General features: G+C 40.3%; 5 protein-coding genes across 8 annotated transcripts; 4 read left to right on the plus strand and 1 right to left on the minus strand.

Annotated features, from left to right (window-relative positions):
* Window positions 1-2,227: 2,227 nt before the first annotated feature.
* Window positions 2,228-10,080, plus strand: LOC118782707 (branched-chain-amino-acid aminotransferase, cytosolic-like). Its single transcript, XM_036536236.1, has 11 exons — window positions 2,228-2,245; window positions 3,452-3,523; window positions 4,836-5,036; window positions 6,107-6,217; window positions 7,228-7,347; window positions 7,450-7,613; window positions 8,382-8,524; window positions 8,838-8,923; window positions 9,242-9,382; window positions 9,587-9,655; window positions 10,033-10,080. The coding sequence occupies exons 1-11, from the start codon at window positions 2,228-2,230 to the stop codon at window positions 10,072-10,074; spliced, it is 1,167 nt and encodes a 388-aa protein (XP_036392129.1). The 3' UTR covers window positions 10,075-10,080.
* A 4,043-nt stretch (window positions 10,081-14,123) lies between these two features.
* LOC118790640 (apoptosis regulator BAX-like) lies at window positions 14,124-18,700 on the minus strand. Of its 2 annotated transcripts, XM_036547629.1 has the most exons (6): window positions 18,658-18,700; window positions 17,914-17,962; window positions 17,603-17,761; window positions 16,705-16,840; window positions 15,261-15,365; window positions 14,124-15,131 (listed from the first exon to the last, which is right to left on the minus strand). In XM_036547629.1, the coding sequence occupies exons 1-6, from the start codon at window positions 18,686-18,688 to the stop codon at window positions 15,033-15,035; spliced, it is 579 nt and encodes a 192-aa protein (XP_036403522.1). In that variant the 5' UTR covers window positions 18,689-18,700; the 3' UTR covers window positions 14,124-15,032. The 2 variants fall into 2 exon arrangements, with proteins under 2 accessions (XP_036403522.1, XP_036403529.1); XM_036547636.1 differs by lacking the exon at window positions 18,658-18,700 and having other exon boundaries at window positions 17,603-17,753.
* Window positions 18,701-21,940: 3,240 nt separating this feature from the next.
* LOC118773931 (U1 small nuclear ribonucleoprotein 70 kDa-like) lies at window positions 21,941-36,210 on the plus strand. Of its 2 annotated transcripts, none has more exons than XM_036522974.1 (10): window positions 21,941-22,013; window positions 22,928-23,081; window positions 23,250-23,312; window positions 23,395-23,449; window positions 24,461-24,525; window positions 24,636-24,698; window positions 24,792-24,873; window positions 34,132-34,233; window positions 34,427-34,526; window positions 34,681-36,210. In XM_036522974.1, exons 2-10 carry the CDS (start codon window positions 22,935-22,937, stop codon window positions 35,540-35,542), a joined length of 1,539 nt encoding a protein of 512 aa, XP_036378867.1. In that variant the 5' UTR covers window positions 21,941-22,013; window positions 22,928-22,934; the 3' UTR covers window positions 35,543-36,210. The 2 variants fall into 2 exon arrangements, with proteins under 2 accessions (XP_036378867.1, XP_036378859.1); XM_036522966.1 differs by lacking the exon at window positions 21,941-22,013 and adding an exon at window positions 22,020-22,180.
* A 1,129-nt stretch (window positions 36,211-37,339) lies between these two features.
* LOC118786459 (protein lin-7 homolog B) lies at window positions 37,340-40,980 on the plus strand. The gene is made up of 6 exons (XM_036541519.1): window positions 37,340-37,411; window positions 38,147-38,265; window positions 38,729-38,800; window positions 38,962-39,171; window positions 39,753-39,916; window positions 40,518-40,980. The coding sequence occupies exons 1-6, from the start codon at window positions 37,354-37,356 to the stop codon at window positions 40,537-40,539; spliced, it is 645 nt and encodes a 214-aa protein (XP_036397412.1). The 5' UTR covers window positions 37,340-37,353; the 3' UTR covers window positions 40,540-40,980.
* A 6,148-nt stretch (window positions 40,981-47,128) lies between these two features.
* LOC118775947 (potassium voltage-gated channel subfamily C member 1-like) lies at window positions 47,129-118,740 on the plus strand. Of its 2 annotated transcripts, XM_036525930.1 has the most exons (6): window positions 47,129-48,016; window positions 56,481-57,167; window positions 83,896-84,877; window positions 92,362-92,562; window positions 94,628-94,648; window positions 103,326-103,517. In XM_036525930.1, exons 2-6 carry the CDS (start codon window positions 56,544-56,546, stop codon window positions 103,487-103,489), a joined length of 1,992 nt encoding a protein of 663 aa, XP_036381823.1. In that variant the 5' UTR covers window positions 47,129-48,016; window positions 56,481-56,543; the 3' UTR covers window positions 103,490-103,517. The 2 variants fall into 2 exon arrangements, with proteins under 2 accessions (XP_036381823.1, XP_036381832.1); XM_036525939.1 differs by lacking the exons at window positions 94,628-94,648; window positions 103,326-103,517 and adding an exon at window positions 114,349-118,740.
* The last annotated feature ends 9,470 nt before the right edge of the window (window positions 118,741-128,210 follow it).

Genomic DNA, 128,210 nt, shown 5'->3' on the forward strand with positions numbered 1-128,210 from the left:
CATTTATTCTATGGTGATGACATTCCTGTTGGCGCACACTGTATTATTTAGTGTGTACAGAGCAGTAGCTTGCAAAGACACTAGCATGTTTACAGCAACATTTATGCACCACGCAATCTGAAATAATATGTTTCCACTTCAGAAACTTCAGACAGAAGCCATATCTGAACATTTCAAGTTAAGCTGCAGAGCTGAGGAAACTGGCTCTACATTGTGTGCTTGGGGACCAGCGTGAGCCTACGCTATGTGCCGCATGAATACCTGCTGGCTGAATGGGGTCCCTCCTTCAGGGTGGGACAGGAAGAAACCCTCATGAAAGGAAAAGTACATCTTTAAGACAGCTCAGATTTAATTACTGGTTATTTGTACTGATTTGAACAATCAGTTCATTTCATTTATTCAGTTCAGTCATTGAAAATGTGGAGATGATAATGTGCCTTCTTCAGGCAGTAAAACTGAGCACCAGGCCTTTTTGATGCTATTGAACTTCTAAAACACTTGTTCTGGAACTGCTGCACAATATGCTGAATCAGCGAGCGACATGGATGCGAGCAGCACCCCATAAAGGTGTAAACAAGAAAGCAAAATACAATGTTTAATATTAAAAAATCACAATTGTTTGCTTGTTTCACAGTCGACTGTGGGAAGTTGTGGCATTATTGACAGGTATATAAGCAGCAGGTTGTGAAAATGGGGCCTGCTCTGACAGTAGCGAGGCCCCTGTCTGCTTTGCTTGGACACTTGCCACCACAAAGTAAACCTGTGCATTTATTGACAAGGTGGCTCTCACTGTCATCCTTGTGGTAAAAAAATATCTAATGGGCCAGCACACAAGTCAAGTCTCACAAGTCACTGCTGGGGCTGTTGATCCTCTGTAAACCTTTTCCAAACATAGGCCCTGTACCTCTACATGCTGTCATGGAACCTAATGTGGGGTGCTTGAGCTATGAGCTGTCTTACAGGCCAAGTAAGTAAACTGCAAATGCTGACACCTTGAGCTTCCTGCCATTGTCCTTGCCTAATGTTGAGACACTACCTCCACTATAGCTTTTTTCTTTTTTGGGGCGAGTTGTTCCTGATGCCAGGCAGGATGGCAACCATGATGTCAAACCCTTCTTGATTCATTGCACAAGAAATGGTTTCTTTCAGCCAGGTGGTTATTCTTGTTTTGATGATGAAAGAGATCCTTGCAATGCTGAATGAATCACACCCATGACACACAAAGGCCCTATTGAGTACTTTTGAGTAGTTGCTGGTAATAAGAATGCAAGGAGAAGTTGACAAGAGTTGCATAACAAGTCAAATGTTGGCACATATCCCCATCAAGGCTCTGTGCCCCTGGGAGTGGATTACATGTAAATGATCAAGGATCAACATCTATTTTGCATAGTATTCGGCTACCTGAACCATGACTAGTAAGATTGCTGTGGTCCCCAGGTACAGGCCTTTCTTTTAAACATGTAACTGGGACACTGTTTAAATTTAAGATGGAAAACCTGTGATAATTCAAAATACAGTATGTCTTTTATACTTTTTCACCAAACTCTGCTGAAGGTATAGTGTAGACGGCAGAGAGTAGAAGGACTCCCTGCCCTTTTAAGACAACAATGTTACCTTAAAAATGCCCCAGTACATTATTACTTACTAGTTTTATCATTTTTATCTGACATTTTTCTCAGTAACACTGACAATTTCAGCAACTGAAAAGTGATAGGGTGTATTCTGTTAATAAAGCAAGAAATATTACATAGAAAAGGTCTTACATAAGTCCCCAATATCCTTTTAATTGAAGCATTTATGTATATGAAATACAAATTGCAATTATTCATGTCTATTCAAATGTTGTCATATTCTCAAAGGAGGTGGATTGACAGACACCTCTACATTTGCCAAAATGGAGTAATGCTGTTCTTCACCAGGAAAAGCATGTAGTCAACCAAATAATCCTACCATGTGTTCTGTATTGTATTCTTAACGTGCGTTAAATTCAGCTTGTATAACACTCAAATAATTCGCAGTAATCCCCTTATGATGAAGATGATGATGATGATGATTTCGAAGCTGAAGTAATTCAACAAATGGGATGCTTTCATTATTCAGTTATGTTACAACGTAACATTCAATTGGCTCTACAGTCCAATTGGCTCAGTGATACACTCACTGCCCAGCACCTCCCTCTTTTTTCTGGCACTTGTTCTCTGCCACCTCTAACATTATTCAGGCAAGCATGGCAATGTTAAGCATGGTAAGTTTCTTTCTCTCTCTCTCTCTCTCTCTCTCTGTATTTTATTATATTAATATATTTTGATATTATAGTTGACAATTATACAGTACCAATCAAAAATTTGGTTCACTTTTATCCTTTATTCTTATTATTTTCCACATTTTAGAATAAAAGTAAAGCAACACAAATGGAAGTAAATAACACAAATGGAATTATGCATTCTTCAAAGTAGCCAAAAATATTTTTTAAAAAATTTATATATATGTTTTGAAAGAAATTCATACATAAGCATCAGCTTAGCTATTTATATTTCTCTAAGAAATAAATTGCAAGCATTTAAGCATAAGTCTTTAAGATCAATCTTTGAATGCATTTTCCCATTATCTTAATTAGGTGTGACCAAACTTTTGTCTGGTACTGTATATGCACACAAACATACATACATTGTATGTTTACATTATATATACATATAACTGTAATAATATAATTATTTTTTTGTGTCTGTAGTTTCAAAGCTAGTTGGTTGAACTGATCTTGATATTGATATTACTGAGAGTTGCGGGAAAACGTTTTGAAAAAAATATTGCGACGGTAATTTTCTGGAAATGGATAAAAACGATAATGTCTGATCGAGGTATCTGCAATGTAGAATAGAGGTAGTGCGTCACATGACGCCCGTGAACACATTTTCCCGTACCAATCTCTTTGAAAACCCTTCGGCGAAATTTGACAGCACTGATAAATAATAGTGTGAAACGTACACGAGGAAAGCGAAAAGTTGAAGACAATACCATTCAAAAATTGTACAGTCTTCCGTGGTTTTATTATCTTTTCAACTTGAGGAATAGCAAGTACCTGCTGTGCACTATTCTGCGTGTGTGCGCGCCACCGCTCTGCATGAGTTGGAGTATTTGCAGCGGAGCAGTTAGGGCATACACACAAGGTGCCGCTGGATTTAACAGCACTGGACACATGCAGCGTGTTACTGACAAACGGTATATTTTGAGAAAGCGGACAAAAGAATAACATTAGCATATTTCAGGGATCATTAGGGTAGGAGACGTTATGATAAATTAAGATGAATTGTTTCTGGTTTTATAACCTGAAGTGTCTCTCTTTAACTTGAAGAAACATGTGAATTGTTATTTCAGTTACTTAAAACTAAACATGAAGGAAATGTAAAGGAACTGTCAGTCCCTTTAGTTGGTTTACTTCCCTGTTCATCAGGTACTCCAAAGACTGAATCAGCGATTTCCCATCTGCGTGGGATCTTTGCGGTTTGCCAGCAGCACCTTCAAGGTAAAGGAAGTAAAAGAAATTTGGAAAGAACCTATCTATCAGGTTTCCTTCTCAGTACACCACGTCTCACAGGCTAGCTTCACTTTTTCACTTCCCTCACCATAAACCTTGCACATCGTTTGCTGTTAATACAGTCCTGCCACCTAATTTCTCATTTGGAGGTAATGTTGTCCATTTGTTGATGCATTTTTACAGTCACTGATATTCTGTATGGAGTACAAACAAGTTTCATCAGAAAACTATTTTGTTCCTTGTGTGTGATCAGAAATTTAAGACTGAAATACGTCAGACAAGCTGAAACTGGAATGTCTCAGCCCAGGATGTGAGTTACAATATTGCTGTTGTTTGAAAGCCACCTTACAGTAAAGGCATGTGGGTGGATATCTGCTATGTGATCAGTGCAGTTAGCCACATCTTTTGGAGTTAATGGCTTATGAGTTACGTTATCCTGAAAGAAGACATGGCACACCCCATCTGATCGCAGGAAAATGGGTACGATGGTTTAAAACAATAACATCAGAACACTGTAGTGTTTATTAAACCTTTGAAACAGTCATTGAAGCAAAGGTGGGTGCTATTAATTTCTTGAAATAAACACATTTTATTCATGACTACCCATGTCCTCTGACCTTTAGCATGACAATGTGTGTCTAACAGCTTGATGAGATGGAAGTATGGGATAACAGAACATGAAATTACAAGTTTATAGGATCTTTGTTTTTGCTAAGTAATTGATATCTCTTATGAGACTGTTGAGAAGCTGGCTGACACTTCTCACAAAACAAAAGAAAAAACAGCCCCAAGCACAGCCACAGCCCTGCTCTCAAGCCACATCTGTATTTAACAGGCCTGCTGTTAGACACAGACTACGATTACAAGTAAATCGACAATTAATGAAACAGTTGTTGGCGAAACAGATCTGTAATTGGTAGGTATGAGTTAGTGATATACACAAAGGATCCTTCATTGTCATACAAACATTTCACAATAAACAGAATTAACAATTAACCAGTTTTGTAGTGAACAGGTGACTTTTATCCTTCTCAGAGACAAAAGGGTCTTGCGAGTGTGCAATTCATAAGGAGTTAGAATTGCTGTGTCATTATTTTAAATATTGATAAAATGTGTCCTTTGATTGAATGGCCATTGTGAGAGAAGGGTCCCTTTTTACCCAAGTTGAGAAAACAGAAGGAACCTACACTGCCTGTATACACTACAGCCCAGGTCTGAGTGGGAATGATTTGTGTGATATCAGTGGAACACATCCACACAGTCAGTGAATCAACCCCCCGTTCATCACTCTCTGTCTCAGGCTTCAGATCTCAACATTGAGCGCAGCAAGAAAACCCGACCCATACCCGACCCCTCTTCCCTGATGTTCGGCAAGCAGTTCTCTGACCACATGCTGACCATTTACTGGTCGGAGACCGAAGGATGGGAGGTGCCGCAGATCAAGCCTTTCCAAAACCTATCCCTGCACCCTGCCTCGTCTGTATTGCACTATGCCACAGAGGTGAGCCTGCCTCCCCCTGTCTGTATCCCTCACAAATGAAACTGATAAGGATGGGGTTTTCTGCCTTCCCCAATAACTGGGGTGGTATAAACCTCAAATAGGTGATACACAAAGGATTGTGATGTTTGTTATTCACAGCTCTGTAGAAAACAGACAGGGACATAACAATAAAACTTAGTTGATGTTGCATATGTAAGTTAATACAGTGTCTGATAATCTCACCCTCTTGCAGATTGTACATTCTTTAGTTAACTACTTAATAACATCCAGAACAATTCCATAAATAAAGGCCATATAATCAGCTGCAGGTGGCTGGCAATTAGGAAAAAAGCATATTCACTTACAGCTTACAAAACAATATGATCAAATCTTACAGCTAATCTAGAGCAGCAAAGTTTGTTAAGACATTACAAAAATATACATAACCTTTGTAAAATATCACATACCAACAAATTCAAAAAGCTTGTGTAGTGTCCATCTTGTTTAAATTAGTTTGTGACAGCATGTACTTGTGGGAATTTACTTTCTTTTGATGTTATGTGGCATTGCCTGTTGTGTCCATTTGTCCCATCCGTATATGTCTCTCCCCATTTGTAACATGATGTGTGAGGTTTTTCTGTGACCTTGTATCAGGCTGTCTGTGTCCCCAGCAACCTGTTTCAGACAGACCATTCTCCATATTGGCTGTATGTAGAGAGTAAGCTTATAGCAATTTGTGCTGCATAAAATAAAAATCAAATGAATATTCACATTTTTTGATAAGTACATTTAAACTAATATGACTAACATTATAAGTTTATAAGTTTGTGGGGAAACAGGCTGGTATACAAAATGGCTGCTTCAGTCAAGTACTCCAAGCAAACTCTGTTTACTCTGAGAGAGTCAGTAAGGGATTCAACTGTAATCAAACAAGGTCACTAAAGGATTCTTATTTTCATTTTGGGAACCTTGTTCATCTCTGTCAACATAAAATAAGACAAGGTAAGATAAGATAACGCTTTATTGATCCCCAGGTGGGGAAACTTTGGTAAATTTGGGTAATCATATTGGTCTTCCCCTCTCTGTCTTAGCTGTTTGAGGGGATGAAGGCATTTAGGGGGGTGGACAACCATATTCGCCTCTTCCGGCCCATGCTGAACATGCAGAGAATGCTGAGGAGCGCAGAGAGGAGCTGTCTGCCTGTGAGTCCCATGCAACACAATGCATTAAAGTAAACCTCAGTACAGGAATAATGCTCACTAGAAGTGTATAATAGTGCATCGTAGTCATGTATATCCCTTTGGATTAAACTGCAGTAAATTACAACTTATAACTGACTTTATTTAGTGTTTCTGTTTTTGCATAGCCCTGTACCGTACTGGAACAGACTGTGCATGTGTTGGCCTGTGTTTATCCTCCCCTCTCTGGAGCAGTGTATGTACGGGCAGTGGCGGCTGGTGAGCTGGAAACGGGGGAAGCCCGAACACTACCTTTAAATCTAACATTACTTTCAACCTGTTCCCCTTTATCCTCCTTGATTAACAATAAAACAAATTATTCACAGAATAATTGACACCAATGCGTAAACAGAGTAAATGATTATGCTCGCGAAACAGCTCAGATTGTGTGTAGTTTGCGTGCTATTGCGAAAGCTACAGCATGAGGTTGTTTAATTAACAAGGATGGCAACTTGAACAATTAAGTGGCAAGTAATCCCAAAGCTTTCTCTTAAATGTTTCACATTATAGCTTTCTTGTGTTACAAAATTCAAATTACAAAACGGAGCTGAATTTAGTTAGGTCGATTTAAATTACTGAGAATAAACTTTTATGTTAGGTTGAGTGCAATGAACAATAACGTTTAGAACACAGACCTCACAAAAGCTGTGATGTGTCATGTGCATTTAATGTAATTTAAATCGATAAATGCTATCCTTGTTAATTAAACAATCTCACGTTGTCGCTTTCGTAAGCACACAAACTACAGACAATCTGCACTGTTTCGCGAGCATAATCATTTACTTCATTTACGCGATTGGTGTCAATTATTCTGTGAATTATTTGTTTTATTGTTAATCAAGGAAGATAAAGGGGAACAGGTTGAAAGTAATGATAGATTTAAAGGTAATGTTTCAACCTCCCCTGTTTCCAGCTGATGTACACCTATGCCTAGCTGGTGTGTTTTAATGAGACTCATCCCTCCACCTGTACAGGCGTTTGACCCAGGTGAGCTGCTGGAGTGCATCAGGAAGCTGGTGGAGGTGGACCAGGAGTGGGTCCCGTACTCCGCTGATGCAAGCCTGTACATCCGTCCCACTTTCATTGGCACTGAGGTCAGGACCGCTGGCATGCAGACAGAGTGACACTGATGTCCCGGCTCTGCTGAGATGGCTGAGATCATCACATTGTGTCTCTCGCTCCCCCATCTCTCTCAGCCAGCCCTGGGGCTGTCGAAGGCTGCCCATGCTCTGCTCTTTGTGATCATGAGCCCCGTGGGGCCCTACTTCGCCACAGGCAGCTTCAACCCCGTGTCCCTGCTGGCAGACCCCCGCTTCATCAGGGCCTGGAGGGGAGGTGTAGGGGAATTCAAGATGGGGGGGTGAGTGTGAGATGTGATAAATACACATCAGGTACCTGTTAATTATATTTTTGTTTACAATTTTGAGTTGCTATGGTTTCTAATCATCCAATGCCGGTTTGAGGCTATTCAATAATGTTACCAGAGCACCTAGTTTTTATTGCCAGTGGCTACTACCTATCCTAAGCTACTCCCACATACATATGCTGTTCATGCATACATTCTGCTTAGCAGGGTCCCCCAAAAGATGGAGGTCAATGTCACACTACTGGAGACAATCTACATATATTTCCAAGTCTAATAAAAGTCTTTCAGAAATACTTTCAGGAGTTTTCTGGTGTTAGCTAAAACAAATTTTTAACTTCAATTAGAGTGTCTGCAATTTGATTGAAGATGTATATTGATCTATATAAACGAAAGAAAAAGCTATGAGTAGGTTAGCATGGCTATTTTCTTTTTTTGGTGGAGGTGTCACCACTACAACCTCTGTAAATGAGCAGCGCCACTTTTACATTGGAAATGAAGATCTTTGTGTTTGTTTCTGCACTGCAATGCTATGTAAGCCCACATTTTCCCTCCGTATTCATAATTCCGTATTTCCTCCATTGCTGGCCAAGATGGATACAGAGCAAGGCTGTGATTGTCTACGTGTGGATTTGTTCATTTTTGTTTCTGACATTTAAGGATATGATTATGGGCTATAATAAACACCCCTCCTTCTTTCCTCCTCCCTCTCAACCTTTCACCCTTCCCATGTTCCTCTCCCTCTTTCCTGTGCTTCCCTGTCAGGAATTATGGGCCGACGATTGCTTTGCAGGAAGAGGCAGTGAATCATGGCTGTCAGCAGGTGCTGTGGCTGTATGGAGAGCAGGAGGAGATCACTGAGGCTGGCACTATGAATCTCTTCATCTTCTGGACCAACAAGACAGGGGGTAAAAGTGCTACCCGCACGCCTTTTTTTAACTGGGGCCTATGTGGATGTGTCTTCAAACTTCTACTGGGGCCTTGTGAGCTGTAGGTATTTATATTTTTCCTCTTTTCGCCCATTGTTTAGTGCTCCTGTGTCGCCTTCTGCTGTTTGCTGGTAATCAGTGTCTGCATAGACGTAAATGTTTTTGAAGTCACCCCTCTGTTTCTCTGTGTAGAGCAGTCGGGGTGTGGGCTAGTCGGTTGAGAGGTAATATGTGTACCTGTATGTTTATTCAAAACGCCTCTGTCTCTGTCTCTGTCCATGTCTGTGTGTAGAGAGGGAATTGGTCACCCCTCCCCTTGATGGCATCATCCTCCCAGGGGTCACCAGGCAGTCACTGCTGGACCTGGCCCAAGATTGGGTGAGAGAGAGTGGGGTTAGAGAGAACTGATGACACAGGGGTCTCATAACCACAAATTTATGGAAGGGAGAAATTAGGGATGGGGCAAAAGAGAAATAGAAACTACAGAACTGAGAGAGGGATGGAAGGAAGGGGGGAAGCAGGAAAACAGAGATACAGAGAGATGGCATGGTACAAACCTCTCAAGTACTGTCCCTTCATTTAGGACCATGTCATTCCTGGGAACCTATCCTAGAAACCTATCTATATATTGTATAAATTTTACAAATTATAAACTGAATACATAATGCACTATTGCTGAACTACTGTTCCCCCCAGGGAGAGTTTAAAGTGACAGAACGTACCCTAGGGATGAAGGAGCTGCTGGAGGCCTTGGATTCTGGCCGGATATTGGAGGTGTTTGGCACTGGGACTGCCTGTGTTGTGTGTCCAGTCAGCAGCCTGTTTTACAAAGGAAAGGTACTCATCCTCATCTGTCTCCATCTCCCTCACTGTCTATTTTCCCATATCTAACCTTTTTGTCTTCTCTCAGATTTTAATTATGGATCTCATCTTTGTTCTATGTCTCTGTCTCTTTCTCTTTACTTTTCTCCTTTTAAATATTTGCATTATTGTTTCTTTTATTACTTTGCTTTAATCCACCACTCTGTATCTCACTGCCAGATGTACCAATTTCCAACCATGAAGAATGGTCCAGCCAAGAGATTTCATAAAGAGCTTACTGATATGCAGGTATGTATTCTAAATGTATGGATATGTATTAGATCTATCACATGACCATAGTTCGGATTTATCATGTGGTCAGTTGATAGGTGCAGGTCTGTTTCGTGTGCAGTCCTTTTTTAGTCCTCCAGACTTCCACATTTGTAATGGAAGCAAATACATTACATTCATTACATTACAATTATTATCATTTTTTACATACATCTGTACATAACATGTACTTCTACCTTTATTTTACTGCACCCTCTTTTCCTGAATTAAACGCAAGCATTTTAAATGTTTTCAAATATTTCCTTGTTCATTAATACTCTCTGTGCCACCTTGTTTCTCACATTTCCTCTTTGCCCCACCCTCTTTTCTCACCTCTACTCTGCCTTAATTTTCAGTATGGAAGAAAAATGAATGAGTGGGCACCATTGGTTGTTTAGCTGCCATATTTTTGTCTGTCAATCAAGACCAGTTCACCTACCACTGAAGAGGTTATCCTAAAATGTCCTCCATCTCCATATACCTACACACACCCTCTCTTATTGGCTGGGGATGGGCTGCTGATCCCTTACGTGTCGAAGGAGTAAGATGTTAGCCATTCATTGAGCATTTAACATAATTTCACAGTTCATGTTTTGCATGTATACCCATATTGCAACCAGTATACAGACATGTCACCATACATGTAGTACTGTAACTGTGCTGCTATAATTGCCATTTTATGAAGATTGTATTGTACAATGGTTCAAATTTTTTGGCATTACAAAATCAAAATTGAAGGCTTAAACATTTAGCAGGTCACATACAATTTAATTTATGTTCTTATTACACTGAAAAAAACATTTTATCTGTACAAAACAAGCAAAATATGGATGTATATTTATTTGAAAATTTGTAAAGCTACAGGTTTTTGTATCATTGTAAGTGTAAGTGTAGGTAATCTGTAAGGGTACAACTGATTAAATATACTTGACTTCAACAATATTACTTACATATTTATAAATGATTGAATTTGTTTCAAATGATGACTACGACATTGGATAACCTGAAGAGGCTACATTTGGATGACTAATTTATAGACTTTTGAACTATATATTGATAATCCGTATTTACTCAAAGCTAAATGACATGTGAAAGAGTGTATATTGATTCATGTCTACATGTTGAGAGAATATATGGGTGTGTACACGCATGGCATGAAGAAAATGATAAAGATCCAATCAGTTAAGTACTGTTTACCAGACTGAGATAGGGGAGATGCTGCTGCTAAAAGAGCATGTAGCCACATGCAGTGAATGACAATGGACAAGGCTGTGAACCTAAATTGAGAGGCTGTGTGTGAGAAACATAATTTTGTGCAAGTGTGCTGAGAGGGTGCTGTTGAACTATGAAACATTGGAATTTATTCTTTAGTAGTGTTTTGAAAACTCATTACACAGAGTTGTATTACTGTTCTACACAGTTTATGTTCATGGTGTTGTGTCTGAATCTCCCATGTTATATTCCAACTCTCCAATTTCCTTCTCTTCTGTTGGTTAATACAGAATAATAATAATTGTAATGCTGATTATCGGTTTGATTTTCTAACATGTCTTTATCTTGAATTTGCAATTCTGTTTATGCACCAGAAACCACTCAGACACTGAAACCAGTTTACATCCATCAACTACCTTGCAATTGCATAAAGTCGTACAGCAGTGTACAATTACTAGAATGACATGAAAAATATTGTACCCAAAACATAAACATACTTTTTTGAGTAACTGGTTATAAAGTTTATTAATACCACTGTGTATCTAAAGACAGTGAGGTACTTCTATATCTTAATTGTTGTATTTGTATTTACTTAATTGACATAACTCAGACTCTTTCAATCTGGCTATCCAAAATGTTTCTTTAATTAGCTCAATAGCTCCCTTCGTCTCCACCTCAGCAGTGATTGTTCTGGTGCAGAATGTCTGCTGTGCAAAAGCTGCTGGTGGTTGTTGTGATAACAGTTGCAATAAAGCCCAATAAGATCCTTGGAAGGCGCAATATAAATGCAGTCCATTATCATTAATATACACCCCTGTCACTGGTGAATAACCAGTTTATCACCAAATGGTTTACATGGCATCAAGGCCTTCCATGCTGACAAAGAATTTTAAAATATTTGCTGTATTAGTCATCCAAAACCACTCTTTATGTTGTTATTGTCGTTGCTGTTGAGGTCAGTGTATGTATAACAGTTCTGATATTGTAGTAGTCTACTATCCAATACTGCTGCTGAGATTATACAGTGAATTGCCATGGCAAGGCCTTCCCACTGGAGATACCGTCATACTAAGTAAGCTCACACTGCTCACAATTGTTCCAAGTGCACAAGGCAGTGGCGCTGGCCACACTGTAGTACAGTTCTGCATCATGGATATTTTTTTATTGCAGACACTTCATGGAAATAAAACATTTGCTCATTGTAGTCTTTGCAGATCTCATTCTATGAGCTGAGTGTTCAATCAGTTGACCATTGTCAGATCAAGCATGCAGTGCACACATACACAATATACAGAGATAGAGACAGAGCTCATCTTTCAATATTCAATTGTAAAGAATGTGGGTGTGGATCAGTCATCTAAAGCCATGTGTCCCAAAATTTACAAAGTATCTACAAAGAGACAGTAGTTCATGCAACAATATATCAACATATGAATAAGTAGAGACCAAAGAAAGAAGAAAAACACTTCAGTAATCTCACCAAGTAGAGTTCACTGAGGCACCAAAGGGCCATACCTACAGATCAGGGATGGGTCCTATTTCACACACACACGTTGACAAACTCACAAAACTGATGGTATAATTAATCTATCTAATATGCAATACTTGAACATTCTGTCACCATAATGTGTTCTGGAAGCATGGCTTTGGAAGTGAGAAACCCTTCATTTTTAGGCATTGAGCCTCACCAGCTCTGTAACTCCCCCTTTCATATATTTCAGAACTGTGCCCTTAAATGATGCCAATGACTGCTTTTGCTAAGTTCAGTGTATAACTGACGTACACAAGCAGAGGCAGGTCAGCAGTTGAGGGTCAAGATTCAGAATATTCCAGGAACTTTCAGACCTCAGACCTGCAGGGAAAGTATGCCCAACTCTAAAAGTGTGCTGCCATTCAGATGTATTTATTTATGGTTAAAATAATTCCAATCATGAAAATAGTATCAACTTGCCAATTCTGGTTTACACACATCCCAGACATCTGCATGCAAATGGTCCCTAGCATGTGGCAGTGGTGTCTAGGAGTTTCAGGGCACAGAATTTCTCAGCTGCTCATTGTTTCTGCACTCAAGAGAAGCGCCAGGTGGTGTGACACATGGAGACTGTGACTCACTTCTCCAAATAAAATGCCCAGCTTTGAAGTACATAAATCACTGAATTACTGTTCCAGTAGAAGGTAAATGAAAAAAGATAACTGGATTATGGCATCAAGCAGAGTTGATTATCAATTATCTGACAGTGGTAATATTTTATCTGATGACCACTCTTACAACACCCATTTAAATAGGGAATTGACTATATAATGACATTGTAACTACTCTGTGTGTAACTACATTGTGCATCATGTCAGACACTTACTAAAATGTAAAAGTAGTCTATGGTTTATACAGTTACATATCATCCAAATCACCCTGAGCCTATGATGAATCCTGATTATGTTTGGTAATTAACTTACACAAGCTAGTAATTGCAGCAAACTTTCATATCAGTGACAGCACTTACCTTAAGTAACATTTAACTAGAATGTAATTAAACTGCTAAATTCCATTACATGGCTACACTAACATAGATTAACCACAGTTGTTTCAAGCACATATGCCAATATGGGTTATTTTCTTTTTTCAGTACTGAACAAAGGCCATGATGCTTTAAGGCTCCAAATAACCTGACACTTTCCCTTGGACTTCACAAGAGAGCACAACTTATGAAAGTAAAAATTGCTCTGTGTACACAAACCAATTAATATTAAAGGATTATCAGTTGTGAAAGCAATGAGAAAATGTTCTTTCCTTGCATTTCACTGCCATCCCTACACTTACTAACTTGTACATACACTGGCATTTTCTTTCGGTGCAACTGAAGCGCTTTCAATAAAACTTTCTGTATGACTAAGAAAGGCTTTTTCCATGGAGAGAAACTGCATGTCACTTGGGAAGATAGAACCCGTATTATTTGGTTTTACTGAAAAGCACTTTGGGGACCCTGATTGTACCTTCACAAACAAAACAAGCATGAGTGTAAATACTTCCTAAAATATGGCTTTCAAAAGCTGAGAAAGGGATAGAAGACATGTCTATAGCTGACAGATAAGAAAAATCATCCATACAAATTTGACCTTAATCATTCCAAAATTGCAAAGAATTCACAAATAGTCAAAATTTCATAATTTATAGATAATTTCCATCAAAACATTAAACTGATGAATCTACCTTAAAGTTAGTTTAGATACAAAGATAGTTTAGACACAAATTTCATGCTGGTGAGAACTGAAAAATATCATGAAATACACCCCCTTCTACAAAATACCCGTGAAAGGCACTCACAACTTATAACAGCAAAGGGTCCGCTCTTGTTCACTTTGAAAACCCCATCAACAAGCATTTTATAAAAGTGAGAATCACTACAAATATGGATAGAATTCTGGTTTCAGTCTAAATACTTACAGTGTGGTAAAGCATTTGTATTCTTAAGCCGAGGTAAACTGACAGTACTTTAAGACTGCTCAATAGTACTGAACTATGTTGTACTGAGTGTTACACTGTGTGTAAGTGAAAAAAATGACAAAGGTATCTTCCAATATACAAATGTTCTGTACCTCTGACACACACACAAGTGGTGTTATTGTGTTCAACCAGTACAAAGTACTCTGACACAGCACAGAGGTAGGGAAAACCATGGTACAGGAAAGAGAGAGGTAGCTGGAGAGAAGTATGACTGATAGGAAAGGGTTTAAATGAAAGCTGGAAGGTGAAATGAAAGGCTGTTGGAAAGTGAAGATTTGGTGAAAGAAGAAGAATGCATCTTTCTTCATATGTAAATGAATTCCAAAGTTTAAATGTTGTTCTCCTAGACTGAGCTCAAGCTTCTCTCTTTTCCAGCGACAGTGAAATGAAGAGGTTCACTCCCTGAGAACAAAAGGAAGGAGACATGATAATCTCCACTCCTATCGATTCCATGTTATTGCTCAAAGCCATGCGGCCAACCGGCCTCTCCTCTGTGATGCAGAGATGAAGAGGAGTGGTTCTTCATATCACTCTGAAGACTAGGACATCTGAACCTTCCCACTCTTTCTTTCTCTCTCTCTTCTCTGCCTCTTGCAGGGTTCTTTCTGTGCTCCCAATCCCTTCTTTTCATCCATTTTCTCTTCAGATTTTGCGGAGGACCAAGACAGTGGTGAGGACACCTGCCAGAAACACCCCAACCGTCTGCCAGGTGGGTGTCCCAAAGTAGGACTTGATTCCTTCCTGCATAAGACAAACAGGAGGTGGAGACAGGTACAATTTCTCAATAGACACATTCACCCAGTTGTGAAAAAAGGCAATGCATTATTACTACATTTCCAGTGGCCACACGTGTAAAGTATTCACGCTTACCCAGCCACCTTGCTCCCTGATCCAGTTGACCACATGTTCCCGGATGTAGTCCATTGTCCAGCTTATAATTGTTCGGATGATGTCAGGGACCTTTGTCAACAGTGCCTGGGAAAGACAAAAGTGAAACCCTGTTCACAGCGCACAATTAACGCCTCAAACAGGAGGCATGAGGTACACCAAATATATTGCTTTCATACAGGGTACCAATAGCTACTTGGGGAATAGGACCAGAAACTATGGAACAACTACAGACAAAAGTTTAAATCTGAACCCAGGAAGCACTAGCACTCTCCAATGTCTTTTTGAAATGAGAAGTCTCAGTCTTTTGTACTTCAAGTTTAGTCATGTGAAACAAATCAAACAAAAAGAAGAACCTTAACTGACTACTGTAAGAAATTACAGCATTCTGCCCCAGAATGTGTAGTCTACCAGGCATGATCTAATTTGAATAGCCGCATCCTCCCAAATGGCTTGATTATCACAGAGACACTGACAGGATGATCCACACCTCTGCTGACACCCTAACAACTGGGTCAAGTGAGACAGCAAACAATTATAGAATGGGACCGGGCGTGGGCATTCGAGAACCTTCTCAAACAAATGGTATCCTGACTTCCAAACACGGCATTCTGATTTCATTATCATGCAGGCGATAGGTCTGGCTAATTTACATCAAGAGCGTAACCTAAACTGTATATGCTGGAATTGGTTTGAACAATCAGAGTTCACCCTGACACCGTTGTACCCAAAGTCAGTGCTTTTCGTGCACTTCGATACTGCTTTTTATTGGATTAAAGACAGACTTTCGCAGTCAACACACACTCTTCTTCAAGAGTCTAAATCACACTCCATCCTCTTTTTTCTGATACTACCAAAAAAGAGACTTATGATCCCTGTCTCTGATTTAGCCACCAACCATGTGAAATTTTCCTAATAGCGCCACTGATAATTATTTTTATTTGCTGAACTGAAATGTGAAGACAGTCTTGTCTGCAAGATTGACTGAATAATCATCAGTGCATACTAGTTGCTTGGAAGTGAAATGGAATATCATATCCATAATATCACCAAAAATTAAAAGCATTTTATTACACATTATATTGCTCACAACACATCTCCTTCAGCACTATGAACAAGGAGAAACTCATCAGATTCTCAGAATACCATATCTAAAAGTCTGAAAAAGTCTATTTATTTGAAACCATACAATTCAACATACAAGAGATCTGCATAATATTTTAAACATTGATGTTTCTAGCATGACTAATGTTTTCAGTCAACCTATTTTTTTGAAAAATCACAGGTTTTTATATTGGTTGATAATCATTGACTGTTGCTGTCCTAAGCAGACATTACTCTATCATTGCTCAGTTATAGTAGAATATCCCACAGAGAAAAAAATGAAAGAAACAGAGGAGGAATGACTGCACTTGTCGACACTCACTTTGATTACCAGTCGGCAGGCAAAATAGAAGAGGGCCACCACCCTGCCCCAGTTGAACTTCCCATCAGAGAAGATCTGGCAGGCTACTTGGACAAATACCTCCTTCGTGGGCTGGAGGGCCGAGTTGTTAATCATCCTATCACAAACACACAACAGAAAAATCATTCCAGGGGTCTGTATACCCTTTAATCAGATTCCAAATTCAGTTCGATGCCTATGTCTACATTATCAGAAATATGTGCTTGGACAGGCCAGCCTCTGAAGTGTAACCTGGACTTAAAAACTCTAATTAAAAACTCCTAGGAAACTAGGCAACATTAGCATGCTTAACACTGAGCAAAAACACCTTGAGATTATTTTTTATTATTTTAATAGATAAATGTTTCCATAGCTAGACAATGCAACAAATAGCAAATGATGGCAGGCAAGCAGTCAAGCTCACATATTTGACCCTGTAAATCTAAAATTCTTGGCTCATACTTGTAGCACTAACTCTTACCTTGTATTTGCAGCACGTTTTTGCCTAGGTAGTATAGCAGCACTTTATTGTCCCAGTGACTGTATTTGATGTATGTAACCTTAGATCAGATTAGTTCTGTCTTGCTACACTGACCTTGTGCTCAGCTTCAGCACTATTTGCACTGTACAACCTGTACACATCTTGCCCTTGTGCCTGTTGTTTGCCTACTATATGCACTTTTGTACGTCCCTTTGGATAAAAGCGTCTGCTAAATGAATAAATGTAAATGTAAACGTAAACATATGGATATTCCAACTGACAGCAGTATTGTATACTGGCTGGCTCTACCAGTATTAACAGGATAACGAATAGTCCAATACATGCAGACAGAAAAAGAACGATGTTAAAAATCATTTTTGTGCATGATAGTGCTCTAACCTTTGAAGTTCTACATTGCTGTCCAGTTCATCTCCTATTCGCTGCAGACATTGTGCCAATTGCTTGTGGGCAGGGTCAAGCAGCTCTGTTCCACCCAGGTCGCCATAGGTCACATTCACGTCTTCACTCCCATGACGACGCACTCGATCAACTATGAAACTTAGACAAATCCGTATAACGTTAGAGTATAAGAGTGAACGCAAGATGTCCGTCTACTATGTAGAGGACTTAACAGCAAATGGGTAGACAATAAACGAACGTCGAGAATTTGATGCGCTGGGTAAAATTCAGGACACAGCCAACATACTTACTCATTAAGTAAGGCCGCTCCAGTGTCTAATATTTGATCAGTGCCAATACCTGACAACAAAGAATCCATATTCATGTTAAGTGAAAGCTCACATGTGCATACCCTCTAAGGTTGGGTCACTGTGTCATTAAATTTAAAGGCAAATTTCAAGTTGAGCTTGCTTACAAATGGACAGCGCCCCAACACCTCATTTTCACAAATCCATAGGTAACTTGCTAACTTAGCTAGCTATTTGCAACAAAAAATATGTTGGATTTGTAAAACAGTCTGGGTACTACCTGTAGCATAATTCAACACTACTAACGCTATGTTTACTAATATAATCAACGTTATTTACTTAACAGTACCTAGCTTACTACCAGGCTGACAGCTAACGCTAGCTAATCAACCGGGTAGCTCGCTAACTGGGCTGTTTTTACAAGATGGCTAGAAACAAGCAGATTTTATCCATTGCGTTTTCTCCGTCTTGTTCTACTCTTCTCTGGGATTCACGACGACAGGGTGACAAACTGAAGATTTCTTGTAAGTTAACCAACTAACGTTAGCTTACAATCAAGATAAGACTGGCTAGCACGCTAACCTGGCTATCAAAAAGGGATACAGGATCAAAGTATTAAGTTAGGTTATTTTTACAGTAGTTGTGACTTAAATAACGTTTACGTTGTACTACTAAAGCCAGATGATTAGCTATAACACTACTTGCCAACCAAATAGCACTTAGTAAAATAGCTAAGGTTGCTACTACCTGTGTCGCCCCCGCCCGACGACGTAGCCATTTTAAATCTGTTTACCTACCGCTTCCTCATTGCGTCATGTGACGGGTTAAATTAGGGATAGTCTTTATCCGTGTAAAACGTTTAGTTAAAATGCTACAAGTATTTAATTAGATATTACCATGCCGTCAGTGATGATAAACGTGCTTTACACTCTTGTTTGTGTTGAGCAAAAATATCTATAACGTTAGCCTATAAGATAAAAGTAGCTTGTTGATTGTAGGCAATGATGAATTAACTACATTTAAATATCAAGTAGGCCTACTGTGCTTCTTCGCGAACATTAACAAACAAATGTTTTGTATCCTCATATAAAACTATTATAAAGTATCCTTTAGTCGATCCTGCTCGACCACTTTGTTCACAACTGCTTTAAATTAAAAGATATTGACCTAACTTGCCATAAATTCACTTCCTTTCGGGTCCCATTGCTCTTAAAGAGGCGTATTTGTAACATTTTCGAGTATTTATTCGGTAATTTTTACCGAAGGTATTTAATCTTCAACCTCCCCAAATTCTCCCATGTTACTCCCCTGCTTAAATCCCTACACTGGCTTCCTGTCGCTACCAGGATCAGATTCAAGACCCTGACCCTCGCCTTCTCTGCAATCAACAGGACAGCCCCTGCCTACCTCCAAGAACTCATTCAGCCCTACACACCAGCCCGACCCCTGCGCTCAGCAGCAACTGGACGCCTTGCTCCCTGCATGGTCAAGGCAGGAGGTGCTCGTTCTGCCAGACATCGGCGTTTCACCTACATCGCTCCCCAGTGGAGGAACGAACTCCCTGTCCCGCTACGGACAGCTCCTTCACCCCATTCCTTCAGACGGGGCCTGAAGACGCACCTCTTCAGACTCTACCTGGACTGACCCAGCACACAATCGCTATACTTACTGTATGCACTTTTGTACGTCGCTTTGGATAAAAGCGTCTGCTAAATAAATAAATGTAAATGTAATCTCTTTAAAGTTATTGTCTTCGATAATGCAACGTCACAGTCTTCTGAACACGTTATCTGTTCATGCCCATGTAGTAGCCTAACAACCTCTTGTTAAACGTAAATGAGGGGTTTGCGGTTACATTGCTGATATTCCTTATTTTACTTTTTATGATATTAGGTGGTATCTTAAATTTAGTACAATTCTACAATTTTCATGTACACAGATAAGAAACCTGTCTTCAGTTCTTTCATATGTGGTACAAACACTAAGTATTTCATTGGAATGCAGTGACACATTTGTAGGTGATACAAATCTGATACATGCTTGGTTCAGTGTATTTCAGAAGGATTTAATCATTGAGAAATAACTATCTAATAATGATCAATGACAAGTTTGGTGGGTGTCTTAATCAAACATAAGCCATTACTTATATATTTCTAGTATTCAGTTTTGATTCCTTATTTGAAAATGCATAATGTTATGTTCAGAGGACTGCCAGTGACATTTAATAAATACGAATTTGAAGGATTACACTTTCTTTACATCATACATTGAGAATGCATGTTCTCTCTCTGTGTGCTTTGTCTTGTGATAATGCTGTGTGTGTGCATTGTCTAGCCTGAACTTATTGCATATTTTACAATATGTGACTATTGAGTTTGAATTCAGCCTAGTTATTAAGTTTTAGGGTATCACGGATTAACATACTTTGCATCACTTCACTTTTCTCCTTACTCTCTAAAATGAGAGTTTTTACTGTTTCTGTTCTGGCTTTATGTCACCCATTTTGGTGTTAGTTGTTCTGAATGAGAATGCTGATGTCTCTCTCTACAGGGATGTGCAGGTGTGTGACATTGTTACTGTAGGAGAGTGTCGGCCCCTTGGAGGTTCAATGTGCTCAAGGTCACCAACGCAGCTGGAGCCTAAACAAATTCCAAAAATTCTAGAGGCTATGGAAATATGGAATCACATTTCAAGGATTGTTTTTGAATTATTGTGAAAGTGTCCAGACTTGCTGTGTTTCAATAAAGGGAATCTCTGTATTATGTAGCAGTTTTGCTGTTTTGTGTAACCTTTTCTGTTCTGTTTGAACATTTCTACCAGCAATTGCTGTCTTCCTAAAATGTAGAATGGAGAGTTCATTTGAAGTGATTTCGAGTCCAGGAGTAGGCTAAGTATTTCATTGGAATGCAGTGACACATTTGTAGGTGATACAAATCTGATACATGCTTGATTCAGTGTATTTCAGAATCTGGGTCTAGAAAACTGGCCGTGGATGTTTTTTTTTTTTTTTGGTAGTGACTCAAGCAGTTACTAGATGAAAGTAGGCCAGGCGCTCTGGGATTGCTTCGGGGTGCATTGCCCCCCAGATGGGCTTCAGTGTACCCCAATAGTCTCCTTATATCCCAATATCTACATAGTATTTATGACTTTTTGTGCACACTTGTGGATTGCAGTTGCACCCTTCTGTATTTTCACCTAACGCCGAGGCTGGTTGAAAGTAACCATACACATAATTGGTCAATTTTATGTAGCAACTGTCATGTATCAATCAATGTTTAAGAACACATAGTAACCAAACACTTGAGTGGTAATTTCCTTTATTCTTCTGAGGATTACACATTTTGCTGTTTGAGGTGAATCTTGTGAAAATGTGAATCTTCAGCAATCTGCCCGATGGTGAATACATGCTGTCTGAAGTAACCCAATATAGCTAAATTAACAGAGAATATATCAAATAGGTGTATCGAACCAGTACCGTAGCAGTACGTAGGCCGACGTGGCTTTTGCCAGCATTAATTTCTAACCTAAAAGTATTTTTGTCTGTAACGTTGTCTATAAAGTTTCTTCATATAGTTTTGTGATACGTTTTGCAAATGCTTATTTTAGCCATGAGTCGGTGCAATGACTTTAAAATGCAATTTTACGTACGTATCATCAACCAGTCTTTCGTGATGCTACAGTAATGACTACATAGTAACAACTTTGATTACTAGTAAGAATAACTGAGTATGCCCTACTCAACTTTTTAACCCTAAAAGTTTAATATGTGACCGTGAAACATCGTGCATGGACATAAAAAACACTAGCATGGTGAAAAATCTACTTGCTAACCAGTCTGTGATTGTGATTAATTGTATCTAACGTTATCTCCATTATGCTCATAAAATGTATTTATATGAACGAAACAGCTATCCAAACACTTCCCACAGACATCATCTAAGCCACAGTTCGGCACGTCCCACTGGTCCCGACAGCGAATCAATTCGCACGTAAAGCGTGTTTGGATTCAGCGTCGTGAAGTTATCCAGCAACGCGGTTTACGGCCTGGCGCCATTTTAAGAAAGGACGAGGCGAGGCAGTCGTGCATCGGGACATCTATCCTGGTAATAAATTAGGGAATAGATCAACGTTACGGAAATTATTTAAAACGAGAAACGGTACACAAACGTTAAGCTTTTGGGTTCAATATTCAACGTTACTCGCAGTTTGTTTGAGCGTAACGTTGGTCCTTGGGCCTTTTGTGTTTGGAGAAACTGAATGCAGAATTGAGGTAAGCGAAACACGAGGCCTAACTTCATCATTTATGCACGTAGTTAGCTACGGAGCTAATCGTGGGACACAGCAAACAGTTAACTGCTAGCAACGAACCTGTTGTTAGGTTTTAAAGGTCAAATATAGTAATGCAACTCGTAGAAAAACGTATATTACACCATGCAAGGTTAGCTAATGCGAAACAAGGTTACCGCAAGTTAGCGAACCATACGCCGTAACTAGCTAATTTGTGTTAGCGAGCTAGTTGGATAGCAGAAATGGGCTTTTGTTCGACGAATGACCAGACCCTGGCTATTATACTGAACGCGAGCTAAATAGTAACAATTCCTGTTAATTTTAGAGCTTCCGTTCCAAGGTTTTTTTGGGGGGGGGATAGCCAACGTTAGCTCGTACGTAAGTCGAGTACTTTCCCCGTTGGGTAAAATTAGTTAAGGCTGTCCGTTGTCGCCATAAATTTGTCTACATAGCTACCTAGCCAGATTTGACCAAATACGTCAAATTTAAAGTTGTATTCAACCAGCAGTTAGGCAGTGTAAATGGTTCGCGTGTTTGAAGTCGGACCGAGGTAACATTTGCTGGGTAATTTTAGCTAGTTAAACGGGCAATAAATGTCTGCACTGATTTCACTGGCAACCTAACACAAGTGGATGCACATTGACTAGCAAGCTACACAAACAGCCTTCCTGGCAATAGTTGTTTTTTTGTGCAACAAAATCTAACAAACACCCTTACCTCTGTCACCCAGGTGAAAGATGACTCAGTTCCTGCCACCAAATTTGTTGGCACTGTTTGCCCCACGAGACCCCATTCCTTACCTGCCTCAGTTGGAGAAATTGCCCCACGAGAAACACCATAATCAACCGTATTGTGGCATTGCCCCTTTCATCAAACATTTTGAGGTACTGGGTCTTTTGACATTACTGCTGTGTGCATGAAAGAGTTTACATACATCTAACCAGCTATGTTAATTGAGCTTGGTAGACCAGAACATATCCCCTTAAGTGTAAATCCACCTCTGTAGTTTTTTTTTCTTGCAATTTATTGCTCATTTCTCCCTTCATATTCAGGATCCCAGAGATGCCCCACCTCCTACCAGAGCAGAGACCAGGGAGGAGAGGCTGGAGAGAAAGGTAAATAAGTGGGTTGGGTAGTTTCTGTTTTATTGTTGACAAAGTGTGAGGGTAGAGGTGCTAATATGTGTCTGTTTCACAGAGACGGGAGAAGATCGAGAGGAGACAAGCGGTTGTGGAGACTGAACTCAAGCTGTGTAAGTCTGACACATGGGACAGGGGACCTCAATGTTGGTTGTACCTCTGGTGGTACATAATTTGTTCATCACTTTCTCAGGACAGGTGATTGACATGTTGATAGTTTCATGGTTTTGTAGTTTCAATTTGAGAAAGTTAAAGAATAAAATGTGCTCTGTACACAAATTAATGAAGTTGAGATGAATGAATGGAAAATCAGATGTCTGTGTGGCTTAATGAAGAGGCTGCCTAAACGTTGATAATGTAAATATACAAAAGACCCATTCGTCAGGCACATCCAGAAAATGATCACAATTAATCTTTTCTGTTGGGTGTTATAGGCAGACAGACAGGAGTAGGATTCCATTTTAGCAGAAGGCACTAAACTGCAGAAGTCTCTCATTGCATCCTACATGGAAGTACGCAATGAGAGAGCGGAAAGCTAGCAGGGTGGTGTCATTGCAGTTTTCCCTTCTGTGCACACATGGCTCTTCTGCTCTTTTCAGAGGTTGCCCCCTGTGTTGTCAGGATTAAATCAAATTGTCCCCCTAATAATACCTGACCATCTGAGTTTCCTTACAGCAAAGGCTGTTAAACAGGGCCATACGATTGCGCAAAAAATGTGTACGTAATGCCTGTAAATGGTAAGCGAAAGGGGCAAGATAAGAAAATGGTTATATAGTGAGCCTACATATGTTTACCAGCTTCAGATGTAATTAGAGCTCCTCATAGTCATACTTGATTATATTCTTACATGTAACCCAACTAGCTAGCCAATGACATTGGCTAGGTAAATTATTTCCAGTTACATCAGTTTGTTATTCAGCAGCTTCAGGAGTTCATAACGAGTTGATCATTTGAATCAACTGTGTTGGAGCAGGGAGAGATCTAAAACATGCAGGACAAGTGGCCCTCCAGGAGAGGTTTGGACACCCCTGGTATAGATCTGTGTGTATCTAACTGAGGCTGATTGTGTTGGCATGTTAAGTGTTTGTCATTGCAGTTTAATCATTTTTCTACCCTTCCTGCAGGGGATCCCCACAATGACCCCAATGCTCAGGGAGATGCCTTCAAGACGCTGTTTGTGGCACGAGTGGTAAGTGCACTAACTTCTGCCTTGAAGGCCAGTTGGTACATTTGCTGCATAATAATGTGTAACCCTCTGGAAATCAGTGTTTACACTCTCAGCTGTTGTTCTCGTCACAGAACTATGATACAACCGAGTCCAAGCTTCGCCGTGAATTTGAGGTGTATGGACCTATCAAAAGGGTAAGGGTCATTTGACTTTTGTGGAGTATCACAAATAAAAAATGATTGCATTCACAGATTTGAGCTGGCTAACATCTGTGCTTCTTCTCTCAGATCTACATCGTTTACAACAAGAGGACGGGCAAACCCAGAGGCTATGCCTTCATCGAATATGAGCATGAGAGGGACATGCACTGTGAGTACCTTCAGAAACCTTCCTATGATTCTCTTAATATTAGGTTAAACTTCATTAGGAACAGAGAACTGGCTAACCATGCAAATCGTGTACCCAGACATACACCCTTAAATAGTTTGAGAGTCAACTCATATGCATTCATTATCTCTGTTGATGCAATACCGTGCACACGTAAAAGCTTAGTGTGCCTGGACGTACATTTATTGAAGAGTAAGAATACCGGGGTGTCTCGATTATTTCTACACTGATCAAGTATTTCATGTGTATGGTGTCCAAGAAACCAGTGACTTTCAGCTACACATAGTCGGTGGAAATTCTCGTGGGAAAGAACGTTTTAACTTTGGTTTTGACTGAGTCAGCTCGTGTGTTTATAAAAGACTGCATATGCAAAGTGGTAATTGTGTGTCAGTGCTCAAAAACACCCTCAACATGTTTTTGCAAAAATTGTAAATGAATAGAAAGAAAACCTAATACAGCAACAGTTGGCCACATTACATGTGCGACAGGTTAAAAGTTGCTGCTAACTTAAGTGGGGTTCCAAAAAAAGGTAAGCGTTTAAAGTCATCTTAAAATAATGAATTTTGAAACAATTGGTCAAGCTATTTCTTAAACGTACCAAACATTTCTTGAATTATTTTGGTCAGTTTATATACGTAGGATAATTAAATATGAAAGGCTCAAATTTGCAACAGAAGTGAAGCTTTTCTGAACACAGACACAGCAAAGGATTGAACGTCAAATCTGAACAAAAGTTTTAATGCAGTGCATTAAACAGGTGTGCACAGGTGTGCTCTCAGCATGATTGTTAAATGATTCAATTCAGAGGGTCCGGAGTAGAATTCCTACCAGCGCTTCCATTTATTGAGTCATTGTTCAATTGCTCTGTGGAAGTATTTTTATAAGGAACTGCACATACAAGTACAGCAATCTCTGTATTCACTAAAATAACTCCACTCACCTAAATAGGTGTTGTATTCGTAACACAGGGCTGGTTAATGTGCATACAAAATTCAGCACAGCTGTGGGGGGGGTGTACATGTATACAGTAGGTACTGGGTACTGGTCTCCTTGGTGGAGAGCAGCACAGTTTCCAAGTGTTAGTCTACTGTAGGTTGTGTGAATGTGCTCAATGAGCATTGAGCAACATTACCCTGTGTGTGTGAAGGTGAACTGAGCAGGTTGCCTCTGGTTGTGTGACTTGGAGTGCAGATGTTGCCACTGTACGTGTGTAAATGTTACATTGGGTTTGAGTGGTGTGATGCACTGTCAGTGCCATGTAGGCCTGAATGATTTGTTGGGTCATTTGTGTGATTTCGTTTCCACAAAGGGATCAGTTATGCAAGACTGCAGGAGATATTATGTAAATGGTAATGCCAGGTAAGATGGTTTGTCCAAGGTCAAAATGAGTTGTTGAAAGCAAGGACATGAACAATATAATTGGATTGCCTGTCACAGCAACGAAGACCAATGATGGAGTGAATTTGTATAGCTGGAGGAAATATTGCGAGTCAAAGGGGGCGGTGGGCGGTCCAAATTTAATCAGAATTAAGCCGTTTACTGTCTACGTAGACCTAAGACCTAATATAATTCAAGACTACTTGTATGGCTAATGTAATTAAATACCTGTGTGAACAATGTAAGTATTAGCCAGGTGAATTGTGTGAATGTTAGGCTATACAGTGTATTAACTGTGTGTTGTTCTCGTTGCCACTGCAGCCGCCTATTTCTGATGGCTATTGGCCAGAGCTGGCTTGCAGATGATGGTTTTGGTACACCCTGTACACCCTACTACCACAGCTCAGTGTATGGTTGGTATAATGGGTTTGTATATGATGGGTAAGATTTATCTTTCCACCCCACCCCCACACAGAAAAGATCAGGGTATAGACAGCTAATGGGTGCCCTAGGTTTGCCTATTGTATTAAAACAACTGGAGGCAATCACTGCGCTGCAGACTGGACAACATGGTGCCACCAGTCACCATTTACATTAGAATGTGAATCCATGTGTCCACATAAATGTTAACCAAATTAAATGTCTGCCAGTGTAGTGTACTTTTACAAGTGGTCTTTGTCATTTTTTTGTGACATTAAACTGCAAGTTTTGGTGTACAGTTAATAGTGGTTTTAATAGAATAGGCCAACTAGCATAAAGTGCACCATATGTATCCTAATGCAAACTTTAAATTACTGTCACATCTGTATAGATATGACTAAGTTGCACAGGATTAGGGCAAGTTGAGGCAGCCTTTTTATATTAAAAAACACCTTCGCCTTTAAGGCATGCTAGCAGTTTACCTCTGCATGCAAATAAGTAAAGAAGGCAGTTAGACCTGCATGGGAATAATCTCTAAAGAAGATTATCCCAAGTAAATATTTCAGAGTGAACACTAATATACTAAGCACTTTGGGCTAGAAAGGAAATTAATAGGCATGTCTCATTCTGATCCAGTGTTACTATGAGACCCAGTCAAGCGAGGCATTTGGGGTTCTGCATGTGACATCAGTGCATCAGTGCAGACTTCCGCAGTACTAGCCTGCAGCTTTGGATGGATTGAGTCCAATATTTAAGTGAAATTTCTTTGTGAAAGAGTTACAAAAAGGATGGCAATTTCTTGTTGTGCCACATCTACAAACAGGCAGGTAAATAATGCCTGCCGGCTGTTCGCAATGAAGACTGCAGGCTCTGGTTTCAGGGTAGCTCACAATATATCCCTCATACAACATCAGTACTCTGCAACAAGTAAACTACACATTCCTGTCACCATTAAATAGGGAACGTTTTTTATTTTATATTTACCTGTGTGAGGTAGCCAGCCAGATTGGTAGCTGATAAAGATAAATTGTTGCTTGCTAAAGTTTAAACCTAAGTACTGGAGAAATGGTTAGGTAGGCCGTCTTAGCTATTTCGACAATATGATGCTTTTACATTATGTTGTACCAATAATGTAATTTTGCGCTGTTACTAAATATTAGATATTGTAGCCAGCCCATTGTAGGACTAAGTTGGTTGTTTTGGTCATTGCACTTAAAATCTGATGCACACATGCTGTACTCTGGCAAAATACACAGAGCTGCTGTTGAGAATAGATGCCAGGTTTCTGAGATGTCAGTGCAGAACCCTAATGGTAGCCTTCTCCCCCCCCATCACTTGACTGGAATTCTCAGGTCTGTGCATTATTTTGGCACCTCTTGTATACCAGGCCTAAATTATGATAGAGCATCATGCGGGTATTTAAATCCAATACACAGGGTGCTTTAGGCCAGAAGTAACTTTACTTCTTAGTTTATGTGTGAAATTTACTCAAGGGTCAGGTAGTTTACTTCTCCTTACAAAATACTGCATTTTTCACCTTAATCTTTCATTTCATTTAGCTGACTAAACATTTTTGAGTTCTAATCAAATAAAATATCTGTGATTTAAAAGGAAGTGTAAGAGTGAAGTCACTTTCCTGCCTGACACCACTTGAAATTCAGCCTCCAACACTAACACACCCACACACTTGAAAAAGATATGAATGCCTTCATAAATAATCTTCCCAAATACAGTAGAGTCCTGATAGTCTTTTGGTGATGACTAAACTGAGTTTACCTGAGTGTTTTTAATCTAAAAAAAAATCAGTATTTTGGTGCACAATCTGTGCAGCAGAGACCAGATTGTAGGTCCATCACTGTTTTGAAAATGCCTCATTGCTACAGTGAAGTACAGAAAAATGGAATTGCTGCTTATTTTTAAAGACACATACTGTCTGTTACTGTCACGTGCTGTTGTACAAAATGATGGCCTGTAATTGAAACTGCACTCTGCATTTCTCCTTGAACTAGGGATGAGTGGCAATACTCAAGTGATTAGAATCAGAACAAAGTAATATGCTGTCTAACTGGTCCATAATTGCATGCATTCACTAAAATTCTAGGTTGAGTGATGCAACGATAGGGATTTTAGTGTAAAGGACTCAGTCAATCCAGGGAACCTGTGTTATGATAGACTTTAGTAACAGGACTCTACTGTATGTATATACAAACACTTTCAGCACTAGTTAGCCCCAAAGAATAACTTTTACACTGGACTGATTTGTACATTTTTCTCAAAGGGGAGGGGGATTTTTTTTATTTTTAACTTTGAAGGTAAGGGGTTTGTGGTAAGGCAATCCCCAACACACAATGTAGTATTGAGTGGTAGCCTTTTTCTTTCTTAGTTTCACTGACCAGGTCATTAGGGATATAGTGAGGCAATCTAAGTATTTATGTAAAAAAATTAGGCATTCTTCATAAGATGATACTTATACACAGATTAGTTGATTTGGTCTAAATCAAATTGCTGGAACAGTATTGATTCTCTGGTTATAATTAATGGGGATTGTGGTAAGGCAATCCCATTATTGGTTAGTCGATCAAAAACTCCATAAGGTGGTGAAAACAAGGGGTTGTGGTAAGGCATCCCCAAGCACAGTGTGACCAAATCCTGAAAATCCTCAACCTGATGGATTGGCCTTTTGCTGTTGGTGTGAAGCTCCTGATTTCACCTGGAGTCCCAGCGCTTACAGGGGATCCTACAGCTTATCGGTGTCTGTCGTCGTGTTTGTCCTCACCCGGTTGTTTCTGTATTGGGCTGTGGTAAGGCGGCCCATATTGAGCGGAAAGTCTCATTTAAATGGCAGACTGTTCGGTAGGAGTGAAAGTGTGGTGGTGTTTCTTCCACAGGTTGTGGTAAGGCTGATGATGGACACTAGGGCAAACTGAGTTTTAAACGTCATCTAAAATGTAGATTTGATGGCATTGTAAAATACAGTGAGATTGAATTATCAACATGCATCTGACAGTGGCGTTGGTAAGTGAGACAAGGCCTACGGAGAGATTTTCAGTGGAGTTTTGGTAAGACGGCCCCTGAAATGTTAGTTTTATAAAACAAACATACATAATTTGTGCAAACATATGGGTCTGTATATTAGCTTATTTGCAGAAGTGAGTTTTTATGGCTTATTAGGATTCACATTCTTGTCCACCTTTAATGTGCAATTGAGGGATGGTGGTAAGACAGCCCTGTTTGTGGTGGTTTGCTTCGCTGAAATTAGGTGATCTGTAATTTGTGGTGTATATTCACCTTGGTGTGTTCTTTGAGGACAGCCAGTTCCGTTCTTATCCTGGACTATATTCCTCCAGTCGCGATTTCCTCAGTCATCACCATGGGGAGAGGAGACTAAGAGAAGATGTGACAGAGGTGTAAGTAGTGGTATAAGGTGAATGGGTAAGATAAAGGGAGGTTACAAAGCATTGTGTAAGTATTGACACAACAGGAAGGTAGTTACATTTAATGCTTTTGTTCCTTTGAAGTGATAGCAGGACTAATGTTATACTGGAAAATGTCAATGTGAAATGGAAGATAAAGCATCCTTGCACCTTCTACACAATTTTAATGTAAACAAAATTCCAACTATTTCTAGCAGACATGGACACTTGAGAATTTTAAATGCACTCAATACTCACCAATTAACCATTTCAGCCGTGTAGTTCCACAACACACAAAGCTTTGTATATATCATTCTGTAGTAGGATGAAGTAAGCTTTTTAATGGGAACAACTAATCACAATGTCTTTACTGGGAAGAAGGATGTGTATGTCATCTCCTGTGGAGGCATTGGGGAATTTTTGTTGCAACTCGGGATATATTTGCTTTGGTAAGTGAGTAGAACTGGATTTAGCTTTTGCTTGACTTTAATGTTATGGACTTTGCATGGTGTCAGAATACATTATAAATAAAGGGGACAACAAGAAGGCTTGGCAAGAAGTGGTTAATCTGATTTTTATTTATTTTTGACCTAATTTATCTAGGGTATTATGCATGTAACAAATGCTAAGTGTATTAAGACATGAGCATTAATGAGCCCTAATGCTGAAAAATAATCGTGGAATGAATTATGCTTTGGTAAGTGTGAAGATCAAGTAAACCTGCAAATTTCATGTCGTTGGGGTTGATGGCAACAGTGAAGTGTATGAGCATGCAAGGGTTATATGATGGATACACTTTGGTAAGTTACAAATGTCATTTTGCACAGGCACACTACATTCTATTGCCTTTTAAAATATTTTGCTACTGGTTCCTTTTAGGGTTTACAGATGCTGGTTAAAGTGGGAGCAGGGTGAGAAACTAAGTTCTTAGTGCAGAAATTGCACTCGTTAGAAGACATATTACAACTTCTGTGTGCTCAGTGCACATTTGTCTTCATGTTGTTGTTTTCTAACGAGTATTTCACAGGTAGTCCAAATACTGCAGACACTACCTGACATCCATCAAAGGGGTACTTTCCACATCCACTAGAGGGCATAGATATGCCAGATTCACTGCTTACCCAAGTTCCTCTTCAAAAATTCATAATCCAGTGGAATCTATGCTAGCTACCTTAACAGGTTAAAAAATCTTTACCGTTTACAAAACTATTTGAATACTGCCTTTAAATGGTGCACAAAAAGATGCATTTTCTTAAGTGGTGTGGACTACAAGGAATATGTACAGATCTGCCTTGAGTTTGTCTTGGGCCTTACTTTGAACATTTCTGAAATACTTATGTTCAGACATTGGCAAAACATGTCCCCTTTTTCTGTGAAAAAACCTCCTGCTCCAAGGTTCTTGCATAGCACTTAGCAACATCTCATTGGAATCTTGTTTTGAATTGTTCTTAAAATTGACACCAACTAGTTGAAGTACTTAATTTTAAGGAGGATTTTGCAAACTTTCTGCCTTGAAAGTGTTACGTTCCTGCATCAGCAATGCATTCTGCAGTGGTCCAAATTAAGTCTTTAATAGTAAGGCTCAACCTATTTTGCACAAGACCAATGGCCCAGGTGTTTCTGTGGTTTCTCTGTTTTAATGCTAATAATGAGTAGCAGGGCTATTTTGGGTGTAGACAATTAATGAGACTTGCTAAGCCAAGGATATTAGAGTACTTGGTTTGCATTAGAAACCAGGTGAAGATCCTGCATTTCTTCTATCTAGTGCTGAACAATATATATTTGTACATAATGTGATGACATTAATAAAGAATTGATGTCAGTAATACATTTGACAAATCCCCATGATGTTCCCAAAATCCACTGTCCACAGGCATTACGTTTTAAGACCTCCAGTTAAAACTTAACTAGAAACCAATCGCCATGCCAGAATACCCCTGATTACTTATGAACTGCCAGTAATATGCATATTTTTCTTCATTTCATTCAAAGAATTTCAAGTTGACCCCCCCCCCCCCCCACCTTTTTATAATGTTTGCGATTTGGGATATTTCACCAACACCTACATTTTGCTATGGAGGTTATCTTGGATGCATTATTTAACCACATGCTCTTATTGAGTGATTATGTCTTTCAAGTATGACCATGGAGAAAATAAGAAAATTCGTAAATACGTAATGCATTGGGATTTTAAACATTGCATAACACCGTTCAGTGTGGATTCAGGACTTTTCATAATGCTTATTGAATGTTTGGGTGAGTTTGCTTTTTTCCTGTCGGGTTTGAATGTACTCACCCTGTAGAATTTCAGCAACAGATCTGTTAAACTCCACAGTCATCTTTTTCACCTTCACCTAAAGGCACAATAATGAATGCAAAGGACCAGTTTGTTGGATTCTTTGGGACGTTGATCAGAATCATGCAACCCTGGACAGGTTTGTGATGGATAGAGAATGGGCAATAAAACGCAAATGGTTTGCGTAGGTATTTGTGGTCAGATGCTTTGTGACCCATGGTTAAGAAGTAGCTCTCATGGTTCTATAGCACTTAATACTACATTTTGGTTTTCTAAGCCTTTTAACAATGGAGAAGTAGATTATCAGAGTAGTTTTCCCCTGTAGTAAGTTAAAAGGGAGAGTTCAGTTTATTACCTCTGACATGGAGGTAAGCTACTTTGCTCTGCTGTCCTGTTTGACTTGATTAATGGATATCATAATTTTGCTTAATTTGATAGGACTGATAGGAAAATGTATGCAGGTACACCTGAAACATCACATACAAGGAAGATGACATGAATGTAGATGATGCATCTTAGTCGTGATGCATTTAGTTAAAAAAAAAACTACATTAAGACAACAGTTCTGTGTGTCTGCACTTCAGCAATTCTGTCTGTGTTACTGTGGTTTCAGTGGTAGGATGACACAGTGTTACCAAGGACAGGTGAGGTAGAAATTTAAAAAACATTTTTTCTAGAGGAATCTGGTCTCGCTTTTTTGTGTAAGCACATCGTATTCTTGATTTGGATCAGGAACACCATTAAAATGATTAATAGAGGGTTATTCCTAATTCCCTAATGGTATATCATTATTTTCCTAACAATGTTCCATGAACAAATGTGTCCTGAGTACTGACATCTTGAATGAGCATTTGGGTACCCTGTAACAGCGACAGCGTCAAAGTAGAGGTCATGCTTTCATCACATGCACACCAGGAAAACGAAAGCTTCCAACTATCTACCTGCCAGTGCTATTGAATTCAGGAACAAGTGCTCTCGGGCATGAGGTAATTTGTTGATGGTAGATGTGGTGGTAATGTGTAAAACAATCTAAATGTGAGACTGTGATGTTTGTCAAGTAAAGCTGTACCGATAAAGCTGTTATGTCATCCATTTTTTAATATGACAGAAATGTGTCCATTATAGAAGATGACTAGTCAGTGCAGTCTGTTCATAATTGTTAACCAGGACAAGTTTGTGAGCAACAGTAGACGATGTATTACAGCTAAACTTTGTATTCTATTTGTATGCATTGACTACACAATTTGCTGTTTCAGCATGTGCTAATAACATCTTGAGGTGTGTAGACAGTACTTTCTCAGCTGTACTCATGAAATTACAAGGTGGTATGGTTTTGTTTAATCATTCATTATTCCATCAGTTTTTTCCTCATAGAAGAATGGCACCTTTACCATCAGATTTTACATAAGTTTAATGGCTGTTTTGTTGGTCCTGAAGAGTGTATTTCAGTTGAGTGCAAAGCTGATAATAAAAAGCTCTGGAAGGAAAACAGTCAGTTTGCAAAAAAAAAAAAGTTAATTCCCATTAATTTCCATAAAATTCATGTTAACTCCCATGGAAAATTTCTAAATTTGGCCGTAGGGGTCCGAACTTCAGGAATTTTCAAAGACGCTAATGTTAATGACGCTAATGTTGCCTCCTGTTCCTCTTATTTCCTGCTTCATTCTCTAACCAAACCTCCTTCCTCTCCTCACCAACTGCTGTACATCTCCTCTCTGACCTCGCTCTGTTCAGCGGCCTACAAGCATGCTGATGGAAAGAAGATTGATGGGAGGAGGGTGCTGGTGGATGTGGAGAGGGGACGCACAGTCAAGGGATGGCAACCCCGCAGACTGGGTGAGGAACAGCAGATCAGTATTCAAGATATTCATATTGAAATTCACCTTAATTAAAGCTAGTGTTAATTACATGTCTTGAAATGCTTCACTTTGCTTGACAGTGAAATTTGAAGCTTTATTAAACCTCTTTTGAATCTGTTTCTTTGAACATACCCAGTGAGTTGCTGTGTTAATTGGATAATCTCTGTCAGGTGGAGGTCTTGGTGGCACAAGAAGGGGAGGAGCTGATGTCAACATCAAGCACTCTGGTAGAGATGATACTTCTCGGTATGACGAGAGGCCCATTGGAGGGTGAGTTGAAGTCCTGTGTTTCCGTGTTGCCTTCTACAGACTGACTGTATGAATCCTGTCTTTCTGCTTTTATGCTCTACATTGAGTGAGTTACTGTACCACGCAGTGTGTTCATGTAGGGGTTAGTGCGCTAATGTGTCTGTCTGTCTCTCAGGGATCGTGATCGTGACAGGGGCAGTGATCGGCGTGCGGACCGGAGCCGAGAGAGGGAACGGGAGAAGGACCGAGGGGAGAGGAGGAGATCCAGATCCAGGGAGAGGCGCAGACGCAGCTCGCGCTCCCGGGAGAGGGAGAGAGGGGACCGGGGAGCCGGGGCAGCCGGCATTGGGGTCGGGGGTGCCGGGGATGAGAGTGGAGGAAGCAGCAGGCGGCGGGACAGAGAGAGAGAAAGAGGGGGAGGAGGGGACAGCAGGAGTCGAGAGAGAAGCAGGGATAGAGAGAGGAAGAGGAGGAGTAGGAGCCGGGATAGGAAGCGGGAGAGGGAGCGAGGGAAGGGAGGTGGAGAGGAAGGAGCAGAAGGCGGCATGGGGCTAGGAGATGTCATGGGAGATGGAGGAGAGAGAATGCTGGATGACCCCAATTCTGTAGACCTGGGCAACCCCGGCCGGGATGATGGAAACCTAGAAGGAGAGGATAGGGGAAGAGATCGAGGAGAGAGAGATCGTGACAGGGACAGGGACAGGGACAGAAGGCGTAGCCATAGGGACAAAGACAGAGACCGTGACAGAGAGAGGAGGAGGGGAGATAGAGACAGGGACAGAGACAGAGAGCACAAGAGAGACAGGGGGGACCGAGAGAGGGGTGGAGAGAGGAGGGATGATCGACAGCTGGCCCCACCCTCCTCTCTGCTGCCACCCTCTATGGTTCAGGACGGAGGCAGTAACAGTGAGGACATGCCTATGCCAGAGGAGGGCAGTCAGGACGGAATGATGGACCAGGAGTCGGTGCAGTCTGGAGAGGGGTACATCTCTAATGAGAATGGCTACAAGCTTGAGCCGCAGGTGGAGGAATACTAAGGGGAGGGTGTTCGTACTCATTACCAGTGCTGGCAGGACTCTGTGAAGAACTCTTCCATAGAGAGGTGGTCAACTCTTCACTTGAATTGCCCACCTCCAGATGTCATCTTATTCAGATCCTTGATTACATAATTGCCTTGATTCTTGACCCCACCTTTGGTATAACTGATACAGTACCATACAATAAGTCCTTGTCCCGCTAGTATAAAATAGTTATGTTTACCATTGTGAGAAATAGTGCTGAATAGTTTGTCAACATATAGTTCAGGTGGTTTCCAAGTCTAAAGAACAGTAAAATTGTTTCAAGCCAAGAGTACTATGTAGTTGCCATGGCTTATGACGAAACAAGAATTGCCTCTCAACCCAGTATTGGTTCCATCCAGCCATCTCGTGTAAACTGATTATTGGGCAAAGAGCAGCTTTTTTATTTACTTTTGGCAGTCATCACAGTCTCTTAGTGAAAGCAGAGCAAAGTAAAGCGGTGCAGTGTTAGTGCTACATATTTTATCGTCTAACGTACTATTGCCAATGTTAAGGCATGCTTGATACATCTGTTAGGAATTGATATGTTTGAAGTCTTTTTTTCCACAAAACTAGATAATGTTGCCCCTGAAAAGCCTGTGTCTAAGTGACTTTTGTTGACTGTCAACTGTACTTAGTATGTTGTGAATGTGGGCCTGTTTTACAATGATTTCCTATCACCCTGGTGTGGAACTAAAAATCACTGTGGAGCAATGGCATTTAACTTCATAGCCACAGTGAATGTAGATGTAGTTTGGACTTGACTGGAAGCACACACAGCACACAGCGCAATATGGTAACATACTGTGTAATCTTTGTCCATTTGTGTGTTCAGTGATCTACATCTTGTCTGTCTACGATGACACAGACCGTTTGAAATGGAATGGCTGGTTGTACATGGGTTATATTTGACCAAATTTCATAGCTCCACAGTTAAATATTTGCACCGGAGCAGCTTGGGTTGAACAGAATTTTAATTCTTTACTCTGGTCTCTGTGGTTTGTTTTGGTAAGCGGCTCTAAATGGTTTTATTTGATCGAAGTTTAGCATGATACGTAGAGGAATGTCTTGTAAAATCCCAGAGCAGTGTAGTTAAAGTATCAAACTCTCCAAGAGGTGAAGAAGATACTATAAAAATGTATGTATCTTAGTTTTAGGTTAACTTTTGTATCCGCTCTGAACTGAGACCAGGGTTGAGAATCTGTATGACAACTCATTCTGTTAATTTAAGGCAGGTGGGGTGCATATTGGGGGGGGGGGGGGGGGGGGTGATGGGGGTAGTAGCTGGCTCTTTTTTTTTTTTTTTTTTATTTAAGAGGAGGGGTGGAAGGGGATGAGATGGGGAATGAGCATCAGATTGTTGCGTGTTTGAGCTGTGATATCTGGTTATACTTTCTGTAACCTTTCTCTTCACAACAAATAAAGGAGTTTTTATTCAAATATTGTTTTCTACATCTTTTCAGTGATCTTAATGTCTGCCTCGTTGCATGTAATATTTTTGATTTTCTTTAACAGCGAAACTCAATTCTGCATATGCACGTCTAATTGTCCTTCTGTGGAAAATAGTCCATAACCTGTAAATTCCGTACGGGGAAATGTGCTGCTCTTAGAAACTGTTGTGTCCTCTGGTCTACGCCGTTCATATATTGCCATAAACTACCATGGAAACTGCCCATCCAGTAACGGCTAACAACTGCCGTTTAAATTGGCTTTCGTTACATTCCTCTTGGAAAAGAAAATCCCACCCCTTCGCAGCAGCAGAAGGTTCCCGATGATGTCACCCTATTTCCATGTGTGGGGGGAAAACAGACATGGCGACGATGTCGGAGCCTCTCGGATTAGAAAGGGGTAAGTGGCTGTAGCATCACATCTGCCTGTACGCGCACAGTGCGCATTAAACGAAAGCTTGAGAAATCCATGGCCGAATGACTTCTAAATAACTGCAAATTAAAAAAATTCCCCTCCATTTTCCTTTGGACGGACTAATAGCCAATTGGAGTTGTGGAATTTTAACTGGGAATGAGGCGGGTAATTGACAAAGTTCGCCTCGATGCGTCTGGTTACCCCATTTCGTATGTAGCAGTTGCAGTTTGTTGGCTAGCTGGTTACGGCGAATAATGTCGCTGTTATAGGAATCTTACGTTGTTTGAATGTACTCCTAATTCGCTACAGTTAGTGTAGTAAAAATTATTTTTGAGTGTCTTTAAAAAGCAAAGAGAACAGTTAATATGACGTTAAAAGGCATTCGTCCCTGGGTCCACTTGTGGCTGGCGCTTGGCTTATTTGTGTGATCCGTGTAAATGTACATGTTTACCTTATTGTTAACGTATGTAACTCCAACGTGAGGACCGTTTCACTAGCATTCAAGAAATGACGTTCTTTGCTTTGTACAAAAATATTCGCCGTATTACCATTAATGTCACCCAACAGTGACAATCAATCTAATCTAACCAATCATTTTAAACACAGCATTCACTGTCCACGTACTCTCACCTCCATCCTACACAACAGAAAAGGAGAGATTTTGTGTGGTTTGGAAAAAATGAGAAAATCCCTCTCCCACTTCGTGTGTTTCCTGGTAAGATGTGTGCAGGGTGATTGAGCTGCTGGACAGACTGCAGAGGAGCGGGGAGCTGCCCCCTCCCAAACTGCAGGCCCTCCAGAGAGTCTTGCAAAGCAAGTTCTGCGCTGCCATCAGAGAGGTACCTACTGAGTCAGTACTGCGCAGATGCCATAGTGCACTCTGTCCTCCCTCAGTGTGTCTGCCAGCCATCAGTTACTGCACTGTGTGGCCTGGGATGGCCAGTGCCTACTAAATACTCACAATTTAATGTAAGTTTGATTTTGAACTGTACCAATGACATGCAAGACTTCACTATGTATTTGAATTAAAATAAGTCCAGATCCAGTGTTCTGCTAGATCAGTACTTTCAGTAATGCAGTTACTGAGTTTCAATAAATTTATTCCCACCATGTCAGAGTGTCTGATATTTACAAGTATTATGCCACTCAGAGACCAGTTTGGCCTAGATATTATCCCCTGTATGCATCTAAAACACATGCTTATCTGTCAGTTAAAGCCGTTATATGCATTAATATACTGGTGTCATGTCATTGACATAGTGTGTTGACACACTCAGTTGATGACTCCTCCCTCTGTCTCAGGTGTACGAGCAGCTCTATGACACCCTGGACATTGTTGGAGGACCCGAGGTGCGTGCCCAGGCAACAGCTAAGGTATTGGATAGTACCTCCCTGGACTATGTCTAAAACCAGGCTTGACATACTAAATATATTACCTATGAATTTGTAGAAGACCCTGGCTGACGAACAGAAACATTGGCTTATGACGTGCACACACATTGTATATTTGTTGCTTTGCAACCTGTTCTTTCTAGGCCACGGTGGCAGCCTTTGCAGCCAGCGAGGGTCATGCCCACCCCCGGGTTGTGGAGCTCCCCAAAACGGAGGAGGGTCTGGGCTTCAACATCATGGGAGGGAAAGAGCAGAACTCCCCCATTTACATCTCCAGAGTCATCCCTGGTGGAGTTGCAGACCGACAGGGTGGACTCAAGAGGGGTGACCAACTGCTGTCTGTGAACGGAGTGGTAAGACTGGGGTGTTCTACTCTTAAGTGATCCCAGACTGATTTCTCCCTGTGTTTTCTGTTTTTTTTTTTTCCAAATAATGAATGGGCCCAGTGTTTCAAGGCTTCAGATTAGTACCTTAACTGAAAGATGTGGTCTCCTACAGCACATTGTCCTTGTCACTGCTCAGGGGTATTGGTTTTCAACTTGATGTAGTGAGAAGGCTACACTATACAGGGCCAGTCAGGGCCACTTCTGTAAGCAGTGTGGTTTTTCCCCAAAGAGTTCCCAAATCACTTCCAAGTGCTGACCAGTCAGGGACCCAGGTACCTTCAGCCATTTGACAGAAGCCTACAAGGTGGTATAGCCGCTGGCCTTAGTTTATGTACCTTCATACAGAGGCACAAAAATTGTGGGCAAAGCAGGATAGCATGTTAACAGTGGGTCTCATTTATGTCTGTATGCACAGCATAGTGTTTACACTAATGATACTCACTAATCATTTCAGGAGGGATGTGCAGGGTGACTGTTTGTAAATTCTGGTGTTTATTATGAGTGTGGATACACAGTGTTAAAATGATCAGTGTTTTATGTGTGTATAGAGTGTGGAGGGGGAACACCATGAGAAGGCAGTGGAGCTGCTGAAGGCCGCACAGGGCTCGGTGAAGCTGGTGGTACGCTACACTCCCAAGGTGCTGGAAGAGATGGAGGCCCGATTTGAGAAGATGAGGAGTGCTCGCAGGCACCAGCAACACACCAGCTACTCGTCAGTGTCCACCCCTCTGTATCTGTGATTTTCTCTGCCTTTACACACTGAGCCACTTCTGCAAAACTATATTCTCCCGTTGCAGTTCTTTTTGCAAGTGTATTTAGTGCCATACAATGGATTCTGAATTAGCACTGCTATACTATTTTACTATCACACCAGGATTACACCCACAATGCAACATCTTCTCTTCATTAATAAATGCTTTTCTATGAGACATATCCAGGGTGAATAAATACTGAATTCTGAAAGCGGACAGTCTTTAAAGATCTCTGCCCCCCCCATCCCCCCCCCGCCTAATATTGATCTTGCCAGACCATGTGGGTGTTTGAAATCAGTCAGAATATGAAGAGGACTTCACTGATGTAGATGTCAATAATCTTTTTTTTTTCCATAAAAGGACAGTGTGTTTAGTGTGTTTTAGTGTGGCTGTTTGCTCAAAGCTAGACCACTTTATGCAGGTCTGTTTTTTCTGAAGTGGTAATGGCTTGTAATGTTCTCAAGAATGAATCCTTAAAGTACTGTAATATGTATCATTACATGCATTGATCTGTTCCATCATGAATTGTGCTTTTGTTAAACCTTTCTCACTACCTTATAGGTCCTTGGAGTCCCGGGGCTAGTCAACCCTGCCTGAATCAAGTGGCATAGTCCACCCAGTCATGCCCTCTGGTCCACTTGGAAGCCAGACGAATAAGAAGAAAAGGAAATTAAAGTAACTTCAAGATCTAGACACTTGTCAGATGTTACTTAATTTAAATATAAGTAATAGCCTGCGTTATCAGAAGAGCTGAAAAGTACTACCCAGCTCCTGAAACATCCTTCAATGTAATGCTGTGAAGAAAGTATGTTTTGATGGTTTACAGAGCTTGTATTAAGGAAATACAAAGGAATTTCTAGGGACCTTTCTTGGGATCTGTGCTGTTAATTTACAAATTTTATGTGTTGATTAGATAGGAGATTTGATCTTGTGTATGAAATGCAATCTGAGTGGACTGTCTCTATGTCTATGTAAACAGATGAGAATGATAGTGCTCTGTAAGTGTTAATGTAGAGAGGCATATTGCGTGTGGTTAGGTCATCCTCAAATGCATATATATTATGTATTTATGTATGATGTATTTATTTATTTATGTAATAAATCCAAAGGTCTAAGAAATGAGCATTGAGATTTTATTTTTCAGTGATCCTGTTATCCCCCCACCTTTCTAGCGGAGGTAGTAAGTTTGTGACACTCCATCAGACCTCTCCATGCCTCACTTTGCTTTGTGTTCCACTCTCACATATCTGTCGCACCCATTGCTTCTCTCCGCCTGTGTGTTTTATGACTGCAGTAAGCTCCTACTGCTCAATAGGCTGCTTTTCTCTGCGTTGTTCTTTGTGCTGGTGCCATCCTGGCCAGCCCTGTGCCCCCTCTCCCTCCGTCTCCCCAGGTCACACCTCGCCTGCTCTCTGCTCTTCACCTGCTCCACAAAGTACTGGTGTCATTGGCTGCTAAATTCTTCCAGTTCAGCCCTTACCATGACTCATGGGAGAGAAATAGGGAATAATGAATTGGTTAATCTAATAAAGTTTTCCCCACTCATTCATTACCCAGAGGAGCAATGACTGAGTCAGTGCTGCAGCCTGCAGCTGGATTATAAAGGAGCCAAGAGCCTTCTGCAGACCGAGGAGGGAACACATAAGGCATCCTCTGATTGTCTGCTTTTAGTCTTGTCTCAGAGGACCCAATACATTTGAAACAATTACACCTCCTGACAGTAAGGCCATTTTGTCATTGTGCTGGAGCTCTGAAGCTGTCAGATGAAAGAAGTAGAGACTAAAGTTTCTTCTGACTCAAGCTGAGAACTGAGAATGATAATACAGTTAATTGGAGGTTAAATAGAATCACCAATAACTGTTGATTACAATAGCATGTTTATAGTGAGCTTCTTAAAAGTCAGTATGTTTTGATGACTTTAATGAAAAAGCAATGGCTTCCTGTACCTTTAAAGTGGGCTTTCGATGCACCAATGACGCTTGTGGGGCTTCCATCATTGTGTGTCAGAAATGAGTGTGTTGGGCTGAATACAAAGGCAACTTGATGCAGCCCCTAGTCAGTTACGAATGTGGGCAGGATTCAATTGGAAACCACAACGCTTTTAGTCAAAACTCTATGGATGTGCTTTCCTGTAAGCATTCTTCTTTTTCATTATTCCAGTATTTGTTTGCTGATGCCCCCATCCTGGGAAAATCAGATATCTGTCAGTTTGCACCTTGTCAGTTTATACATGTGGGTATTCACTGACAATAGCAGTACACCACCTGGGAATGAAACCTGCTACCTTTTGGTAATAGGCTGTGTTCCAGCCCTGGTCCATAAATAGAAAACCTACACAGTTAAGTAAAGATTTTGAAATAGGCGGTGGAGAAGTCAGGATCACTGTTCTCTGCCAAGTTTTCAAATAATCATTACAATTCAGTCATTACATAGATCTGTAATGCCATTCTACATAAATGTAGGTAACTTGCTGTGCATGTGTGTGTGTGTGTGTGTGTTTGTGTGTGTGCGTGCGTGCGCGTGCATGCATACATGTATGTAATTCTGTATTTAAATTTCTCCCCCTCCTAAACTTGAAATTTTGCTTCTGGCGTGTTCTTGCCTCTCTCCTTATATCCTGTTTGACACCCTTCATTGCCTTTCTGTGCATTCTATGCATTGCATGGGTCATACCATTGTGTTGTAAGTGTTTCTGCTTGAAAAGGAAGAGGGTGGAGGTTGTAGTACAGTATAAGGCATAGTGTTTGCACTGGCAGTGAAAAATGTAAGTGGTCTGGCAGAATACATGTCTTCCACACTCAAAGGCCATTTTGTTTCATACAAACATCTGGACCTTAAAAATCTTGTAGCATAGCAATTCAAAAACACATTTGTCATTACACTATACTGCCAATGGGCATACAACAGTTTTGGTATTTCCATACATGCTTCATCTTTGGTGTCACAAATATGCATGCACTTGCATCAGTTTGCTGCATCTTCTCACAAAGTGTTAAGCTGCCATTTGATAAATCACTAAAAGTAATGAACCATCTGCATCAGTCCTATTGTTGGACAAACACTAATCTGACCTTTCACCTAATGACCAGTGACACAGAGTGCTGATCATGTGACCTGAAACCACCTCCATGCCAGATTTTTTTTAGTTTATCCTACTGTCAGATGTGTTCTGCTGAAGTGATGTGAATGTACACCACTATAACTGGTCCTTAGACAAGTTGCGGAGGTTGGTAACGGATGTTCTTTTCTCTTGAACGGTTGTAACAGTTTTTCTTCCTCTCACAGGACATAATCAAATACAGATTTTGTTTGATGAGGGACAATGCCAGGTAGATCAAGGAGAAGATAAAAACATCTGCTGTGTCTCAAGTTCCTATGCTAGGACTTTCTTCAGTGCTTTGGTTTTATATTCCTCATTTACTATGGTTGATTTTGCACACAGCTTAACAACAAATAATCATCGTAGCAGTTGTTTCGCCATTTTTCTAGACAAATTTCTAACCGAAAAGGTTTAACAGGTTGTTAACTCTGTGTCTGACCATGGAAAAAGGTTTAGGTAGCCTTTCTGACAGTTAGGTTATTCTTACCAGAGTGAGACGTTTTTAGATGTGACAGCCTTTGAGCATTACAGCTGTTACAAGCAGTACTATGCAACGGATGTAATTGCAAGGCAACCTTAAATAAACTTGACTGATTCCTGTTTGCACTTTATTTTGTTCCCTTCTCCTTTTCCTTAGCCAACAGAGGCTGTGGCGGTGGCACAGTGACAGTGGTCAGCAAGTAGGTCAGTGAGGTATAGGACCGCCCCAGAAAACTGAGCATTCCTGAGGGGCCACTGAGGGAGCACTTTAAGGCTTGAGAACTGGGTGAGTTTGTTGAGCCTGGGGGAGGGGAGACAACATAGGGTGGCACAGCGTGTGGGGGGCAGGGAGACAGAGAGCAATCTGTCCGGTAACCTTCTGATTGATCATCCTGTCAGATGCTCATGGGTGGGACAGCCAGGCAAAGGGGCATATACCTGTATGTCATCTCTGTTGATGCTGCATTCATTTTGCTCCCCATCTGTCACCACACATTAAAAAGAGTTTGCGCAGCGTCAGAAATTCAGTGTGCAGCAGTCTACAGTGTTTTGATTTTCAATCTGGCATTGTTCAGACAGCTTGAGGTAGATGAGGTCCTAACTGTAAAAATGCAGTGAAAATTATTGCAGCTCAGGCAGAACATAGATATTTCGGCATTTAGGCACCACTAGAGGGGAGTATTAGACAGACACTTCTGTTGCAAGTGTTACCCAAGCTGAGCCTAACTGGAGTGGTCTGAGGCCCAAATCATCATGTTTCTGTAGAGGGTTACTTGATTAGGAAGAAAAAAAATCATGGTAGGCTCTCAGATTCAAAATGTTTACAGTAGTTACCAATGCATTTGAACTGACTGCAAGAGAACACTGAATGTGCTGTACCAGCACTTTATGCGCTACAATGTTAGCATACCATGCAGTGATCTTTATAGATGCATACATTCAATGAAGGCAAATATGTTGTGTCACAATTATGTTATCTATAGGTATTCACTAAGCCACTTCTCTCAATTGTTTGCATTATTTTAATAATACTAATACAATTCAATCTACACATTTTTCTTGGTCCTCTTAAAATGCACAAAATGAATACAATAGTGAACCAAATACATGTTTTAAAATGCATATGTTGCTGAAACAACAGGTAAACTTTTAGTACTTTACTAGTAAGTTTGATGTCAAAATCGTACATTTAGGACGTTAACCAGACAGTGTCTGGAGCACAGTGTTGTACATTAATATGGAAGTGCAGTTAAGAGGAAATAACTGAATCAAGTCTGAGCATAGACAGTCTCTGTCTGTAGCACTGATGATTAAGGGCAACTTGTGACTATTTATCTTGAATAAAAATCCTGCGGATCTTGCTTGGATTACCCTTCAGTTATAAAATGAGCTCAAATTCACTTAACATTTACTTAATGGTACCACAGTTACCATTAAAACTGCATGAAGCGACATATGTCTCAGGGTGCATGGCATGATTAGCGTAACATAATGAATCAGTATCCAATGCCCAGAACACTGTTCATTTTGTTCCTTTTGGCTTGAATGTGGAGGCCTACGTCACCCTCATCTAGCAAGTGTCTTGATTCTAGGGAAACCCCTTTGTGCTTTAGTAGCATATCTTTATGATTGTATAGTAAAAAAATAAAAACCTTGTACTATAGTAGAATATCTTCATGGTTTTATGGCAGAAACCCCCTTGCGTTATAGTATCTTCAAGAATTTCTTCATGATGTCATATCTGTACAAACAACACAATATAAATTAGTGCAGCTCCAATGTTCAGCATTCATCAGAGTGATGAGAAAAGGGTATTGTGTATTGTGTATTGCTGGTGTTTTCAATACCCCCCGCCAAACAAACACACTATGTCTCCTCTCCTCTCCCTCCCCCTTTCTCTCCCCTCTCTCTCTCCCCTCCCTCTCTCTCTGTAGATGCCACACCCCCATAAGCAGCCATTCATAGCTGAGGGGGTGGAGCCTAAGCCACATGCCTGCATTCCTACAAATCTCCACCTAACCTGCCCTGTCATTCTTACTTGCCCCACCTACCTGTGTCCTATGCCCCTCTAGAGACAGAGAAAACCAACAAATCCCACTAACTCCAAGCCCTTTTGCTATCTTGCATTAGTGGGAAGGTCTATTATTTTATATTTTTGGTTTTGTGGTGATATCAATGATGTGAGTATGGGGAAACAAAGTTATGTTCATTTGAGGGAAATATTAGTTTCATCCAAAATTACAGCTAATATGGTTCTTATTTCCATGTAATTTCCATGACTACTATGTTTGCACTGAAACTGTTCAAAATCTAAATAAGCCTAAATAAATTGATCTAGGCTGGCAGTAGTAGATATTAATTTATTAATTTACATAGCATTTAACAAGCATGCAAACATACATACAGGGTCTAATTGAATGTTACCAGCATTGCACACTGTAACTGATGTGAGATGTCAATACATAAACATCAGCATGGTTCTTACACTTCGTGACTACTAGACCATACAAAACATGAATACAGATAGAAAACACTGCTGTCACGTGTAGAGTGTGGTAATCAATGCAGCCGTAATTGAACACCTGAACAGTGCTGTCCATATGTGCCGTGCATGCGTGTGCGTCACCGAGAAAGTGAGAAGTGATTTGGCATCACATTGCAAATTAGCCTCTGAATTTGCTTGAGTGTTTCCTTCCCATCGCCTCTTACCCACCCACCTGCTCTCTCACTCTCCCGCCCTCCTTCTGGCGGCATTCCAGATGGCTAGACAGAAAGAGAGACAGTGATATGGAAAGAGAGATAAAGGCAGAGAGACTGAGAGTGAGGCAATATGATTAGATAGCAACTCACAGGTAAAAGAACATATAAAAACTAAAGAGTGGTATGTTTTTGATAGACATACATGTTTTATCAATGTCAATTCAAGGGGTGAGACAGAGGCATGAAACCCCCTTTGCACAAGCAGTAAGTCCTCATTGATCAAATTGACATGACGCATGCCAATAGCATTCATTTTTATTTGAGTCTTAAAGACAAGGAGAGCAGGCATATTAAAGTTGACATAATGATTGAAAAAACAGGGTAGGATATAAATACTGGTGGAAAGAAGAATGATACAATGTACACATTCTCACTAACTGGAAAAGATACATGGGAAGATATAATTCTGAGTCTGTATTTAACAGAGGGGGATGGGTTATATATTACTGAATGAACTGTGACATGGAAAAACTTCATTCTGGATATTTTTTTTATTATGCCATTATTACCATTTCCTCAATTCCAGTCTTTCACTATGTGGTAATAAGTCTACTTCTATCATTTCATCTATTAGAATTAAATTACTCTCATACGTTTCAGTGTGTGTGTGTGAGACAGAGAGAGAGAGACACTGTGTGTACTAGAGTATATCTAAATAAAATAGTTATTTGATGTATGACTGCACAATGTCTGAAGGTGCGAAGAAAAGAGATTTCTGCTGCTGTCTAGGCGACTGAAAATGACACAGAGACAGGGAGAAAGGGGTGGGGTAGGGAGGAGGGGAGACGGCAAGTGGCACCTTTCCCTTTAAAGAAAAAGAGAGGAAGAGAGATTCCGACCGCTGCACTACATTGAAAAACCGATTGCATGGGAATCCCTCTTATGCCAATATACACACATCGACACGTATAGAAACGGAGAGGAAGGAAGGAAGAAAGAACGTGCCATTTATATATATAATATATATTCACAAGACGTCTTTTGGGTTTTTCTAGGTAATATAACCACGGTCGGCGAGTAGGCTATGCGATTGTGTATACTGTAACCATATTGGGTCACTGACACATATACTGTCGTTCGTGTGGACTTAAGAAAACGAAGAAAAAGAAGAGACGACACTGATACGAAGAGGGAGGAAATTGGCACAAACGTGTGTGGCAGGGAACAGAGTGCAAGAGAGGTGTTGCCAGCCGGTGCTCAATCCGCATTGATTGTAACGCTTTGAGGAGGAAAAAGACGAATAATAAGAAGGATAGAACACACTGACAGGGATATAGGTAGAGGGAAGAGACAGCAGGGATTGACAAAGATTGAACGCAATACAGGAGGGAGGAAAGAGGTGTATTCGAAATTGAAAAAAAAATGTGCTAGTATTTTGAGGCGAGACACCGCCGCCACTGGGTGAGAGAGGGAGAGAGAGAGAGAAAATTAGGCATCCAGCTAATAGACAAGCTCAGTGCTGTGATTAATACGTTACACGAACAATAATAACAACAATATCAAGCATCCAAAATAAGTAATTACATCAAGCCTATTAAGTATTTTAATTATCTCGAAAACAGACGCCTCCTACTGAAAACCGAAGAGAAATCGGAAAATATTGTCCTTTCGATTATTCAAACCAAAAATCAACGTTTTGTTTGCGTTTGTGTGTTGATGTGCGTGTGTTTGCATACACGCACACTGTACACAGACACGAACCGATCCCGACCCAAAGCAAGTAAGTACTCGAATAGGTTTTTGTGTGTGTTTTGTGCAGTGGTCCGTCTGTGTACAGGTGGTCAAACACACCTAATAACATTATGTGCTATTGGTACTGAATGTATTTGTGTATGCAAATATATAATATATCCGGAAATGCTGTATCTACACTTGTGTTCAGGACACTCAACAAGTATCGCACCATAATATTCTTATTTCTGCGTATGTGTAGCTGTTTGTGTGTTACGTGCTGTACTACGTGTGTCAGCCTGTGTGCATGTCTCTCTGTGTTCATTTCTGTCCCTGTCCCTAATAAAGTGAACAGCCACAGGATAAGTGTTAATGAGTGAACTTAAACACGTACACCAGTTATTTAGGCCATATTTTACATGGCTACACATGTCAAATATGCAGATAACAGTATAATGCACATGACCACTATTTAATGGTATTTCGTTGCATTGTGATGTATAATCCTTCACGTACACACCACAGTGGGATACTACAAAACAGTATGTCATGCCTCTATGTAGTGTTTTCCGTGTATGCCCTCTAAGTAGTCTGTAAGTGCTGCTAAGCACCCCTGTCTCCAAAGGGATGAGTAAGCTAAATGAGGGATGGGGATGGGGGGGTAGGAATAGAGAGGAAGTAGGAAGGTAGGACCATGGTGGAAGTAATGGGGGAAGGGGGAGGAAGGAGAGGTGACACTAAGGATATCAAAGAAAATGAGGGAGAGAGAAGGGGAAAAAAGAATGGGAGTAACAATTGCAAAGGGAGAAGGCACAGGAGTGGAAGAGGTAGGGAAAGAGGCAAAAGAGAGAGGTCAGGAAAAAGAGGGATGATGGTGGTAAGTCATAAGGGTCAATAAAACATTGTAAATAATTGAAAAGTTTGTTCATAGACTCTCTCCCATCCAGCACTCTATCTCCGATCACATCATCAATATTTCACCTGTTTGTGTTTTTGGCTGTCCTTCCATGTGTCTTTCTCAATCCGCCCCGTCTGTGCATTTAGTATAAATTTCCATCAACTTCTTTGTCTATCTGCTTCTGATATACCAGCATCCCACCCTCCTCCTAATATATGCCACCTTATTCATCTGTATATGTATAAACAACTCAGTTGCCTTTGGTGTGTGTGTCTTGCATTCCTCCTCTTGACAACATCTTCCTCCTTCTTTTTTTAGGAGGGTAACCTAGAAATTATCCTTCTGCTTTAAAAAGGACACACTGCCCCAAATTCCATCACATGTTATTGAGTATTGCCAGAGAATGTCTAGATTATATACAGACATGGTGTTTACAAACTGACACAATCTATTTCAGTAATTTTATTGTTAATTCAAGCTCTTAAGATACATCCGTGTTGCTTCTAATTCATGTCTCAACTCAACTTTCTGCTACTATTTCTATGTCTGAGACACTTAACAAACATTTGTAATATCAGATGTGAGCACACCCACTCACAACATCCTCTGCGTATTTTGTGTTAACACTCTGCTCTTCTCTCACACTTTTTTCTTCATCTCCTATCTTAATTACATACCTTCCTGTCTCCATATTTACCTTTGGTTCTCTCCATTCATGCCCTTACGAGTTATTATTACTAGTATTGTACCATCATTACTAGCATTATTAATAGTATAGAAGGAGATGCCTTTATCTAGGGCACTGTCCATGGCTTACATTTCACACATTACCCATGCACACAGCTGGAAGTACCAAGTACCTTTGCAAGTGTCCACCTGCAACTTGAACCTGCAACATTTCTACAATACCAGTTCCCAAGCCACACAGCCACAAGGCCACAATCTAATAACCAATTTACAGTTACCACACTCATCTTGTTTTGTCATGCTACCTTCCCTTCTTTCCCTCTCTCTTTTACCAATCATCTCCCTTCTTCTCTCCACGTTTTTGTGATTCCCTCTTTCCATCTCCCCCTTTGTGTATCCCTCTTCCTTCTCTTTCTTCTCTCGTCTGGCTGTTCTCCCATCATCCCGTCTTCTTCCCTGGCCCGGCTCAGCTTCCTCTTTCTCTGCCTTGCCGTTGCACTTCTCCCCCTGCTATGAGTAGTTGCCATCAAGTTCATATGTGACTTGGCTCAACACAATTATATTCCTCTTTACCCTGTCTCTCTTTCATTGTATATTCCCTCTACATCTAGCAGGGGACTACATTGAGCTGGTAATTAACCAGAAAGGGCAGTTTTGTTAATTAGAACTTCAGCGGCGAAAGACAAGAAAGCAGGACATTTAGACAGAGATTAAACCTGGGAATACTGTAGGTTTTAGATAATAGTGACCATGGCGGTCCCAGTGGTTTCCCTCAGAGATGATACCACTTCTGTTTATCTCTTTGTTTCCTGATATTCCTCTCCCTTGTCTTTCTGCCTCTTTCCACCTTGCTGGACAGGCCCCTGTGGCCATCCTCTTCTCTCTCTTTAGGCGGGCAGGACACTATCATTGTCCCATCCATGGCCAGCCACTGTCCTGGGGCCCTGTGCTCCACCTGAATACCGAATCACTTGCTCCAGCCAGTTACAGCTCCAAATGAATCAACTGAATTGCTTCTCCCTGTTCTGACATTGCTGGCTATTTCAGTGGAGCAGGACTGGAAAACCTGCAGTGCTGTGGCTCTCCCACACAAGGCCTGGTCACCCCTGCAGTCTACTGATTTATTAATGGGTCTCTCTCTTAAACTAACCTGGAAAATCACAGCTCAGCCCAGGAGAGTCACCCAGGGAAGGCAGAGCAGAGTTAGTCAGTAATGTGGACACTGTGTTCAAATTGCAGGCCAATGCCCTGCTGGTGCACTACTGTGGAATGAAGAGTTGTGTTTATAGTACCCTGGGTGTTAACGGTTGATGGTTAGAATTTGCATCCTCTTGCCTGCGTTGTCATTCTCTGTATCCTTTCTGATCCCCATCATCACACTTTCTAGCCATTTTCTCTGTATTCCCCCTCCCTTCCTAGTTCTATCATTGTTTCAGTCACTCCCCTAAGGAGTACAAGACAAGACACAAATTGCAGAAGCAGTGACAGACAGAGCTACAGACACCAAATTGTCACTGTCACTGTCACTTTGGTAACCTCTATTAGCCTTTTTAATGGCTGTCTCATTGTCTTCCTCTGTACCTGTTCACCTCTGTTTGTTTTTATACCTCAGTCGGTCTACTTCTTTTGATGTCCTTCTTTTCACCTTTCTCCACTCTGTCATGTAAGCTTAGCAACAGATATTGTTTTAACCATTACTGATCAAGTCTTGTGAAGGTATGTGCTAAGAATGTTTGTGCATTGAGAGAGGGAAAGAGATGGAAGAAACATCAATACAGTATAAACTCTCTGACCATGTAAACTGTACACTATAGAAGAGATATTCACTGCATAAACTGTGACAGACTGGACACTGTGGCAATTTCAATATAAATGTATTTGTGAGAGATGAACTCACAGCCTAATATGTACTGTAGTACATCAAAACTGAAGCTGGTGCTGGGCATTAATGCAGACAAACATACAGACAGACAGAGAGAGGATATCGTAGCTCATCTACACCGCACTGAAAGGGGGGGGGGGGAGGAGACTGCAGTATTTTGTAATCTGCAGTACTTCCCTTTGTCCTGTGGGTGTCTCCTCAGCACTGCACTGAGAGAGCAAGAGAGAGAGGGAGAGAAGGAAAAGATGGCAAGAAAGAAAATAAAATTGGCACTGCATTGGAAAAGAACAAGCTTAATTCAGACACATTAGAGCACAGCAGGGAGAGTGATGGGGAGACAGACAGATGCTGTTCGTGTAGGCTTCTTCCTCTGTGTTCCCATGCAGGGTCCTCTCTGTTTACTCTTTTTTCTGTTTCCTCCTGCTCTTGTGTCTCCCATTACTCCTTTCCATGGCTCCATGTATTCTTATTTGCATTGCTTCTTCTGGTTTCCTGGCTCTATCCACTGGTTTTAAATTTTCCTTCACCCTATTTCATAACACCTCCAGTTATACCTCCATTCTCTCTCTCTCTCTCTGGAATGCACATTTCTCCCCTCATATTATATGTTCTCTCCTTTCTCTCACTCTGCATTCAGTCTCTATTTCAGCTTCTCTTTCCTTCTGTCCTATCCTCCCAGACCTATCATTCTCTATATCTTCCTTCATTTCCCACTGTCCCTACTATCACTCTCTCTCTATTCCCTCTTCCTCACAATGCTCCTCCTTACTCTATCTTAGTATTCCTTCTCTCTCTCTCCTGCACCTCTTTCTCCCTGCCCCCTCCCCTTTCCCTCGCTTTCAGTGAATCAGTAGGTTTTTCTTTTTTTCTGCCAACTGTGGTAGCCTGTTTCACGCAGTCAGCACTCCTCCGAATTTATCACTGTCTCTTTTCCCCTCCCCCTTTCTGCCTCTACTTCTCTGTCATTTCCTCTAATAATCCCCCATACCCTCCCTCCCTCTCTCTCTCTCTCTCTCTCTCTCTCTCTCTCACACACACAGTACAATGTAGGTGCTAATGTCTGGTGGTGTCCCAGTGGTGTCCTGTTTGTGCAGTTATGCTGTGTTGCCCAATCTGTACCTCAGCATGCTCTCAAACCTTTCCAGATTTACTTCAAAGCTGTTTCTGCGTCTTTCTGCCCTCAGTGTAGTTACAGTATAAATGTGCATGCATGAATGTGTAGTAACACTGCAGGCCCTTCCACCTTGTTTTACTTTCTCAAATTACTGTTTTTATTCCTTTCCCTTTACACCATCCCGCCATCTTCCCTCCCCCTCCTCCTCCTGTGCTGCTCTCGCAGTGTTAACAATAATGGAACTTGTCATGTTCTGAGTGCTTCAAAGCCAGTTCTTCAGGAATCTGTTTACTTTCATATTGTATGGAAATACTGTCACTGTAGAAATGAAAACACAGTTTAACCTTAAATGTCACACTTTTGTCAAGGTGCCATTTCATTAATTTAAAAGAAAGTTGTTTTTTTCACTCTGCTGTTGTGTGAAGGGCCAGTCACTTCATGCTGATCAGTATAACTGCACCTTCCAATCACTCCCTCAATCACTCTCTTTTTCAGTTTCTTTCTTTCACACTTTCTACCAGACTTCCCAACTACTCTTTCTTTTGCACCAGGTGTAACACCTTATAACTGAAAAAAAGTTTTGAAAATAACCAACATTTTGTCTTGTTGCTTCCAAAACTAATTTAGCGTGTACAAATTGTCGTATAGTATGTTACGCTTTTTTAGCTTTAGTGTATTACCCTACTCTACGTATAACTTTCCCAGTAAAAACTTAATTTTCACTTCTCTAATCCTCCATGTGGTATTGTTGCTGAATTTAAACCTGTGTGTATGTATATGAATGATATCATGCCTTGGAGAAACGCGCAGACAAAATATCAATATATATCAAAATATCAATGCAGTCACCGTCTCATTAAAGAAACGCAAGAATTACTAAAGCATTGCATACAGTATTATGCTTTTAGTGACAAAGTTTGTACTCAAAAAATCAATCTATTGCGGTGAAAGTAATTCAGAACAAGAATAAAAACACTAGACTCAATTTCCTCTGATTTTCAGTTGGTCCGGTAAAGTAAGAATATGTTACCTCGCGTAGCCCCTCAAACAGACGAACCGCTGACTGCGCTGTCCGTGGTACTGAAATCTGGAAACCGACTCGGTATTTCAATACCGAACAAGCACAATCCAAGCTATACAGTTCTTATGTTTCACTCTTGCTTTTGTTCATTTTGCTCTTAAGCATGTTTGTATTGTCGTCCATTTAACTGTCGTCGTCAAGATGTGTATATTGTTGCATTGTAAGTGCTCGTGTTTATTCTCTTAAAATGCTGTGTCTCTCTCTGTACATCTCCTTCTCCTGCATGCTCTTCATTCAGTTTGTGCATCTTTCTCCAGTTTATTAGCGAACAGTTTAAAAGTATTTATCAGTACGAAAATAATTAATTTTTGTATTTTTATTGGCTATCGCATAGATGACATAATGTTTCCATGTACCCCCCCCCCCCCCCCCAAAAAAAAAACATGCTCAGATAAGTGTTAAGTAAATGCACTGCACTGTACAACCTGGTCAGTCCGCACAATGTGTCTCAGTCAGTTGTTTTTCTTACCTGTTTGATGTTCATTTGGCATCTCTCTTCTGAAGTAGTTGTTTTCTCATGATGGCAATTTTATCAATACAGCTGTAAAAAGATTACACATGGAATGCAATGGCTTTAAGGTGGTAGATAGAAAGTAGCAGGACAGATGAAGAGAGAGAGAGTAGAGACAGTGAATAAATTAAAACGACATATTTGAGGATGACAGTGGGACAGTGTGCCCTCAGGGATGGAGGGGAAGAGAGAGACAGAGAGAGAAAGAGAGAGAGAGAAGTGCAAAAGGAGAGCAGGATGAATTGAAGAGTGAATGAATAAATGAAGAAAGTGCAGAAAGATTAGGTAAAGGCCAAAAAGAGGGGGAAATTACACCAAAATAGCAAACAGATGTTAAAACTGAAGAATGAAAGACAGTAAGAGAAAGATGTGGAGAAAGAATAGAGGATATCACACAGCCCCACCAAAACAATAGAAAGGATAAGGAGAAAAGCAGAAAAAAGGGAGATAGAGGCAAAAGGAGAGCATGGCAGAGAAAAGATGGAAAGTATGGATACATTGAAAGTGCAGAATCAAGAAGAAGAAAGGCAGAAGGAAGGATGGAGCAGCAAAGTGAGAGAAAGGCAACACAAACTACAGTGAAAGCAGAGTGAGGGAAAGAGTGAGGGCAAGCGCTGATTCGTTCAATGAAATTTGATTCCTTTATGCGGAACATGAGAGAGAGAGAGAACGAGAGAGCGGGGGGGGGGGAGGGGGAGGTGATGGTGCGGGGGGTTGGGGGGGGTGCGGGTGAAGGGGGTTATCTCTGAATGGGGAAAAAATAGGTTAACACAGTATATGTACAGCGAAAGGACAGAGGCAAAATGAAATAATGACACTGTACTGCCACAGGGAAAAAGGAACATTTAGGAGGAGAGAATCTTGCTGGTACCGCAGTAAAAATCATTCACTTTTGTAGCACACCCCTCCCCCTCCGTTCTCAGTATGGTGTCAGTGTTAATGTAGTACAGTGTCTAGTTAGTCCATGTGTGTATTCTACATTAGCCTTCTTTCTCCACCATATTGATGTACAGGCATTTCTTGATATCTTTCCTTATTTTACCCTGTCTGCCATTCTTTCACTGTAATTACATTCTTATGTGTGCTTATCCCTTTCAAGTTGTCTCTTTAAGGGATTTCAGATTCCTCCCTCTTTCTCACCACTCCTTCCTTTTGTATTTAAAAGCTGTCATGAAAGAGAATTACAGTTTTCTTTGCCTGTTGAAGAGAAACACTGCTGATGTTATAAACCAGACATACATTACAGATGCAGCGACAGTACACAGCCAGACTGGACCATATTCTGCATTATCACAGAAACTGTAGAGAAGGGGTTACAGTATGTATACAATTACTGTACCTATTCTGTACTGTACTGGATTCCACTCTCTGTTAACAGTGCACTGGGCAAAAGAGGGAAGAGGTTTCACTGAGAGGTCTGCAGCCCCCCCCCCTCCCCCCAGTCTGTAGACCTCAGCAAATAACCATTCTGCCTCTAGCTCCCCTCCTCTCCCTCCCACCCTCCCTCTCTCTCTCCCTCTCTCTCTCTCTCTCTCTCTCTCTCTCTCTCTCTCTCTCTCTCTCTCTCTCTCTCTCTCCCCCCCCCCCCCCTCTCTCTCTCTCTCTCCCATAGGATGAGCAAGGAGAGGGAGGGGAAAGGGGAGAGAGTGGAACACTCAGTCATTCTCAGTGGCCTAATTGAAGGAGTGTTTTAGTGAATTGAGAAAGCCAAGACACAGGGAGGGAACTGAAGAAGGTGGATATTAGCTATAGCTCAAGGTTACATCCTTATTGCAATCAAAGATAACATCTTCTTCTGTAATATAAAATTGAAGTGTTAAGCCCTATTTGTGAGCTGTGCAGCAGTATTTCTGCATCAAAGTCTGTCGATATAAGCTTGTCCATATATTTCTTTGATCGTTGTTACCTTTCTTATAATCTTTATCTAACAATTTTAACATGTATCTGCAGAAATTTTATTAGTATATTAATCCCCTCTGTCTGTATGCCAACTTTGAAATCATAGCTTCTAGTTACTTAGAGTGCATAAACACAATTTACTGCTTCTCTGAGTAATTAAAATATATGGCCAATGTAGCACATCTCATTGATAACCCAAAGCTGTTTTTAGCTGCATGTGTCATGTGTTCAATTCTTCACCTTACTCAGCATGTAAATCCTGAAGGAACTTTCCACCCAGAGTTAGTAGTAGCCTACACATATAATACCTAAGTACACTTTGAACTATAAACGTGTTGATATTCTTGGTGTTGTGGTGGATTATATTTCCCACCTGTTTAAAAATCTAAATCATTTTCACCATCTTCTTTTTGCTAAATATCTTCTTTTCTCTCTCCACAGACTCCTCCTTTCCCCCTCCTTCCTCCATTCTCTCTCTCCTCCTCTCCCGCCCCCCGGTCCCCTATGCTCAGTTCGGTGTGTGTCTCCTCTTTCAAAGGGCGCAAGGGTGGGAACAAGTCGTCCAACAAAGCATGTTACAGCGCAGACATGACTTGTCCGCCAGAAAGCGAAAAAATAGTGATAAACTGCGGGGGGGTTCGACACGAAACGTACCGCAGTACCCTAAAGACGTTGCCCGGTACCCGCTTATCGTGGCTCACCGAGCCGGATGCGTTTAGCAACTTCGATTACGACCCCAAGACCGACGAATTCTTCTTCGATCGCCACCCGTCCGTCTTCTCTTTCATCCTTAACTACTACCGGACCGGAAAGTTGCACTGTCCTAATGATGTATGCGGTCCACTGTTTGAAGAGGAGTTGGCGTTTTGGGGCATCGATGAGACAGACGTGGAGGCGTGTTGCTGGATGAATTACCGACAACACAGGGACGCGGAGGAGGCGCTGGACAGCTTTGAGACCCCCGAACCCGACCCTCCCGAAGACGACCCGGCATTAACGGGAGGAGCGGACGGGGACCTGAAGAGACTGTGTCTGCAGGAGGACGGGAGGAAAGTCGGTTGGTGGCGCGTATGGCAGCCCAAAATTTGGGCGCTTTTTGAGGATCCCTATTCATCTAAATATGCCCGGGTGAGTGAGTACGTAAGATAAGTTTTCTTGGGTTAATGTGATTACTTACAGCACCGCGGGGACGTTCTGCCCTCGACCTATAAGAATAAGTTGTTCAAAGTTTTTGAAATGCTTGATATTGCGTCCACCTTTCATCGGTGTGATTATCACAGTGATCATGTTCACAAAATTGTCTTGGCATGAACAATATGAGCATCATAATCTGAGTTCCAATGCAATGAGCTACAGGTTACTTGTGACTCGTCTGGTTTAGTACAATAAAGTTACAACTTGTTTCCATGGAAGAATAGTTAATGGTGATGATGTGTATATATTACCGGTATTAATGCTGCTTTGTTATTTCCGGCACAAGTTCTTAATATTGTTAATACTGTAATATTATATTCAGCGGTTATAGCTTCTTGTTCTTAGCTGGCTACCGTTAATCTGATTTGTCGTCAGTGTTTGATTTTTTTTAGAGACTTCATCGGACTAGTCACTTGTGACTTGTCCTTGGGTCACGTTCACCATTCTTCTCATTGGGAGAATTAGAATGTGTCTGAATATGCCTCCCTCCCCCACCCCATAGTTTTCCTTATACTTCTCACAGCTTCATCACTATTGTTCTATGTACAATTTCGCAGTTGTTAATCCATAGTACCCACTTCATTATGCTCGATAAATTCTGCTCCATCGCCTCTTTTCCCTCGTTCCATGTAGACCCACTTTACGCACGATATTAGCGCGCTCACCCTCTCCACGGCTTTCTCCGTCTCAGCGCAGTTCCCCCGCTCTGTCTGCACGCATGCAGCTTTGTGTCGCTCGCAAAATTGTCTCTTTGGCCACTCTTTAAAAGCAGTGTTTCTCCGTCCAGTCCGTATAAAATCTCACTTCCCTTAGACTAATCTATCATTTTTTCAGCGTGGCCTTTAGCATCGTTTGGTTTCCCCGTCTCTAGAGCCGTAGTCCACAGCCTTTAGAGAATTGAACGATTTTATTATATTCCATCAATTATATTTAGTCTATTATCTGATCTTGATCATATTCGTCCCCCTACCGCCAGCGTGAATGCACGTCGCTTATAACAGTTAGAATGTCGTTTCCCGGTCAGGCTATTCTTTAATGCAATCCTGTCACACACGGACATATCTGCGGACATACACTTACAGTACAAATAACCCTTTCCAGAACTGTTGTAGATTGTCTCATAATGAATCTACATTGACAGCCGTGCACTCACACATGCAGTCAAGTATTATTACGTGTAAGTACAATGCCTGAACATTTGTGGTTTGTTCCACTTAGGTTAATTAGGAATTCCCAGAGATGCACATAGCCTATCATGAATGTAACGTATATAGAAATGTTATCATAAACACACGGGCTACTGTATGTCGTATTGACAGGTCATGCAGGTATATGCAGTAGATCACAAAACTAATATTGTAGACTGCATTGTTTGCTTGTTTGATGTTATTACATAACATTTCACTTGCATGTGCATTGCAACCACGTCCCCCACATCAGTATGAATATCTGCTTTGAAACAGCATGGTTCACATCTGAATGGTTGATTGAACTGTAGAGAGTCCATCCCGCTCTGTTGCAATAAAATGGTATTAGTTTGTGTCATGGGAGAGCCATATTTCTCGCTGTAGGCTGCTGACACATGTCCAGCCTCCTGAATAGGAAGTGGCAGTGGTCTGGACCACACAGATGTCTGGAATGAGCCACCTGATCATTTTCCCTATGCAGCTTTTGATTTTGAGGCGGATAACAGGAAATGCCTCTTGATGTTGTCCTCTCATGCATCAGCATGACCACCCGGCAGCACTACCCCAGCACTTGCATATGTCCAGTGCTCTTTTGCCCAGTCTGTTACCTCTGGCACCTCACACTCTCCACACTGTGTAGCATATGACCATGGTTACCGCTTCACAATGCTCTTCCTATTGTGAGGTGGAATTTAACCGCCACACAACACAATATTCTGAGTATAACTCTGCACTGGGTAGAACTGCACTGATTCTGAGTTCATAATACAATATTTACCATCAGAATTGTGAATACGAAATGTACCATATATCATAGAGGGATACCCTGTATTACAATTACATTATACTCAGCTAAGTGTTTTGAATAATGCAACCTGATAGCAAATGAATATGGCAGTCACTGGTTTACATGGGATTATCTCAGTAATGTGGTGCACATTGGTTGGTTTTTAATACTGTCTATTGCAATAGGATGCTAGGTTTTGGGGGAGGGATATTGATTTAATCAATCTGTCAATGTATCTGTTTATCTCCATCTTCATGTCTTACTCTTTCTCTTGTTTGTATGTTTTAACCATCCAACCAACCATGCATGACCCAAATGAGTTCATATTAAAGAGCGTTTATTCTCTCTCTCTCTCTCTCTCTCTCTCTTTCTCTCTCTCTCTCTCTCTATATATATATATATATATATATATATATATATATATAAATCAGGATTATTTATAGTTTATTCTTGATATTTCAAGAATATCGTGACAATATGGTTACGAGTTGCGTGGGGATCTGGATTTCGTCTTTAAGAATTTAAATTTTACGTCTGCGATCAATACAGATATCAATATCGACAACTCATATTGACCATCACAGTCACTTATGATACTGATGTCTTCGTGATAACTGGCATGTCTGTCAGTATGGTGTAACGTTATAGCACTAAGTATGATGCGTGTTTTGCTTTAGTGTTCATAGCAATATATGGCATGGTGTTCGCTATGATCTTTTTGGTAGGCTATGGTTTACCAGCTGAGGTATTATTTGCACGATGTGTTGGGCTGTATGGATTTCGTCACGTATTGTTAATATAATTTGTGATAGTTTTCAAAATTGAATGCATTTTTGGTACAGCACTATCATTACCTGCTGATTTTCGGGTACAGACTGTTAAGCGTGAGACTCTTATCTCCTCTATGTGCTATAGCGTAACACTGCGGTGCCGTACAACCTGACAACGCGCTCATTCCTACTGCAGTAGACCACGAAACAGCCCTAATAATACAAAAGGAAAGAGGCAGAAAAGGAGAGGAGAAGAGAGGGGGTTGTGTTTGAGTATGTTTGTGTGTATGTGTATGTGTGAGCGTGCGTGGGGACGCGCGTGCACGTGCACGCGCGTGTGCCAGCTTTTATGTCGTCGATTGGGGATGAAAGCCCTGGAAAATGGACGCACTCTGTTTTCCATCGTCTTCTTCCACTGTTTTGCTGTGCATTACAATTACTTGTCCATTTACGGTATGTAACGTAAGGCTGCATTTTTGCCAGTCTCTAATTGCTTAATGTTGCTCTTTTCATATGACTGGAAGTTGTAAATATATAATGTGTCTATATGCATTATACACACACACACACACACTCACACTATACTGATAGGCAGTTTTGACTGTTGGTACCTACATCAAATACATATAACAGAGAATAGATGTACAGTAGCATGTGTCTGTACATATTGCATTTGACTGTCCATTAATCTTAATGCACCTGACCATTCTTCATTGAAATATCAATCAGTCTGTCATTGTTATTTTTAGACTCAAGAAGGTTGTATTTTGTTGCCCACTGTTTGCTGTATTTTTTGCAGTCAAGTGTATTCAGTGTTGGACTGCACAATGCTGTGCTAAACATTAATATACCACAGTGCAGCACAATATTCAGGCAGACTATCTTGCTCAGAATATGGAAATAGAACACGGAACATGTAGAATCTATACACAAACCAGTGCAGGGAGAATGTATAATGTGAAGAGAAATAGCCAAAATAGTATATCCGGAAGCATGTGTGTGATATGTAGCTTGTGATTGCAGCATACTTATGAAATGAAATAAAGAAATGGAGTATTTTGGGTTAAAAAGAGAGAAAGCAATAGAGCAGGCATAATAGGCATTCTCTTATTCTCAAGCAGCTAATAGAAACCAGTTTTACTGGACCCATTTCTGAGTTTATCCTTTGGAGCACTGTTTCTCCACACCACGTCAGCCAGGAGATAACCGCACCTCGGACTTCATTTGGTCAGCTTGGGTTAAAGGCAGATTGTTTGTAAAGGTTTGTAAATAAGTACAGGCATTTAATCTCTGTCTCTATTTTGGAAATTAATGTGTCACTTTATGGTTGGTGTCAGATCTTGTGAAGAACATTCGACTAACAGCATACACTGTTCACCTCGTTTCCTCTCTGATCTGTGAGTGATACTTATCTCGCTTGATCACAACCTGCTACGATAGTCAAGTCACTGGGAGGCATCAGGAGGTGAATCTGTGCATCCAATGCAGGAGGAGCTGAGTGACACCATGGAACATCCCGTGCAGAGACTCCACAGATCCACACATGTCTGTGAAGGAGTGCGCACACCTGTGGAGGCATTACACTGAATGCCACCCCAGTGTGGCTTCTCTTTGATGTAAGGCAGAGCCACTTTCTGTCTCTGTGTAAGTCTGTAGTGGGAAACCGGTGTATTGGCATACTCTGACTAAGCCAGACATCATCTGCTCTTCCATTCATTCACCTGCAGCCCCCATTTGCAAGGATGAATGAATGTTCAGTGAGTTTCAAAAACATGACTTTGCTGAGAGAGTACAGTTTATGCAGGCATAACTAACCAGCACAAAGCATTCAACTGGTTCTAATCACTGACGCTGAATGCTCGGAGCCATTGTGTGCTTGGTACCATACTTTACTGTACAGTGCACGTGTAGTGGTCTGGAGAGCGCCAGTGTGCACAAGTCTGACAGTTCATGAAATGCAGTGTTTATCGTAAGCACAATCTCTTGTTCAAAGCATCCCAGGAATTCTAGGGTCCAGCTGAGTGTTGATGTGACTAGTGCAAGCATAAACACAGCAGCAGCTTCCCTTGAGATCAGACCACAGGCTTTCAGTGATGGATGCTGGATTCTCACACTCTAACCACAATGGTCTGAACTGTATTTACCCCCATGTCAGAGTAATACACACAGTATGCACACAGATTCCCACACACTGTGCTCTTCTCTTATATACTGTGTTTTACAGCGGCGGGGTTGGTTTTTTGCATCAGCATTAGTTGCAGCAATGTCAGTACATTTTATTTTTCAAAAAATACTGTACCAGATATTTTTTTTAAAGGCAGCATATTTTCCTTCCTACGAAAGTGTTACTTCAATAGAAAAATATTTTCACCAATTTTTAATAATTTTCTTGTCTACAGCCTGTATATGTTATCTTTCAGCCGTGCAAAGAAATTCTGAGAGGCAAAAACAACATCACAACATAGGTGCCTTAAATGCAGAGCATGTGTACAGTTTTACACAAATTATAAAGAGCATATATACCACACAGCATAGAACATATACCATATGGGTCAAGACCCATTTTGAAATTGTACATGTCACCAAGGCTACAAAATTAATAAGTGGATTAGTTTCTAAACTCCTCTGTTCCTGGACTCTATATGAGTCTGATTTTGATGTGCCTATTTGGTGTTATACACTTGTGACTTTCATTATTTCACTGAATGTAAAGCAACAATTTGTTGAAAGTATGTTATGTTTTCATTTACAACAAGTAGTGTTTTGTATTTTCCATGAAATCAAGAAAATTTTCTTTGAAAGAAAATACTGAAAAATGATTGTCTGGGATTTTGTTTTATCAAAGCAACCCCAACACAACCCCAACTCCACACAAAATGTGATAGGCAGAGCGTAAACAATGATGGATCCCACTAATTGGTAAATTGCATGCTTTGTGTAGACCAGCTTTTTTTTATTCAGTTAAAACCACAAAACCACAGTCTGCCTGCATTTCGTTAAGTTTGTTGACGGTCAGAGCAGACATGTCCCTGACTGACTCCACACATAGAGAGAAGGTTGGTCATCTCACCTTCCTTGACCAACTGGATTTGATTGATTCATCAGACATGAGTATTTGGCATGCATACTCACAGATTACATTGACCAAAAAGATCATTCATTTGTATTTGTAACATTTTGACATTATCAAGTGTTGTTGTTAACAGACATGTTTACAATGCTGCAGTGCTGATAGTTACAGTGCTGCAGTTTCTGATAATTCATTTCACTGAGGCTCTAAACCTCTTAATATTTTGAATCTGTGATACACCTGTGGCGATCATCTACATGTCCACCCCCTTCTGTCTTTGTAGGCTATATTCCCTCCTTTGAAGATTACTGAAAAAGACCAGGAAAGAGGTGGAATCTCCCACTCTCCCATCTGTATTTTCAACATCCCCCTCAGTCTGACTCTTTCCTTATCCTGCAGAATTGTATGATATTAATGTTTACTCATTTTCAACAAAGCATGTTCATAAACCATTTACCATTTTCTGTTCAGAGTATGTGAACAGGTAGGCACGGGGACACTGGAGTGCTCACTCCTTGTTGCCCAGTGTGATTTAACATTGCCTTCTCATTGTGGTCGCCCTCTTGTACAGAGCATGTTTAAAACTGCTCACGTTGCCTTGGCGGGGGGCTCCGTGGGAGGGCACTGACAAACAGCTGGGAAACAAGCCTTTTCATCACCGATGCTCGGGGTGGGGGATCCCTTGCACTGGGTTTCCGTTTTCTCTGCCAAAGTAGAAACAAATGTTTGTGCTGTAGTCAATAGTCCTGTTGTGTGCATTTCTAGCCATTCAATGGGCTATAGTTTTGTGTGGAGTTCAGCATTATTTTTCCTTCTGGGGAGACACTAAATATGCAGAATAGTGGGCAGGAGTTGGCGGGAGACGATGGAGTATGTCTTGTGTTACACAAAGGCTGGACAGAGCAGTATAAACTAACTGTCTAACTCAGCACCATGACCCTGACTCACAGAAGGGTTAATACAATATATACTGAACATTAGAATGATTCTGCAGTCACTTACATCCTTGTTCTGAGGCAGTGATGGATGATGCAGTATTGCAGAAGTGGCTTTTCCTCTGTTGCCTCTCAGCTGATTAACTGTGCCTTGGAGTCTCTATAGCTCTATAGCACTTTTATCCATCTTCTCTCTATCTCCTATTTTCATTCCTCCTCTTACCCCCCCCCCCCCCCGCCCCAACTCCTCACCCCTTTCCAGATGCAATGTCAGCATTCCTGTTTCCTACTGTACCATCCAGTCAATTAGTCTGTGTAGTAGTAACCCTTGTACTCTCCCTTCTGTCTCACTTTGAAATTTAAATAGGAGTCGACACTGGCATGGCAAGAGAACTCAAGCATTTGCCAAAGTCTGTTAAAACAATGCAATACATAATTGGCTCCCAGTGCAAATGGAACATGACCCAGTAAAAAGACACCACTACAGTAATCATCAAATGCATTTGTCGATTCTTCCTTGAATTCCACCGCACAACCTCCAAACACACACACAGATCCCACACACAAACATAAAAACACAAACCATTGACACACACGCGCACACACACACAAACACACACACTGACTCACTCACAAACGTTTGTGTATTGATACTCCCTCTTCAGCTGGACCCCAGATGTTGCCCTGACGTAGCAGAACGAAAGGGCCACTGGGGGCTCCACCGATGGCAAAATTTTATTCCCTGAATGGAGCAGAAACACAAGAGGAAACAGCCACCTTTACTCTACAGCCTCCTTTTGTGAAGTGTTTTTTTGTAAAGTTTCGAACCTCTTTCAATACCAAGCTGAATGCTTGTGATTCTCAAATCACTTTTATCCCCAAAGAATGTTGTAGTATTTTCACCATCCGTAGCCAATGATACACAAGCATAGATACGATATACACAAGCACAGAAGCGGTCATTGTGAGGGACATCTTTTCCACTGAAACAAAATTGATTTCTTGTGTGGTTTTTGCCTTCATACAGCAATGCTTTTTTTTTTTTTCAGAATACATTGAGTAAATGTTTTTTGTTGTACTCAAATCTAGTATAAAATTCTTTAGTTTACACTGTAGTGGATATATCAGTTTTCAAACTAAACAGTTGAATTATTGACACAGTTGTACTAATGGTACACATTGAGTTACATGCATCAGCTTGCTAGATGTTGTGTCAAATGTATCACACTTTGACAGGTTAGAGATTAAATTACATACTGGTATATACTTTTTAGTTTTTTTAGTTTTAGACATTGGGAGGAGGTGAACCTATACAAAAAAATGTTGTCTTCATGCATAAATGGGGGGTTTCTAAGAGGAAGAGGTCGAACAACTGATCCATTGGTAAATAGATATGCAACTTGGTGATTTACACAATGCATTATATGTGGTCAACACAGTACATGTAAGCGCATGCACACCTACACATGGACATAAATACCCAGTGTACAATACCACCACTATAATAATACCTTGGATGCAGTGGGACAAATTACAGCCTACATCAGCCTATTCAATTTGTTGGTTCCTTTCTCTCCGCCTTTCCCTTTCTCCCTTGAACTCCTACTTGTGTGTGTGTGTGTGTGTGTGTGTGTGTGTGTGTGTGAGAGAGAGAGAGACAGAGAGAGAGAGAGAGAGAGAGAGAGAGAACATGTGAGAAGGTGGCTAATTTTAAAATGTATCCTCTATAAAAAAAAAACAAATATGTTCTTGAAACATTTTTCATTCACCTCTTACATCAACACTGAAATGACTAGCAGACATCTGTATTTAAACACCAACACCAGGTGCATTTGCCGTAGTGTTGTCATGTCTGCTAGTGTGTGACCAATTGGAAAGTGGGTGTGCGCCGTAAAGCAAGAAGACTAGAGACTAGAAGTCCAGCAAGGGCAGGGAAGAGTGTGCTTTTCAGTGAGTGTGTTATATGGGGGGATATGTGTAGGTATAATGAAGTGCAAGGCAGCGTGGAAAACATGCAAATGACTATGAATAAAATCTAGCTCCTCTCTGTCTCACCATCTTCACCACCATGTCAGTGAACTGCGCCAGAATATCAGTCCCATGGTGTCTAATGATCTGACATTTTTGCTTAGTTTTACCAGTGTGACCATAATGACCATAGGAAACAGTTTACCATAATCACTCAACTATATCAGATTATTCTGTTGGGTACAATCTTGTTTTGTGCATATAGGTATGCAGCAATTACATATATGTTGAGGGCTGTGGACCCTGGATTCCGAATCTTACGCAAACCTGAACGAGCTCAAGTTCACGTTCTTCAGTTGCAAACAGATACGTTCAAGTTCACCACTCACCGAAAAACTGAACATTTTGCAGTTCACAAACTACAAATATGTTAGCTGCAATAGGGCTGGAAAACTCAGCCAACTTAAGTTCTTACTTGTTTGTTGAGTTATATGGCATTTCACAATTTAAATGGAGCTAGCTGCAGACCATGGTAGTTGAAAAGCATTGAAAAGAATATGACTGTTTAGTAATGGGGGTGGGTTAGTCCTGAACACGTTATCTGTGGCCCTGACTGAGCTAATTACAGCATGACTTGGTTAATATCGAGCAATTAACCAAGTCAGGTCAGGTGACTAACAAGAGATGACTGTTTAGTAATGGGGGTGGGTTAGTCCTGAACACGTTATCTGTGGCCCTGACTGAGCTAATTACAGCATTCATCATATTGGATTCAGCACATTCATGGTATTTGAATTTTCTATGGTCATTATTGATTTAGAAGACAAACCTGTCTCATTTGAAAGGCTAATTGTGACGCAAATGTGCATTGAATCTACTCACAGAGTTAATTATGTTTCCTCACAATTTCATTGCTTTTGAACTGGCTTGTATGTGGAATTTGTCAAAAAAATATTGACGCTCAAACACATGCAAACCTGCAAATGTCATGAGTTCCAGTCATCTCTTGTTAGTCACCTGACCTGACTTGGTTAATTGCTCGATATTTATTTATATAGCCACAGGTGTAGCTTGTTTCTGGTTTGAGGAGAATGAAAAATGGCTGTCAGTGTGTACATCTTCATGGCTGACATTCTCAGTTAATTAACCAACCTATCAACATTGATCATTCTGTAAATATGGAAAAACTCCAGTGAATTGACACTTTTAAGAAGAGATAGAAATGTGAATGTGGTCTGTGGGGAAGGTGGTTTGGAGACTTCTGATATTATGGTTTAGGTTTTTCATAATATGAAAGGTCACTGTTTGTTAGAAATACTAACCTCTGCAAGGTCATTCAGGGAAGCTATGACTTGTGCACTGGTGTTCTCCTAAAATCTCACTCTGGCAGAGGGGATAGTGACAGTGGCTGTCTGTAACATCCTGGACCATAAAGGGAGAAATTGGTGTGTGCCCATGACTCTCCAGTTCCTCTTACAAGGCAGTTTTTTTGTATCAAAGCTCTCACTTGGATTAAGGACGAAGGGAGAGAGGCACTCTGTCATCACAGCTAATGGAATAGGGAAGGCAGGACAGCTTTGCCAAACCAGCTTTCAGACAATGCAAGTAGAGGGGTGGGGTGTGTATGGGAGGGTGGGGCTAGCAAGGACAAATGTACATGGTATGCTGCAGTGATCTGGCTCGAATACTAAACAGTCAAAAAAAATGCAAAGCTTTCCTTTTCTCCATTTCACCTCTCTCTCTGTGTGTGTGTGTATGTTTGAGAAAGACGCAGACAGAGAGAGAGAAAGTGACAGAGTGTTTGCGTGTGTACAGTATGTGTGTCCTGAGATCCTTGGTAACACTGCAGTCACACTCTGGACAAAAGGAAACAGAGGGCATTTGAATGAAGTGCAGGGGACAGTGCAGCAAATTATGATGTACTGATATACACTTAAATATGGTGATGTGTCACGTCCGGTGCAGTATGCATTGTGGTGCAGTGACATAGTTTGGATATGGTACAGTGTAAAAGGTTATTGTTCTTTGGAAAAAACATTGGAGGACTTCATGTATGCATTAAAGGCACTCATGAACTAAAGACAAGTACCCCTGGTGTTGTTGTGAGGGGTGAGAAATGAGGGAAACCAACAGCAGATACGGGGACTCTTGTACACCCCGCAGGACACCTTGTTTCCTGCTCCTGCCCTTTCTGATCCACTCATGACTTTTGTTTCCAGTCCTGCTCTCGTTTAGGCTCTCCTCACCTGCTCTGTTTCTGTTAACATTCCCCGCAGGCGCTGTCCTTCTATCCGTACCACATCCTTTTTCCTTTTGCCCTTGAGTTTCCCATTCGCCGTCGTGTTCAGGGTGTGTACTGAGTCAGTGATTAACCCACTGCTCTGAAGGTGCACAACGAATCAGTGACTAACTAACTATAAATATTCCCACAGAGGCAGTTATATACCCGCTAATCTCAAAGTTCAGTCTGAGTCACTGGGGGACTGTCTATGAGAAAGCGAGTGTTGGAGATAGAGAGGTGGGGAGTGTGAGAATTATGAAGTGTGAGTTTGTGTGTTTATTGTGTATTATTTATTGTCTTCTGGTGCTCTTGTTGCCTGATTCGATCATGGAGGATATGGTTTGATTCTTCTCTGCATTGCATTGACTTCATCAACGGGGTGGGCAGTCCACCGTTCACAAATGCAAAACACAAAAATAAACCTTGGGTTTTCTTTTTGTTTCCATCTGCAGCTTCATAAATTTCTAAACTACATCAGGTAGCTTTTACAGCCAAGGTCATATGAAATTAATAAAATATTGAGGATATAATATTGAGATATTTCAAGTAATTTACTTTATACTTAAGCAGTTACAGATATCTCTGGCAAGCACTAATTGCAGTTAGGCATGAAATAAAAATGATTGATACTCTGTTTTGCTCTATTAGGATACAATGTGCAGTCTGTTGTGGTGCAGGTGTAGCCTCCCTCCCTCAAATCCATACTGAATGTGTAATCACTAGATCACCAATCAAATGCATATCATAGAGAGTGTGTGGACTACAGTATGCAGTTAAACTAATCAAATTGTATGAAATCCTAGATGAGAAAAGTCCATCTAATGTTGTCCCTCAGGTCAAAGTCCCTTGGCCAAGAGTTGCCTGTGCTAGGTGAGCCTGTGCCCCATCTCTGTGTGGCTGTGCCTAGGTTGCTGCTTCTTGACTCTGTGTTGTCTCCCAGGTGTGTTGACAGCACCGGAACTGTGCTGGGTATGCATGTGGGGGTGTGTTGCCAACTGCCCTGCTCTCCAAGCAGCTGCAGCCAGCCTTCACCTCCCGCACTGGGGAATTCCTGGATCTCCCCTCCCCCCATGTCTCCTGAGCCCACATGTCCATGTTCCTCCTGCATGGAATTGATTTGTCCTACAATTACATCACACAGGTGGCATGTGCAGGCCTGCTGGGATAGCCATAATTCCATTCGCCCTGCCTTTAAATCAATCGATCAATACGCTTTCTTTACAGACGGCTAAGTGCTCATGGAAGTCAATATGTGGCTAAAGCCTGTGCACCCCCAGTGCTTCCCACTAATGCCTGTGGTGCTGGTTTTTGATTGTTCTAAATGAATGGACAATGAATTATTAATCGTTTTAGCATTTGATATATATTGATGCCATCTCACCCCTTTCCCCACCTCTCTGAAGGGGTGAGCTTGGCTCACTCTCTCTCCCTGCTGTACTGTTTCTCCGCTTCGCACACCCCCCCCCCCCCCCCCCCCAGCAGGGCGCTCTCTCATGCTCTCCGTTTGCTCTCTCTCTCCATTGTTCTCTCTCTTCTTCCACTTATAGATGGGTTTCTCACTCATCCTATCACTCTCTGAAGCACTGACACCTGCCTGGCCATGCAAGGTGAAGGCTTTGACCAGCTGCGGGCATGCATGCCACAACTGTGACCATCAGCAGCAATCTGTGAAAACTGGGGCTTGAATTTCATCTTGGTTTTGCTGGATTGCAGGAGGCTAGGAGGCTGTGACATGCCTCTCAAGAAATCAACACAAACAAAGGTGCCAATGACATACATGATGGATGCGTATTAAAATTAGCCACCAGGGGGTCATCTCATGTGCATCTAAGTGTGAAATGGACACAGCGCAGGTGCAAGCAGGCCGTAATTCATTACAGCCATAATATGTTGTGCCTCTGTCAATGACCCCTGGTCTGACCCCTCATCTGAATTTGTATTACCTCTTGTAGTGTCATGAGTAGTGGCCATTTCATTTGCCTTGCCCCTATAATAGTTTGCTCTCTTTGTGTAGAAATCAGTTTAAAATGATTATCAATACATTTGCTAATACTGTCACTATTACGCTACACTACCAGTCATCTATGTGGAAATACTGGTGCAAGTGTCTTTTATAAGAAGTGCAATACTCCTTTTTTATGTATGTTGTATGTTATGTCTGTCTTGTGTTCGTGTGGACCTTGAGTCTGACAAATAAAGGTGATGATGATGATGATGACTATTGCTGTGGTGTTAGATGATATTTTAGATCTTTGCTTTGGTAAATGTAAGTTGTGATGCTGACATTGTTCGCCATGAACTACTTCAGTGACTAACTTGCATTATATATGTACATATATAGTGTGAAATATATAGATATAGTTTGAAATGTAGGCTATTGATGTATCCCTATGTTATGCAAAAATAGCTTAAAGACTTAAAATACAGGATAGTTGCTTTGACAAGTAGCCATCATAATATTGTGATGTCACAGCATTATTGGCCATGGTGGTCGCGCACTAGCTGTGGTGCATTAACAGGAGACACACAAAGGTCCCACTGCAATGTCAATGAAGCTCCAAAGAGCACCCATGTACAATAAGGGCGATCACTATTTGGCAGAAGCCAGCTCTGGAGCAGACTGCATGCAGCAGGAGGGAGGAATATTTGGCTGATCTTTGTCCTTGGTCCTGAAAGGAAGCTCACAACATCCAGGCCCTTTTGTAGTCTGCTTGTGAAAGAGCTGCTCTACAACGGCAGTAAATATTGCCACCAGGGGTGCTGTTAAAATAAGTCCACACGCAAACCAGAGCACTACCTGCAATTTAATTTTGGCCTCTCTCCTTCGGTCTCTTGGCCACAGAATCACATTGTGTCATGAGCATGTATGTGTGTCTGTGTTCCCATTATTCTTTTTTCTCCCATTACTTTCTATCCTAAAACTGTGTTTTTGTGCTCTTCCATTCATCCTTTTTCCTGTTTCCCATCTTTTACTCTGTTGGTTCATGGCTATACTGCACTGCACATGTTTACACCAACAAACATGTCCACTTGCCTGTGTACGTCTGTCACCATCTTCCTGGAGGAGCAATCACTGTTTTTGCATCAAGAGATGTACAATTTCTACATGCCTGGGGGCCATTTGTGCTTATGTATGCTGTAGAAAGATACAGAGCTGTTTGATTTTGCTGTTTTTATAGGCCAGCATCTCCATCACTTTCAAGCTTTCCATATTTTTCTCCTCTTCCCCACTACCCCCTTCCCCTAGCCCCCCCCCCCCCCACCTCTCTCTCTCTCTTTCTCTCTCACTCACACACACACACACACACACACACACACACTCAGTCACACATACTTGCTAAGTAGATTAAATTAGCGGTCAAATCATGTTGGTGTTTCCTGAAGATGGGCTCTCCTTTTACTTCCAAATGAATTGAAATTAACTTCCCCTCTCATCTGAAAACCACAGAAGATCCAGAGCGACCACACTCAAAATAAGATCCCTTTAGCAATATGTGATTGGTTGGATTGAATTTATGGATTAAATCTATTGATTTGGTCATAAAGATTTACTGTCTTGTTTTTTCTTCCAAATATGTGATTTGTTGTCAGTATCTAGTTAATTAAAGTTGCATAAAAGGAAATAATAATGGGTAGAAAGTAATCACAAGGAGGTAATTTAGATAATTAGTCACTATTATTATTAGCAAGCACAGATAACAGTAACAACAGTATCAGCAAACCTGTCATTAGTGATACATTTTTTCCTGTTTTCAATGTAATAGTCAAGTAATATATTTGCCAATAAGAATAGAAAATAAATGCAAAATACAAACTTTAATAAACAGTTGGCTTTATTGGGGTAATGGATGCACCTAAAGTAGCCGTTAGAGAGAGGAATGTTATATAAAACTATTAAAAGTATGTGCAAAATAATTGTAGCAGCATTAGGTGGAGTGGTGGCTGTATGGCTGAGGTGGATTGGTGTGTTCTAGTAGTAATTGGTTGTCATTGCAGACTTTGCAAAAATGCAGAAACATTTCAGGGATGTCCTAGTAAATAACAAGCCCCAACAAGCTGAGTTTTTATTTGTGAATGGTTTATAGAGTCACATGAAAAGTGTGGATCATGACAATTTTATTTTTTGTCTGCTTATGGTCAGTAGTGTTTTGAAAGGTATCTCAACATGATATTCATGTTTTGTGATGTCAGACCTGAGTTACAAAATGTCCTTCATAGAACTAGGTGTGTAATTAGTGATTAATGGGTCCACCTAATTCTATTATAGTGCTTTAAGATTCTGCGCTTCCTTTTCTAATGCTCTGATTCCCATACCACTGGATAATAGAAGCTGGATGGCACTGCACTCTATCACACAGTATGTTTGCGCTGCCTTTCTCCATCATTTATGTCACTGCATGACTCATGCACTGTGCCTGTAGTTGTAGTCAGGCTGCAAAGTAAAGAGACCACTTTAAAGAGAATAGGTGTGCATACATCACGGTGACACTTAAGTTAAATCAGTGTTTCATCACAGTTGCGGTACACGTTCACATCCATGCTGTTATTATACACACAATAATTAAAATCAATGTTATTAATCAATTTGCTTACATCGACAGTGAAGATCTGTAGAGCTTCACGTGTAGAAATGAAGATAGCAAGAACAAGGTAGGGGGAGATACAGAACCAGTTGAGAGACTGAGACACTGAAGGGAAAGCTCCAGATAGAGCAAAAATGAAGGAAACAAGTGGTAAGAGAATGGTTTCTTGTCCAGTATATATACACACAGAGCCAGCCCTGACCAATTTGGTGCCCTAGGCAAGATTTTAGCTGGTGCCCCTTGCATCGCAGCCAATTCCACCACCACGGTTAATTGTGGTTTTAAACTGTTCTTTATGGTCAGAATATGACAAACACTTGCCAAACAGTGGAACGTTTCACAAATCTGAGGTAGAACATTCAAAACAATTATAATGATAAAATATTTTTTCAACATCAAAATATGCATGAGTAAAATTAAGTAAAGTCCTTTTTCAATCCTTTTCCTCAACAAAATAAATCTCTTAATAAAAAAATTAAGCGCTGCAGTGTCATACAGCACACATGTAAGATGGTTCAGACCGCAAAGTTTAAAAGTGTTTTAAAGGATAATGTCAAATAAAACAATAAATAGACAAAGAAATCTTAATTCTGGTCAGCATGCCAAACCCTTTGTACAGATGGTTTGAAACATTTTGTAAGTGTTTTAGCTGACAATGTAAACAAAATAAATAGACAAAAGAAAAATCTCAACTGTGGTCAGTATCTTCTATAAAAGTTTTAAACAAGCAAAGCCATTACCCTTCAAGTTACAGGCAAGAAAGACAAGTCTGTCTACAGTCTCAGGTTTTAAAGCTTCCCTGTGACAGCTGATAAGCTTCTTGAATCCCTCATGACAGTGCTAATGTGAAGCATGTCTTTTGCAATGCAATATGCAATTGCATTTGTGATGTCTTTGTGTCTTTTTGTTTTTTGTTGTAAGGCATGGTGCTGAAAAATGCTGATACGATCATTTGCTGCTGGGTAGTCGCACTGGGTACTGGCCTAGTGCTTGTCAAGGGTCCACTAACAACACTCATTTGGGACTGTAATTTCTTACTTTCTGCGTCTTCTAACGGGTGATATTGTTTCAAATGATGAAACAGGTTCGTGGTGTTGCCTGTCTTTGATGGCAGGTGTGTTCGGCACAATTTGCAGTGCACGCTGCTCTGTTTTTTGTCGGATTGTAAATAGCCAAAATATCTCCAAACTACTGGAGCTGAGTGACCTTTCTTGTCGACGATGTCTTCATCCTTCGAGCTGGTCATGGGCACTGCTTTTTCTTCGGTGTCGCTCATTTTGCTTATTTTGCTTATTCCTCTCCAACTACAAGCCTGTCAGTCACTATGTCTATAACAAAACCACTTGCTAGCCTGAATTTATACCTCTCACCGTGTAACCTAACTTGCTCAATGCATACCTCTTTTCCTGCGACGTGATTAGCAGTTTGATTCATTTCTGTGCCTGCTATCTAAGCATAGAAATTAATTATATCGAACATTTGTCATATTTCTATCGAGGAAAATTATATTGAAATTATTATTGTTATCATTTTATCGCCCAGCCCTTCTTACAACTATTAATTACAAAAGGGGACGGAAAAGGAAAAGCATTTTAATTGACTATTACAAGTAGGGCTAACGTTGGCAAACTAGAATAAGATGTCAATAAAAGTGTATGCCTGGTTTCTTGAGGCAGACAGTGGATGGTTCGTGCAGCACACTTAAAAGAAAAAGTGTATTTTTCAAAATTATGTTGTAGGTTATTCCCCAAACACCTGAATAGTCTTTCCAGCTTTCCCTAATGAATTTAAGGTGGGAGTAAGTGACGTTAACTCTAGCTATTTATTAAATTAGTGAATGTTACTATCGTCCAAAGTAAGCTAGTAACACTCTACTCCAACGATAACTACTATGCAATAGAAAAACTATTCATTCATCACATTACCTCTGTCTGCTGCTCATTTTTCGTCCTCTTCTCTTCTTCTTTTTCTTTGACATGATATATACATTTGATTTTGGCTACTGATGTTAACCATATCATGTTTCGCAGTCAGTGTCACTCACTAGTTCAGATAACTCACCCATCCCCCACAATCAGGTAAGTCTAACAGAGCGGGGGGGGGGGGGGGGGGGTGATGCGCCGGGTGATGCTGCGGGCAATCCAGAAAATAGGCTATGTAGCTATGTTGTTGTGGGCTTTTTTGAAATATGTGAAAATAATAGTATTAAAATAGTATTAGTAAAAAATAGTAAAAATTAAAATTTTAGAATTTTTTTTTCTTCCGTCATTTGGGGCACCCCTATGGATGAACGGCGCCCCTAGCGTTCGCCTATATCGCATATACCATGGGCCCGCTCTGTGTACACAGACAGATAGATACATAGACAGAATGAAGGCAAGAGGGAAAGAGAACTGCTGAGATTTCCCATATTTAAAAAGACAGGAACATTACCACTAGTCAAAAGACAGAGGGTGCTGCTGTTTACTATTTCCATGTCTTTGCTCTCCCTGGCTGTTTCTCTTCTTCCTTCCCTCTGGTTTTTCCCTTTCTCTATAAACTGTAGAAGACCTAATGCAGCAGATTTAGCAAGTTCTGACAAGCAAACACACACACACACACACACACACACAGGCATGTGCATGTGTAGAACCAAGACCAGGAGATAACGTGACCCACCTGGACCAGGGACAACCACACTATATTAGCCTGTTTCATGCTCTGCTTACATAAATGCAATGGATTACTTCAGTGCCGTGCAATGCAGGTACATACTATGCAATTTATAGTTTTGAGTTCCAGACAGTATCTGCAAAGATACTGTGTCAGTCGTTGCCAATGTGATGGAAAATTTGTCTCTGCAGGAATGTGCCATCTGATGAACCAACCAAAGTTTCATCACCAGACATTGGACCCATGGGTCTCCCTACTGATAAAAAACCTCTGGTATTGGTGTGTAAGGCTCCACAATATGGCATATTATAATGGTGGGTAGAGTACAAGACTGAACGACAGCTACGCTCTATATTTGTTTCAGAGCAATCTGTTCTGTCATGTTCCTACTAGATAGACCTTTTGGAACAATACAAAGAACTGGCTCCAGAGACTGCCCAAGTTAGCAAGTTCTGAGACATTAATTTGCATTGGAGCTGATGGAAAGCAGAGTTGAATTGTCAGACACCAGACATTGGACCCATGGTTTAGAATCCCAGGTGGAGCTTGTTTGTTGTACACTTATTGAAGATGTTTTATATCAGAGGGAGTGAAATCTTTCTGGTTAAATCAGCATGATGTGGGGAAAGCAAGCATACTTTGTTATCCTGTTTGACTTTTTGCAAAACAAATACTTGAAAAGAAAAAAAAACTATGCTGTTTTATATTTCCTTAAGAGCTACACCAGTGACCAGAGACACAAAGGACTGTCCTGGAAGGGTCTGTTCTGTGGCTTTAGCATGCCATATTCCTTCCTCTCCTCTCTGTAGAAACTACACCGTAGATTACACGGATTCTGTGCTGAAATAGCACGCACCTGTTCCTGCACCTGTCTGTCTCTCTGTGGTGCTTTTAAGACTTCTTCTTCTCTTCCTCTGCCTCCTGTGGTGCCCTCTCTGCTACTTTCCTTCCTACGCCTCCCTGTCCGTCCTTCTATGTTTTCTCTATCATTCTCCTCCTCTGTGACATAGTTAGGTCACTTCTGTATTAACAGATTTTGATGAGCTCTCCAGTGCTGCACCAAAAGCATTAGCTCACCCTGTCAGGCTAATTGATAGTAATAGCATGTTTTGATACCCTGTCTCCTTCTTTCTCTGTTACCACTTCCATTCGTATCTCTTTTGCACTCTGCTCTTCCCCTCTACCTCAACTTTTGTTTATTGTCCCCCCTCCTTTCCCCCTTATCCTTTCCTGGCTCCCCTGCCCTATTTCTTCCTGTCTTCATTAGTCAATCTCTTCCCCTCTTCCCCCACATCCTGTCTCTCTCCATTTCTCTTGGTACAGAGGAGTCTGGGTCAGTGTGAAACTGACAGCTGAATTTATCAGATTAGTGAGAGAACTTTCGTCAATTCTCTCTTCGTATATCTATGTAAGCACACTGTGTGAGCAAGCGAGGTTGGTGTGTGTGTGTATAGGTGTATGAGTGCATGTGTCCATACAGTACACGTGTGTTTAACAATAGAATATATTAAATGCTTTTCATGGTGTACTTATAGATTATAGTTCTTTTTTTGTTTGTTTGTTTTTTCAGAAAAAAATGTAAAGTATATATTGCATTAGCCTTTTCATATAGTCATATTAAATCTCTGTTGGAGGGTGGGGGCGGGATCACTTGAAATGCCATCATGGGTTGTAAAGCAAATTGTACAATAGCAGGTTGTGATACATTGCAGTAGTTTCTGAACAAAAGATCACAGGATTTGTGTGTTGGAAATGTACACCTACAGTTATGGTTTTCCAGAACTAGAATGAATGCTTCTAGGTGGTGTACTTCACTGTGTCAGACTCCGTGACTGACACTAGGATAGCGCGGTTGACGCACTGACATTACTAACCAGACAACAGTACACATTGACACCAACAAAATGTAACACAGAGAAAGAGAAGGGGGTGAAAGGAAAGAGAGAGAGAAAGAGAGACTACCGATGGAAGGAGAACCTGGGCAGTGAGTGAGTTACAGGGGAAAAGCACTGCAGTAATCTGAAAACTAGGTCACATTGAGACTAGTGAGAAACATGGCAGAGTGAGAGAGGGGCTGAGCAAGAAAAAGAAGGGATGGAGAGATTGACACAGAGAAGGGTAGCTGTGTAAGGGGGGGCTTGTGGGATATATGGCAGCATCACCATATTCTTCTTGTTTCCATGCTTCCTTTCTCCTTGTTGTTTTTATATATACTGTGTGCTCCAAAACAGGCTTTCCCACAATCCGTGCCATGGCAATAAAGGTTTGACTTTGAGGCTGGCATAGACAGGGTAGAGGACCAGGATAAAGACAAGATGATGATGTCCACACATCTACCAGCCTATATTCCCCTAAATATGTTAAAATTACAACTCCCTCATCAATGCAGTAAAGCTGAAATTTTGGGTCCCTGTTCAGTGCATATTTATTTTTCACTTTGATGTCCCATCACTTATCTCCACGCCAATGTAACTATTTATATATGCTACTCATAAATATATTATTAATTTATGAAATAATTTATTTATGGGTCATGTGCTTTTATCCAGTTTATGAATTTAATTCTGGTTACATTTATTTCCCACAGTCTCTCTCCCTCTTTCCCTCTGCACTGGTCCATGACTTCTAACTTTTCCCCCTTTTATCATTTATTCCACCCTTTCTTTTATTTCTCTTCCTCCAGTGGATCTTCCTTTCTTTATTTTACATCCTCTCATCAAAATAAAAAAGGTTTCCTGAACATGGCCATTTGTAGAGGCCATAGTGAAACAGAGACAGCAGAGGTTAGCATATGGTAATGACTCAATCCTCACTACCTGTACCACACAGCACCCATATCCCACACCTGAGACATATCCCACTGTGTCAGCTGGATATTTACAGGTGGTGGATATATCTGGGACCTTGGGACAGCGCTGTAATTCTGGGAATAAACAATTTTACGTATTTGTTGTCTTTTTGCTGTGGCACTCAAATAAAACACCCTCTGCCCCAGCTACTGCATAACCTACTTGTGTGAATTTGTTTCTTGAAAGCATACAGTAGGTTCTTCTCACTGTCACTGAGAGACAGAGAGAAAGGGGTGGTTAATACAATATTCAAACTGTGACTAACTGGACACTGTGAAGTTAAGCAGCGATGCAGTCCTAAGAGAGTGAGAGATGGGTTAGCACACTGGAGTTTAAACAGGGACAAAGAAACAGGTGCGTGCGTGAGATGACAGAACAACAGGCGGAAATGACAGAGGGAAAGATGGAGATGGAAAAAACTGTGCCTTGTGAAGTGTAACGATCATGTTTTCTAGATTGCCTCTAGGAAATTGAGGGAGAGAGATAGAGAGCGAGAGAAGTACATGTTACAGGGGTGCATAGAGTGCAAGAAGAAGAATGCAAACAGAAATACAGGTAATGGGGATGTAGGCCGAGATGGAGGGACTGAAAAGCACTGGTACACATAATGTATATATAATAAAGATACACGGCACCTTACACATTAGAGGTATACAGTAAAGCGCCCAGACAGTACAGTGCATGCCAACACAGTAAAGTACACACAGACATACAAATCCATTTCTTTTATTAAAGACACACTGGAAATATTAGGAACACGGTAGGGTATGGACAGAAGAGATGAGGTAAAGACATACATACTGTTATCCTTTACTTTACTCCTTGTATTACCCTTTGCATTGGCCTTTTTGCTTCAGTCAAATTATGTACATACACTTTGATACATACACACTCCTGATTTGTGTCAATATATGCAAATGAAAATTCCAATAAGGACAGCAAAAAATGTGTCCTAATTAGCACTTTGCCCATATTGCCAAATTGCTTCCAGTGAAATTGTGGGATTGATAAAACACACAGTATTGTGAGTGCATTTTTTTTCTGGCAGGAATTACTGCCAATATGGGGAGAGAACCAGAGAGCGTGCCAGTGCAAATCCCACTTTCAAAATGATTTCTTAACCATTTATTTTCTGACCCCTTAGTGCTTTTTCCCAGTCTAATGTGCCCACCCCTCACCAACGAAGGCTTGATGAGTCACATGCATGGACTTTTCAGTATTTTCTTCCTTTTGAACCCAGGCCAGTTTGTGTCTTTTGAGAAGACAGTCTGGAGAGCAGTGAACTGTTTAGATGCCAACTATTGTAATATGGAAATTATATTGGCTGTTGACATATATGCTGTCTAAGGAAAGTAGTCTGCTCTCCAGACAACAGCCAATAAGATTTAAACATTATGCCTCCTACTTACCGAACACAAGGAAAAGAGATGAGCCTGGGACCTGATAGTACAGCTCAGCTCTTTCTTTGGCACTGTCAGTGTTGACATTTAAATGTTCAGTCAAAATCCTGTCAAGTATTCTTTTTTTGATAAAGACTGGAAACTGTTAAGATTAAAATGCATTGTGGCCACCATATTTTAACACATATTTTCTAAACTTCAGATCAACATCTTGTAAATGTTTTTATTTATATACTTTGCACATATATTATCAAAATGTATGGCATGTGTACATCTGTGAATGCAATATGTGAATGCTATGTGAACTTTGCACTTCACAAGCAAAATATTTTGAGGGAAATAAACTCTCCATAGTACAATTGACAGTGTTGTTAAATGGTTTCATCAGGCTTTGCTGTGCTTAACATGCAAATAGCATTTGCATGTAATTTTTAGGGTGTCCTATGATGGATTTGTTAAATTAGTTCATGCTAATAATAGGTCCTGGGAATTAGTCTGACAGTCCTGGTAATCTCAAGGGAGCATTTCAGACCTTCAGCTGGTTTGAAATTCAGCTGGTTTTTATCAATCATGTGAAAATGTTTTTGACTTATAGAGATATACAGACATACAGTTGTGTAATCCAGCCACTGGGGATGCACAAGCCAGTGCATTCTTAGTGCCGGTCCCCGGATAAATTGGGGAGGGTTGTGTCAGGAAGGGCATCCAGTGTAAAACCTATGCCAAATCAAATATGCAGATCATACATCAGATTTCCATACCGGATCGGTCGAGGCCCGGGTTAACAATGACTACCACCGGTACTGTTGACCAGCAGGGTGCCGGTGGAAACTATGCTGTATGGTGTCAAGGAGAGGAATGTGGAAGATCAGATGGTGGTGGATTTTGCGAAATGGATGGTAATGGCTGTGGTGAATACGCATTTCAAGAAGAGGGAGGAACACAGGGTGATGTATAAGAGTGGAGGTAGGTGCACACAGGTGGACTATATCCTATGCAGGAGGTGCAATCTGAAAGAGATTGGAGACTGCAAGGCGGTGTCAGGGGAGAACGTAGCTAGGCAGCATCGGATGGTGCTCTGTAGGATGACTTTGGAGATCAAGAAGAGGAAGAGAGTGAAGACAGAACCAAGGATGAAATGGTGGAAGTTGAAGAAGGGAGACTGTTGGGTGGAGTCCAGGGAGGACTTAAGACAGGCTCTGGGTTGTAGTGAAGAGTTGCTGGTTGACTGGGCAACTACTGCAGAAGTGGTGTGGGAGACAGCTAGGACACTTGGTGTGTCATCTGGACAGAGGAAGGAAGACAAGGAGACTTGGTGGTGGAATGAGGAAGTACAGGAAAGTGTAAGGAGGAAGAGATTGGCGAAGAAGAAGTGGGATAGTCAGGGAGATGAAGAAAGTAGACAGGAGTACAAGGAGATGTGGCGTAAGGCAAAGAGAGAGGTGGCAAAGGCTAAGGAAAAGGTGTATGGTGAGTTGTATGAGAGGTTGGACACTAAGGAAGGAGAAAAGGACTTGTACCGATTGGCTAGACAGAGGGACTAAGCTGGGAAGGATGTGCAGCAGGTTAGGGTGTTGAAGGACAAAGATGGAAACGTACTGACAAGTGAGGAGATTGTGTTGAGAAGATGGAAGGAGTACTTTGAGGGGCTGATGAATGAAGAAAATGAGAGAGAGAGAAGGTTGGATGGTGTGGGGATAGTAAGAAAGTGTGGTGGATTAGCAAGGATGAAGTCAGGACAGCTATGAAGAAGATGAAGAATGGAAAGGCAGTTGGCCCAGATGACATAACTGTGGAGACATGGAGATATTTAGGAGAGATGGCAGTGGAGTTTTTAACTAGATTGTTTAACACAATCTTAGAAAGTGAAAGGATGCCTGAGGAGTGGAGAAGAAGTGTACTGGTACCGATTTTCAAAAATAAGGGTGATGTGCAGAGCTATAGTAACTACAGAGGTATAAAGTTGATCAGCCACAACATGAAGTTATGGGAAAGAGTAGTGGAAGCTAGGAAGCTAGAAGGGTGATGATTAGCGAGCAGCAGTATGGTTTCATGCCAGGAAAGAGTGCTGCAGATGTGATGTTTGCTTTGTTGATGGAGAAGTATAGAGAAGGTCAGAAGGAGTTTCATTGTGTCTTTGTGGACTCAGAGAAAGCATATGACAGGGTGCTGAGAGAGGAGGTGTGGTATTGTATGAGGAAGTCAGGAGTGGCAGAGAAGTATGTAAGAGTGGTGCAGGATATGCATGAGGGCAGTGTGACAGTGGTGAGGTGTGCGGTAGGAGTGACGGATGGGTTCAAGATGGAGGTGGGATTACATCAAGGATCGGCTCTGAGCCCTTTCTTGTTTACAATGGTGATGGACATGTTGACGGAGGAGTCAGGCAGGAGTCTCCGTGGACTATGATATTCGCAGATGACATTGTGATATGTAGTGAGAGTAGGGAGCAGGTTGAGGAGAGCCTGGAGAGGTGGAGGTATGCACTGGAGAGAAGAGGAATGAAAGCCAGTAAGGAACAAGAAGGAATACATGTGCGTAAATGAGAAGGAGGACAGCGGAATGGTGAGGATGAGGTGGATGAGTTAAAATGCTTGGGGTCAACTGTTCAAAGTAACGGGGAGTGCGGAAGAGAGGTGAAGAAGAGAGTGCAGGCAGGGTGGAGTGGGTGGAGAAGAGTGTCAGGAGTGATTTGTGACAGAAGGGTACCAGCGAGAGTGAAAGGGAAGGTTTACAAGACAGTAGTGAGACCAGCTATGTTATATGGTTTGCAGATGGTGGCACTGATGAAAAGGCAAGAGGTGGAGCTGGAGGCAGCAGAGCTGAAGACGTTAAGATTTGCACTGGGAATGATGAGGATGGACGGATTATGAATGAGTATATTATAGGGACAGCCCAGGTTGGACAGTTTGGAGATAAAGCAAGAGAGACGAGACTGAGTTGGTTTGGACATGTGCGGAGGAGAGATGCTGGGTATATTGGGAGAAGGATGCTGAAGATGGAGCTGCCAGGCAGGAGGAAAAGAGGAAGGCCAAAGAGGAGGTTTATGGATGTGGTGAGAGAGGACATGCAGGTGGTTGGTGTGACAGAGGAAGATGCAGAGGACAGGAAGAGATGGAAACGGATGATCCGCTGTGGTGACCCTTAAACGGGAGCAGCCGAAAGAAGAAGAACACAGACATACAGTTGTGTATCTGTGTGTGTGTATGTGTGTCAGTGTGTGTGTGTGTGTATTTGTAATTTAATTGCAGTGAATGAATGCTTCACCTGTTTGTCAGTGGGTTACATGTAAAGCTCTGCGGCATGTTGACTGTAAACATGAGCAGAAATAATGGATTTTTAGCTCAGGGTATGTCACTTGAGATCTGATAAGGCATTTCTCAAGATGACTGCTTTTCTGCAGCCAGATCTCTCGAAGGACCTCAAGTCTCACACACAGGCAGCTCTATGACTCTGGGAAGAATATGTCTGTGAGAGGAGAGTGGAACCAGAGGTGGGGGGGATAGGTAGAGGGTGAAAGAGGGAGAGAGAGGTCAAGGCAAAATGTGAAAGAGGAGAGGAGACTGAGTAGACTAAACAGAGAGAAATTGGAAGACATAGATAGATTAACAGATGTGTATTGATCAAGACAGATAGGTTGAAGATGTAGGGAGACAGGGAGGTATACAGTTTATACAGGTGGCTACGTACAATGATGGATCAATGGACATATATCTGCAGTTAGAGCATACATGACATCACAGTTTTGATTGTGGTACCCGTGCATTGCACTCAGCACCGTCATTAATCAGCCTCGTCCCTCCCTCCCTCTGTCTGCTCTCTCTCTCTCTCTCCCCTCTCTATATCTCAGTGCAGTGTCAATGAGACTGCAGCATGCTGTGTGCTCCTACTTTATTAATCCCCCCTTCCACTTTTTTCACACCAGTTTTTTGGTGTTAGGTTCACTCTTTCTTCAATATCTCTGTACACCTTCATCTGTGATAAAGAGTGATGTACTGTTGCAGATTTTCTTGGTCAATGTCATGTAGCATTCAGTTCAATGTTAATTTCTTGTTGTAACCATATTCTGACTGTCACTCTTTATGCCCCCTAGTGTGCAATCTTTACATTTTCACACTCCCCTTCCCCCAGTTAAGTGTCTTTATATCAACACCTTTTCTCTTGTCTCTTTCTCATCCTCCAGTATGTGGCATTCGGCTCACTCCTGTTTATCCTAATCTCCATATCCACCTTCTGCCTGGAGACGCATGAGGCCTTCAACACCCTGTACAACAAGACAGAGAACGTAACAGTGGGCAATATCACGCGGGAGGAGGTCGTCTTTGAGATGGTCACTGACAGCTGGCTCACCTACGTGGAGGGAGTGTGCGTCATCTGGTTCACCATCGAGGTGCTGCTCCGCGTCATCTTCTGCCCCGACAAGATTGAGTTCTTCAAGAGCACCCTCAACATCATCGACTTTGTGGCCATCCTGCCCTTCTACCTGGAGGTGGGGCTGAGCGGCCTGTCCTCCAAGGCAGCCAAGGACGTACTGGGTTTCCTACGGGTGGTGCGCTTCGTCCGAATCCTCCGAATTTTCAAGTTGACCCGCCACTTTGTGGGCCTGCGGGTCCTGGGCCACACCCTGAGAGCCAGCACCAATGAGTTCCTCCTCCTCATCATCTTTCTGGCCTTGGGGGTCTTGATCTTCGCCACCATGATCTATTATGCCGAGAGGATCGGCGCTGACCCAGGCGACCCCTCTTCCAGCGACCACACTATGTTCAAGAACATCCCCATCGGGTTCTGGTGGGCTGTGGTGACCATGACGACGCTGGGCTACGGGGACATGTACCCGGTAACGTGGTCGGGGATGTTGGTTGGCGCACTGTGCGCTTTGGCTGGTGTGTTGACCATTGCCATGCCTGTCCCTGTCATCGTCAACAATTTTGGGATGTACTACTCCCTGGCCATGGCCAAACAGAAGCTGCCCAAAAAGAAGAACAAGCATATCCCCCGGGCGCCCCAACCTGGCTCACCCAATTACTGCAAACCCGATGCCCTGGCAATGGCCACTGCCTCACCCCAGAGAATCTTGGGAAATGTGCTGGGTGGGGTGGTAGGGTCAGGAGGTGTAGGAGGGGACTGTCCCCTGGCACAAGAGGAGATTATTGAAATCAACAGAGGTGAGTGCTTTTCCCCCTCAGAGTTGTGTTAAATGGAAGGAGAATGATAAGGTCCTGGGCATTGCCTTAAATTACATGTACGGTCACATGGCTCATAACTGAGCAATATTCTTGAGCTACAAAAAGAATAAGCCTTAAGGCTGAAATGTCAATGACTTAAATCAAAATGAACAGATAATCTTGTCGTTATTGAATTTGAACACAACGCAACTATACATTATCCAAACTTTAAAGAATACAAGAACGCTGCCCATTTTGCATCCAGCAGAGAAAAATTTGAATACTATCTTTCAACTCATTGTCAACTTTTTCAGCAACTTTTTTCAACTTTTTTTCAACTCATGTCTCTTTCATATCAGAGAGGTTTAGCTGGAGTTTTGAATATGCAGCAGCACTCAGATACCCATAAAATGATAGATATTGTCAAGTGTTACCTTTATGCCTACAGCTTACACACCCAAAGGTTTTCTTGCAGTAAATATCTATGTGTATTTGTATTCAACTTAATCTATCACTAATTCATTCTCAGAGAGATGTATTGTTTACCTGAGAGAAATACAACTGCACAAATTAGGACTGGATGGTCACATTTGTCCATGTCGTTCAGTACAGGTACCTGAACTTGTCACCATCAGGTTGAAATACTTTTGTATGCTATAATGCATGCTATTATGTATTCTGTCTCAGCAACACATTATTCAAGGCTTTACTTGTGTCAAGTGATCTGCCATGCTACTTGGGTGTGTATGTGTGTGTGCACGCATAGATGAGTGTGTGTGTGTACTCCAGTATAAATGAGTCAGAGGGGACCTATAAAATCATATTGGACAGTCTCAGAATAATCTGAAAAAATCAGATAGTAGTCATTTTTGACAGAATGCTGGCACTTCTATATCTAAAACCTTCAACATCTGAAATAATGCAGTCCTCACAGCACTGGATCTGACAAAAATACAGTTACAGACATTCATATTAAATGCCTGTTAGTTAGAGGTTTTTAGCATGCTGCATTGGATGAATATTTAGTGGTAAAATAGGTCTGTCAAACATCTGAGTGTGATGAGAGACAGAAATGTAATTAAACTTCGACCTGGGGATTATGCCTGGCCAGAGATCCAGCAGTGTTTAAGATGGCATTAAATCAAAACTCCACAATCCCGCTAATCACATTTTCCAGACCCAGTTCTGAGGGTGGCACTTCTTTGTCTGTCAAAGGGGCTTTGGGTCTGGCCCCAAGGAAGGCCACCATCAGTGCTCATTTGAAATGTATGATCATCTGCTGAGTCCATGTTGCCGAGACAACTCCATATGTTAGGAAAAGATAAACACAGTAAACCAAATCACTACATATTTGTTTAGGTTTTTTTGTTTTGTTTTTGTATTTTTATTACACAATTTTATTTGCATGGGTGAGATTACTAGTCTTGGCGGTAATGAAGTGTAGGATTTCAAAAATGCTAAAAAAAAAATTTCTTGTGCAGTTTGCTGGACATTGTTTTGATGCAGATCCTCCATGGAGCCTTGTTTGAGTGCTTTGGAAAATAGGTGTTAAAGTAAAACAGTGAATGGACTTGACCTAAGGTTCTGGTCAACAAATTGAGGAAATATATGAACAACATGTGTACCACAGATGAGTGATACATATACTGGCACCAAATACAAATGAAACACCATATACAAGAAAATAGGCGATGATGAATTCTGTCCTTTAATTGTATCTATAGCAGTGTGTTTTCACATTTCCTGAATCAAACCATAATGATAATCATCATATCATCACGAAGGGATTGTTGACCGCCCCCCCCCCCCCCCCCCCCCTATTTAGACATGATAAACGAAGCAAAGAAAGATGGGGTGCCCTGAACGGGAAGGGTGCCCTGAACAGCTGACATGGAAAGGAAGTGGCAAGTGAGATTGTTTATTGTCATGGAAGGGACCAGATTTGGTTAATTGCATAGGGATTGTCTGAAAATTCTCTTCCTGAATCTTTGTAATTTCAGATTGAATCAAATGTTAGATAGGCAGGTTTTAATGGGGTAAGTAGAATGTTTTGAAGGAGACAGCCATATTCCATTAGGGATCACTAAATCTGTTACAGTTGGACAGGGGGACAGCATTAGTTTATATTATTAGCAGTCTGTCACCTTAAGTTTGGAGAATGTAAGTCACAGTGCTTTGGTTATTTAATCAAGTAAGTTGTATTCATTGTTGTGTAAGTTATAATTATTTCATTTCTATCATTTCTTGCACTTCAAGCTGTTATGGTTAAGAGACTGATCTGAATTAATTTTCATTTTTGAGCAATTCAATTGACGACCTCTGTAAGGCCTCTAAAATGATTTGCAAATTAACTGTGTTAGACTCTGTATCGACTAGTAGGTGTAGACAACAAGACAGTAACCTTGATTCTGGATCATTTTTAGGGCTCATGGGTGTGTAACGGATGATGACATTACTCTACAGAGTAATTTTAGGCATTAAGTTCATTCAGTCATTCAGTTGGATCTCTTGGCATATCAGGTTAAATGTCTTGTTTTGGTAGTAGCTGCTTGCTATGAAAATCACTGTTTTGTTCCAAGCTTGGGAACTCTTTTGACTCTTCACATCAGCTTCAAAAGCACAACCAGCTTCTTTTTTATGAATTGGAGGCGCCAATTGTGCATTAATGTTGAAAGAGTGTGCCGTGCTTTATTCATAAGCGGGGTGCTGGGTGATTTGTGCAGCTCAGCATTTTCTGACTGAGGAGCTCGCTTAGCAGTGGCCCGGAGAGAGGAGTCAGGGCTGGCTCAGGGGGGTGTTAGGAATGATGAGACAGTCATGTTAGGGGTAACCCCTCAGATGACTAAGGGCGTCTGGGCACGGGCAGGGTCATTCACTCACTTACCCGGGCTGAAGGGTGACGTGTGACGACAGTCGCGTGCAGAAAAGCTGACGCCTGGGGGAGGGGGGGGGGGGGGGGGGGGGGGGGCATGTGACGGCCCCTCTGTCTCTACTGTCATCAGTACAGTGCACCTCATTGGCAGCACTGACTGTTGCAGTGTCCCAGGAGTGACTCCGGTCAAACATAAGGGGGCGGGGGTTCCCTGAGGGGACAGGGGTGAACAGCTGTCAAAAACAGGCTCTCACAGTGTGTCCTGTCATACCCTTCTTTTTTGTCATGACAGCCGTTCCTCTAGAGCTGCATTACGCAACATTGCCCATCTGCATTCTGGTGCTGGGTTGCTTTTTCTTTCAACTCTATCAAAATTTTATCAAATTAGTATAATCTATTACAATGATTATTACTGATGATATTATAACATAAAAAGGTAGCAACATTTAGACAGAGAATTTTTAGCAGTCATGACTGATTTTGACTAACCATGTATTCTGTGCAGGCATGCGTGGTTTGTTTGGTGTCATAGCATATCATAGTATTGTGTCACACCAGACTAGTTCAACTAGATTAACACTGGATTATAAAAACATGCAAATACAATGCATTGCAGTTAAAGTGGGGATTGTCCTGTGTCAGGACAACCTTGGACCCAGGCGTCCTAGTGTCCTTCAGTAAATATTTCTGTAATCATTCAACTATGATGCCACAGCAACGCTGCATGGACTTTTTGTGTCATCTGGGAGATTTTTTTTAAATTAAATTGCTGCTTCTGTGTAGTGAGCTTTGTTTCTGCAGTTTCTGCTAGGAGTCACAGGTCAGTTGTCACTGTGATAGAGGAGTGGGATAATGGGGGGCTATGTTGAGCATTTCTCTTTAAAACCTTCCTCTTCTCGATGGCAAATGATCAGCGGCTCCTCTCACACACCAGTGACCTTGCCGCGCCACGTTTGTCAGCAGTCACTTTCGGCCTGTCGGCACCACCTGGCTGCCTGTTCACACAGAAATACATGAATAGTACGTAATGTGCATTTCGTTCTGTTCCCCGTCTTCCTTTTTATGATTTCATTCCTTGCTCTCGAAATGATCAGAGGAATAGAAATGTTTTTGTTATTTTTGAACCACCTACTGACACTGCCCTGTGTTTCTCTCTCTCCCTCTTCTATCTCTCTCTCTCTCTCTCTCTCTCTCTCTCTCACTTTCTCTTTCTCTCTCTCTCTCTCTCACTTTCTCTTTCTATCGCTCTCTTTCTCTTTCTCTCTCTCTTTCCCTCTCTCTCTCTCTCTCTCTCTCTCCTGCCCCTGTTTCTTTCTTTCTCCCTTTGTAAAATTTGGCCGCAGGTTATTTCTGTAAATTGTTGAGCAGTAACTCACGTCAGATTAGATTTGACAGCTGTGTCGGAAGCTATAAGAACAAGTTACCCTGCAGCATCTCTCTCTCTATCTCTTTCTCTCTCTCTCTCTTTCTCTCTCTCTCTCTCTCTCTCTCTCTCTATCTTTCTCTTTCTCAGTGCAGTTTTAATGTACTGCAATGTCCTGTCCAGCCCGGACAGTGTGTACTTCCTTTCTCCTTACTCTGTTATTGTTCTGGACTGTTTGTGTTTTTCCCGATGACCCCTCAGAAGTGTCCAGTTTGTCAGGATCAGCGCTGATGCTCAGTGGCATCCAGCCCAGTGTCTGCGCTGCACCCTGTTTTGCATTGCAGTCACTCTTTATTGGCTGATTCGGTCAAGTTTTGTTATGCAACTAAGACTGAGTCTAAAAAGGTAACAGATGACAATTTCAAATGTCAAAAATGGTTCCATGCACTACAGAAATATAATGGTGTCCCACAGTGTGCGAAATACCCAGTGGTAATCAGGGGTCCCCCCCTACCCATACCTGCCAATGAGGGGGGGGGGGGGGGGGTAGTAAATAAATAAGTAAATAAATAATTTATGTAGTGTGTGGCTTGTGTGTGTAGATTGTGTTTCATAGAAGATCTGGCAACTTGGGTAACGTCAGACAAACATACAAAACTTATGGATCCGTGTATGACGATTATTCATAATAAAGTTTGCCATGCAAATTACGGGAGTTTCCCAGGAGAAACAACAAAACGGGAGGGCGCTGGGAGATGGCCTTGAAATACAGGAGAAACCTGGGAAAAACGGGAGTGTTGGCAGGTATGCCCCTACCTAGTTCTCCAGTGTTATGCTGAAGTCTTACACAGACTCAATACGCAATATACAAGATTTCATGGATGCAAGCCAAGGCAATAAACTAGGCTATACATGCTTTGCACACACATCACCAAGGCTAAGTTATATCATTAACAATAAGACCACTCACACAACTACACAACCATGCAACAATTATGTCCTGCAAGCAAATACATTATTTTGTGTTTATTTTTCATACAAAGTGGGACGTAATGTCAGCCCTATATTGGAGATAATGCAGACATTTGCTGTGATTTCAAAACCAGATTACTCGACAATGCTTTGTCACACAGAGAAACAACTAGTATCACCGGAAAGGGGAAAATTCTGCTGTTTATTTTGATATGCAGTACGTTGTGACGTGATAGGGACTTCATGACTTATTCAGCCGAGAAGCAGGATTGTGAAAATGGGTGGAGAAATTAGTAAAGATATTACTTTGCAGAAGTTTGATCTGTCTTCATAACGTGATTACTTTGGTATGTACAAATATGTAACTAGCATCATCACAAAGCTCCGGTTCCGCTCTTTTTTGTGATATGTGTTCCATATCTATGCAATGACGAGTTCATGAGTAATTCAAACAAGAGTAATGGGTGTGGAGATGGACGCAGAGCTGTATGCAGATTGTAATTATGATTAAATTTGATTTAATTATTATTATTTAGTAAATTCAAAATTAATTTTCTTGCCAACACTTTGTCGCATAGACAAGCAACTAGCATTGTTAGCGATGAATACTTCGTGAGCAATTCAACCGAGAACAAGGGATGTGAATTTGGACGCAGGCTGTGTCTGTCAGGCTTTAAGGGTTAAAAGACATTTTTAGTGACAAATGATTTTTTAAAGATTTTTCCAGAGACCCCCCCAAAATTTTGCTGCTTTAGCTTTCAGGGGGTCTCAAGTGTCAATCAGGTGGTCTCAGAACCCCCGAGACCCCACGTATTTCGCACCCTGGTGTCCCATCTGTTGCACATGTCACACTGAATTTCAAGGCATTGTTTTAAAGTCTTCAGGTGTGAAATACCACTGATTTGGAACCTGTGGTGCTATATTTGAAAACTGTGGCTCTGGACCTGGGCTAAACCTTTTCAGCTACCCCTCGCTAGACAACTTTTCCATAATGAGTGGCCTCTGGTGTGTTACTTGCAAAAGTCGTTATCAAAGTCATGGTCACTCTTGCAATGTAACCTGGCCTTGGCCAGACCTTAGATCAGTTATTAAAAATATATTTGACTGAGGTTCAACTCTTAATGGAACCAAAGACTTGATGGAACTTGGAGGGCAGGGAAAGAGACTATTCCCCTCAGTGAGTTTTTCCTACTGTTGCAAGAATACATAAATGTGGAATAATGTACCCATGAAAACCATGTTACACACTATAAGATTATAAAGATTAATGCATATGCATATGTTACATATGACCTGTGTGACATGACCTGATGTCCTCTGTAAAGCTGCTGATTCTCACAGATTCAGTATATTTACTGTAGGAATATCTAATTATTATTATTAGTGATGCTGTCACTGCTTGCTGGTAAAACAGTACTACAATTTAACACTACTACTTAATAATTAAAAAGTAACAATATCACTAGCTGGCAGGATATACACTTGAAACTGGATCAGTTGCAAGCTAATTTAAGAAACTAGACCTTGTATATGCTCAAACCAAGTCTATGGTCTCTTTAGATAAGTGTAGGAAATGGCAGTTGGATGTTTATCCAGCAAAGTTAGCTGAGTGTAAAAAAAACTTGCTTTAAATGACTCATAAACTTTTGAAATCATTTCAAAGTGCCTAAAATGGCTGGTTTTATTTGTAATAAAACATACATTTTTGTTAATTAAAACAAAGCCAGAGCCAGTACGTGTGTAAGATGACAGTAATTTTTTTAGTTGCTATGGTTGTTGATATGCTTGTGTTGAGACAACATCTGCTATCACACCAGCTGCACCCACTAGGTTTTTGTTTTATCTCCCATTCAAAATTCTAGGGAAATATGATACAGTCAGGTAGCAAATCCTCCCCTTAATTGGTGAGTTTCGGTATGGAATAACCTTGTACTGACACTGGCTGCCATTTCTGGCATGTCTTGTGGTGTATGTGCAATAAGAAAATTAATGTAACAGAGTGTCCATAGACAGTAGTTCTGTTTATCCATGTTTAAAAATGCATCCTAGGTATCAGAGTATTCAGATCATTCATAAGTCTCTGTTATTCCTCTCCCCTGCTACTTTCCCCCTCCTTTCTATCTTATCCTTTTCTAAATTGTTAATGCTACCCTCCTGACCCTCTCTCCTCTCTTCATCCTCACCCCACTCCTTTTCCTCTCCACCCCTTCTCCCTTCTTCCTCCTGTCTCACTGCACCCTTCTCTCCATCTCACTCCAACTTCTCTCTCTGCTCCAGACACCAAGCAGAACGGAGATGCCGCCAACGCCGCGCTGGCCAATGAGGACTGCCCGACGATCGATCAGGTGCTGAGCCCAGAGGAGAAGAGCCCAGCGGTGGGAGGGGGCGGAGTGGGCCGGGAGCGCTATCAGCACGACCGAGCCTGCTTCCTGCTTAGCGCCGGCGAATTCAGGGCCACAGATGGGAATGTGAGGAAAGGTATGACACCCCACAGGGGCGTGTGTTCACACACAAGCTTAGAGACGCACGTACACACTTGCCTATGTGTGCGCACACACACACACACACACATACACACACACACACACACACACAGGCTTACATTCTGTGTTCAGTAAATAGGTTAGTGGGAACTGGTATTGTAGACAGTGTGATTGCTAATACAGAACATGTATACAAAACATCTTGGCACATGTATGTACATTTGTGCAATTGCCAGAACACACATACACACACGCTGGCAAACTGTCTCAGACAGTAAACAGATGCACACAGAGCACAGAGACTAACTCCCTACCCTTCTTCCCATTCATACCATTATCCCAGCTTCCTCTCATGATTACTGACATGTACTACTATAATAGTGTACTCCGTCCATCTGTCAGGCCGTGTACATATAAGTTGAGCATAATGTTGTCTTTATAGACAGATTATGTAAGATGATCATTTATAGAGGAAAAACTTTTTAAAGGAATAGTTCAATGGGCCCTAAGGGTTTTGAGTTATCAAATCACAGTGGTTATGCCCCACTGTGGCATAAATATGATATCAGTTAATTTTCGTATTGATATTATGTAGTTACTGATTTAACATCAATACATATAATCCACGTTCCCCTCATACATATTCTGCTGTACTGTTTTATGCTATATATTATACTCACATGTTATTAATGGTAATGATTACGGTACAGTAGGTTGAGTTTCATTCACTGCTGCTTGTGATTTCCTCAGCACCTCTCTCTTTGTTTCTCTCTTGATGCTCCAATTCCTTCTTTCTTTCTTTCTTCCTCCGTACTTCTGTATTCCTATGTATTTCTCTCTTCTCTATATTTTGTACATTTCTGCTTCTCTGAAATTCATCCATGCATTGCCTTGTTGCTCATTGCATTCTTTCTCTGTTTCTTCCTATATTTCCTCCATTCATCCTTTCTGTGCTTCCTGACTGTCACGCACTTCTCTCCTCTCCCACCCATCCCTCAAACTTTTTTGCTCACTCTTTCCACTCCTTTCACACCATCCCTGCTCCACCTACCTCTCGTTCTCTCTTTCTTTTTCCTGGACCAAATCCTCTACGGTGGCTCGCCATATCTTCTCTGTATGTCCTCCCTGACTGTTCACCTCTGTCATCCCTCATTTTTCTCCCCTATATTGACCAATACAAAACTGAAACTGTCCTTCCTACAACAAACTATTTTCTCACCCACAACCACATCATACCCCCACTGCCTTCTAACTTACCCCACACACCCCAACCCTTTCCCACGCACTCTGAATGCCTTCCTCAACCCCAAAACCCCTCCTTATAAAATGCCAGAAGCTGCTGCTGCTAGCCCTGGCCCTCCTGTGGCTGAGGAATGGTATAAACCAGAGGGGCCTCTTTTACAACAAGACCTCAATGCAAACTCCGCCTCCTCCTGGATCAAACCGTAGCGCACAGAGGTAACACCATAACATTAAAATGACCCATTTCAAAACATACTGTGACAGAATGTGAATAGGCCACAATCACTCCATACAGTGATGGTGATGACTGTTTGTACATATTCACACACATACACACATACTTGCATGCACACACAGGTGCATAAACAATTACACACACAAACAATGCCTCTTACTGTATGTTTAACTTTGAATGATGCTGTATTGCTAATGACTGTGATGTGCAACAATGTGATCAAATTTCTCTACTGAACTGTATGTTATTGCCACAACTGTAGGCAAATGAGAGAGTTAACCTATTGACTAAATACTACCATATCTATGTATGTGTGTGAGTGTGCATGTGTGACAGAGAGAGAGAGGGGGGAGAAAGAGAGAGAGAGAGAGAGAGTTAATTAATTAACCACTAATTTACTGGTGCATTGAGTTTTGGTGGATTGAGGTTTGGTGGATTTCCATCAGACCATGCAAGATTATTTGGTGTTAGGTTATACTGAGGCTGATGTTGATAACTCTTACACTGTTACACTGTTAAAGTCTTACAAGAGTAGGTCCTGTGTTGTCTGATCCACTTTGTGTGTTGTTGTCTTCCTCTTCAGGTTGTGTCATATCACGCGTTTGTATGTTGGCTATTGTTGTTATTCCTCACACCGTGTCACTGTCCCCCCAGTTCAGTCTGAGTGTTGTGTTTTGTGTTGTGCGCTGCTCAGCGTGGCCTGTTTTTTGTTGCTGTTCCCCTTTATACTCCAGTGACAATTACCCTGGTAGAGTGACCTATAAATTAAATAGACAGACTTAGAATAGATGTTGTTTTTAAAGATAGTTGTATTGTATTTTTCAGTATTTAAAATGTTTTAAAATGTTTTTCACTCTTACCGGAGTAAAAAAAATCACTGGTTTTTAGTAAAGCTGGTTATTCTTCCCAGCTTAAACAACCCACAGCTCTGAGGTCAAATGAATAGTATTTCATTATAGATGGAGCACTGAACCCACAGCCTCATCTGCACCAACTTGTTGCACGGTTGGTATGCCATGTCCCTGTTTATGAGGTCCCCTTCTTCATCCATTTTTCTCTGTGCCATGACGCATGGACAGGAAGTTGAGCTCAACAAAGACAGTCCCCTGCTTCTCAAACCACAGATATATTGGACTGATAACTGCTGACAATCTGCATTATGTAATATCCTGCATTATTGTTCAAAATACCTTTAGCATGGTGTGTATCCATGGTATGGAAGTGGTGCATTCTTTGTGAAATACTATTCACTCTTTCTTCACCTGTGTGCTTCAGTCCTTAGTGTAAACAACAGACAAGGACTATCCAATAACCTTGTTATATGAGTTAAAATATCAAACTGAATATGAAATCCACACTTGGTGACTGAATCACTCACTGGTCCTGGCTGGGGCACTGACAGATAGACATACTGACAGACTGACTAACATTACTAGTGGCATAAGGTAAGTGACCAAACCTTGCACTGCTAAATGCCAAAATGAAGACAGGAGCTGCTTCAGTGTGTTTTCACTGATCCTGTGTATAAAGTGAGGGTCTCTTCCTACCTTAAAATGTAAAGGCAGTCTGACAACAGCAGTGCCATAGTGGCTGGATTAGTAATGCCAGGATTCTCTCTCTGTCCAAAGCACTTCATACTGCTGAATTTCAGAACTAATCATTGCCCTTTTAGTTTTAAGGTGGGAACAGTCCTCCCTATCTCAAACCTTTGTTGATATTTGCATTTGTTCATTTGTGTGTGAGAGTGTGTGTGCGTGTGTGTATGGCATGTGTGTATGAGTGTGTGTCTGTATCTTTGATACCTTTGTCTGTGGGTGTTGTTCTGTTCTGTTCAGGTAAATATGTATATATGTCTGGTTGCTTTTCTATGTGTATGTACATGTCCTTGTCCATGTCTGTTTCTGAATGTCACTAGTTTGTATGTCTATCTGTCATTTTCTCAATATCCCCCTTTCCTTCCATACATATGATACAGTTCAACCAAAATTCCCTCATCATTCTCCTCTGCCCCCCAACCCCCCCCCCCCCCCCCCCCCCCCCCCCACCACCACCACCACCCCCTACCCCTTTTGTCCATTCCTCCCCCCTGCCCACTGTTGCCAAGGAAAGAGTGGGAGAGAGCTTGCAAAGGATTGTGGGTAAAAGAATGAAAATATGTTATACATACATTTAACAGTAATACATCTATTTGTCTTTGGGTGTAATAATAATAGTAATAATAATGCATTATTATCATTATTATTAGTAGTAGTAGCTGTAGTAGTACATACAGTATATTACACTACAATGTTTATATGAACTCAAATGTATTAGGACCAAATTCCCAGTAAAGTGAAAACAATTAGTCTTTGTCCAATAAAAGCCAGTTAAAATGAGCCCTTTGGGCCGTGCTGAATTCAAGGATTGTTGCACAAAGCTGCTCAAATGCACTTAAGTCAATTTTCCAGTTGAGGGAAAAGCTGTAATATTTAATAGTGAAGTTATTCAGTGCTTGAAGGCTACATCCACAGTGTAAAATGTTCCATGGAATAACACCAAATGAGCCTCAAATGTTTCTGCAAAGCTCACATTATTTTGTTTTTGTGTTTTTGCCAGTGACACCAGTGTGAAATGATTTATGTAAATTTGGCATCTAATCATCTGACAAAACAAAACAAAAAAGTCACACATGTAGCAATTAAGGATATGATCTATTAAATTCGGAGAGCATGTTATACGTAGCCTTGTATGTTTTAATTGATAGAATATGTTATTGTTTGTGTGGGTCACTGTTTACATTTGATCCAGGTAACTCTTTGTTTGGAAGGGTCTAATTGAAATGATTTCCTCTTTAAACATTATTATCCATTTTGTACAGTACATGACAAAGTATTGTCTTATACTCTAGAGTGTTTAATCTTAAAACTGAAGCATAATGCTACGCTACAGAACAATGACCTAGATTTTTCCACTTTCATGGTTTGTAAGGGACAAAAATATAAGTGGTAGGACAGTCCGTAGGGATTTTCCAGGCTTGTTTAGTTATGAACTGGGTCAACAGCAATTATCAGAGACAAACTTACATCAACCTGTATTAAATACCTACGGTGGCAGAATTGTGTTTGGTGCCAGTTAGCTCACCACTCCCTTTCTCACATTCACCCCTTTTATTTATATTTTCAAGATTTAATTTTAAAGAGTAAATTTTCACATTTACCTTTATTTATTTTTTTAAGAAGGAACAGGGTACAGACTGATTAAAAGTTATAGAATCTTTAGGAGTATTTGATTATGTTTTCATGTCAAATCACATGATATAGCACAAAACACTTTGCATCCAGTATGCCAAGTCTGTCCTCTTTGTTGCTCTCTGTGATTGTGTGCTCATTATCCACAGGCTCTCCATAGGATGTTTGAAAAATAAGATGCTTAAAAAAGAATTCCCTTGTAATTCCCCACACTTAAATCTCTTCCAACGGAGCAAATGCACATATTAACAATCTGATTGCATTCAAAGAACTTTAGATGAAATGGTTAAACTGTAAAATCTAAAACTTTAAAAATAGTGTATGAAAAGCTTTAATTGGTCTGATCTAGAGAAAATGGCCCCATTCCATGGACCTGCTACTTCAGGCATGATACATATATGAATATTTACTGATGAACATTCTCTTACTGTGTCCATACTGTATCTGTCTTGTGGTTTAATCTGTCTTCATGTCTGTTCCTTTTGTTTGATTATGTTTGTTTAGCATCCAAAAATTTTAGTCCATCATAGCTTTGTCATATTTTTATTCAGTGTTCTTTGGAAACATTGTTGGATTTGGGAATATTGAAGGTGGGAGTGTTTAAAAACAGCTGGTCTGTTTTGTGATGCTATATTATATCCATAAATGTCCTATATGAACAATGGATGTGTTCCTCACAATGTCATACCTCATGTTTGTTGCAGATATTTACCTGGATGATATGAATGTCCTTCTCATTATTATAGCCAAAACAAAGATTATATGGATCATAATCTCTAAAACGGTTTGTTTAAGTCCTTAATGGCTAGAGAAACCATAGTGCATTGACCTGGCTTTGACCCTGCAGTTAAAAATTTACACATAATGCACACATGGGAAGATCCATCAAAGGAACCAACAGGACATTGAAGCATCAATTATTTAGGCATGAGGCCACAGTCCTCAACAATGCAGTGGTATATAGTGCAGTCAAGCACTGATCAAAGTAACTAAATGTGATCTTATTATATGGCCTTATTATTTGGACATTAGTCACCAATGTTATGAAGTTTGCACTGGGAACATTCTTTAACAGTGCTTTAATGTGTTCATGCTGGAAATCCAGGGCTGATATTTGCACTTGTCCTTCCCGCATTTCCCCCTCTCACCCTCAGATTAATACACATCTCCATCCCATTCTCAGGCCACTTGTACCATCCTCGTAACGTTACAAAAGTTTGATCTGAGGTAGGTACAGTTTCCGCTTTATATCAGGCTAAAATGTAGGGGAATCATGTTCTACAAAATGTCATCATATTGTAGGAACTTACAAACCCATTTCTATAGTAATTTTATAACAATATGTTTTTCAGTGCTGTTCCGTGTTCTGCTGTCTCATTTTTCTGATCAGTTGGTTGCTTCTGAACTATGGTGAAATACGTCTGTAATCAACAATGCGTCAGTGTTCTCACCATTGAAAGACAGCATATCCCATTAGAAATGCACCTGCTGCAGTTGTGCCACACTTTGTTGTGTAAGAGACAACTATAAACAGCATGCCAGAGCATCCCTGCTGTGAAGCGATCACAATCATGAAAAGAATGAGACAACTAAATAAAAATATGTGTGCCACGATGGGGCAATTAGCAAGTCATTTGATGTGCCTTTCGAAATTATACGGTATTAACAGAACACTAGGGCTCTAATGCCGTTAATGATTTGTTGTATATAGAGACAAATTTATTGATGTGACATTGAATCTTAAGCCAAGATAATGTCTTGAAGGAACATGGTCAGGTCATCTTAATTTATTATAGGTGATCCTATACGTCTTTCTGTAACAGCTTAGAATATTTCAGGGGTCAAGCCGCATGGTATTTATGGCACCTGTTAATGTATGTAAATGTTTTACAGTGTATGAAATTATATGAGAGCACTCTTTCATACATACTATTGTCTCCCTATAGAATGGAAAAAATAGGATTGTAACAATATCTAATATCGTAGATCTTGTCCTTTTCACAATGTGTTCACGGATCAGGTTATATCTTGTTTTTTATTGACCAGTTGAGATTGGAAATTTCACTTTCAGTCACTTTCAGTGTGGACATAAAGAAATTCAAACTTAGGCATCCAGTTAGTGAAATGTTCCACCAGAAGCATGTGCTGTGATTCCTGTCATTTAGACACAAACAGTACATTTTGCTGTAGTTTCCATCATTTCATGATTAATGGCACCATCATGTCCTTAAAAGTCAGATTACATGCTCATTCTCTGTAGGTATTTGTTGTGATGGTCACATGGAACTGGCTGTAGTGTTTGGTGCAGGGTTTGGTCATAGATAATGGCTTTTTCCCTCAACTGGCATGTTAACTTGAAGTTGTAGTGTTCAAGTGATTTTTCCTCTAAAAAAATTGGGGAAAACATCCAATATGAAACTTCCTGTGGATTATTAGCAGCGACAGTACAGCCATTTGAGTGAGTGCAGTTGTTTGAATCCAGCAGTTTCAATGTCACAAACAACTACCAAGCACACCCATACATTTGATTACGGAACTGAACTGCACTGTGTGTGTTCCACTTTGAAAAGATACTTTACAGGAGAATAGTGAGGTTTGATGTAAAGACTGGATATAGTCACGGGTTTTTGTTTGGGTTTTTTATTTTTTTGTTTTTTTTTGTACGGTGACAAAACATTGTAATAGCTAGTCTCTTATTATTTTCACTGTGGTGGGTTGAGTTACAGTATGTCTCTCCCTTGTGGTCGGTTATTATGTGCGCCTCTCTCCTTCTCTCTGCTTCATGTTTATCTCCTCTTGCATGCTGCATGATATGTCCACCTCTATGTCCTAGGATTCCTCCCTGAAAAGGAGAGAATTTACTGGGTAGTATACAAACATAGGATTACCGTATTTTATAACTTATAGACATCTCAGTGCTAATATAGGGCGAGGGTAACTTTGAAACACTCAGTAAATAAAAAATATGTATCTATAATTCTACAGTTATGGATATGTAAATGATTTTTTCATGAATAATATTATGATATCATTTATCATCGGTCTACACTAAAATTCTGTTGTAAGAATGTATAAAATTGTACAACAAATATAAATGAAAAATTATTATCTTGTTATATTACACATTTATGGCTGAGCCAAGAACATGTATCACAAAGAATCAAACTCTTGGTGGTATTGATTCAAATCAGTCTTTGAAAGGCATCTCATTGGTGTTTTCATTGATGGGGGCAGTGAACCCTATTCTGTGATTTCAGGTTTTACAAGCAGCTGTAAACTCCTTGATTAATTGTAGTGAGTAAAGCGAGAGTTTAAAATTCAGTGCTGCTGGCCCACCCGATAGCCACATGAGCATTGGAAATTCCATGCTTTGTAAAATGTTTTGCTGACTCATCCAAAAGACTGCAGTGGGTAAACCATGCACTGCCTGTGCTGTGAAATGAGAACTCTGTAATATCGATCTCCTGTGAGCAAGCTGATGGAACATATGATTCATAACTGAGAATTGAAGCCCTGACGTTTGATGGTCATGAACACAGATTTGCTTGATATACTACCCAGCATTCTCTCTGCAGGGAGTGGTGCTCCTGAGTGGCTCCTGTTAAACCTCAATGAGGGGATATGTACAGAGCGTGAGAAGCCTCAAAGATAGACACATGGTTTTTATGAGTTATATTGACTGACAGTCAAGACCATAAATATTGGTATTTTTCTCCCTTGTTCTTCTCTGAATGTGTGTTTGTGTTTTTGTGTGGGGCTGGCTGCTTATACCCCTCATACTTCCTCTTTAAATGAGTATTACCTGGAATTAGATCATTACAAGCTTGTGACACAAAAACGCTGCCTTACCTTCCTCATTCGTTTTGTCCTAGGATTCCTCCCTGAATATTGCTCCACATTGGTGGCTTTCTGTCATGAAAGGGAAATGTGGTTCAGTTGATTCAAAACTATGAGAGATGGGAAGAGGTAAACAAGGAAAAAGGTTCTGTGTGTGACACGTAAAGAGAGAGAGGCAGAAAAAAATGGTTAAGAGCTTAAGAGACAGCTGTCTGCAGTATGGGAGCAAAGCGGAACTCAGAAATAGCCTCTCTGGTCATCTCAGTCACCTGGCTGTACTTTAAACACTGTTGCGTGGTGTTGCTGAAGAGAACCCTCACAGAAAAGCATCATTAATATTTTATCATGTTTCCTTTCCACTAATGTGCCTCTGGCATCTGCAAAAAAGGAAGGTCTTTATTTATGGGGCAAGTGGTGTTTAATGTAGTTTGGGGTAATGTGCATCAGTCTGCCATACCTTGCTACAGTATGCTCTCTTGTGTGGTAATGGTGTATGGGGGCTGTTCGCTGCAGCATGCATCTTTGCCTCTCAGCAGTGCTCTGTGCCACACTGTGCAGTATCACACAGGCCTCTGTAGGCGGTAACCCTGCTCACATGTACTGCATGGGGTTCCTGTCTGCGTGAAAGCAGCTGAACAATTTCACCCTTTCATGAAATGGCAAGCTTCACGTTACTCTGTGTGTGTGTGTATCTGACCTGACTGAAACCTCAGTAGTACTGACTGAGGGAGGAAGGCAACCGTTGCAGTTTGGCACTTTGAAGTTGTTAGTGTGTAACACAAGGAGGTAAACAGAGAAGGGAAGATCCTCACGGATCTGACCAAATATTTACAGCATGCGTTATCAGTGTCCTGACATGCTGTACTTCAGCTTTCATCTAATATTTCATTGAAGTAGCACTTGAATTTGTTGTGTTGCCTTTTACCCATGATAATGAATAATAATTGGGTATACCTTCTGAATCAATTCTTATGTTGTGGTGTGCCATTTGGTTCCATTCCATTGTATATATCTGCTAAGAAAGGATATTTTCTATTGTATTGGTCAAATACATCATCATTTTACTTGTTTGTAGTGTTCCTTCAACACCATGAAAACATGGTGCTACTTACATACTCTATTGTCTAACTTGTAATAATGTATGATGCTTGTGTAGTATACATAACTGTATGTACAGAGAGATTCCTCTGCAGGGGAGGTAAAATTAAACACCCCAACATTAATCCAGGAAATAGCTGGCCTCATTTTTAAACTAGGGTTTAGAATTACAATGATTGATATTGGTATTTCATATCTATGTGTGCTGTAGTTGGTGTGGTCAAACCTCACATTACTTATTCATAAGTTCTACATGCCAGTGTAACATCCAAGCAAATATGCATATGACAGCTTTTGTGTACAGAATAGCAATGTTCAGCCTAGAACGATCGATATGTTATTTCACGCTGACCTCCTGCACAATCCTGACAACTTCATTCTGTCCAAACAGTCACACGATCAGTGAAATCTGAGCTGTGTATCTAGCTGCTTCAGACACTGAGTGTCCTGGTGTACTGAGCTGAACTGCAGTGCTTATTGTAAATGGTCATTTTCTATAAAACACCTGAGGGCTAAATAACCTCACAAGAAGATATCACAAGCATTCATGGTCTCTCACCAAAGGGTAAATTCATTAATCCTTACTAAAGGGAAACTTCAGGTGTTTTATTAAACTGGTCTGAATGTTTGGACATGCTACCCATATATTTCTGGCTAAGTATATTGTTATGGCAAGAACTGAATGACATAATTCATAATTCTCATTTTCTTGTTTTGTCCTGTCTTTGTCTGTCTATCTGTCTGTCTGTGTCTGTCTTTGTCTCTTTTTTAACTTTTGCTACAATTTGATTGGCATTGGTTATGTCCCTGTTGCAATTGTTTGTGCTGTTGTGTTATGTGCACATTGCTTTCCATTTTGTTTGACTCCTTGTTTTTCACTCCACCACTCAAAATGCAATTTCCTCACCACTATGTAATACAACCTGTATATGACATCTAATGTGCCTTTTCATGTCTATGTATTTCCGACTATTAACATATTATCAAATAATACATTATCCATATATTATTTCTGAATTTAACCTGTCAAAAATATTTTTGTTGGTACCTACATCTATAAATTAACATGCCCAAACCACGCAAATAACACAAATACAAAAAACCATCATGTATGAATAGCAACTGGCTATGAAAAATCTCGCAGCCTGAGCAACATTACAGGGATGACAGGGTCCGCCATGCGCCTTGCCCCCATCGCCAACCCGCTGTACGAACCCTACGAACCCTACGAGCCCCCCGGACCCCTGCAGCGCTGTCGCTCCCCCATCCCCTCTATTTTGTAATGGAGAAAGACAGAGAGGAAAGCGCAATAAGATCAGCCACAGAGAGCAAGGCTTCAGTAAAAGTGAAAATATTTATAATGATAATGATAATGATAATCAATACTGAGACAGTTTGACCCAGATGATTACAGGGACAAGTTTGCTGAATGTCAGCGTTAAGAAAATCAATTGGGTAACTAGGTTGTCGAACATTTAAAATTCACGAGAAACTGAGGTAGAGAGAAATAAAGATGTTGAACATTCTATCTTGAAGGAAGCAGCAGTTCACTTTAATAGTTAGCTTGAAGTCACAATAAATCCTTTCTCGACAGATATTGTAATACGTGCAAACAAAGATGTGCAGAGTGAATTTACATTTCAGGCAAAGGTCGCTGACATGAGAGCATGTCAATATATGTATAGTAGCAATTAAAATATTAATATAAATACAGTATTCTTTTTATGTTCTTCAAAGTCTAAGTATTAAAAGAAGTGTAAGTTTGACGTTTATTTCAATTACATTATATTGTGTACAATTATTTAATTCATAGCCAAGCCAGCATTTTAAGAGGAAAAAGGAAAGTAATGAAATTTTCTCTATGATAATATGTAGGTATCTGGTTTTACTGGTTATCTATTTACTGGTTTTTGTAGGCTTTTGAAGTCAGGAAATGTTTAGATTATTAGATTCATTCATAGATGATAAACAAATTTAGGTTTTGTCAAAATTACGCATATAAACATTACATACATAGAAAGAGATCTGTTTGCTAATTTTATTTGTGTTTTAATTGTAAGGTACACCATCTGAACTGGATTGTACTGAATAACCTCTCATGTGTGGAGCTTTCATATTAATATCCATTGCTGAATGAATAATAAATTGTAAAAACATTATCTAGAGCATCAAAATACATAGGTCTGTGGTATGAAGCATGATAATTAAGCTAAGGTTATTTGTAACCTTAGATAGCTATAAAAATAAAAGAAAAATGCTTGAGAGTAACACCAAGCTAACGTCATTATACACTTATATTCATATCCAAATGTGGCTTTGAAATGTTTCGTAGGCCTACTATTATTGATACCGTCACCTACATAAGCTGTTTTTTAATCAATTGTGTGAAACGTTAGCTAGCCTACTAATATGAAAGAAATAGCCTAGCCTTCATCATGGCCAGAGTATGCATATTTAACATGTTTCATACAATTGCCTTTACTCCAGACGCTGTACCAGATTACTATTTTGAACGTGTCTTACAGATAATGACATAACGATCATTGCTTTGTCTTACTGAATGGTATGCTGCCAGTTCACACACAAGCCACCTGCTGCTGCCAACATGCATAATTTCCAATTGCTGCTGTCAGTGGAAGTGCTGATGATGCAAGGGGCTGCCCTCGCGCCCTCTCTCACAAGTCTTGCACACAGTGGACAATAAATAATTCTAAACTGAATTAAGCATGCACTCGTCTCTGAGGTGAAATTCTCAACCACTAATTTTTTTTTTATCCAGTTGTATTTAGCTTCAAATTTTATTTTTAGCTCTGAAAAAATTACCGAGGTGACCTCATAGCTGGTTACGGGCATGCATATGGTGTCCTATTTACACTCTGAAGCCCAGTCTACAGAGAGCAGAGGACATGTGTAAAAAGGTGCATCTCCTAAACCACAAAACAGGTAGCATTTTACTTTGGCTTCTTTTCACTAATACGTCCAACTCTCAGTAATCCATTTCTTGTGCAGTAGATTGGATTAAACAGAGTTTATTGACACCATGTAGAAGCGTAAAGTTCAGTAAGTTTCAGGATGTGTAAGTAAATAAGTCACAGGGAAAGAGAGAGTAAAGAAAAAGAAGCAAACAAAGAAAGAAAATGAAAGAGGAAATAAAAATAAAAGCAAATGAAGAAAAAAAAACTAAAAACAAAAAGGCTACAATAAAGAATATTTAAACAAATAAAGACTAGAAGTATGCCACAGTAATATATGAAGTCTTGCATCAATGAAGTTAGCTTTACAATGATGTCTTAGCCATCACTAATGCAAAAGCAGAAAGTTACTAACAATTATAGTTGTGAGTGAAAATACACTATCTTGGAGTGAAGTGGAGTATATTCAAATTATTATCATTATCATTATTAATATTAGTACTAATATTATGAATAGGAATAGACTCTTAGATGCTTAGACCTGAGACATAGATTTTAATGCAATCAACTAATGCAATCAAAGCAATGGTCCAACTGACTTTGTATCAAGCTTTGTGTCCATCTCTGCAAAACTTAACAGCAATGAAGAAACCATAGAGAAGAACTTCCATAACAAACTCTTTTTTAAAGTGGCAGGGGTTGTGCGTCCATGATTGTTCCAGAGGTCAGGGGTATTTCATGTCTAACATTGTTCTGTACAGAGAAACATGCCAGGGCCAGCTGCACTCACTGCTGTTCTCAGTACATTTCAGTCAGATGACTGGCCTGCACCATGTAAAGACTTCTGAGGAAGGGGAAATACTCAGAGGGGGACAGGAAAGGCAAGGAATCATCCAGTCAGAAGCCATGATTCCTCCTAATGTACCCCTGTTCAGGTTCATGGACTGAAACCTTTTTGTTGTAGTTAATCATGTACCTGTGCACTTGCCAATGTTCAGTTGACCTGAAATTCAGCTTGTATTGATTCCCTCCACAACCCGTTCTCTCTCTTTGTTTCTTACCAGTGATAACACATGATGGGTAATGAATTTCATTCACCTGTGAACCTGTTTGTTGATATTTAGTAGATTATTATTATTATTATTATGATTGAAATGTGATGGATTTTTAGTTCTCCTTTTTGTTTTCTCTTTTGTGGTTCATTTTCCCTCTTTCCTCATCCATTCTTCCCTCTTGGATGGTGATCTTCACTTGAAAAAAAGGGGAGCGATGAACGGATGTTGGACTGACAGCGGTCAATAGACGAAGAGCAAAAGAAAGATTAGTTTAAGATAATATATATTATCTTAAGCTATATATTAAGCTTAAGCTATATTATAACTATGTAGAAAAAATTTAGATATCTATTGTCTGTGCACATATATTTTTTAATTTATGTGCAAATACGTATTTGCACGTTTTTGACGCAAGTAATTCATTGTGCCACCATGATATGCAACCCATAAAATGTATAATATTTTTAAAACAAAAGTAAATCATAACAATACAAGCTGTATTATTATAGTCATTATCAATATTATTGCTAAATTTTGGTAGTTTTAACAATTCAAAAAGTTTTTATTTTTCTAATGACTTATTTGCTCTCTCCCCTTTTTCAGAATATATGCAAATGGAATATATACACTACATATACTTTAGTCATTTTTACCTGTATTATTTATACATGCATATAGGCTCCAGAAATTGATGTTGTTAATTTATTATAGTTCCATTTGGGTTGCTTATGTTTTCAGTGGTCTAATTTGGCCAGGGGTCTGGTTTCTGTCTGTTCATTAACCTCCTTCCTCACCCCCTCCCCCCTCCAAAAAAAAAAGAATTCGACTGAGCAAAGTTGCATTCTCACACTCCCTTGTTATGATCATCAAGAACAAGTCATGGCCCATGTTAGGGTCTCAAGTAAATCAAGTAAAAGCTATAATAATATGTTGAAGAAAAGGGTCGATTAGATCATTAAGCACTCAGTTGGGCAAAACCTTTGGAACACTGATGATAGTGAGATGTTGACAGCTAATAACTAGACTGTATTTAGAAACAGCTGATTATCATGTAAAGCCACAACAATTTGTTCTAATCATTGCATTTCTGCCTCACTACCATCTTCTGTTGTGCATCCAAAGCCATGGCCTGCTTTGCTTCCTGCAGCATCAGTGCTGTAGCCACAGGACAGGATATTAATATTCCAAAGCCAGAGGAGCTTTGGTTTATATAGGCATAGGAGAGTGGATGGGAAATGACAATCCACTGAAGAGAGCTGAAAATGAATCCACTAGTAAATATTTTAGATTTTATATTTATATTAAATGGCTGATGACAATAGTTGATGTTTTTTCACACTGATAAGTTTGTCATTTTGTCAAACTGTCATAACTCTGTTCTGTTTAGTCACAGTTCATTTTAAGGGCTTCTTTATAATATTTGAAAAGATTTTAAAATGTACGTTTTTACTTATTTGAGTATGACTCAAAATGGGTCATGAAATAGGTAATACAGTTTCTGCTTTGGCTGCTGGTATATCATGACCAAACTGAAATGTATTAAACTGGAAATATAAAAATAATAACCTGACAGTAATTGAAATCAACGAATTTAAACATACAACGTGTACATATTTATAATGACTTCAGGCAGACCTCAGGCTAGAATGGTGTGGTAGGAATACCATGATACCACTCTGCAGAGTGACAGCTTCTATCTAGTCCATATATGGGACTTTGTGACAGAGAAGCCAACTTTGCTCAATAGTGTTTGTAAAAAGAATAACACTCAGGACACTTTAGAAGTAAAAATCATATCAATGTGGAGGTGAACCTCTCCTGGGACTATGTAAGACTATAGCTGAGAGGTAGAAATTAAAGCTGGCATGTCTCAGCCTGCAAAGCCATTATATAGTAAAGGGGTATGTAATAAGGATACTGTATAGGATTATTTGAAATGTACGTATCTGTATCTGTCTGTATGTGTTGAGTGAGGGGGCAGGGGACAGAAGGGGAAACTGGCTGGAGGAGATCACTGAAATCGAAATGTCACTACTGTATCTGTAGTACCCCCCTTTGAATCTGGGCTCTCTTCTGTTCCCCACTCCCTCCTCTGTCCCTTTCTCCTTTTGGGTGTTCATGGGTTTGATTGAATAAGAATATTTAGCTTTGACCAATAATTGGTCTAAATGATATGTATAAAGTAAAACTTAAGTTGTTTTTTTTAACATGCATGGGTTTCCATCACTAGCAATAAGCTATGAATGTTTATGTATGTAAATTGTAATCTATGAATATGTTTTGATACGATAACACATTTAGTCTGTATACACATACATTGCTCCCCTTATTTATTCATATCTTGACTTCATAGGTACAAAAACATGCCACAAAACGAAAAAAAATATGTATTGGATTCTTTTTTTCCTGATTTTTTTCATTTAAATTGGAGTAAAATCCAATCATTTGTGTTCAGTATGACTTTAATCTGAGCAATGCTATTGAGAATATTTTTTATAAAATCCCGTTTAAAAAATAAGGGCAAAAAATTCCAATATGTACCTTTTTTCTTTTATAGCAAGTTTTTCCCTGTTGGGGTCAGGTGTATGAATAAATATGGTGAGCACTGTATATTAAACATATGCATATACTGACTGACTGCATGCTTGAAAAATGGGCAGGTGTTTTCTTGCCAATCCTCTTGCAGCTCATAGCTGATAAACAAGCAGCAGGGCTTACTGTAGACCATCATGCCAAGAGCTTGTGAGGTGGGCAAGACCATTATACTGTAATAAGGTGGGCTGGGTGTTTCAGTCTATACTCTTTTGAAGGGCTTGGAAGGGGGAAATGTTAAGGGAGTGTAAATGTGGTCTTCGATTTTTTTTTTAAGTTTTGTTTTGTTCTAATTATTAACACCATTATTTTGTTTATTTATGTTTCATCTTTCATCTTTCTGTAAGCTCTGTACTTACCAGACATATGCAAAATGAAGCAGTAATTGCTTAATGCAAACATAAGCAACAAAATACAACTTGTTCTTGTGCAGGTTTACCCCAGCAAATGTTGTGTCATGTGATTCCATCCCTCAGCACAAATATCACTGTTTCCCAGGGAGAGGAGATTTTAGCAAGAGCAGGAAACATTGAAAGCATGTGTGCAGTCAATGATTGACTACCCAGAAAGCCTTTGTATTTCTATGCTTTATCTTGTCAGAGGGGTTTTGATGTCTCACACCAGACTATCACGTAAAAGTATGCATCTGGCAGGCCCATACCCTTGAACCAGTCCCCAAATGAAGGAACTAAATCCTCTAATGCGCACTAGTTAGGTTATGGTCATGTAAAGTAGTTATCCTGGATCAAAAGAGAGTCTTTTTTTACTTGGATAGAGGGACATCTTTAGAGGAGAAGCCTTGTCTCATGCCCTGTAGAATGTGATTTAGCCTTTAGACAGGGCCAGTGGTTTATGCCTGATTTCTGGACTTGAACTTCTCAAAGCTGGGAAGTGGAGGCTAGATTAGGTGGACTGTTCTATGGGAGGTTTCGAAAGTCTCTGGAGGAACAACCTGATTTTCCACATTTGCTGATATTCTATGTCTGGCAAATGAGCTTGTGAGTCCAAGTGGATGTTGTTCCACTGCTAAAAAAATGAAGTTTTTCTGTGTGCCTGGACCTGAGACAGGATACAATTGATATGAGATGAATGGGTCAGAGGAAGTAGGGCACAGAATGGTCATGAACCGTGACCATTGTCATGCAGAAACATCTCCCAGCAGGCAATGTCTAATGCCTAACAGTAACATGTCTATGTGACCCTGAGCCTGGGGTAACAAAGTGAAGGTAGCCAAGGACATGGCATCTGACTCTGGATTCGTACCAATTGCGGCAGTGTAGGGAAATCCACATGTAGATCATACCAGTGTGAAGCTACAACATGTAGGTGGCCCTCTGCTACATCACCACCTGAGTAAACCTGACTTGAGTAGTCTCAGTGTCTCATGAAGTCCTTCCCTGTCTTCCCCATTACATCCTGATATGTGTGACTGGGTCTCACCCCACCTCTACTGGAGGTGGAACTGGATAGTACAAGGGGTCAGCTGACATTTAAGGATTCTAATCCAAAGGCCTGGAAACCACATATAAGAATACAAATACAACCTCTTTTATATGGAAAAATATTAGGGGAACTGCTCTTAAAGAGAAGATATTTTCATTTCTGTTGACTGTCATGATTACCACAGCTGTAACAGCTATCTTCTACAATCCAGTGTTTTGGCCTGATATTACTAGAACAAGCATTGTTACATTATTATATTATTATCATTTAGCAGATGCTCTTATCCATAGTAGCTTACGTAGATTACAATTTGCACGTTATCCTTTTATACAGCTGTATATTTACTGAGACAATTATGGGTTAAATACCTTGCCGTAGGGTTCAGCAGGAGTGCCCCAGTGAGGATTCGCACCAGACACCTTTCAGTTATGAGCCCTGCTCCTTACCACTGTGTTACACTGCTGACCTTCTTACATAGACATGGAATTCCAGTCCAATAAGCCCAGCGAGTGGCTGACTAGCTGTAGGTATAGTTAGCTGTAGGTATAGGTACATATATAGCTATAGGTAGCTACGTATAATTACCTATAGCTATATATAGCTACATATAATTAACTACAAGATGCAAGACAAGCTGGAAGCGTCACATCCTCCCATGGGATGTATATGAAGAGAGAAATTTGATGAGATTGTTTCATTCATGATCATGAAACTTCCTCTGTGTCCCAGCAAAAAAACACTGCAGTTTAACCTGTAGTTCAGATAAATAATATTAGTCTTGACAGGATAGCTACAATCTAATCTATAGTCTATTATCCTTCTTTGTTTTTGTGGATTCCAACTATTGCAACTGCCTATTTTACAGTTGGATCCAAATTACTTTACTGATGAATGTGCATTACAAGTTCTTAAATATCTCCTCTGAGATTCACACTTAGGATGATTGGTATAGCAGACTGTTGTCTCAATAAGATGAGTACTTCCTTGAAAGAGAGAAACTTACTGAAGGGGTCACTGGGTATTGTTGGTTTATGTGGAAGCAATTCAGTGAAATGTGATATGTGTTGGTTGTATTAATGGAAAGAAAGCGAAAGAGAGCAGGAGAAGGGGGGAGAAAGAGCTCTAGACAGGTGACTACATTAAATATTGAAGCAAACGAGAAATACAGAATGATCTACATAAAAAATTAATATATACCTAAATATGAATATGCAAAAAATAGTACATCTCATAGTACATAATTTGTTGTGTATAGCTTGCCCTGCAAAATTAACTGCGTACAGCATGTTTTTAAAACATAACACTTAACCTCACTTTGGATTTAAATGATGCACATTTTCATCAGTTGTTTGGATATTGAAAGATGGGAACTAGATTGAAGTTTGGAATGCCATGATGAGTAATTTCATTGTGTTCAAGTAATTTTTTGTTTTGGCCAGAGATCAACAAAGTCCAGTGGGGCTTTAGGACCATTTGTTTTTGTTACATCCAAGTCCTTACTTGCTTCAAACAACATTTAATCTCATCACCTGACTGCAAATAATAAGGTTGCCCTACCTGAGTTACAAAAAAAAAAAAATCAGCTTCATGAATTCAAATGAATGAGAAATGGATGAACCTTAAACAAACATATTGAGGTGGTATTTTTAAAAAATATATATATGGTGGTGGACGTTCCTGTTGTGGCATCTCCAACCTTCAGTTGTTTCCACCCCTCCCAAAAACTCAGGAATCTTGTACTATTTCTACATTCTTTTAGTGCTTCCACAATACTGACTGTGTAAAAGTACAAGGATGTTCTTTAATGCACGAAACCTCTCTAGGATTGTACCCATCTGTCTATACCTACAGTACACGCAAATCTAAATAAATCCACATGTAGTATATGTTTGTGTGATCATGAACATATTTTTTATATTTCAACATGAACAGACTATGTTACTCTTTTCTATAATCATTCATGGATTTACATTTGATTTTTTTTCTTTTGCTTAGTATCTTGATGTCACCTCATGTCTGTTTTCTTTTTATTCCTTCTGTATTTTCACTTAATCTTCCTTTCTTTGCGATGGACGCTCCTAATTGTACTACTTTTACAATAAATAAATAGGGAGGAGAAAGGAGAAAGAGGAAAAAAAGAAGAAAACTGCTGTCTTGAAACAAAAGACTTTTTAAATCTCCCTAAAGAGGGATTACAACAAACAGCATTTTATCGAAAATAGACGTAGACAGACCAAGAATGCAATATGGACAGATTTTAAATCTTTTTTGGGGGAAAGTACAAACTGAGTTCAAAAGACGATTATCAACAGTCTCCAAGAACAATGAAATGGAGAACAGTTTGGGGAAGAATGGAAAAGAAAAAAATGAAAGGAGAAATGATGCTGATCACTTGTCAGTGTAAGAATGTATGTTTGTATGTTTTGTGTTACATGTGTGCTGTTCTGTGTCTGGATGCACCATTTCTGTGTTCCCATCGTATACAGTAATACCTCTGTGTATTGGACCCAAAGTTTGTGCGTGAGACTATTGTTTCTACACTCTGTGTGTGTGTGTGTGTGTGTTTGCATGTCTAGTACAATATATGTGTATAGATACCATAAATATTGATGGCTATCCTGGTTAACATTGACTTCATTGTGCAATTTTGTGAAAGACAACACATAGAAATGTCCTTTCTCTTGTGCTGAAGGCACCTTATGATATGAAGTAACATTGGGGTCATAGCTGATTTGTTGCTTCATGGATAAATTGGATCACTTTGGCAAGCATCTTAGATGGAAGACTTTCTTTTAGTAAATATTGCATTATTTTAATAATCTACTAGTTCTTGGTGGAAATAAAATAGTAGATGTATAAATCAGCGTGGAGGGAAATTTGAGTGTCATATTCAAACATCTGCATGATACCCCTCCAATCTGTACAAAAATAGCTGGACCTTTAGTACCCAGTTATTGTGGTTTAATCTCTCCCTCAGTATTCTAAAGACAAAATATTAAGACAAAGTTTGGTTTTTGACAGTCATTCACCTGGTCCATCCTCAGCAAAAACAACTAAAGTATTGAATGGTGAAAAAGTGAAAGCCAGCTGTGCACCTGACTTCCTCTTCATCTTCAGCTGTCTTACTGACCTCACAGTAAAATGGTTGAAGGCTGAAAAGTAACAGCAAGCCTACAGTACATTTGTATATTTTATGTTGTGTGGGATGTAATGAGGTAATATTGAACTTTAAATCAATCTGGTGTGTGGAAACTTTACCTTCATTACCCATGGGATTAAGAGTCGCGTGTGGAGGAGAAAAAATCCTGATGAACTTATTGTGTTTTCTCACTTTCTTTCCTTCAAGTGTGTGCCAAACATGTTGCAAATGTATTTCACGGTGAATTTAGTTCATTTTTTACTAAATGTTGGTAAGTTTATATCAGAATCAAGCCTCTAGTAGCCTCTCTGCACAGTAGTGTATAATGTCTATGACATAAACATGCACCAGGATGCTGGACCTCAGAACCATACAGTACGTATTTTGGTCAACTATCAACTAGTTGGAACAACTATCGAAGTAATGAAACTGTTCTTGTTAGAATACAAATAAATTCATTTGTTACAAAGATGGTATTGGAAAGTAGTAGTGTATACTGTATGACAACTGCCACGATGATCTGTAGCTATAACCAGTGTTTCTAAAGAATTTGATGTAGACTTATTTACATTTGTTTAAAGCCTTTTAATTTATTTGTTAAAGCCATTTTCTTCATCACTTATTTCACCAGCAATTCTCAGGTAAAATTGATGCACCAGGTTTTCCTGCCACCAAGCATGGGTAATTATTTAATGGATAGACTTACAAACCCCCTTCATATATATGTATGTATGCACATTCTGGTATGATATATTTAGGAATGTGTTTAAATTATATTTTGTTCATGATAGCATAACATTATGACAAAATACCTCAAATACTGGGGTTTGGTGTGCTATGGTACAATTAGGAGATATTTATGAATACTGTAGCCTTATGTGAAGTATTATATCTTGAATTATCATTTATAGCTAATAAATGAATATAATCTTTATGTTCATGAATGCTGTGTCATTTTCAGACTAAACCACTAACTAATCCCTGTTTGTTCTGTTTTACAGTGTTGAGTTTCTAAAGACATCCTTCTCTTTAAAGAAGAAAGCATACTGAGTCAATTGATGGTGAATTCACGGATGGAGCCACATTACCCAGATGTGAGATGCTGACAGAGAGAGCAATGTGAGGATGGCGAAAGAGGGACTTGGAAAAAAAGGAAATGTGAGGCCACAACTTCACATTGTAACCAAAGCAACCTCATGGGACTTCTGCCACTCCAGATTCTGTTGATTTACTGAGTGACATGCTAACGACCTGAAAGAGTGAGCACTGACACTCAAATACCAACGGACTCCCAAATGCACTGTAACTCTGGCTGGCTGATGCTCACTATCATCAACTGACTGCTGCACTGATTCACTGAGCAACTAACCGATACACAAACGCATCAACTGACCAAGTGACTAAAGCCCCATGACCGAACATGTAGCATCTCTGCTGACATACTGTAGCATTTGTTGGCTGGGAACAGACTGACTGATCCCCTTCTGATTGACAGGATGCATAGACTGACGTGAAACAACTCAACGATGCATGTGTGTCTTATCCCTGTTCCGTCCTCTCCTTAAACCTATTTGCACGAGAGACTTTAGAGTCAACCCTTGCCATGACAGTTGACAGTGAATATTTATTTTTTTCAAGCAAATTGACAGTATCGGTTGGGGAGTTAAAAGAAAAAAAAGAAAAAAAAAAGGGGGAATGGTACAGAGTGTTAGAGAGAGGGAGATATGGAAAACGCACCGAGAGAATTATTTAGCTCTACCACTTGCTTCTATACTCAAAGATTCCATTGGGATTTGACCCTCCCCTCCGTCCATGTTCAGTCATCACAGCGCATCAACACAGCCTCGCTTTGTTTTTACATTAAGCTGTGGAACCCCCTGGGACACTTCACAGAAACTTCCCAGATGGATTCCTATATGGCAGAGCACTTTTATACTAAATTCAGATGGGGAACTAACACTGGCATTACATATTGTTAAAGGAAACAATGTGACTACGCTTTGGTCAAAGTAGCATTAACCACAGGAAAATGAATTGACATCAAAACTGACTTCAGTTGCCCATTGGATTCTATGCAAGCCAGCGCCCATCATTGTCACGCAATCATAGTGACCCGGTTCACTCCTTCACTCCTCACTCCACCTTACCTATCATGCTTCTTTCCACTGCCTCACTCCGCACCCCATGTCCTTCAGTGAACCAGGACTCCAACTGAAAGGACTTTTAACATCCAAGCACCCTGGCATTTTTTGCACCACTGTATTTTTAAGCTCTGTTCCTTCCATGACACCCCTCTCTGCATTTAAACCAATCAAAGAACAACACCAAGTAAAAACAGTCTCAGAATGATCAATTTCATTCAGACTGAAAAGGCTCCACAGTGCACCAAGGAAGCACAAGGGGAATGCAGTATGCTGGTTGTTATTATAAGCAATGATAAGCAATGATAGCAAATTCAATGTTACAATGCAGTGCTTGGGAATTTTGGACTGAACCCAAAGAGTGGTGGGTGTTTGAACCTTGCTGTCCCAACTGTACCAAAGCTGTCAGTATGGTTTTGGAAAGAGTCAGGCTATGGTCAAGGTGATGGGGAATGGGATTGCCATGTCATTTTAAGTTTATTTTTATACCCTAGAATTCACAAATGCATAATGTTAGAGATGAAATTGTCATGGTAACATTTCCCACACCATTACCAGTCTTCCATTAGTTACCATTATTTTTTATACAGGCAAAGATTAACTTGAGTTTGATCTAATATAATGATATACTATAACCCATTAACCCTGATGCAGCCCCTGCACTGTGAATTCATGCTGGGCTTGACTGCACATTGAAGAAGAGACCCTGAACCTGGATTGAGTCTCAGTTGACTTATATAACATCCGACCAAAGTGTTGCACCTGCAAGTGTGTGTGGGGACCAGATGAAAGAGCCAACATATAATACGTATTCAGTTCAAACCAGACTGTTTTGGGGAGCTGCTATGAAAAATAATGATGGCCTCATCTTAGCCAACCTACCATCTGCAAATGGACCAAAAGAAATTGTCTGCAAAATCACTGAAGCCTCTTACATCCCAATGACTCTGTCTCATTTATCCTGCCTCACCATGGAACCAACTGAACACAGACCAGGACAAACTACCCATGGAGCTACTTAAAATGATCAATGAGTCAATCTCCTTAAATGCAAAAGGAACAAAAACACCTTCATTTTTGCACACAAGCACAGCAATGGCTCTGAACATGGCATAGCAGCCCTAAACTTTGAAGTCAGCTGTGTGATCATCAGTTTAACTGGTCAACTGTTTAATTGTTTTGCCAATTGAAGACAACTACAATTACAGCTCTCTTAATAATCTGTCTTAAATCTACCCACAGCCAATGTACACAAGCACCAAAGGGCTCCAGTTTAGCAGCAATTCATCCATCCATATATAATTGAACTATAACATCAGTTAAGCCTGTCCTGCATGGCAGATTATCAAATCAACTATACACACATAAGCCCAGGATGTTAAGAGTGTGCCAGCATTTCACTAAACTCTCATCTGTATTTGTTCATTCGTTTTAACTTTATTTTGCTGTGCAACGGGTGAAGCAAAAATTGCCCTCAGTGTAAAACTTGACCACACATACTATCAAACAAATCAGGAATTTGCACCGTCTCCAATACATCTGACTTCTGTTTTTTAACACCTGCTTAACTAAAAGAACTGAGGGAGAATGGATGTTTTATTCATCTACAGTGAGTTATATGGAACATTTATGTATGATAGGCTCATATAGTACTGGTATACTGACACTGGTCACTGACAGAGAGATCCACACACTACTCTGACTGAGCATGAGCGTGCATTGACCTTGACAAAGAGAGACAGGGATTGGGCCCTAGAGACCAGGCCCACTCTCTCCCACTAAAAGCACTGAGGGCGTCTCTGAAGAAACACACACTTTAGGAAGACACTCTACGTCATATCAGATAAATTCAGGTTGTGAGAACACCTCTGTGCTGCTGCTTCTGTGAGGAATAAAAGGCAGAGACAAAACGGCGCAGATGGACACGCCACTCTCCCTCTCTCTCCTTCTCTCCCATTCACCGCTTCACCATTTGACCTCTGTACAGCTTTGCATGGCATGAGAGAAAAAGATGAAGAGAGAACGAGCCGGAGAAATGGAATGAGGGGGAGAAGACTTCGCAAATGCTAAGAGAACATGCAGCAGCATCAGAAATGGATTAATGTGGGTATTACCATGGCATTCCCATGGCTTCAGAAAAGAAAGACAAATGGTAGATGGTCAGACTATGTCTCTATCCTGGCTACTGAAAGCATTCAAAAGGAGGAGATATAGCAGAAGAGAGCATAATGGAATCAAACACCACAGAGGTAGCGAACTTTGGTGCACAGCTGTCTTCTACGTCCAAGGAGATGGCATGAGAAAGAGAGATATTCTGGGCTGGAAAATAAAGAGGGATAAATGGCACTGAAACTCTGAAAAGACATAACGAGAGGAAAGGATGAACAATTTGATATACAAAAATAAATGAAAAAAGAGAAAATGCATTTTTTTTTACTTTGTTTACCAGCATGACTACTCTGCATGACTTTACTTCTGCAAGCCCTTACCTGAAGATGAAGGGGCCAGGAATTAAAAAAAAAAAACAAAATTAAAAAGAAAAAAATTTATGTTATATGCAACAAAACTGGAAGGGGGGAAATGAGCTATATTTTGTTTTTAAATAATGAAAAGATGAATTAATAAAAATACAGGATTGCAAGATATACATCAAACTATGTTTTATTAGACATCTGATACAATCCCACAAAATCTACTGAAATGAACCTCTCCTGCTACTTCTACCACAACTACCACTCTGATTTCTATTTCTCTCACAGTTCTATGGTCACAAGCAGCTACTCACCTGCTACTTCTGCTGTCAGTCCCCAACCCCTGCCCCCGATAGATGTAAACATTATTATGGCATTGTTCATAAATTTATATACGGTCATTGTCATTGTAATATGTTGTTATGAATTACGTAGGATTATTTCAACTGTTCAGTATAATCTATCAGATTGTTGCCCCAAGAGCATTCAAATAAGGGCAGCAATGATTTCAGTGCTGAAATAGGTCCCCTCCAATTATTGCTGTACATGTTTTTCTGCATTTGCAAAAATGACCTGAGATATTATCATAAAAGGGCAAGTTGTTCACAACAGGCGTTCTTGGAAGGATCACATCTGGGCCTGATCTTGGGAATGCAGCCTGTTCACATTTCTCCCCTGGTGTAGATAACATATTGCAGTGGTCTTAGTTGTCTATTTAAGGGCTGTATCTGATAATTACAATGTTTTGCAGTTGCTATTATTACTTTTGCCTGGAGCAAAGTGTCACCCTGAAGCTGTGTCTGCTCAGAGTTAGCACTTTTCTAAGTTTTCTAACTGTCTAATATATTAAAATGATAACCATATTCAGTGTAATTAACTAAAAAAGAGAAAGAAAAATTCATGTTCTTCATTTCCCTGTAGGTGAAAAAACACACAATAATGGTTGGAAAAGATAGTTGAGCTGGATCGCTGTCAGTCCTATTCATGTATATGGAACATATGTCACTGCTGTGCTGTGTGTATCACGGTGAGCACTGATGATTAGTGCTTCTGAGGGAGGTCAAAGGCATGCGGGAATGCGAACATAGATTAGCCTGGCCAAAGCTCACGCACCCATCAGCTCAACACGTGTGTCTTCTCCTTGACACCCTCCCGACTGTAAACTGAGATCAGGAGCAAGGCAATACGAGAGAGGGTGTGGTAGCAATGCTAATTCTTAGAGCAAATCACAGCACCTTGTACCAGCTGATTGCTCCACTCAGAGAATGTACTGTATGTGAGTAGGGTTGCCAAATTCATAGACAGATATTAACCAAATATATAGATACTCCTTGTGGACCATCACCACCCCCTCCCACTTTTCACCTATTTACATATGTGCTGTAAGCAAATAACAAATATGCATATAAACATGCACTTAGGCACACACGCGCGCGCACGCACACACACACACACACACACACACACACACACACACACACACAAACACATACACACACACACACACACACACACACACACTCATCTCTCATCTTGGCTTGTTCCCAAGTCACACCCACCTTACCATATACCTCATCGCCTATATATTCTCTACCTTCCATCTATAAAAAGAACAAATAGCACAATGCAAAACTCTGTACCCAGCTTACATTGTCCTGCAACCAAGCAGTGTCTTGCTTTCCTCCACAGGCCATACACCAATGTCTTTTTGTGCTAAAAATATATGAAGATTCTGTGTTATGGCTTTCAGTTTTAAATGTACTTATTTTTCTGTGATTGTTTCAATTCTAGTATGGAGCCCCATCACAACACTATAGGACTTTCAACTTTGTAGTTGGATGCAGCTGGATTTTGATAAAGAAGTTATGATACACACTTTGGATTGGTATAGCCCAATCCTGAAAGTACTTATTCAAAGTCATAAAAAATTGTATTGTGGAACGTCATATTGTGGAATTTTTTTGGTAAGCCACACACAGTGTAGCTCATAAATCTCCCTCATTCGTGGTCTGCTGTCAGGGGAATTTTCCAAGTAAATAGACTGCATGATTTCTAGTTCTTAAAACCATCCTCTTTGGCCTTGCAGATGGCAATCAAAGTTGTGCGAAAGTTGTTTGTGCACCCCTTCCTTTCTTCCACCTATTCCCTCTGTACATCTGCCTCAATTCTTTTTGGTGTATGATTTCCCCTTTAAATATTTCCTATGCGTTTTCTGTTCATTCTGGGGGGCAAAGCAGTGGGTTACTACAACATATGATAGCCACGGATGTCATGTTCTTACACCAGAATATTTATACACACACACACACACACATATATATATATATATATATATATATATATATATATATATATATACACTCTTGGTTGGACTGAAGTGGTGGTTTTGATATGTATTCTGTCTTAAAAAAGTGAGCCTCAAGTATGAAGGTGGTCATGTATCAGGGTTTTGAATTAACATTGGAAGTGTGTCAGGTGAGAAATGTCAGGAAGTGTGACAGGTGAAAGGATTAACAGCTAAGGCATAGTGTTAAGGAATAAATATGATTAGTGAAGCAATAATTATCTGTCAATTACAAATACAGTTTTACCGACCCTGTTATTACTACTGAAGTTGTAAAGCAGTTTGCAAAGATGTGTCCATGAACAGAGCTAGGTACAATTCTCTGATCGAGGTTATCACAGTAGTGTCACTTAGATTTGGGCCATTTGTGGAAATGAGACCAGAGTTAGATGCACAGGCACAATTCAATCAAACTGACACCCTAATTTAAAATTATATTAGACTAGATTAGATTAAATAACACATATATTCATCATAAAATGTAGGTGGAGATGTTACTTTTCCTAAGGCATTCCACAATGGATGCACAATTTATTGAAATATGCTTGTCTTAAAATATGTTGCAAACCTGTTTAGCACAGAAATGTAACTGTTTTCTTACAGTTGAAAGTAATATTTAACAGGCTTTCTGTTTGTTCCTGTGATATTGGCAATATATGTTATTTATTCTTTAAACAAGTTTTTTTGTGGAGATACACATTACATACAGACCTTGAATTGATCACCCAAAGAAATATATGAGTAAGCAAAGGTTGTCGTGCCTTTTTATGTGATGTGTTTGCCAAAAGACTGCCAGGGTTAATGCATTTGTGGTTAGTGTCAGACAGCTAAAATGGATCACCAGACAGCTTCAGCAGCCAGCACAGCCAAGCACTGCAGTCCATCAGGGAACACAAAAGGCTCCTACATCCTTCTTACAGGAGTCCAAATGTAACAAAAATAAATTGATTCAGCAGCATTTGTAGCAGGGGTATGAACTTAAATAATGGACATCTGAAGATTTTTATTGGCTTAATCGTTTGTTTTGGCTCCTCAATTCTTGCCATTTTCAGCAATTCATTTCATTGATGTATCATTTCTATTGTCATGTCACAAAGTGTAACCCAGTCTGAGGTATTGTCAAATACCTGTTAGGAGAGCCCATATTGATAGGTCTATCCAGAGAAAGGATGTCATACTTATGATCTTGCAAAAATATCACTATTTAGCTGCTGCAATCCAGCCTAGATCATGTTACATTATTGCTCTGAAGAGACCAATCAGCATCAAATCTCCTTAACAGTTTTTCATAACTTGGTTTTGGTTTATTTTCTCTTTTATTTTGTCTCTCACTGGGCTGGCCTCCATTCCCTCCATCTTTCTTCTATCTATTTCATCTCTATCATTCCTTCATCCCCCCCTCTCCCAGATCTCTGTGGCAGCATTTTTGTTATTACAAGAATGGAAGAATCATTTGATGTGACAGATACATATATATGTTCTTAAGGCTTCTTCAGGTTAAAATGGTTGAGGAATATGGTTATGGTGGGAGACAAAGATGGGGAAGAGGGAAAAGCTGAAACAGGGGAATGCCTTTCACCCAAAACCAGTTTGTAGCAAATCATGCAGGTCTGCTTCAATGTAAGAATAGGATGTCCAATGGATTAGATGGGGTTTTTACTGCCAGAGCCATAATTAGTTTAAGACCTGCCCTACTTTTTTGTAGCAGCTTTTGCAGAAGGTTTCCTTTTGTTTTGGTCCAGAGGTCTATTTATGAGGTACTATCATCCATCTACACAAAGTGAATATGTGTTGCATACAGCAGGCTATTGTGCTTGGCAGGGAATGGATTGCAGGACTACACATTTACCTTTGATTGTGTGTCTTTGCAGGATTTTAGTGTACAGAGGACTCATAATGGCTCTCAGATTTTAGCAGGAAACCAAAACTCTCATGAAAATCATGCTAGTCGTAACAGTGAATCTGTACTTGAAATCAAATACAAAACATATCAGAGTGCAGTGCAGAAATTGCAGTCAATGACTTTCTCTCTTTTGCCTAACATTCTATGATCCCTCTTTTCAGACCTACATCTCTCATGTTCTTCTCTTTTTCTCCCTACACTTCTTTTGAGGAAGGTCTTTTGCGCATCTTTTGCACTTGCATTTTTCTCTCACATTGTCTAAAGTTCAATTATGAAGCATGACAAAAAAGAAAATGTCACTTATTTTTGAAAGGCCAGAATGCTCTCTCTTTCACTCTGTGTTTCCATCAATCTTTCTCTTTTTTGAGGAAGTAATGTAATATGCAAACAGAAGAATGATTCTATAGAAACATATTTATTAATCGTTACTGTTGTGGTTCTGATGACAATTGTTATTACAAATGCTATTATCATGATTATCTGTATGGTTTGATTCATTTTTAGAATATTTTCATTTTTCTTCTGAGTCTTTTTTTGACTCTCATCTTGCATATAGGGTGGTGGTCTTCAGTGACCATTTGAAACAAGCTATGCATTCCCTGTTTTTCATTTGTCTCTCATGCCTATTACAATACTCTAATAACTAACTCAGAAACAATTCATATCACTTATAAACAGTGCACACACAAACAAACAAACATTCCACAGCAGAAAAAAGACTCCAGTCTAATTATATTAGTTCAGATGTGAAGTATTAATTTATATGTTTAATATATCTACGTCTTTGGATAGGATGTTGCATGTGCTGTGCTGACATCATGTTTCAGATCCAAGTCACAGCCCTCACAAGTTCTCCCTTACCTGAGTGAGCATAATCAGAGTGACAAATAGGTTCAGTTTCATGGACCAGATAATGCAATCAGTACTATTTGTTCAAAAGACCTATCTAGCAAGGCTTATGTTTGCCTTCGTAAGTCAGAGTATGCTTTCCTATCTGGGAGACAGCCAGGATGTCAAAAACTGCAGCCTTTGGACTGTCAGCTTACTTACGTACCTGCAACATACAGTCCTGCTTCATCTGTTTCCCATGCACTTTTTTTCTTGGGTCTATAAATACATAACTCAGCAGCCTAACATAGTTGTCCATTTTCCTCTCTGGAATTGGCTATGTAGTCCTATCCTGAATTCAAAATGTATTTTCATGGTACAGAATAATTATGATAAATAATGTTCAATCAGATGCTCTGTTTAATTGCATTTTCATCAGAGGGTATTATATTTTGACTTGTGTATGTGTGTTATGATCCATCTGCTCATTTAAGTCTGTTTCGATTAATGAACTTGAATTGAAGACACTGCACCACTAACTCTACTGCCACTACTAGTACCTTGTGTCTCCTAAATGATAAGGATGATAATGATGACAGCACTGAGAGCCATTTCAAATTAATTGTTGTGCTCAGTTACTTCTGTTAGCTTTACTCAGATTTCATGAGCAAAGAACTTAAAATATGTGTTGTGTGTATGTACATGATGATAACTGAATAAAGTTCACACATAAATGTGTGCTCTCACACACAGCTTGCACACACACAGACACACACACACAAATAGCTTAGCACAACGCACACTTACATGTGACCACACTATAGACCCACAGAGACATGTGTAGTAATGTACACACTGTGTAATCACCCCTCTGTTCTGTCAAGAAAAAGAGTGAGAGAGAAAATACAAGAGAGGGAGACAGAGGTTACAGGAATATATGGGATGATGTATGATGTGAGATTACATTTTTAAAATGTTAAAACACGAAAGATTATTTAAAAAGATCAAGAACTGTATAGAATATATTTCAATGGAATGTTTATTTATCTTTTTATATTTTTGAAACTGTAAAAAAAAAGATGTTAATAAAAATAATTTCATGACATTTGTGGGAAAATGAGACTTAAACAGATATATTAATAAAAGTATGGAAGTTTGAATGTGAATGCTAATTTACCAGAACAGCTCTTCTCCATTTCAGATAGGACGAATGAAAATGAAAACAATAAAGAGATTAAAAAAATGAAATTACAAAAAAGAAAGAAAAAGAAAATGTCATTAAAAATAATAAAAATCTCAAAAGCTTCTCACACATTTTTGTAATATGTGTCCAGTGTGTTTATTAATATTTTTGTGTTTTTCCTAACTGCATGTTTGTATATATGTATTGATATTGTTGTTGTTGACTAAATTATTATTAGTATTTTTAGTGATATTTAGTGATACAACCATTATTGATCATACTGTTCCAGCAGCACTGTGATATAGGTGTAAGGAGCAGGACACATAACTGAAAGGCTGCTGGATTGATTCCCTGCTGGAGCACTGCTGTTGTACCCTTGGGCAAGGTGCTTAATCAATAATTACCTCAGTAAATATAATAAATAATAGTAAATATCAGTAAGTGGATAAAGCCGTAACCTACAAGTATGTAAATCACTCTTGGTAAGTGCGTCTGCTAAATGTAGTATCCTTATTACACTGTAATTTGTTTTCATCTACCTTTATTATCTGTTATAATACATTTATTCTACATGCTTGTCTAAAACATTGTGTTTAGCTGGCCCCAATGACCAGTGTAAGACCTCTCAGTTTATCACACTGAAGAATGGGATCACTTACACAGTCCAATCCCTCAAATACTTGCATAGTGAGTATCTGTGTTGTACCTGAAGTTACAAAAAACAATGTAACCTAATTGGCTCTCTGGTTAGAGTCTCTGTGGTTAGAGATTATGTGCTGATTTACCAAGAAACTGGATAGCAGGAAATTGCTCTGAGCTACATCTGCTCATTAGCAACTCATATCAGACCAGGCAGATTTCCTTAGCCAATAGTCTTGTCACTTATAGTTAGCTCTGTCTCTATGGGCCTGGCTGTAGGTTTGCAATTGAAGCCACAGACATCAAAACCATCTGGACACTTGTGTGGTAGAGAGAAATCTGTGTAGCTGTAGGGGTGGTGTGGATGGCACTATTGACTAGAGTGGAATGTGATATGGAAGCCCTGCCATGCAGAAAATCATTTTAGCACACCATAATCTTGAATATACTGTGAATCTCAATACATCTTTCAAACTCACCAACTGTCTCCTGAAGATTATAATTCAGTGCCTTCCTTGTGATGGTTCATCTCACTGGAAAACAAGAGAGACTCCTGCTATCCCATATTACCAATGACATTATTTGTGACACGTGACATTCCAATAATTCCATCTCTGAGTTATTTATCTGCCTTTAAAGGACCTACATCAGTAAATGTGATGCGCAATTGCTTACATGAAGCAAGTCATTCAAAGGAAGCAAGAATAGTTTGGCTCACCACATTTAATTATATAGCACAATACAATCTAATTTATGGTTTTAAGTTAATTTCTTCGTGAACACCCTTTAATTTATATTTGTTTATGATACAGTTGCGCAGGTGAGCAAGTGCTCACCTTGACTTGTTGAAATGCGAGCTTTCCAGTCGTTAAAATAACAGTAAGTGGTCTTATATTAAGCTCCATGAATGTGGTGTGAAAGATGTCAAAAATGTCCTTGTAGTGTTGCTTTCTACCGAGCTAGTTTAGTAATACCGCCAGCAAACTAGGAAGCCACCGAACTGCAGTCTTACAGGCGTCTGTGTGACATAAATGCCCATGCACAACAACAGACTTGACATAAGTCACATGATATGTGTCATAAAATACAACACATTCGAAATAAAACACGAGGTAAGGTCAGTTGTTAGTTTTGTTGACGTTTTTATTTTCAACCTGAGGATTTCCATTGACAGGACACAGCTGTGCTCCAACTGCACTTGGTTTCCAGAGGAGGGTCCTATGCCTTTTGCACCACTACCAGTCGGTGCATTAGCACAGCAAAGGTGTGCGTGTGTGGGAGGGGGGACTGAGAGCTGCAGTGACATTATCCTTAGAATGACAAACCGGCGAAGGGCTGCCAGTGAGAGAGAGAGAGAGAGAGAGAGAGAGAGAGAGAGAGAGAGAGAGAGAGAGAGAGAGAGAGAGAGAGAGAGAGGGAGAGGGAATCAGGGAGAACATCCACCTTTACGCTGTCTTTCACAAATGAGTCATGTGGGATATATTAGCGATGGCAATGCAACTATCCATGTCGAGTGGCAAACTGTGCAGTATAGGACGTAAGAAAAAACACTTACGAGGGGTGCGGGTGAGATGAGTATATTTGCAGACGGCACAGAGATGCATTCGCAGGCTCCACCAGTTAACCAATGCCTATTTCCATTACAATACTGCCCCCGAGTGGCGAGTTTGGAAAAAAAAGCAGATACCAATAAAGTTCTCTATCCACCCTTGCCTCTGTATTGTATCACGTGGCAGTATTGGTATTTTGTCTGTACTTTCTGATATATGCACAGCATATAATTGTGAAGCTTCTGATGAACCAACTGTCTGAGTGCAACCCTTACCTCTCTTTTTTCTTCTGTGAAGCTGTAAGGTCTTTCACAGTAAACCTGTCTCCAGCATTTGTGTTTCACAGTGGCCAAGGATATTACATTTTGAAAGAATATCCCCTAGCTAGTACATTGCTCAGGCAAGGCATTTTGACAGAAATAGTATTAATCCCCAGATTTTCTACCCCTAAAACCCCCATACTCCCTCAGTTGTTTTTTTTTACAGGGGTTGAGAGAATTGGATAATGAGTGGTGATAATGAGTGTTGGTGAATGGAGAGAGAACAAAAAGCAGGCATCTCAGACTCTCTCCTATTACCAAAACTGATGAGCACTGTGTCAAAATGACATTTTTGATTAGGCATATATGGAAAGGGATGGTGCCATTCTGATGATACCAACCTTAGGTTAAAATTGAATACCCATTGTAGGGTATTGGTTATTATTCTGAAAGGTTTACTGTCACAAGTTTCACAGCTTAGCAGAAGCAAAAAAGCCTTGCAGTTGCTAAACTGTAATTGAGGCACAGGCATCCAAACACTTCAGCAGAACAAGATAAATTTACCACATGAGGTTTTCAGCTTAGGCTAAAACTTGTGTATATTCACCTGAAGGTAGATGCCTGTACTTGCATATGTTGAGCCAAACTGGAATGGAATGTAGTCCAACAACCAAGTAATTCCCATGCAAAAAAGTATAATACATTTGTTTCAGTACTGTTTGATCTGAATATCTGTAGGGAGGATATTTTGTTAGTATCATAAAAACACAGCATACTTTTTGAAATAAGAGTGGTAATAAGAGTAAGAGTTGTAATAACAGAATGGCGATATAAACAAATAAATATTGTATATATAAATATACATTTTGAACAGAATAAATATTGGAAACTTTTTTCATAATGGTACCCATCAAGTATTTTGCACTTGTGGTGTAAGGGAACTACAAGTGCAAAAGGCCTACCGGTAGACACAGTTATGAAAATTAGGCAGCAATATTTACATACAGGAATTCCAGCATTAATTTCAACAATGTATGTGTATCTACATACTGTTGACAGGAAATGTTTGAGCATTTGATCTTAATACTCAGGTAAAATTAACTCCTTCATTCACCTCTGTGCTGAGCTGGAATGGAAACATGGCACAGACTGGGGGATGGCATCCCTGATCTCACTAGTTACAGCAGAGAAACTAAACTGATGCAGGAAGTGAAATCACAGGATAGGCCAAGTGATAACCATCTACCCTCACATCTCCAAAAATTGGCCAGAGAACAGGAATTACTGTATCTGGCACATGAAGATAGTTTACATATACAAGAGTATTGGCAATGTCTAAATAGCTGACTCTAGATTTCAGTACAAAGAATTCAGTACAAATAGACCATGTTATGGTGCAATACATCAGTATTAGCTTCAGGCTAATCTTTGAGAGTGGGGTAAAATGAGCTTCACATGCCATAATATACTCAATGAAAGTCCAATAAAAACCCATTCCAAATAAAGTCTGTACCAAAAGAAAATATGAATGACTGGTAATGGAA

This window comes from Megalops cyprinoides, chromosome 1 (genome assembly GCF_013368585.1).
Source record: "Megalops cyprinoides isolate fMegCyp1 chromosome 1, fMegCyp1.pri, whole genome shotgun sequence".
Taxonomy (NCBI): Eukaryota; Metazoa; Chordata; class Actinopteri; order Elopiformes; family Megalopidae; genus Megalops; species Megalops cyprinoides.

Excerpts from the sequence above, each read along its gene's own strand:
- LOC118782707 (XM_036536236.1), top strand. Across the intron at positions 3,524-4,835 it reads TTGCCAGCAGCACCTTCAAG|GCTTCAGATCTCAACATTGA; the intron begins GTAAAGGAAGTA and ends TCTCTGTCTCAG. Across the intron at positions 6,218-7,227 it reads CAGAGAGGAGCTGTCTGCCT|GCGTTTGACCCAGGTGAGCT; the intron begins GTGAGTCCCATG and ends CCACCTGTACAG.
- LOC118775947 (XM_036525930.1), top strand. The coding sequence starts at position 56,544 with ATGCTCAGTTCGGTGTGTGTCTCCTCTTTCAAAGGGCGCAAGGGTGGG. Across the intron at positions 84,878-92,361 it reads GATTATTGAAATCAACAGAG|ACACCAAGCAGAACGGAGAT; the intron begins GTGAGTGCTTTT and ends TCTCTGCTCCAG. Across the intron at positions 94,649-103,325 it reads TTGTGTCATATCACGCGTTT|CAACTGGCTATGAAAAATCT; the intron begins GTATGTTGGCTA and ends ATGTATGAATAG.
- LOC118786459 (XM_036541519.1), top strand. The coding sequence starts at position 37,354 with ATGTGTGGGGGGAAAACAGACATGGCGACGATGTCGGAGCCTCTCGGA. Across the intron at positions 37,412-38,146 it reads GCCTCTCGGATTAGAAAGGG|ATGTGTGCAGGGTGATTGAG; the intron begins GTAAGTGGCTGT and ends TTTCCTGGTAAG. Across the intron at positions 39,917-40,517 it reads CAGCAACACACCAGCTACTC|GTCCTTGGAGTCCCGGGGCT; the intron begins GTCAGTGTCCAC and ends ACTACCTTATAG.
- LOC118773931 (XM_036522974.1), top strand. The coding sequence starts at position 22,935 with ATGACTCAGTTCCTGCCACCAAATTTGTTGGCACTGTTTGCCCCACGA. Across the intron at positions 24,699-24,791 it reads TGTATGGACCTATCAAAAGG|ATCTACATCGTTTACAACAA; the intron begins GTAAGGGTCATT and ends TTCTTCTCTCAG. Across the intron at positions 24,874-34,131 it reads GCATGAGAGGGACATGCACT|CGGCCTACAAGCATGCTGAT; the intron begins GTGAGTACCTTC and ends CGCTCTGTTCAG.
- LOC118790640 (XM_036547629.1), bottom strand. The coding sequence starts at position 18,688 with ATGGCTACGTCGTCGGGCGGGGGCGACACAG. Across the intron at positions 17,963-18,657 it reads GTCGGGCGGGGGCGACACAG|GTATTGGCACTGATCAAATA; the intron begins GTAGTAGCAACC and ends CTTTGTTGTCAG. Across the intron at positions 15,132-15,260 it reads TCAGGGAGCAAGGTGGCTGG|GAAGGAATCAAGTCCTACTT; the intron begins GTAAGCGTGAAT and ends TGTCTTATGCAG.